We start from the raw sequence: 122,233 nt of genomic DNA, 5'->3' as shown, positions 1-122,233 counted from the left end.
CATAACCCTCTTAAGTGATAACAGGCCTGAACTACATTTATCTTCCTAGACCTAGCCTCTGTTACCCAACAAAGTTCCCAAGAAAACAGTGCTCCCTGGAACAGCTGCGACCTTACCTATCTTACAGACAGATACCCTGAATGGTCATCAGCCTACGTGTGCTCAGTTTATCTTATAAAGATAAAGCCATGTTGAAAGAAAAGCTTTAGTGAGGAAGCAGAAGAGGTGAACAACAAAGTCTTTGTTAACTGTATTTAGCTGCCTGTCTAATGAATACATGGGAAAAAGGATTTAAATGCCCTCAGCAGTTCCAGTGCCACCATTTGGATGTAAGTGCCAGCATTGTACTGACCAAACCTAGGATCTTTGGTATTTCTAGTAAAATTTATAAGGAAAAAATACTGACATTAAAAAATTCTTTATGTATGACCTTTAAGGTTCTTTTAGTAAAAATAAATTATTCTGTGTAACACATTCAAAAAATGGTATTTTTTAATCACTGTTCCCTTTATTATAACTTCACCTATGACCATTTCTATGGTTAGATGAGTTAGATGTAAAATAAACAAGAAGACACATGCCTCATTTTTAACAGGTAAAACTATATTTATGCATCATTTGACACTGCAGTTGATACAGTAAAGTGTTGTACTTCAGTAATTACTTTGCATGGAAATAGTCTTCCTATTAATGGTCAATTACATAAACATCCCTAAGCCAGCATGATCTGAACAAATGACACCATGCTCTGCAATTTGATTTCTACTGAAGGTGGAAAAATAGGTCATTGAGAAGCTTAGTGCCATTTTCTTCACTATCTGCCCTGTGGGTTGGTGGAGCTGGGTGGCAGCAGCTGTGGTGCATTGCTGGAGTGTGAAGAATTACAGTGACCGCAGAAGGGATTTGAGCAATGAATTGCAAACGCAAATCAAGGAACTGCAGCTGGCAGTGGCAGGGTGGGGACTTGGGTTTGTGTAGCAGGGTTTCGGTGGTGTGGGAGGGTCTACAGGGGCGGCTCCTGTGAGAAGCTGCAGGGCAGCTCAGGAACAAGGACAAATCTGTCGAGCAAAGCAGTGGAGCTCAGCCTGGGCTGAACAGGCAGACCGTCTTGAAGCCCCAGACCTTGAAGCAGCAGGGTCTGGGGCTGTCTTTATACTCACTGCATAGTACAGAGAGGAAAGCTGAAGAGCAGTGTAGATGAGAGGCAAGGCAGAGCACTGTGCCCCAGCAGAGTTCTTCTGGCTTCACCTGTCTTCCTCAGATCAGTCATTTAGGCAATGCAGCCTACTCCTTTGCAGTGAAAGATGTTATAAATAATTCCTTTTAATCCTTCTCTGATGAGCTTGTGATAGAGCAGCAGCAAGGGTTTGCTCCCTGCCAAGCCCTTAGGCCTCCAAAGGGCTGGAAGGTGGCAGAGCAGGTGCAGCTGAAGGTGTTTACGTGGGTTTTTCCACAAGGGATTTTGCAGGCACATCACTCTGAGGGAGCAGAGAGGGCACCAAGCTGCTTGGAGGAGAATGGATGAAGAATGTTTATTCAGCATTTTCCTATTAAATGATGTGGCAAAGCCTCAAGAAACTCCTTGGCCAAGCCCAGCATCACTGAAATCTGTGTTGGCTTGCATGGACTCACTGTCAGCTTTGTGAGATGCTTCAGCTTTGTCTTTGAGGCAACCGCTGTGCATGAGGGACAAAGCATAGCTGAAGGTAAGGCTGCTCCATGCTCCCGGACAAGCAGGCAGGGGAGCGGCAGCTACGGCCCCGTGGCTCCCCTCTGCTGTGGCTCGGCTCCTGCACAGGGTCAGCTTCAGTCATTCATGCCCGGCATCTGTTCTGGGCCAGAAAGCATTTGTCCTTGCCAGGATGGCAACAGACAGAGCACTGCTGGTACCACGTGGTGACAGATACCTGCCTGGCCACGCATTGCTAAAGGACAAGCATGACGTACTTTATTATGTCCTGATATCATCTTTCTGCGTAAGCAGCAGCTCACGTTTGGTGGGATGTCAGGATGACTGATTCTACTGGGGACTGTCAGCACAAGGCCATTGCAAGTCATGGAAGCCTGACTGAGGAAACTAGAAAGGCTCTTTTCTGCTTGGGGTATAAAGGATGACACTCCCTACCAGAGCTTTGCCAAAGGTACTGGCTGGGTGTGTAGTACATCCACAAAAGCTATACCCCTTTGCTTCTGTCACGGTTTAAGCACCACGAGGCCACTCATTCACTCCTCCCCCCACCCTGGTAGATGGGGAGGAGAATCAGAAGAAAAGGGTAAAACCTCATGGGTTAAGATAAGGACAATTTAATAGGACAACACAAGGAGAGAAGAAATAATAATAATACTAATAAACAAGCATATAAAGTGAGTGATACCCGATACAATTGCTTACCACCCAGAACCTGATGCCCAGCCCATTCCTAAACCACAATCCCTCCTCCTCCCTGCCAGCTCCCCCAAGTATATACTGACCATGATGTCATATGCTATCAAATATCCCTTGGCTAGTTGGTCAGCTGTCCTGGCTGTGCCCCCTCCTAGGTTCTTGTGAAAATTAACTCTATCCCAGTCAAATCCAGCACAGCTTTCCATAGAACCTTAATAAAAGAAGGATTTACATGCTTCATCTCCACTCCTACTTCAAATACAGCTGTAATCCAGCCTGGGTCACAGGTAGCTGACGGAAGCATAGAAAGGTGGGTAGTGGAACCAAGGAAATGTATTTTCTGCCATAAGCTTGAAACCATCCTATACTGCCCACATCCTATTTTTTTTCTCCCCAGTTATTGTTGGAGTTCTTTCCAACAGCAGAGCTGCACTTACCTTGGAAATTGCCCTCTGCTTTGCTACATTTGCTCTTCCACTCTCCCTGTGATATTGAAGATGGTAGGCAACACTTCCTGATCTGTATATCCAATTCCATCTTCTTGCTGCTCCATTTCCAGGCTGCTCCTTGGGCTGGCTCCCAAACCAGTCCTCAGGAAGGTCACCAGGGTCTCTCACAGACCCATGTGTGCCCATTGTGGGGGCATCCTCCTTCTTCCACCTCCAGTTTATGCTGATTTTGCTCAGAAATCTGTTGTGGGGCTGGAAACCTTTCCAGGGGGAGAGCGGTGGGGTTTCAGCAGGGATAAGCTGCAGCCCAAACATTTATGCTTTGGGTCCTGCCTCAGCCTTTGGCTAGTCCCAAAACAGATGCAAGTCACCTTATGAATTGTGTATATGGGACAACAAAGCTTTTATTTTCCTTTATAGACTGCTTTGGTTTAACTCCAAAATATTAAGAGCAAAACAAGCCATGAAATGCTCTTGCTGTGCAGACCAGGATGGCCATGCCCATCACTTAGTATGGATGCTTGCCTGCATGAGTTGTGCTGCAGGCAGAGGGATGGGTAAAAGTGATGTTCAGGGGACAAAGGACACACAGTGATTCAGAAAAAGGCTGGTGTGGGAATGTTACAGAGCAGACAGTGCCATCAGGAGCCTTACAACAGTGCTGGCTGGGCTTGCTGGCAAGTGCTGCCGTGTTTGCACAGTCCCCCTGCTCAGAAGGTATCATGATGGACAGGGATTGTGTTTCATACCAGAAAAGGAGAGAGTAGGATTTCTAAAGTGTAAGCATGTAGGAACAGGACATTTAAGCATCGATTATCTGTATGATAGGAACTCATAGCATACAGATGCATGTGCACATACACACACAAAGGAAAAACCATATAATGCTCCTATGTGATACACAAAAATATGAAATTCATAGAAATTTGCTGGGAAGTGAAACACACAGTAGCCACGCTGTAGTCTCACAGCTGGGGAGTCACATCTCTTTTTCAATATCCGGACTTGGTGGCAGTATAGAGAATGAAATGGATGTTACAGATCAATAAAACACAGAGACAGATTTTATTTTGAACCAAAAGTTAAAATTTTATTTGGAATATCAATATACCCCCAAAAAATAAAAATAAAAACTTCCTTTTATGTAGTGAAATAGCCATTTGAAAATGGTAAAATAAACATATTTCTCATACTATTCTCTCCTAGTTATTGTACACATATTTAAGGTTGTTTGTTTTTTTTTTTTTCTGAATATAAATCTAGCTTGCACTTTAAGGCTTCAAAAAGCCTAAAGCATGTAGTGGCTCTTTTCAGAAAGCAGATAAGTCAATCAGAGCTGTGTTTTTTCAGCCGACAGGCCTGTTTGAAGCTGTCCAGGGCTGGACAGAAGTGAGACTTCTCAGGAAGGTCACTGTTTCAGGCGAGTATTATTTTTTACCCTTTGGTAAATACACTCTAACCCCACTTCATGCAGCATTTTTTTATGATGTACTGGGGAGGGCCCTGGTTCACCTTAGCTGTCAAGTTCTTGTACAGATCCGATCTTATTTGTGTTGGTACAGTTGGTTTAATTTACGAAATCAAATCCTACCCTGTGGTATTTGCTCTGCTAGAAATTAAGTCTGTAACAAGGCACTGATCCTGCCTTTACCCCATAAGCAAAAGGTTTCTGTGTCTGTGCATCGCTGTACTGTCTGCAACAGGGTGTTTATTATAGCAGGACCAGGGACTTGTCCTTTAGCTTGCTTTTAATAAAATAAACAGAATGAAAAATGTATTGAAATAAACCAGTAGAAACCCACTGACAGAACTGAGTTGCAATTCTTCCCTTTCAGAGGGCTCCCTGACACTAGGCTGGAAAATGTGACTGAAGACCTGTATCAGGGCCTAAGTGATGCCCCGAGTGGGTTCATGTCACCACTAAGTAACAGGGGGATTTAGGTCTTGCACCGCCGTCTGCAACTGGGCTGCAGCAGGCTGAAGTCATGGGACATCTCACCGGCAATCTCACTCCCAGGAGGCACTGGGCAAAGTCCTGAATTTACATGGTATGGTCTGCAATTTGCTTTGATTTCTTCTTTGATCAAAGCCATTTTTATTACTGTCGGTATTAATGATTGCTATATAAACATGTTATACTTTTGTTCCTGAAGTACAGGATAGACTGCAACTACTAGAGATATTACTGCTCTAAATATCTGGCACTGCTTACAAAGGCTGCTGTTTCACAGTCACAACAGTCGGTGTCTTACGCTTTGTTGCCCGAAAACCACATGAATATTGATCCCTGAGGTACCATTGCTCTCAAGTAGAACTTTGTCCCAGGTTTTTATTTTCAGGAAATAAAAACGATACACACCCAGGCCTTAAAGTTCACAAGTTATTAGACCATGGATGTTCCTCCAAACAAATCCACAGACTCACACTTGCACTCAGGGAGCCACTGCATAATTAACTTCTGTGGGAGGGACCCCTTCACGCAAGCCTTATTCCACCAGACACACCACCCTGAGTGCCTGGCACTATGCAGCACACCCTCCTCCTGCTATTCTTTTCCTTGTCTTAGGAAGGCGATAGCATTCAACCTGGAAATACTTTCTCCTGGGATACAGGATGGGTTTTCTCCCTTCTTGTCTCAATTTGTGCTCGATACTGTATTCCTACTACACAACTCGGTTCTGTCAGGTGGTTCCTTTTGCACGCTTTGGCCCTTATCTTGTAAGTAAAAGGTTGTATTAGTTTACTGTGAGATTCTGGTGAGAGGTCTCTTTTGGAGCCAGCCACTCTTGGGTGTTATCAGTGAGCCCAGACATAAATAATTTGTGACTGAGTTACAGAAGGACTGTAAGCACAAGTTTTCCCTCTCATTACAGGCACAATTTAAAGAGGCTGCAGCATTACCCAAGTTTTTGTTCTACTAACTAGCCAAAAATACTTTTCTTAAAGCCTTCACTACACAGAAGTAGTGTCCAGCAAGAACCTTTCTCTGCTTGCAGCTGCCTAAGCGTAAATCCATACCAACCTTTCTGGTTTTATTTCAGTACATTGGATCAATGCGTCAAAACATAAAACACAGACTTTGACCCTGGCAGACAGACCTTATCACCAGTGTAACTTTACTGACTTTAACAGTGAATCCCATAACAGCATTTCCAGCATTTGTGGTGGTTGTCACAGGTCCCATAATACTTGGTAATTTATACAAAGTTCCAGTTGCCCCTGATGTCTGTGAATGCAACATAATTACAGCTTTATTCAAAATAATTAGGAAAAAGAGTTCGGTAGCGGACAGAAAAACTTGGAAGTGTGACCCTAAGGCTGAAACCAGAGGAAATTAATAGGATTTAATTAACTGTGTTTATAGCTTATGGCTCATAGGTTGGAACAGCTGGAGTATTGTTGACGTGTCATTACATTAGGGTTGACTGTCTCAGTGTTTAAGTACATGGGAGTGGGTTAAATGTGATGCTTAAATATCATGAGTGTTTTAGGAAGAAAAAAAAGCAAAGCAGTTTAAGTTGGTTTGGTCTTATCCTCAATTTCTTTAATGCCAGTTACCGCATTTGACTCCACTGGAAAACCTCAGAGGAAAAGCCCAATGGTATAGTAGGGCCATAGGACCTGTGTTACATGTGATACATCATGTCCTGAAGCAAATGGCAGCATCACGCTGACAATAAATGTACCCTGATTTACCACTGTCCCTTATGTGCCTGATCCTGATGCCCCTTCCCTGCACACATGCTCACTTGCAGCCTAGTCACCTGCCAGGACGCCCACTGAATTCAACGTCGAGCCTCCCTGCATGCCAGGGGTGCACCCACCCTGCATTTTGGGGAGGTCACTAGGGCTGGTTTCTGCACTGGAGCCGCTTCCCATGGAGTGAGGAAGGCGGCCCTTGCCTGCCCAGCCCCGGCCGGTGGGGCAGCGGGCACGTCGGGGAGCAGGTGCTGGGAATGGTGTCGAGGTACCTGCGAGAGCCTTGGGACGATGGGGTCAAAGTGGGTGAAACTCTTGCTCCGCTGAAGTCAGTGTTGGCATTGCCAGCATTGCCATCCAGCATGCACAGGTGTGGGGTTTTTTTCTCTCATGCAATTAAGGAAAACAGTGTATGAAATACAGCAAGTTGTTAGCAACCCACCTTGTTTTCTGCCAGTGTTAAACTTAAGCTGCAAGTCCTTGCCTTGCTGTGGTGTCATTTCTTATTGATAAAGTTTATGGGACTTTTAAGTCATTAGCCATAAGCCTTCAATTATCAGGAGATGTGTGCAGTTCCTTCCCCCCTGCTCAAATAAACAGCAGTCGGACTCACCAGCTCTGTCCAAAGCAGAGCAAAGCCTCCACTGACTTCACAGGGTCCAAGGTTTCTGTTCCAGCTTTAGCTCCAGACACCAGACCACTTCCAACCCCTCTTGCTTTATTTGAGAGACCTATGACACACAGGACTGAGGGTCTAAATGGCACGATGGTGGGCTTCTACCAACGCTTCTCATCTAATTGCAGTCAACTTTAACTTTGCCTTCTCCACTCTTAACTGGTCTTCTTAACCTGCTTCTTAGCCAGGGCAAAATTAAGCATGAGGAAAAAGGCTTATTCAGCATTATAATTATCTACTCCCAAGCTGTATAACAAAATAGTTTACACATTTAATTGATTTTGTCTAGTATTTCCACATATACAGTAGTCCTATTAATGAATATCATAGCTTCATTACTGCATATCACATTTTGCTATTTGTTGTGTACCATAAAATAACATCAGCACATCAATAACTTAAATAACACAAATGTAAACTCATTTTCTTGTTGTTATAATTACGATTTTAGCCTGCAAAGGCTTTTTGATTTGTAAGACCATTCACATAACATGGAATGTAACTTTATTTGTTTTTCTTTTGTATATGAGACACCGAAAGCCCTTGTCATCTCTTAACAGGATACTAAAGCAGCTGTTTCATGAATGACAGCACAATTAAAGCTAAAAATCATAATTTAAAAAAAAAAAAACCTTTGTACTGTACAATCTCAAATTAAAGCAAGAAAGATAATGACAATCTTTGCATTAGCCAGGAAACGTGATTCTCTGCCACTAGGCATTTTTTTTTTCTTGTTGACAATTCACAGAATGTGTATATGGGTGTAGTTATAGGTGTGTGTATATCCTATGCAGAACAGCAGTCCCTATTTTGTTGATCTAGTTTTTCTAATTGTTTAGTTAAACTACCTAACTGATACAATTTAGAATACTACATTAACACATTTAACATCAAGTTTACATACTTGCGTCTTTGAAATACTAGGAACTTTTACACATTTTATTTGGCTTTGTAAGGACTGGAATATCACAGATAAAGCAATCTACTTGTGTTTGAAAGAATATGGCTGTTCTCAACTAGCTCTCTAAGGTTCAGAGTGAAATACATTTCTCCTTATATCTGTAGCTGACTTCAGAGAAGAAAGAGTGTCTTCTTAAGTGGTCAGTCTGATGTTACAGTACAGATTCTGCAGAGAGAGAGAGAGATATTTAATGAAGGATAATTCTCTCTGGACTTTAGAGTTAAGCTGCTGCAGCAAAATTACTCGTTTAGGCTAATTTTTTCTATACAAATCTCAAGAAAAACCTATTCCAAGTATGTTTTGTAGTAGTATCTCCACATGACCAGAGGAGGGCACTTTGAACATCTTTGCATTGCCCAGGAGGCAGATGCAGAAGCACAGTGTTACCCAATGTCACACGGTCCTGCCACCTCTTCCCACCCAGGCAGGTGTCCATGTGTCCACAAAAATACAGAATCCGTATTGTACCACAGGGCTCTGTTCTGAAAACAGTGTGCAGATATATCACTCCCTTCTTGCTAACTAGGATTTCTTCTGATTTCCCCCATTTAATTCAGTGTTGCTGCAGGTGAAACTGAGATTAACAGATAATTCCTAAAAATCACGTGTGGGGAGTTGTCTCCCTCTCCTTCCTATGAGCCCCTGGTAATTTAGCAAATATTGATTGATTTAACCCTCTATGACTTATCCTGCTGCAGAAATTCCTTGCCTTTAATTGAAAAATGCACTTGGAAAATGCACTCTCTGAGATATGTATTGCAACAGTGCATCTTTTCACATTAAACTCTTGTAAAAGTACTGCTCCATTCTGCCTTCTGAGGGAGGTGACTCTGCATCCCAGATCTGCTCCCCCAGCAGAGTACATAGCGGAGAAATCAATCTCTTCTCTTTTCCATTCATGACCACAGTGTGGAGTTCAGCCACTTTCCATGCAGGAAACATCCTCCTGGGTTTCATTTTGGCTAAAAGTATTGACCTTCTATGGAAAAGATTTTAATTTTGCAATCTTACTGTTATCATAGACAGATTTTTTTTGTCACCTCTCTGCTTTGTTTTGTTCAAGTTTAATGCTGCAAAATTATTAGAAAGGATTTAGAAACTTCTATTTTTTTTTTCTTTAAATAAAAGTCTCTGCTCCTCCCTGGGGAAACACACTGCTTATTTAATGTACTTTTTTCCCCCCTCATCATTATTCCTTTTCTCTTCTCTTTCCTTCTCTTTTCTTTTTTTTTCCTTTCCATTTTTCTCTTTTCTTCTTTCTTTTCTAGAGCAGACAGGTACAAGAAGGAAGTTGTCTTTCATCAGCAGTCCTTTGAGATAGAGTAGAATTCAGTGAGTCCTCACCATGATAGGATCATAAACTTACTGGGTTAAACCAAGCTAACTTTCCCTAAGCTGCCAAGTTTTAGCTGCACCATACATATATGTGTTTCCTTGTGCCATTTTCTTTTCTTATAAGTTTGTTTTTCTTGATGACCCTGAGCTATGGATTCTCATTTCTACCACTAGTCAACCTTCCTTTCTTTTCTGGTTTTGCCAATATAGGCCTCAAAGAAAAAATGGCAGAAGAGCACAAAGTAGCTGAGGTACATGAGAGAGGACCAGATGATGTTCTGCACGTGGGAATGGCACTGGCCCTGCTGCATCCAGGAGAAGACCAGGTAATTGATCACACAACCGATCAACATCTGAGTGATCTGCGACAAGGTGATGAACATGGCAAACTTGCGTGAGACTCTGAAGCCAGCAGCCCGCAAGGCATAGTAAGAGTACATAACGGCGTGTACTCCATAGTTCATAGTCATGAACCAGCCACCGCCAGCCACCATGTCCTTGTAGGAGTACCAAGAATAAAGTAACACAGTAATGTGATGGTACCAGTGTAAGAAGATGAGCTTCTGTTTCCTAAGAATAATGAATATTGTATCACCTGTAACAAAACAAAACAAAACAAAAAAAAAAAAAAAAAAAAGGAGGGGAGGAAATGAGAAACATATTGAACAATTCCATAATTACTGCAGTGCTGCAGATCTGAGAGCCTGTCTGATCTGAGAGTCAGCTTGGCTCCTAATCTCTATGCAATCTTTGGAAAACCAATGTATCCACATTTTCCTGTGTGGCTAACCCCTGCTTAAAAACGCCACAGGTTTACTTAGTAGCCCTCTGCTGCAAGCATAACCCATGAAAGTCTGAGCTGAAGTAGGTGGATGTACATTTCTTCTGACTGTTAGACTGTCCATGATATACTGTGACTAGAAGAGAAATGCAGCTTGACAGAGAGCAGAAAACCTGAAGAGAAAAGCAGCACAGTGTCCTCCAATTCAACCGCCTACCTACCAATTGAGCCTAGTTAAACTCAGTAGAACCTTTTGAGGTACTATGCAAAAAGCTCTTGCATATGCAACCTACAGTACTGAAAAGTTATGTAACTGTCAGAAAGAAACGCTTCTAGAAAGAAATTTGCAACCTTTTCTGCAAATTCATGTTGCTATTGTAGAAAAGTAAATTTTATTCCCCTTTCCTGATTTTTTCTTCCTTATGCTTCTCATGATTGCACTAAACATCTGTGCTGGGTTTGAGTGGTGAGGTGAGATTTTTAGCAGTGGGGGAGGCAGTTACAGCAGTGTCCCCCTGTGAGAAGCTTCTTGAAGCTCTCCCAGCTTCAAGTTAGACCTGCCTCTGGCCAAGCCTGGGCCAATCAGCAACAGTGGCCACACGTCTGCGATAATGTATTTTAAAAGGAGAACTGAGAGGGGGAGGAGACTTTGAGGAGGTGTTATAAGAAGGACACCTATGTGAACACTGAGGTCAGCAGAAGGAAGGGAGAGGAGGGGAGCCAAGCCAAGCCAAGCTAGAGGAGGGAGCCCCTCTGTATCCTGTGGTGAGACAGCAGGGCCACCCTCCCTGCCACCCGTGGAGGTCACTGGAGGAGCAGAGATCTGCCTGTGAAGGACCAGACACCAGAGTAGGTGGCTGTGCTAGGCTGGGACTCTGTGGGAAGAAGCAGCCCCCAGTGTTGTAGATTGGCACTGGGCAGACTGCAACACCAGGAGTGACCCATGCCAGAGCATCCCATGGGGAGCACTCATGTTGGGGAGTTTGTGGTAGACTGTTTCCTGTTGAGAAGGACACCACATGGAGCAGGGGGAAGAGGGCCCCCCCCAACCTTGGAGGAAGAAGCAGCAGACTGACTGCACCCTTCCATTCCCTGCCCCTGCACTGCTGGGGGAAGAGGTAGAAATATCTGGAACAAAGCTGGGCCTGGGCAGAAGGTAGGGGTCGGGGGGGGGGGGATGTTTTAAGATACAGTAACACTTCTCACTGTTCCATTCTGTCTGTTAAGTGCTGGTTTTGTTAGTGCTTGAATAAAAGTGATGTTCTTGTTTTCTTCCTCTAAGGAGTCTGTCTTTTGCCTGTGACCATTAAATGGGTGAGCAACTGTTCCTGTCCTTATCGTGATTTCTGAGTCTCTTGATTAATTTCTCTCCTTCCCAGCACTGGGGGGGAAGGAGTGAGTTAACAGCATGGTGCTTGTTTGCCCTCTGGGCTTGAATCCGGACAGCATCTCAATTAGATGTATGTATGTATGCTACTTGTTTTCTGTTGTTATAGACACAGTGTTTCCAAAAAGATCTCTGAGATTTGAATCTGGTACTTATTTCTACATGTAGGTATTACAGAAAATCCAAATCATTAAAGTTAGTGATGGGTTAAACCAAAACTGCACTGTCTGTAATAAGGTGTAATGCTACTGTTTACTTCATTAGCTGCAAGATGTTGACTCACATTTTCATAATTAATCATATATTCAATTTGTTGTTGCTGTGCAGTTTTTAAGAACTAAGTTTCTGTGGCTTTGCAATAATTTAAGCAGCAGGAAACCAAGGAATTCTGACACAGCAAGGCAACCGGTGTCTGTCTCTTTCCAGTTTTTATGCCGATGAATTGTTTTTCTGTAATTTGCTGAATCAAATTCTCTGCTGAAAGGTAAAGACTTATTTTTTGCTGTACACCTGAACACAGTGAGTGCTGCAGCCCTCTGAGGTTTAGTAAGGTCATCCTTTGAAATAAAAGCTGGAGGGCAGCTAAATTGCGGCCTCCTACTTCCCATTAAAACAAGCCTTTCTTGCATTAATAAGCCATGGGATGAGAACACATGCAGACTGGCTATTAAGTTGGCTTTAGCATGTATATCATAAGTATCCTTAGCAAAAAAAAAATTGCTGGAGAGACAGGCGTCTATAAGAATCAGGACTGGAAAAGCTAGAGATATTATAGGAAATTGGTTTCTATTTGGAGGAAGCAGACAGCCACAGCTTTCAGTGTTTAGGGAGGAAGCACATTACTGTTCATAATTGTACGCCTACATGTGTATTTAAGGATGAATGCTGCAGAATGAAGGTAGAACCTAACTCAAAGCTTCTTGCTGACACAGCTGCTGTAGCCCACCCTTCACTTCTGTACCCATGGGGTGAGTGACTGCCAATTATGCTACTTTTATTTACTTACAAGTAGTTAAGGAAGAGGTATAGACCAGATTGCTCTTATCTTGACTGCCCTGCTGTATATAATCACTGCAATTTATTCCTGGGCTGGGAATGGTCTTATTCAACTGCACATTGCTCTAACTTCAGCCAAGCTGGACTTAATCTCTAGAGACTAAAACATGCAGAGTTTGGGGTTGATTTTGTTTACTCAGTTTTTCTAAGACTAAACGAGACCTGAACAGCACTGAGACCCTTCTTGTTCTGCCTGCACTGACATTTCTGCTCTAAATACGCATAGTGAGAGAAAGGGAAGGAGGGTACTCACCTAGCTCAGGTGCTTTGCTTAGCACAAATGCATATGCCCAGAATTTGCTGACAGGTCCAATGTAAAAACTCTGGTCACACACTGACTGCTTCAGGCCTTTGGTCATCAAAATGTACAGCATATAAGCACCAGTTCGAACAGCACCAAATATACTTTAAAACAAAAAGAGAAAATGAAGAAAATTGAGTGGACACATGAAATTTACATGCCATCACTTCAAATCATTATGAAAAAAAGGCCATAAATGTGCTGAAATAATACATTTGAGACAGTCTTAAAGCTGGAGCAACTCTGCTGGTTTCTAGGAAGTTATTCTGAACTCAGATTTGTAAACTGGACTCCAGCTGTATCACCTGGTGAAAGTCTGGAATAGTAACGTCAATGTTTTTTATTTCATTTCTACAGGAATGATCCTTCAGATTTCAGAAGCGGTGAGAGACATCTACTTCAGCTGAAAACAGTGTGCAGAGTTTTGATGCTGATGGCTGGGAGACTACAAGAAATGAGTTGATAAAGAGCTGTCATCAACATAAGCAGGACCTCTTTTGATTTTTTTTTCCTCAGTTTTCTCTTGTCTCTCCCTGTGTGTACTGCACCCACAGGACCTCTGAGCACAGACAAACCCAGGAAGGGCAAACAGCTTTTGATGGGGGGGGTCTCAGTCAGTCCATGTGCTTTGGTGCATATGCTGTCTTCATACTTCATCTCTTAACAGGTCACTGCTAACAGAGGAATCTATTAGTTGAATCGAGCTGAAAACAGCAGATTTACCCTCACCTCATCAAAGTGAGATGCAAAGTAACAGTGTTCTGTAAATGAGAAATGAGATTTGCAATGGTATTAATTGGTACAATTACAGAGGGGATAGGATTAGATAACAAAAGACATCCAGCTGATGTAACGAACAAAGGCTTCTGTCTCAGCAGTGAGGAGTTTTGCAGAAGAAATTGCCTCACTGTTTTTAGGCAAGAACATGCTTGCCCACTGTCTACCATTGTATCTTGTTGGCCCTTCAAAAGCTGTGACGAATACTGGGTGAAACAGCAGCTTTCAGAAAACTGGAGAAAAGAAAGATCCAATCTCCTTTGGGGCTGAGTATATCTTACTTTATGTCTACATCATATGCCCCTGTGCCTCTAGCCTCTAACTTCTTTGTGACCTTGTCCTACTCTTGAATCCTCTGGTTCCTGCCCTGCCTTGGTGTCTTTTGTGACTATTGCACAGCAGCAAGCAAACCAAGCCACCTAAAATCGATGTGGGCAATGCAAGCTACCATTTATGTAAAAGTGTGTGGAATAAGGAACACTTCATCTGAAGTTATAGATTCTGTTACTTGTCTTGTGAAGTCATTATTATTTAAAAAATGTGATTTAAAATCATCAAGGCAGCCTCAGAAGTTGAGCTCTATGGTCGTTCTTATGGCACTTGGTCAGAGTAGATGGTTCAAGTAAGCCTGCCAAGCATAAAAAACCATTGACCTAAGTTTTTATAATTTTTGCACAAAGTATTTAGATTTCCAAATCTGCACCACTGATATATTCAGTCAAACGTGCCTGCTCCTAAGAATCAATGAACCTTGCTCTCCCCTGTCTGCTGCACGCCCGCAACAAGTGGAGTACCATGCTGCCTGGTGCTTGTCAGGCTCTGTCAGTGGCATCACAGATGGGGCTCTATGGCCAGGTCATACCTGGGGAGATGTGTTACATTCTGGCTCCCGCACCATTACACTTTGATGCCTGAGATTTCACTGTGCCATCAGGAAATTCAGACAACTGCAAGCACTTAAGAAGCCACTGTGATTATCTGCTCTTTGTATGGTGGCATTTGCTCATGGGCTCTACTGCTAGGTGAGTCCTCTTCTGCTAAGTGCAAATAAAAAGCCATCCTGCTGTGGTACAGGTGTACTGAAGGAGCTTAGCTGAGTCCGGGTTTCCCACTAACACTGCTCAAAGTAATGCACACATTCCCAGGCTTAGGCAGGACAGCTGTTGCAGTCTCTCGTGTTCATCCACCCCTGCAAGCAGAAGGGGTAGTGCAGTATTCTTGACACCTAGGCAGCCCATAGTGCATCCTCTCTGTGCAGGGTTGTTCCCTCCCAGAAATGCTCTCTCAGCATGCTTTTCTCATGTCTTTCAGGGATCGGTCCTTTTAACTCTGCAGAGAGTGCCAAAGCCTGCAGAAGGAGTTTTGAAATCAGGTGCAACTTGTTCTGTGCCTTCTCTCTGGAGTTTAATGCATGCCCTTTTTTTTTTTTCTCAGGAGTTGCATTTCTCATTCCCAAGAAGACAGGAGATCCTGACAGAGATGTGATCTGATCACTTCCTGAGGCAGTGAACTCCTCAAGCTAGCCAGGGCAGGCTGCTGCTTGCTCCTATGTTTTGGGTGGTGGCAAAACTGGGTGGAGGAAGATCAGGCAGAATATCTAATGATACGTTGGTTCTCCCATTAGCAAATACCTCAGTGCTGACATTAAAAAGGGGTCAAAAACCGAAATTTTAAATTATGAAATCAAATAGCTACAAACAATACACCCTTCCTTGTACAGAAGCTGTATTGCTTTTCTAAGGCATAATTTATTATTAAAGTTTTAAAACTAAAGAGAATTCTGTGCTATGAACACAAACTCATCTGCAAAGAGTGCTTGTTCGAGCAACAGGCAAACGTTGACTTAACTTTAAGTAAGACTGAGTATTGACACCCAGGGACTTAATCTGGACTGATAACAGAGCCAAAGAGTATTTGCCCTGTGGGGATTACAGAGTTTCACTTTGCTGTCCTTGAGATTATAACAATATAATTCTTCCCGTCTTTCCATTTAGCAATACTGCAGCGTGCATGCACACACACTCACTTTTCTATAATTTCATACACAGTGGCTTCCTCTAGTTCTGTGACCACACTGCTCTATATGGTGTAAATCAGACTAATCTGAATTTTTTATCAGTAAAAAACAAGTTACATTTTCACATAATTCACAAGGGAAGACTTTATAAATAAGCAGGATGGCAAACTGGAAGTAACTGACTCAATTACCTAAACAGATGATGCCATGAGCAGGTAGCTGCTTATAAGATGTGCTGCATGCCAAAACACTACCCTGCCACCAAGCACACGCCACCGGAGACAGAAAAAGATCTAATCCATGTCTGCAAACGTGCCTTGGACCCAGAGAGCCAGGACTGGTTTTTGTGCCTCTGTCACTTAATCTTGTTTGTTCTGTAAGGTAAGATCAACCAACAAATTTCTATCTTGCAAAAACATGATGTGCAGCAGAGTGATGACATTGCTTGCTCAATAAATCACTTCTGCTTCATTTTGTCCTCGCCCTGCTCTCTGCTGTAGCTTTTATGAAGTATTGAAATGAACTGCTTACCGAAGCAGTCTGTCTGGTGGGAATCATCCACAGGGACTTTAGAAATAAGGTAGCAGTGAATTACTGTACAATTACAGCCTTTTGCAACTAGAGAGACTGATCAGAAACAACTGCACCAGCTAATGCAGCTTTCTCATCTATTCAGACTCAAAATGTCCTACGTTCTCCTCTCTTCAGGCAGTGACTTCTCTGGTAGATTAACAAATGCCCAGTTGAGATTTTACTGTCTGTAATACGATCAAAACGTACCCATGAGTAAAATAAACACTACTACTTTTCCCTCACAAACTTGTTTTCAAATGAGGGCCTCAGAACACATCCTGTGCATGGGTTAGGTGTGGCATTAAGGAAAGAAATCGAGGGTTGGGGAGCTAGCTGATGGGAAGACAAAGCAGGTGTTAGTGGCTGAAGCCTATTACTGCTTTCTGTTCCCTCCATCCTACTTACCGGGAGGGACTGAAGTACTTGTTTCTCAAAAGCCTGAGAGGGCAGCAGGTATCTCAAGACTCTAGTTCAACCCTAGCTGGCACTCTAGCAGACTCAGCTCCTCCTTGCAGTGAGGAGGAGACTGCCCATTTTTGCTAGGGCTGTTTTCTATGTAGACCCATCACTGCACTTGGGTCCTGACACCTCTGGACATCCTGGTCCAGAAATTTAACACTGCAGAATTGAGCAGTGAGTTTCTTCCACATAAAAAAAAAAAAAAAAAGTTCAGCACCGAATGTATCAACACCTCCTAAAGGATTTTAGTGCTGTGATACTTTTGCCGAGGGAATTCTCTGCTCCAGTTTGCATGTAAAAAAACACCTTAAACTAACTAAACACACCATACAAACTGTATCTGCAGAACTAGGTAAAGATGGTATTGAAGGGGGTAAAAGTCTTGACTGTGGCTAAGGTGAATGTAGAATACGTTAGCTACAAGCTACACATCAAAAGCGGAGTCTGTTTCTTGAAAGCATGCCATCCTGCGAACACAGCACCAGCAGAGAGCAGCAGGGAGACCGCAGCATGAAAGACCCAGCTGTGCTGGGCAAAATTACAGGCTGGTAGAGACTTCAAGCACAGCCATCCTTACCCAGGCTCAAAGGCTGTTCAACATGGCCCAACCCACAGGTCTCCAAGGTGTGGGACTATCCCCTGTCATGGGTGTGCAGGGTTAGCCCGGCAGCAAGCAGGCCAGGCACTCAGCCAGAGCTCCCATGGGTCCGGCTCTAGCTCCCAGGCTGGAGGAGAGAAGAAATCTTAATTCTGCCCCGACCCACTTACATGGCAACTCATGGGAGCACAGGGAGGTGGCACAGAGCGTGTGGTCCTCCTCCATGAAAGCCACATTGAACAGACAGTGGTCCTGGGAGAGCAGCCGAGATCACCTTACACCCACAACGGCTAAAAGAAAGGCAAACAGGTTCTTCGTTGCTTCTTTGTGGTTTGGTTTTGTTTTTTTTTCACTTTCGCATTCAAAATATTTACAGAGGAAGCACTCTGAATTTGAAATAAATGTTTAAAGGTCAGCAGGTGAACACAGAGCTTCCTATGCCTTCCTTCATAACAAATCAAACCGCATTCACCTTTCTGTTCTGTTTAGCAGGAATATTTCAATGGTCATATCAAGTTTCCCTTCTGCTGCTGAAGAGCTGGTCTTTTAACACAATAAAATGGCCTTTCTGTGCCCTTCTGATTTAAAGCCCATGGTTCTCAGAAAAGAGGAACAAGTTGTGCTGCTAATGCTGTGGCAGAGGAGCACAAAATGAACAGGGATCCCTCGGTCTGACACATCTGAGTGGCAGGGTAGTCAAAAAGCACACCTAGAGAAAGCAGTTACTGTAAAAGGGCAACAGAATATTTCTGTGCTTAGCCAAGCAACAGAAAACATGTAAAATACAGACTGATACTGGGAAAATGCGCAGAAAAAGCATCTATAAGAGAAACAACTTAATGAACTAAGTTTCTTGAAGGGAAATGCAGCTGAAGTCACCTTAATCAGACAGCTCTGAACTCCCCAGCAGGGCAGCTACCCCCAAATCAGTAAAGAAACGCAGAAATGCCTGATATTATCAAGCAACATGGACCAAAGTGGGTGCATCTCCATGTGAAGGAACGCGTCTCATCTTTCAGCCATTTGCTCGCTATGCTCTTTGATTAATTCCTAAAAATAAGTTTGTAACAAAGCAATTTTGCAACATGACCAGTAGGTTTGTTTTGTATTTTTTTTTTTAATATTTATGGTGCTTTTCTTCTCCACCTAGTAAGGGCGGGCTTCTTTCAAATCACTCTTACCTTCTGCAGTCTTGTGAAACGGGGTCCCAGAGTACCAGTCCATCAGTGATACGCACCAAGTGGACAACACAGAAGGGACAGAGCTAGGTGACAGCTTTCTTAGGAAACAGATAAGATTTTATTGCCTGAAATGAAACTGTAGGAGATTTCTATCTGTCTCCCACAAAACTTTGCTTTGGCCATGTGAGAAGGGACAGTAGTTTTGCTGAATCAAAAAGACACAGTGTCATCTCTGCAGAATGCATACGCTGAAAGGGCCACTTGCCTTGCCAACCAACAGATGGAAGGGTTTTTTTCCAAGCTTGTAACAGAATTCTTTTTGCCTAGGTGACTTCAGATAAGGTTGGCAGATCAGTGTTGGGAAATGGCCCTTTCCAGGGAGGAAGCACACAAGGATAGGTCCTACCTAGCAAACAGGGCAGAAGTTCTGGGAACACGCATTCGTATGGTGACCACACACTACACATAACAGCTGTATTATAAGAACATATAACTAAACTATTATCTGTGTAGATAGGTGAGATAGCCAGATCACAGTGTGCTTGCTGCTTTGCTACTGCTGCGGTGATTATACTATCAAACCAGTGGTAAGGATGGAAGATTTAATGAATCATTGGCCTGCTCCCAACCTAAAATCTGTGCTTACATTTTGCAGTGGCTTGAGGTCCCGCAGGAGCAGAGTACTCTGGGAAACTGCTAACCTTTGTGTCAAAAAGAGAAGACCGTCAAACAATATTTTAGTAGGTAAATCAGGAGATTTATGGGAATCTACCCTCATGATCATAAAATCATAGAATGGTTTGGGTTGGAAAGGACCTTAAACATCATCTAGTTCCAACCCCCTGCCATGGGCAGGGACACCTTCCACTAGCCCAGGTTGCTCAAAGCCCCGTCCAACCTGGCCTTGAACACTGCCAGGGAGGGGGCAGCCACAGCTTCTCTGGGCAACCTGTGCCAGTGCCTCACCACCCTCACAGGAAAGAATTTCTTCCTTATATCTAATCTAAATATGCCCTCTTCCAGTTTAAAACCACTACTCCTCGTCCTATCCCTACACTCCCTGAGGCAGAGTCCCTCCCCATCTTTCCTGTAGCCCCCTTGCAGTACTGGAAGGCCGCTATAAGGTCTCCCCAGAGCCTTCCCTTCTCTGGGCTGAACAACCCCAACTCCCTCAGCCTGTCCTCATAAGGGAGGTGCTCCAGCCCACCGATCATCTTTATGGCTCTTCTCTGGACCTGCTGAAGCATGTCCAGACCTGGACACAGTATTCCAGGTAAAGTCTGACAAGAGTGGAGTGGAGGGGGAGAATCCGCTCCCTCAACCTGCTGGTTGCACTTCTCTTGGTGCAGCCCAGGATACCGCTGGCTTTCTGGTCTGCGTGTGCCCATTGCTGGCTCATATTCAGTTTTCCATCCACCAATAACCCCAAGTCCCTCACCACAGAGCCGCTCTCAGTCCACTCATCACCCAGCCTTTATCTGTGCACAGGATTGATGTGAGCCATGTGCAGGACCTTGCACTTGGCCTTGTTGAACATGGTGTTCACACAGGCCCACCTCTCCAGCCTGTCAAGGTCCCTTTGGATGGTGTCCCTTCCCTCCAGCATGTTGACCACATCACACAGCTTGATGGCACTGGCAAACATGCTAAGGTGCACTCAATCCCACAATCTGTAAAGAAATCCCATATTCTGTAAAAAAATATGAAACTGATTTTTTTTCTAGTTCTCCCAGAATATGGCTGTAGTGGGTAGTTTCCTTCTAAAATTGAGCCAAAATGAAAGGGAATGTCCAGGTTTGTTCCAGTGGTTATCTGGGTAGTGTCAAATGAGGAAAGGATATTAGGGTCTGATTTGTGTTGACCAAAATTATGGACTAACATCTTACTAGTGCCTGGGTGCTTATTTAAAACCCATTGTTCCAAGATAATTTTGTGGGTACATTTGTCAGACTGTTTTGACGCTGGGAGAAGAATTAAAACCATGAGAGTAGCCTTCCCAAGATCCTGCCCAACAGAGATGGCATTCATTCCACCACGGGGAGGGAACTGGTGAGACATGCCATCACACACCAACCTTCTAGCATACACAAGCAAAGGGCGAGTGAGAAATACCTTTCCTGGCTAATTAAGTTTCCTTAAACTTAAGAGTCCATGGGCACATGTTAACAGTGTATCACAGAGAGCAAATGTGGGTCCTGAGGACCCCCTTTCTGGGCGGTGGATGTGTGATGGAATGTAGCGAAGAAGCAGAAGAACCCACCAGAATTCACAATTGCTTTGCTCTGCTTTCTGACACGCAAGCTGCTCTTGGGTGTTTGTCGACAGGCTAGATTTCATTGCAGCTGCCCCCCACCCCCCCTTTTTTTTTAAATGAATCACCTCTTAACTTTTTGCGTTTCTTTTTCCAATGATGTGCACATTCATCCACATCTGGCCACCTTTGCAAGGGAAAGGAAGGAGCAGTACTACCTTCACTGAGCAATGTGTAATATGTGATGATGCAATATTTAAAAAAAAGTTGGATTTTCCAGATGGAATAAATCCTCCAGAAGAGAGGAGGAATTAATCAAGCCTATGACAATTCTAATGTATAGTTTCATTGAAAGGTTGTCAGGCTACCTAAATGTTATCTCAGATGTGACTCCTGTCTTCGTTTGCCTTGACTGTATTCAAACGTAATTCCATAAAATCCTGGATCTTGTATTTAAACGGGTGTAGAAACTATAAGGTTGCTTTAGGCTTATCTTTGAATGCAAAAACATTGTATTTTTACTGTACAGTGAGAAACCATACATTAAGAAACCTATCATTAAGTACAAATGAAATGTGGGTAATGACTGAAAGATATCATTTGGCTGTTGTTCAGTGACCTACATGGAATTAATGGCTCTTATGTTGATCTCAAGAAGTTAATGAGAGCTGTGGCTAAGTCAGTGCAATATGACATGTCCTCTAATCTCACAGAAAAGCAGCCTGGAAAAGGATCTGGCAGCCAACATCCTAAATGGTCATTGTGACACAAGGACAGCCTATATGAAATATTCATATATATTAATAACTTGCTTGAAGAACCAGCTTTGTAAGTCTGCACCTGGTTATTAAAAATATTTTTCTAGGTTTGTGGAACTAAGGGTTACATTTTTCAAATTAAATCAATCAGTCTCCTGATCAGTGAAGGACAGATACACAGTGATATGGTCGGTATTCATCTAAGTGACAAAGTTTGTAAAATAACAGTATTGACTACAGATTTGGTCTCTCTTAACTCTAAATTTAACATTTATGGAGCATTTAACAAGCATTTAAAAAAGAGGACTTCCTTATAGTGAGTTACCTTGAAATCCTAGAGAGACACTTGTTCAAATTACAGCTGATGAACTTAGCCCAACTGTTACTTTTATAAGAAACAGCAAAGAAAATTAATGTAATTAGGCTGTTGTTTCATCATCCTTCAACATTTCTGAAGTGCCTTCAAGCAGCACCAAGGTTAGTGATGGAGAGAGGGAGACCTGATCCTGCAGAATGACTGTTGTTATAAAACACTTCTAAAGCACTTCCCTGTTTCACATCCCAGAACTGATCCAGGTACCTCCCCAGAAGACCTTTTCTCCTCATCAAAGCCACCTGTGATGCAGACATCTCCTTTCTCTCCACAGAGCAGACCTTCCTGTTGCCATACCAAAATTTTGGTCTTGTCTGGTTTCCCACAGCCAAGTGACCTACCACCTCCAGCTTGGGCTGTCCCAGAATTACTAATGCCTCAACAATATTCAGGCCAGCAACTGCTTTAGGTCAGACATCCCTATGTGAAGCAACTGCTAAGTACAAAGCTGTCTGTAAGCTGGGGTGTCTTCAGGTTCAGACTTAACTTTCTTCAGACTTCTCCTGTCCCTGTTTGCATCTCCAAGGCCCTAAGCATTGTATTTGTAAATATTTCACAGTCCTCAATGGCCTTTACTCTGTGACAGCCTCATAAGGTGGCTAAGCCTAAGACCCATTTCAAAGACAGGTGAGGCAAACTGAAATTTAAGTGTCCTGTGAAAAACCTGTGTCTGAGTCAGGATGAGAAATGATGTGCAACGTAACAAATTGTGGTTCAGTGCCCTACCCATGAGGTCTATTTGATGAAGCAGAAAGAGGTGTGACCTCACTCTGTATCAGTGAAAACAGTATAATTGAATTAACAGTAAACACACTCCAGTAGGAGGAATTTTCTTCAGAGAGTCCTTTGACCTGCTGTAGATTTTCTTTTCTCTTTTTAAAGTTACTCTCTAAACCTTCAAGTCCCAAACCCTCCATCTTAATTACCCAAGGTACACCTATAGCTGTAAAGACAAATAGTTTATAGATATAAAAGCTGTTGTTACACCTCTTATCACATTTTCATTGTCTGCACATCTGATATTTTGGTACCATGCTTTCACGACCTAAAAATACAATGATGCAGAGAGTTATGGTGCAAGTTTACAAAGCTGTGCTGTCCTAGAAACACGAACAGCTGAGAACTTCCTGACCTAGCCAGAAGACCAGATAAGAGCAAGACGTGCCTTCCACAGACTCTGTCAGACTCTTGCTTTCATTCTTTTTCCCTTCACATATTAGGCAAATACCAGGGTGGATTTGGCTTGACACAGCTGGACACAAGCCATAGAGAATGTGAACCTATGGAGTGAGTTTTAAGAGCATTACTGCTTCTATCTCTCCCCACACTGTCCCACCCCTTGAATTTGCATAGGACCAGACCCCAACAGCTGGCCTTGCCATAGGAGAAAATATTTGGATTCTTCTCCTCACGGAATTTTTGCAGTTGTTCTGACTATTGTAGTTGTTTTGTGTTAATGCTCCCTGCTGATCCCCTTACTTGCACCAGCGAACTCCAGAAGAAAATCTGCTATGGATCAGAATCCACAGTGGGGGTGCCTAACTCCTTGCAACATGGGCAGGTACAAAACTCACACTAGTGAGGTGGAAAATTCAATGTTAATATTCTCAAAAACGCCTGTTTTCCTTTACTAATGCCCTTGGTTGATAAACTACAAAAATGCAGGTTTTAATCCCATTCAGCAGCAACTGATTCTGTGGGAAGCTCACTTGAAGTCTTCTTTGAAGGAAAAGCCTGAAGACATAACCAGTGCGTCAACAACAGACAGAAACAGAACCCTAAATTCTCATTTTAAAATGAAAAAAATCTCACTATTTCAAAGTCAGTCTTGCAGAACACTAAAATGTTTGGGGTTTTATGTTCAGGATTTAGGACTATCACGATGTTACTGTGTGCCTAAGCTGAACTCCCTTCTGCTCTACAGTATTTGCATTTCACTGGAAAAAAATCACACTGGCTATCATTTTCCTATATTTTCCTTTAACAAAGCTAACTTTGGGAACAGACGTGAGAACATGTTACTGAGTCTTCTCTGGTGCTGATGAACTATGCTAACTATTTACATGCTCATTCTGTCTATGGCAATTTTAGTGTAGAACTGTAAAACCAAAGAAGGAGGTTTGTGCTACCATATTTTACCGCTTTGTAACTGTGTTAGACAATCACATGTAACTGTGTTAGACAATCACATGCTCAGGTACCACAATTCAGTTGCTAGCAGATAATTGAAAGGACAGTAACTCCCTCATACCTGTGTCCTCCAAGGCCTTGTCTATTGATGAAATTATTTGGGACCATTATTTACTCTCTTACAATGGGCAGGAACAAAAAAAAAAAAAAAAAAAAAAAAAAAAAAAGGAAAAAGTGCCTTGGTCCCACAATATACCTTTTTCTTATGGTAATGGAACACCTATGTTTTCAAAAATTAACAAAACAGTTATTTAAGGGCACTTATGTTAATCTCATTCTTAAAAAGAACACAGAACTCACCCTCTTCAGCCCATGTGTCTGAAAGGCCATAAGGTATCTATATTCTTCATAATGACTAAACTATTGTAATTAAGAGCACAATTTTCACAAATGTTTTAGACTAAGAAATGTTTTTAGCTTCCCAAACTCCCTGAAAGTTTGAAATGACTAATGATTTTGTTCCCACTTGCAATTTTACCTCTCCAGAGGGAATGCATCATTTGAAAATGTTCATTTTTTCTGAGGAGGTATATGTGGTAACTAGCACTGGGCAGTCTCTGTGGTTCTTCTCTGCTTTGAGCTCCTGGACCTGTGCATCTCACAGTGAGCTCCGCAGGTCCTCCCGCACTGGAGCTACTCCATCACTCACTCCACAGGCAGGCAGGCTGCTGCCTCCACCTGCCCGCTACCTGCTCGCTTGTGCCCATTTGGTTGACTGCAGGGCTGTGCTGTTTAACTGGACAGGTGAATGATGCAGCTAAAATAGTCCTCTGCCACTTGTTTTTTAATGACATGATTTCATTGCTCTCCATCACAGTGAGGAAAACGAAGACCACAGAAGGTGGTATTTCCAGCCAGCCTTGGCACTACAGACTCCAGTGGCACTGTGGTCTGAGCAGCTACTCTGCTCTGGGAAGACACTAAAAAGGCATTTAAGACACTGGTTTGTATCTCTGCTGGATCTTGTTTCAAATATGGGTCTTTTAGAGAGTGACAGAAAATCTCAAGACTGACTCAAAAGTCATTTAGACTATGGTTGGGAATGCAGCAGGAACCATACCAATGTTGTATTAAGTACCATTCCTGTTATATATGATTGTTTACATATTCTTTCTACATAATCCACTGCTCTGAATAACAGAATAAGGTGGCTCCAAAACATACTTACACAAAGAGTTACCATATCTGCAAGGGCAGGAGAACACCAAGAATTTAACAAGCCCCAACAGCAAAACCTTCCTTCTAACATCTTGCTGCCCAGCTGCTCCTCAGACTCCTCCCCCACCATCTCCTGACTGGGAAGGAGAACAGATGGGTTTTGTGGCTCACCCACAGAGTCCTCCCTTGTTATCCTTGAAGGTGATGGAGTCTCATTCAGGGTGGAGTCCAAGCCACAGTATTGTTAAAAAAAAAGGTAAGAAAAGGGGGAGATGAGGAATAACATTTTTTTTTCAGTGTGGCACTCACCCAAAAACCTGGCGGTCAGCAGTACCAGTAGTGTTTTATAATGGGTTGCTCTAGCTCTCAATACCAGCTGTGTGAGCAAATGTGCTGATCTTTGCAGTTTTTATCAGTCTTTTGGCAGAATACTTTTCTTTGCATAAGTTCACGCATACTTTGAGGTTTGGGTTTAGTCCTATCAAAATCCCAAAACAAAATTTGAGAATTCCCCTTCCATCTCTAGAAAAGACCCCCATCACTGCACCAAACACACAAGCCCTGCTTTTCAGACCTTTCTAACTGTATCCGATCCAGATGTCTCTCTAGTAAGCTTTTCAATGCAAATCATGACCAACACCTGAAGCCAGGCCAGCTCAGAGTGATTTAAAAATTGTGCAAATATTTTATATGGCTTTAAGAAATAACATAGCATTTGTGCAAGTTTATATACCCACAAACATATGCATACATGCCTGGGTGGTTACTAGTTTCCCATGTGATAAATTCTGGGGACAGAAATGAGGTATATTAAGGTGACAGCTCGCTCTGTGGTTTTCCAGTGAGGGCAGATACTGTGCTCCTTGCAACAGTCTTTTTTCTCCTTCGCAATAAATCCCTCGGTGTGGGACCACTCCCTTCAGCCTTTCCTTCCCGTCAGCAGACTTCCTAATCACAACTCACCTGGCTTCCAAAATCATTTCTTTGTCTTTTTTATTGACTAAACTGGAAAGAAGACCAGGCTTAACTTATTTCTCTCCCTCTCCAGGGATCTCATTAAGCATACCCAAACAGTGACATCTCTGCAGGGCTCCGGATCAATGGACACTGTCATCTGGAGATTTTAATCACATTAACACCACAGCAGACTAAAATCCATCTGATTCTCCTTTGCTAAAGTGGCAAGCTCAACACTTCTGCCGATTGCTGCAACTACTACTCAGAAGGCTTATTTATATGTGTGGATAAAAATCAATCTACCACAGCTACCACCTTCCAGTCCCTCCTCACAGAGCCTGAATTCCCTCTCAAGGAAATACAATTTGATCCCCCAGACCTGCCTTCTTTATGATGGGGATTAGCTTTATTCAGACAATCCTGAGGAGCGGAGTACAAAATTAATCAATAAAGTGAAGCTCTGTGAGCTGGTGGAAGAACCTGCACTGCTTATAAAGCATAGCAAAAAAATAAAGGCCAGGACTAGATTCCTACAAGTAGTGTTTGCAACCGAAGATAATTGGTGGAGGTAAAACTTGCATGGACAGTCTTACACAGAGCTCTCAGTGGCTACACAAGGCCCACTGGGTTTTGGAAGAGATAAACAAGGAGCAATGGTCAGGCTGAAGGGCAGCTGAACTCAATCATTACCCTAGGAACATGAGAGAATAGTGAAGTTGCTTACAGGGACACCCATGTAACCATATGCTGCTGAAAAACATGTAACTGTTTTCTTTCAACAAATGAAAAATAATTTTTCAGCTCTACCCACGCATCCCTGCACCTCATCTGACTTCTGAAGAGTCAGTTACAAGCTAATCAATAGTAATTACCTATCATCCGGTCTTGCCCTCTTCAATGTGCTGTTACCTGATGCTGCTCCCTGATTATCTGGCACATGTAGGGTAGGAACTTGCAGGAACAATATTTCTTGATGGAAGCTGGTATTTCTTGAGCAATAACTCATTCTTCCATCACTAAACAATAATTGGACTTTTGTTGTAGTTGAAATGCCTCGCACCCTGTGAAGGCTGTATACTCCGTGAGATGGTTTTCTGTCAAGAAACATTTCCTAGTTCTAAGATAATTATTTCAGCAAGTTTGGACTGTGGCTAAAGTACTAAAAAGAAAAAAAAAAAAATCAATTTTCAACTTAAGCCCTGTGTTTGGTGCAAAATCTCATAAGAATTAAAGAATTCATCTCAGGATTTCTAAAGTAGCCCATGAGGATTCATAAGCACACTGTACCTCTTAAGCAATCTTTAATGAATGCTTCAGGGGCATTTGCACTTGTTCCTGCGTCATTACTGAAATTATTCTCAGCATTCAACTTCATCTCAAGAAAATTTTAGAATAGCTCTAATATTGCAGTGATTTAAATGATAATCCAAAAAAAGTGGCCTATCTATTTCTGCAAGATAAATTAAAGATACTTAAAGGATCAGATGTATCAGGTTGGTAGAGTAACTGTCATGTACAACATTGAAATGTATGTATTTAGGAGTTTGAAATTATCCTAGGCAAATAAAGCCAAAAAGTAATAAAGTAAAAGATTTAGCAGAGAATCAAGCCAACCAATGAAGCTAGCTGTCACTAAAGCTAGCTAAAGGCAGATAACAAAGTAAGCAAAATCTAAGTTACAGGCAAAGACTAGCATTTGACAGAATAAAGAAGCCTTAAAGAAGCTAAAAGTTATAATACAGCTTTAATGAGCTGCTCAGATCTATAAATTTAATGGCAATTACAGGCCTGGAGCCATTGATCTTCCTTTTTCACTCTGTCCTCCCCAAGGCAGTACTCCTGCCAGCATCTGGGGAAGTTCAGATCTCAGGGATTTGTCTACAATTGCTAAGTAATTAATATATTTTATTTATTCAGCAACCTAGACAAGATGCTGAATGGTACAGGCACAAGGATGCACATTCGTTTAGAACAAGTTCAACTCATCGCAAAACAGTGACTTCGCTAAACCACAGCTTGACACCCGTATGCAACCCTATGTGTGAGCACTGCTCGGCTTGGCAGTGTTTATTAACACGCTTGTCTGCAGATGTAATGTTAGATTTGACAGGTCATGCAAGTTAACACCTCTTGGTGTTTTATTCCCACTGTCTCCAACAAGCACAAGCTGTTGGGGACTTACTCAGAAGAAAATACATGGAGTTTTCTGTTCCCCAGGGATTCCTGCATGGGCCTTTTACCAGGAACACAAACCAAGTACCGAGGCTGAGTAAAATGCAGAAATACTGCCCCAGGGGGACAGATGGGAAGTTTGTTTTCTTTTGAATGAATTACCTACTTTCTCTCCAGTGCAGTCCCCTTCTTAAGCCACCAGAGAGATGTTCTTTATTCCTCAAACATACTTTTCAGTCTGCTCGCCATTTAAAATGGAGAAAAGTCTCACTCCCAGAAGACTCTGCTTTGAGTAGAAAATTCATGGCCTGTGAGGGCTCCCATGGGCTGGGACAGTGTAATCTCATGAGAAAGATATAATTCAAGGTTACAAACTGAGTGTCAACACTCTCACTGACTGTGAGAGGCAACATGAGCACAACAACTGCTTTCCAAATTGAATCCACTTTGCTAAAATCTTTGGTTTTCCAGCAATAAAGACAAACAAGCAAGTGAACAGTCAGGGGAAAAAAAAAAAAAAAAAAAAAAAAAAAAAAAAAAAAAGGAGTTTTTAAAGAAAGGAGGCCCAACTTAGCACTGAAAAAATAAGATTTTCATAGGAATTTTTAGCAAGTCCTATCCACATCTCCTGTAAAGTAGCATTAGCCAGTCTCACAGTGAATCCTTGGTTTACTTTCAATGAGGCCTGATTAGGTAAAAACAGTAAAACCAGTTTAAATTCAAAATTACTTTGATGGACACAACGGAGGCTGCAGCAGTAGCAGCAGAGTGAATGAAGAGGTGAGATCTCAGACGAGAACGGGCACAGCATTTTGTTACATGGCATCAATTACAATCCTGGCAATAAAGATACTTGTCATGGGATTCTCTTCTTACTTAGAATAAATAAGGTACATATTGGAGATACACCTTCTTCATAATACTTTATTGATTTTAGTCTATAATTTTTTTTCACCTCTACACTATTTTTTTAATACCAGCTAGCATTTGTTTTGCCATGTGTGGATACACCCTACATAGCACTGTTTGCATTTCCCTATTGGGGTTACTGTTCATTTTATAGAAAAGAAATTTTTCTTCTTAAACTGATAAATCTCATCCAAGGGATTTTTGTCTTCTCTCCTATCATTTTGAATTCCTGATGTTCACCCAACTTTCAATTTTTGCTCCAAAATGATAATTAAAAAGATGTTTCCAATATCTGTTACATAAGAAAATCAAGGAAGTAGATAAAGATGAACATGGTCCTATAGAAATAAATTGTTAAGTAGGTATATATTAAGCATTTTACTAATCTGGGTTCTGAGAAATGTCTCACTGGGAATATGCCTTAATGCTTTACAAATATAGGGAATGTTTCAAATGGAATTTATTTTAATTTATAAGAGAGAAGATTATTAATTAACCTTAAATGCTGCTTATTAATTTTAATATTATTTGGCAAATATTGCTCATTTCAGTAATTCATTTTCTCTTCAAATGTACTGTCAGGACCTTTATAAAATTTTGGAGTATTTTCAAAAAATGTTGATGGGTTGCTCAGCAACATATGAAATTAAGTTGTGTTTTAATCTCCATGGCAAGTATCTGTGAATGGCAGCTCTTGAGATAGGATGTAAATTTGAATCATTTTTCATCAATTTTCCTACTTACAAGCATGATAACTAGAATGTACTTGAGTGTCACAAATCCAAGCAATTGAAATCCTTTCTTTAAACTTAGTTTAGTCTTTTCCATTCAGTTCAACTCAGGGCTGAGTTCCTCACATAAAGATGTGTTTTGGACTGCCTTGTCAGGAGCTCTCTGAGGAACAAGGGTAAACCCTTCTACAAAATGCTGTTGTGCTTGCGCTTACAAATCAATTACAGCAGTCTGATAAAAGCAAAGTGAGTCATTTTCTTCCAGTGAGTCTTTTTGGCTTTGTCTTTCAAATACAAAACCTGTTGCTGTTAAGGATACTTTGCTTTTGAGGCTCTGGTTAGCTCTGTAGCAAGCAGCTACGTTTGATACCATTTCTACTATTTTCTACTACTTTGAAAGAAAGTGTTTCCCATGAAGAAAGACATTCAGAAACACTGTACTGACATCAACTGATTTCTACCACTGCTACAAAGCACAGCTGAATTTGGATTAGAATCTAAGTGATCTCAGGTGATGATAATAGCATTATGGTTGTGTGGTTTGGCTAGACAGAGGGAAGTGCCTCCTCTCACTGCACCAGTCATGGTCAGGCTTAGCCTCTGCCTACAAGTGACTGCATCATGTTGGATGTTTTACCTTCTCTGTCTCCTGTACTGACATGACAGTACTCCCTAGGAAAGACAACCTTTTACTATTATTAGATAGTGCCTTGACCCTGAGCCTTCTGTTGGCAGCCCCTTAATGATAGAAATCAAGTGAAAGCAGTGCCATGCTGCTGTCTTGTGTGAAGATGAGACGATCAAATACACGTTTAAGCTCCTTGATAGCAATGCCACCCATACACAGACTCTATGGCCTATAAAAGGAATTACAAAAATCCAGCTGAGATGTAATAAAAACAAGAATTAATGACTTCCTATCCTTCCGTGAGAGTCCTGGTGTCAGCTTTGCTGATTCCTAGAGATGCCAGCATGACACTTTTGGTATACTCCAAGTAAAAAATTCAATGAATGACCCCAACTTTATGTTCAAAGTGGCATGAATATAAAACTGACAACTCATATTCAACATGTTTTTGAAGATTTTAAACCCCAGGAAATATTCAGAAATACAGGGCTGACTGTCACTTTGATGTGTAGGTGAATCAGCAATGGTTTCCTTGGGGTCTTATGAGACTGAAAAATGAACTTTGTGTCAGCTTCCTAACAGCGGGTTCCTGTTGACATGAAGCAACATAGAGCTGCTCCCCCAGGACCTCAGTACCAAATCAAGCTGGGCAAAAACACTTAATTGAAGTGTAGAAAACAAAACAAAAGACTGAAAACATTTCAGACAACCATAAACATTCAATGCTTGAGACAAGTCAACAAACATGCTACGGAGAAGCAAAAACCTAACTCAACAACTCAAGAAAAATATCCCAAACTAATTTCTCAGCAAAACGTGTCAGAAGATCATGTTTTCACAGTGGTTTCCAAGTGAAAAGCAAGATTTACTGTCATTGCTCCTACAGAAGTTTTCACTGAGAAGTGGTAACCTTATTCCAGAGACAAAATGTTCAAACTAGTCAACACTTCCAAAGGGAAATAAAGCTGCTTTTCTGTCTCAGAAACCCTGCTGGCTGCCAGTGTTGACACAAAACTCACTCTTGACCGAGCTCCTGAATGCTCAGCAAGCTCAGTAGGGTGGTGTAGTTGTTTTGTTTATTTATAAGCGTGGCAAGTTTCCTACTGTAGCTGCTACCACATTTAAATGATCTTGGCAAGAGTGAGGTATATGGAATACATTCTGTAGAAGGACTATGTCAGTGCCTGGCAGGCAATTTCCTCCTTTTTTTAAAGCCCAAAACACATCTTTCCAGCCTCTGCTAAGTGTTACTATTTCTGAAGATATTTGAAGCAGGTAAAATGGTAGGAGTGCTAGAAGGGAGATAAACAAGGACTTTGGAAAAAAGCTTCACACTGACCTTGAAGCAGAATACTGAGAGCTCTCCAGGCAGGTTTTTCTTCCTCCGTATAACCACTCATGGCAGACAAATATATTACTTAGATTTCTGCAAGGTATCGTAGAAGTCATAGCATTTTAGCATCCCAGAAAGCCAAAGAGGAAGACTTTGTAAAGTCAAGGAGCATTTTCCTAGATCCATAGTAAGTCTACAGGCAGAACACGCATCTAAATCTATCTGAACTGACCTTCAGAGGAAGCAAAAATGTCTTTCAGGCCAAATGAAACACCTAGTTATGTGAGGAGCCAAGAAAAAAGATCTAAGTTACTTGGAAAGTTTACAGGATTCAAAGTCTAGTGCAGCTTGCTAAGAGCGTCAAAAAGGCTGTGAGTGACCGATGGCCCTAGAAAGGACAGTAATGGTGAAACACCAGGAAATGGATGTTCCAATTAAGACTTTTAATAAGAAGTCTTCATCTCAGATTTTAATGAATATTCTGCATTTCCTCTGTTTTCCAGGCAAGAAGTCAAGGAGTTCTGTGTTTGGCTTGGTTTTGTATGGGACTGCACGTTACTCTGGAAGCTACAGCGGTTTCATGCTCTGTCCTGCTGCAAATGTTTGGGGTCATTTATTTGCCTTCCCTATTTCACTCTTCTGCATACTACTCATCACTCTTCTGCATACTACTCATCACTCTTCTGCATACTACTCATCACTCTTCTGCATACTACTCATCACTCTTCTGCATACTACTCAGTGCTTCCAAACAGCAAAGTTTTGTAAGCATAGCCATATAATTTTCGTAATCAACTTGTCCCCACTAGCAAATCCAGCAGCTTAAATGCTCAGTGCTTCTGTGTAGTCCAAACATCTCACACTCCAGTTCATCCCTCCCCTCTCCACGCTGTTGCCTGATTTCCTGACATGCAGAGGAAAGGATAAGTTCTGCAGTGCTTAGGAAACGCTTGTCCCTGAATGGTGTCCTTTGAGCTGACGGAGGAAGCAAACCCTGCCGTGGTGAATCCCTCCCCAACTGTGCCCTTCTAGCCACTGCTTCTCATCTGCACAAGCAGAACTCACCTCAAGTACCTGCACTGTGGGGCACAGCAAGAGGTGGTCTCTGTGGCAGGTTCATCCTGGCAACTTCTAGCTTCAAAAACATGAAGTCCACATTTTAGATTTCACCCAGTACCACTCAGCAGCTCATGCTGGCCATGTGTGAGCTATTTCATATGATTATGATAGGAAACTCCAATTAGCAAGCAATGAACGTGTTGATTTCAAAGTCCATCTAGATAGCACTTTCCCATTGTAGTATATATTCTTGCTATTTGTTAAACAGTACATTGTTAATGATTCTGGGAGGAAATTAATTAGTGAAACTGCTTAAAAGCCCCATACTGTGAATGTCAGCCACAGACCCTCTCAAAATAATGTGATACTAAAATTCATCCTAGATACTAAATAATATGATACTACTAATAATAGATACTAAATAATATGATACTAAATAATAGATACTAAATGTGATACTAAAATTCATCCTCAAAGGACGTTTCTGAAATCATGCTTCCCCCTCTCAGACTGGGAATTAAACTACAAATGCTTTGCATTAAGTCAACTAGTTTCTAGTGTCTACATTCAATAAGAAAGTGTAATTGGAATATGCATTTTGGGATCCTGCTGGCTACAAATCATGTTACAAACTGATCCACAAATGACATGCCATCTAGGAACCAATTCAACAGCTGCTGATGCTCAGCCATTTCTGGAACAAATGATGACAACTGCTTACAGGACCCTAACAGCAAAACAATGTCAAAATACACAGCCAGAAGTACAGCACCAAATGCAACCAGATGAAAATTATGAATTTTCACAGTGTTAGAACTTGCTCTCAGAGTTATCCAGACTGCTTAAAGTTTTGTCTTTGATACTATTTAAAGGTATCAACAACCTATTAAAATCAAGCCAACATAAAGTTCCTCTGTTAGCATGTCCTAGCTGGACGAGACAGCTTAGAAATACAATTTATTTTCCCCTGTCAGAGTTTTAGAAAGTGTCAGTGTGATAGAACAATTTTGGAGGAAAAAAAGGAAAAGCCACAAAAGAAAGCACACTTTTCCATTCCTGCTTTATTTTACTCTGTAGAAACTCTCAGCTCAGATTATCCCCATCCTCTGAAAAATCATGCACCATTCACAGCTGCTCAGTAAGCAAACCTGTTTTATGTACTTGTGAACTAATATAATCAGTAATTATTATATAGACATTAGAAAAAGATACAGGTATCGGTGTTTGATGCTATAACTTACACTCCCAATAGGTACTGAAATGAAGGATAACCCTCAGGTCTCCTGTGTACCATTATTAGTAAATTGTACCAAAAGTTTCTGTGTTTTGTAAGGTCTATTTTTATAAGTGCATTTGTCCATTTATCTTCAGCATCATCAAAAATGAGCATATTAAGCAGATAAAGTGGAATTCAAGTTGGTCAGTTTTACTCCTGACTTAAGCAACTATCAAGAACCTGAACCTGATTTTCCTCATACTCAATAGAGTCAGCACACAGCTAAAGACATGGGCATCACTAAAAAACAGCCTTTCCCTGTGGAGCCACCCGTTTCCTACCTTCACAAGTTCTTTGTGATGCAATAACCAGAAGACAGATTCTGATTTCAGTGGCTTAATTTCCCTGTCATCAAAACAGTGACTTTAGGTTTACCTCACTGTAATGGAGAGCAGAGTCTTGACAAAATATTCCATATATGAACCAATACAAATGTAATACTAACCAGTAAGTGAGAACAAGACTAACATCTCAATGTGTTTATTTCCATTTGTAGCTTGCATAGTAAATTTATTGCAATGATAAGTGCTTTTTCTTGTGTCCTCACTTTATTTTCACCTTTGTTCTTCAAGAGGGTTATCGATTCGTCTCCTCTTCAAACACGGTATGATCTGGCAAGTCAAAGGGGATCATTTCAATGGTGGAGTGGATCACAACATAACCCTGAATAGCAGAACTAAAGAAATGCCATTTCTGGTTAAGCTTCTTGGCGCATCAGCAGTGCTGTTTTATGTGAAGAACCCCAAACCCTCTTCATGGACTACTGTCAAAGGCAGCTGGTGTGAAGAAATGCCTACCTGAAGACGGCAAGGCTCAGGGACCAGAGCACTAGTGGTTTCCTCAGTTCAAATTTTGCTCGTTTGTTCATTAGGTGCCGACCACCAAATATAAAGGCAGCATACAGAGCTGAAAATAGGAATGATTTCTTCCTGCAAAACAAAACCAAAAAACACCTGTCAAGTATTTAATTAGTATTAGATGCACAGCAGTCACATCTGGACATAACTGCCAAGGGCTTGGGCTTTTTGCATTTCCTTGAAAGGAAACTCTTTTGAAGACACTCCTGCGGCCCAGCTGAAATTATCAGTAGTGTATGAACTTACATGCCTGCACCTATATAGGGTCAGGTCCAGGTGCAGGCAAAACTGACCCTGGGGAAGTTCTGAAAAAGGACAGCCAGATTTGGCTTCCATTCTTCCCCAGTTTCTGAAGACTGAACTTCTGTGAGGAACAGAATAGATATTGCAGAGCCCAGACACACTTCTGCAAGCACAATATGGTTGATAATTGAAACAGCTGATCAACTTTTGTGGCTTATTTATCTTTTTCATACAAATTTTTGTTTCCTGCAGGCTCCTTGCTTCCTGGAAATTTAGTTATCTATTGTTTCCTCCAAGAAGACACTCAAAGATCATGAGCACTGCAACACAACATGAAGAGCCTCATGAAAAGTGGAGAACCAGCAAGGAGAGATCAATAGCCCTATTAAGCAGTGACCATGCTGGGTGACATTGCCCTGCTGCACAAGCCCTGCTTGTGAGTGCCAGTTCTGGAAATGCAGTGAGTTTCCTGAAAGGTCAAGCAGGGCTCTGTTAAGGAACTTCAATGATACTCTTAGAATTGCAAGTTTTATTTTTAAAACTGCCTGATAGTAGTCCAGCCAGCAATAATGAGCAAATATTTGATCTCTGCTACTATAACTCATCATAAAACAGCCATTAGAGGTCAAAAATAGATCCAGTCTGGGATTCCTTCCCACACAGCACAATATTACACTAAGACTTAATGATGTACAGAATTAATGGTGGCCTAACTGGATAGGCATCTATTTAGGAACAGATTTTTCTCTACAAAATCCATAATTATATTCAAAAATACCAGTCGACTATAGCTTTGCACGAAGAGGTGATGGTTCTTTTTGGACCCCAAAAAGGAAATAAAAACACTCTTAAGAAAGGTAATTACTTCATGAATATCCCAGAAAAGGCCTCAGCAAGCTACGAGATCTTATGTTCCTTCTGACACTGGAAGCCCGAGATGATGCAGTATCAGAAAGACCTGTGATCAGGGTGCAGCACACTGCCCAGCCTTCCCACTGGGGACAAGGTTCACCTGCACTGTGGTCTTTAGAGTTTTTATAGGATTTTCAATTGGATGTTATATGAAAGTATGTTGCTTCACCTCAAGATAAAGACAAGGATATGCTCGTGGTGCCCCTACTGGTGCCAAGTAGGTGACACCTCCAGGCTCTTCCATTATGATTAGCCGGCTAAGGGTACCCCATGGCAAGGGATATCGGCAGCACACCACAGTCCTGAAGGCCAAACAATACATGCAGCACAGTATGGCACAGCACAGCATGTGCCTGCGTCTGCTGAAGGCAAGTGGTACACAGATCACAAGCCCCTCCATGTAAAAGGGTCTTCTCAGGAGGTCCACAAAAACTAAGAAAAGCTGTAGCTGTACATCTGACTGGAAGTACAAAGAAAGCACAGGCGGCCTTCACTGGAGAGAAATTAGTTTTATACGTATTTGAAAGCTAAGTAAAAGCGAAGTCCAAAGAGGCAGAGGCATATCAGTATGCGTGCAGCAGCATGCCATTTTCTGCCCACTTAGAAACTCCTCTGTTTCTATTGACATGTTTATAGCTCTGTGTTGCAAAACACAGGTAACCTCGTGAAAATCTGACTGGTGCTCTGCACTGAGAAGGGAGAATCTGGTGCCTGTGGTCCCCCAGGTGAGCTTTTGCATCCGTGCTGGCAACAAGCCCCAAGAAGACCAGGATGACCACAGAGTCAGCGCCTTTTCACCTTCTGCACTGAGATGGTCTCATTGCCATGGCAATGTTTATTACAACTGGGTTCTGAAAACCACAAAGCGTCAGCCCTTATTCATCTCATAATAAAGAAAAAAGCATTCATTTTCACTTCTATGGTCTTGAATTTCACAGTCAGGGAAGAGGTAGAATTACCACATTTGATAGCATGGTTGCAGTTTAGCTTGGCTGGAGGTCAGCAAATAATTGTTAACCAGTTTGGGTAGTGACCAACCACCTCAAACTTCCTCAAACCGAACCACCTAACTGTTAAGACAAGATTTGTGCATTACGGGACAAGAACAGACTCTCAGTGTGAGGTTGGACTGCATTCCCATCTCCATTCCTCTACGGCCTCTTGTGTGCAGAGCTGCCCACTGCTAACATAGGCACGGGCAAGGAAAGGCAGCGGGTATGTGATGGGCTCTCCCACAGCCTGCAGTGCTGTCCTGGCTGCCCCAGAGCACTAGGAGAGACACCCGCTCTGCATGCTTCTGCCCCCTCAACCCCACAAAAGTCTGGGCTTACAGCACTGCGCCAGACAGACAGCAATGCACACAACGAGGTATGGAGATACACATACACATGTACTGCCACTAGGGCCAGTCAGTCATCTGCTGGGGTCCCACGGGAGGGATCCTGCAGACTCACGCTGCAAGGGAGGTGCAAATCCCCCACCTCACAGCACTGCAGTGGGAGTCCCTCACACCAGAGACAGGAAAGGTTTGTATTGCACTGGTCCATACATGGAGCTCCAAAGCAACCGAGAGCAGTGCAGGATGGCAACACCTCAGCGCAGGGGAAAAGACTGCAACACAGTGCTGTCATGGAGCTGCCAACAGGACATGGGCTATGTGGGCTGACATGGGGAGATGTCAGGATTTAAGAGCAGTAGCTGTAGATACTTTGCAGGAAGTCAGGCAGGCAGGCAGGAAGCAGTTCAGTTCTGGATCAAATACAGCCAAGACTTCAAAATAACGGTTCGACTTTAGTTCCAATTAAAGAAAAAATAGACGGGTCTGAATGAGTTAGCAGCTCAGGTCTGTGCTGTTTGATTCCCTTCTTCCTGGACAAGATATACTCTATATATTTACACCAAGTAACATTTTGGTTTGCTTATTACTGAAACAGTTTTTTGTGAGTTCAGTCAGTCTATTGAGGTCAATAGGTATATTATACTAATTAGAACAGATAAATTTTAGGTCACCTTTAACAGCTTTGTAATGAGTTCAGCATTATTTGCAATGATTGTAAATGGTATTGCCACAGTATACAGCTTTATATAGGTGGTGGCAGACATGAGAAGATTTGACTGCACGCATGATGAGAACTGCAGAGAGCAGCTGTAAGCAGTTTCAGATGAGGGATGCAGTAGTATTATCTTCTATCAGAGGTAAGCACAATAATGAATAACGATCAGCCCAATTCTGAAATCATCTCTCTGCTTTGACACCTGCTGACAACTTTTCACATTTTTTGCATCCAAATTACTTTGAGTTTTCCCCTCTTTGCAGCATAATAATGGTTAAAAGGACTGGGTAGTCCAGGTGATACAGTTATAAAGGGGTTGCAGAGGTATGTACTCTTAAAATAATCTGTTTAACTGCATTAGACTGGTATTAACCAGCTTCCTATCAGTGTTTTTATGATGGCTTTTCCTGAGAGGTTCATGACTACAGTCTGTACCTGGGCTGGTGACACAAAGCAATGGCAATCTGACAGCATTCAATTATATCTGATACACGTTTAGCCAAAGGAGGCTAATCAAATAAGCATTTTTAAAGGCAGAGTTTTGGAGCTGTTCTGGAGCACTGTAACTTTTCATTACTATTATATGAAGACAAACTAAACAGAGCAGAAGGACAACAAAAAAAATTCACCTTGAAACTAAAACAATAAAAAATCCCCAAAGTAATTCAGTAGCAGATTCGCATCCAGTAACTTCAACGTTAGCACATTCATATGTTTGTCTTCAATTCTGTTCTACAGGGTAACACAGTAGACATAAAGACAGGGCTGCCAAATCCTCCACATTTTTCTGGCATTTCTGTTTCTCACAGTTGTCTCCCACCTTCCTACATTTTCAGACTTCAGGGACTAAGTACTATCTCTACTGAATACAACTCCATGTTTCCCTGTTGAAAGTTGCCAGCTCTTTCCCCCAAAAGGGAGGCAGGGGAATTTTCTGGAGAACCTACAAAATGCTGTGCTCAGGCTGGGGATTACTACAAGAAAGGGAGGCAAGAGTTCGGGGCTACAGTTGGAAGATGTGAGGCAGATCTTCCAGGACGGCAGCAGAGAGGTGTCTGTATCATGAGGCAAGGGAACAGGCAGAAGCAGCTGACATGATGGGACAAACAGAAAAGGAAGGATGAGCGGTAAAGCATGGCAGCAAATGAGGGGATCTGGCAGCCAAGAGATGGACATGAAGATGGGATAGCATGGAAGGGAAGGAGATTTGAAGTCCTTTCTCTGCAGAAACCCTTGGAGGGATGCTTCCTGCACCCAAGGGCACACCAGTGGGCTCAGGCTACCTACACGGAACAGAGAGCTTTGGTTACTCTCCTGCACAAATCCTACAACAGGGACAGGTGGTATTATCATCCCCTGGACCAGAGCCCATGGGTTCTGCTTGTCCCTTTTCACTGTGTAAACCACAGGCAGGCGATGTGTTTTCTCAAGGATAGATGAAAGTTTGGGCACTGATCTGCTTTTTAGAAGCTCAAATCATTTATTAGGTCTGCCCTCTGGCAGAGGAATGGAGACAGGCTAGAAGGCAAAGGAGTACAACTGGGAAGAGGGAGGCAGAAACTGGGGCTGATAAAAGAAGACAGAGGAAATCCACCCCACCAGGAACAAAGCTTCTCCTCATCCGCAGCCAGGAAAGCCCACCCAGGCACCAAGGAACGACAGGGAGAGATCAGACATCCAGCCTCAGGCAGGAAAACACAACACAGAAAGGGGCAGCAAATAATCCAAAGAAGAAAGCAATGGTAAACAGACAGCTAATGACTAAGAAATCTTGAGTCCCCCAGAAGTATGTTATTTATAAAATACTGAAAGAATTACCATGGTATTCTAAAATAAGGGGCCAAAGCCTGAGGGTGAGCCTCTTGCACAGCAGCGTGAGACATCCGGGTGTCTCTGATGCAAAGTGAAATAGCCCTGAATATTGCAGTGCTGCTGAAGGAGGTGGTTGCAGCCCAGATGCACTGTTGTCATTTTTGCTCCTGAAAATAGCAGCCTGAGTCATTATTGTAGAGTTCTCTGATGTTAATGAGTAAAATGAAACAGATATAGATATGTGCTAAAAAAATTAATATTTCCATAGGATTTTCTATAATCATTAAGGAAAATCCTTATAGAAATGCACAAAGGACAACCTTATCAGAGATCTTTTAACTATACTCTATCATGTAATACAGGATTATCCTCATAACAGCATTTAGTTGGGGAGTAGTAAAGTGAAGTGGTGTTAGCCCTCTCTATTTACATTACATAGGGGTTTTAAATTTTTTTTTAAATCAAGATGTATTTACTTTGCACAGGCAGAGCTCATTCTTAAGTTCATTACCACTTCTTCATATGCTATAAAGGAAGCACAACAGGTGAAAAAACCAACCACCCCAGCTGCCAGAGCAGAGTGATTCTTGCAAGTAAACAGGCAGTTTCAGGCTCTCGATACTTTTCTTTCGGCCTTCTTCATTGCCCATTTTATTGACTTAAAAAAATAGATTTTACTGAAGAAAAAAAAAAATGCTCTCTCACATGAAAGATAAGGGACTTTTCTTATTGGTTTCTTCCAGCTTTCAACAGAAAACAACAACAACAACCACTTGTGTTTATAATTGAAACTCCTAACTTGAGAGTCTAATTAAAGTGCTTGAACCTGAACCAGTGTAAATCACACAGCATACCCATGTCCATGGCTCACAAGCAGTGGCTGGTAGCCTTGGCAAAGTTACCTTCTCTTTGGTGCTTATTTAAAAATCACACATTCTGTATGTATAAAAAGGGTGTGAAAACGCTTCTCAGTCTCTCAGTGTTTCTACCTCAGAAATACTGTCAAAGCAAAGCTTTCTCTCTCTCTTCCCAGAGATAATTTTGACAGAACCAGCAAGAAGAGATCCAACGTGTGGATATGCCAGATCTGCATATGAAAATATAACCTGTACTCCTGGCTTCGATTTGAGTTTCTGCAGCTGTTTCCCATTGACCATACCAGCCTTAATAATAGAGAGAAAGATGTGCAGAAGAGGAAGACCTGTCTGATACACAGATGCCAACATAGTCTGATTTATTTCTACAGCTCAATATGACATTTATATTTAGAGCAGCAACGACAACAGTCACACACACGAGTAGGTGACTCACTGATGATGGCCTCTGACGTAACAGGCTATCAGAGAGTAAATGGGAACATACCTCATACCAATCATCTGATCCCTTAATTTCTAAGGCTGCCTCTCAGAAGACCATTTCAGCCTCCTCGTGACAGCTATTGTTGGATACACAGGCCTGTGCTCCCCCCCAAGGCCAGGGCAGTTCCTCAGGCTCTGCTCTCCCTGCTGGGAGCAAGGGAAGAGGAGTCAGGGCCCCAGGAACACATCCTGGCCAGGGACTGATATTACTCCACCTCTACCTTTTACTGGGGTCCTGTTCCCACACCCAATTCATGTCATTATTGACAGACAGTACCTGTATCATTGGTCCAACACCTTAACCCATGAAAAGGAAGAAAATACAGCACTGGGATGCTGTCAGAGGGACTGCTGCAGGAACTGCCCCAAGTTCAACTTGGCCGAAAAGGATGGAGGAGGAGAAGGACTTGCAAGTGCACTCCTTGCTCCATGAGTGCTAACAGCTGAGCCAAGGCATAGCCTGAAGCCCAGGTCCCCCATTGCCCAGGTTGGAGCGGGAAGGGCAAGAGCTGCAGTGACAGCTACCTCTGAAGAGTAGAACAACTATTTTTTTATGGTGTATCACCAGATCACAGCCCACTGTGGTCCAGCCAGAGGCCTGGCTGGAGATAACCCCAGCTCCCCACCAGCCAACCTGCATAGGCATCCTCCCTGGGGAGCAAACAGCTGTGCCCACCCAAGCCTCCCCCTACATCACGTTCCATCAAACCCAGGAGCAGGAAAGCACTCCCAGGTCATGCCGTTGGCAGGACAGGCAACAGCCCTACAATTACAGAAAGGAGAAACAAGGGCATGGAAATGTGGAGGCATGGGGGAAGGTGGTTCATGTCCTGTACATTCCTGATGGTTGCATTTGTTTTGTTGAAACGTGTTTGCCAGTAGTTTGTCACACTCATGCTTGTACAATATACATGTTACAGAGTATTAGCCATAAACTAGGATATGTGCAGCTAGAGACAAAAACAGCAGCAGCAAAATTTTCTTGCTTTCTGTTTGTGGTGGGAAAATGTAAGAGAAGCATAAGGGTGAGAAAATTAAGTTAAACTATTTTTTCTCCAGATAAAAGAGGCAAACTCAGCTCTGAAATATGTGAAGTCCCTTGTTCTTTATAGGCCTCATTTAGGCTTAATGGAACAAGCCATAAACGTTAAAAACCCATAAGCTACAATCCCAAATATAAGCAACGTCACAAGAGAAAACGCCTCAAATGGATAGCACTTCAGAAAAAAAAAAAAACAAACAACCTCCAAAAGTTTGGGTTTTAAAACCAGCTTGCCAAAATTTTATCACTGAAGGCAAATCAGCTTCACCTCTGACTCTGCCCCAGATTTCCTCCACTTTTAAATCATGCATTGAATGGGGGTCAATCCAGCAGACATGGCAAGTGACAGTGTGCTCGCAGTGACAATAGCCATCCCTGAGCTTCCACCTCACATGGAGAGCAGTGGAAGTTGCAGCCCAGTGGGATGGATTGCCAGACTCAGCCCCATTGTACCCTCCTACCCAGCTGGCGTCTCAGATGACACTGTTCAGCCTGTGCCGAAGTCTGCATCACCCCATCTTCAATGCCACCACTCCTCCCCAGGGATGGGCCAGCATCTGACCTCACTGTTACTGATAAGTGAATTTTTGCACAAACCCTCCAAAATTTACATCACCAGAGCTAAGAATTAAATCTAGTCCCAGAAGACTCATAGAAGCCTACTGGCAAAATGATCATCCCTGTCCCTGTTAATAGCCTTCATAGCAGGTCAGTGTAATCAAACTCCTTCTCTACTGGAAGTATCTGCTAAATCCATCTTCCATCACTCTGACAACATACCTAGTTCTTAATAAAAAGACTTGGGGTTATAAGACGTGACAAAGTAGGGTGTCCATTGTCCCCTTGGACCCACCACAGGTTTCTCCAGCCTTTGCTGGGGGTTTGAGGCAGTCTGTGGAGAGGCAGCAGAGAGCAGGGAAGCTAATGTAGGTCATGGGCACTGCAGTTCTGATGAAAACCTACAGTACTTTCACTTTTAATTTCATCAATGTAAATTTAAACCTCTGGCCTCCACAGTAAAAACCTGAAGCTAGTAAACACAACTGCATCTGAACTTGAGGACTACTAACCTACATCTCTCCCAGCTGAAGTCATTCTGTTTGTACCCACGTCTCACCTGAGAGCGGTTAATGAAGATGCTAGTGGAAGTATATCATATAGACATTGCATGAAGATAACTAGATCTCCATACTGCCTTTACTCATTTGATCTGCTTTATCTTATCAAATCAATCAATGGTTATGACAATATACACCTTGTAAACAGCCTTGGAAATAATGTCTGTTGGATCTCAAAAAATATTTAAGTAGGGAAAAAACAGTCATTCAGAATGAAACATGGAAAATGCAGGGATTGCAAGCAAGCAGTGTGTTGGTTTTTTATCTATCTGCCCTGAAAGACATTCCAGCAGATGTTGCTCCGTTACAGCCTTCTGCAACACAACCTGAGGAAACAATGTTGCTACAACTGCCAGTGGATAGCAAAACACAAACCAACAAAAAACATTCTGATTTTCCCCGACAGTGTTCCCAGTCAAAAAAGACATGCAAGATTCTCCTGTGGAGCAGAGAACAACCTTGGAAACACAGCAGCCAAAAAATAAGCTAGGGCTTGGTGACCACCTTATGAAAAGGATCACTTCATAACTCTTTCAGTGCCGGAAAACATCAAATTATCCTGAAGGAAACCAAACTGAGGGGATGCCTGAAATGCATGATAAATTAAAACATACACTTACTAGCCTTCTCTTCCCCATCTAAAGACCTAAAACCATATAGACAGATGGGAACAAGCCAGCAATGCCATTCTGTGGCCTAGGTCTGATGAAAAGGGGATACTGGTACCAGTGACATTGCAGTAATGGAACCGCAGAATAAAATGTCTTGCTTTCAAACCCTGTAAATGCTCACATGCCCTGTGGAAGAGAAGGGAGTGAATGGAGCTCATAGACATTTTGGTAGAGAAGCAAATGAAAGAATACTTTCCAGCATCCCTTACTGAAGAAAAATCTGATCATCTGGAGAGCAACTGCCTACTCTGACTGCTCCTGCAGTACTTTTTGACACACAATGTCAAGGATTGCTTGATGTATCTAATAATGTCTTCAAGGACATCTGATATTTGTCTAGTGTTGAGAGAATAAGTGACAAAGGATGCTAATGGAAACGCTGCAGCAAACCTGGACCTAACACTTGACTGATAGGAAACTAGCAAAATCCAGAAAAAAAATGCAGCAATCTTGCCATAATCTTTTCAACCACCTCTCTAAAATAAAGAGCCCTGTCAAACAGCCATTTTCCTTCTCAATCGACCAGGAAGCAGGTCAGGATAAATACAAAGGTGTTTCAGCAGTGCTTGAAACTTGCAACAGGGAGCAGTCTGCAGTAGTTCGGAGGCAGGTTTATATGCTTCTACCTCCTTGAAACACAATGCTTTGCAGCTTGCCCAACACAAGGTATCCCTGTGCATTAGCTAGCTATGTCATCATTAACAAATGGCATTTTTATGAACTAAACCTCACCATTACTTACGTAAGAATTTAATGCTTTTCATTCCCAGCAGAGGCTAATCTGCTAATAAATTTCCCAGTACCTCCAATTCGTCACAATTCTCATGTCATTGACCATGACCTATAGCTTCTTTGTTAAATCCAGAATCACTACCTGAAATCAGTCAAGGCAGTACCTTTAAAGCAAACCCTGTCAAAGATAGAGACAAACTGGCCTGAATCCAACTAAAATTATTTGAGGAGAGAATGTAAAACACTATGAGAGATACTCTGAGTGATAAACCAGTAGAAGTAATTTTCTAATTACTGTTAGAGTTTCCAGGATCCTATGAGGACAAGATTTAAGAGGCAGGATGATATTCCTAAACCTGTAGTGCAAATGAATGGGGCAGAGGAACGTAGCAAACACTGTACAATCACCAGCACCCATTCCTCAACTAAATAGCACAGCCTGGCTGTTTTTCAGGCATTTCCTGCAGACATCCCACTTGCAGTCCTGAACCAGCCTGAAAAAATCAGAATAAACCAGCAGGAGTGGCACAAGGCAGTACAAAGTACATGGCATTAATGTAGCTTATCTCTATCCTGTCAACAATATGTTTGTGACAGCTTGTTCTGGCCTTCCACCTCTGCCTACAGCTTCACACTTGGCATGGGCACCCTTGTCTCACCTGCCAGCTCTTCCTAACTAAAGTCTGGGTCTTACTGCTTCTAGCTGAGAGGGCTCGGCTAACTGCATCCTGCCCTTAGCCACCCCCTCGCCTAATTAGATGGGATACTAAACTGCTTAGCAGTATTTCACTTTCCATGGTGGTATAAAGAGCCCAGGTTACTACAGGATTAGCAAGTGTAACATTAAAGTATTATATATACATAGAGAGTTGCCTGTCCTACCCCCTGCTAAATCTTGGTCGCAGGGGACCTGTTAAAAAGACTGGAGATGCCAAAAGGAAAGAAACCATGAATAAACAAGGCAATGAATCTGGACTATGGTGGAAGTGGCTGCATACATGACACCATGAGAAGGAAAAGAAGCATAACCAGGAGCGAGCAGTAATTGACATTGAGCTCTTCTGGACAGGCAAACGGAGCAAAGCAAAGCAATTCAAGTACAGCAACAGTCAGAATTTAATGGCCATGGTCATTAAGGGGCAAAAGGGAGAAACAGATGACTGAAAATGAACAGGAAAGTCTGTTAGCATGTCAGTGACGCTGTTTTAGATTTTTTTTTAAACAGAAAGTAGCCTCCCATGAAGGCAGAAAAATTAAATACATTATCTGGCCTTTGTTTTTTCCTAAAGGTCACATAACCAAAATTTAGTTTACATCTCCACGCATATTCCTTTTGCTATTCTTTTTCTTAGCTGGATTGTTCACCACTCATTACTTCTGTAACTTGGGGATTTTGCTTGAACTTCTCTCCATGGCAGGTCTGCTAACTTCTGGCTGGCCTATAAAGAACTAAAAAAAAAAAAGAATCTGTTCTAGAAAAAAGCCAAGCTATTAATAAATTAATTTCTGTATCACACAGCTGAGTGATAGAATAGAATACTCTCTATTCTCATGACCTATTCTTACCACTTTTCTTTCATGCGGCTCTTCTGAGAGCACCAATAAATCTGCTTCTTACATCTACCCATTGTCTCTGTCTTCTTATGACCAGATGTCGTTAACTACACATGAACCCATTTACAACAGTATCTTGTTCAAGGATGCTCTGTTGCTCTGTTTCTTCTTTCACTTGCAAAGGGAATACAAGAGTACCTTGGCACCTGTGTGCAGGATCTTATGGGCAACAGAGAGGGGGAAGAAAGTGATCTTCCAAAGATGCTGCTTTCCCAGAGGATGCCCTGAGGTGCTCCAGCACTTTGCAGTGCTCGTACCACAGCCCGTGCTGGCAGCTGAACTCAAAACCTGCTCAGGCACCAGTCACCCTTGCTGCCCCTGTAGTCAGTGGCCCTGTCACACAACTCACACGCCGAGACTGGACACCTTGGCGCCTTCCTGCTAAACCAGTGCAATTCAAGCACCTACCACAGTCTCCATGGGTTGGGCACCTCCAGTTTCTGTGCATTAAGTACACAGTAACAATAGCTTGCTTTTACAAGCCTCTCTCCTTGGGAAAGGTAAATGCTATCTCTTTGAGGTTGGTAATGATCAACACAACTGCATATTTGCCACCCAGCTAAACTACATGCCCAGAGAAGTTCTAACACTGTGTATTCAACAAGTTTTTTCACTTTCATGATACCCTAGTAGAGCAAACGGCAGTTTGTTAATGTTCACTGCTTTCAGTTTGGTTGTGGTTTGTTTTTTTTTCTTTAGCTGTAGCCTGCTTTGAGATTAATGAGTGTAAGCGCACTATAAATGCCTATCAGAGAGTTTCACAATTACTCTGTGTCTGGACCAAGACTTCACTCCAGCATGTTTTCCAAAAGGCAGCCAATCTTGGAATTCAAAACGCCAACAGGAAAGAGTTTACTCGTGTTTTAGGAACCTACGCCAGTGATTCTCCTCCTGCCATATTGCAAGGTTTTTCTACTTTAATTTCATTTCTCTGGCTCACTGGGACTCCAGCCCACTGAAAACAAAAATATTTTCGAGACCCTGACTTGCACCAACAATGACTGACAAACACAGACACGTGCCCCTGTGTTCACCTGCGTCCTGGCTGCAGTACTGCCATGCTGGGGCCAACCCGTACCCATGCTGAGAACCAGTGGTAATGGTCTTGGGCACTCCAAGCTGCTAATCTCCACACAGTCAGCACAGTGCAGGGGTGCACAGGCTCATGTGGGAATTTCCAGCACAGCCCTTCATTTTGCTCCTTCTCAATAGCCTGAATGACCAGGGTGACTGCATGTGCAGAGAGAGAAGCAGTAGAGAAAGGTCTCTGAGGAAAAATATACGAGTCCTCTGTCTTTTACTGAGAAGGCACGAAGTCCATGTTCAAAGTGCCTTCTGCTTCAGCAGTTTCAGCCTCATCGGCAGTGCAGCATCCAGTCAGCGCAAAGCCCCTCTTGAGTGGACAAAGCCCACTGTGCTGCTCCAACACCCCGACCAGCAATGCCAGCACAGCTCCTGCATCCCTCACCTGAGCAGAGGCCAGCGAGCATGACAGGTTGGGCCAAGCAAAACACATTCAGTTTTGTGATTCATTGCAAGTTATTTGTTTACAGCCTACGGTTTAGTCCCTCTTGCTACTTACTGTATCAGCAAAAAGAATCAGTATCTCCCTGACTTAGAGGTTTAGCAATTTTCACAAGACACTGGTGACTTGTTCAAAGATGTACCAAACCTGCAGTTGCAAAAGTCTGTTCTTTTGGAGACTGATTTCTTATAAATAAAGCTTTGAGCTTCTCATCCACATTTCTGTAAAATGTTGGATCCATCCTACAGCTGCCACTCCACCCATCCTGCTCCACACCCCTGGCAGCTTTTGCCCTAAATAAAACAAGGGTGTTACATGACTACAAACCAGGTGATGGACCTAACTAGACTTCAGTCACAACAATACCAATCCTTGTTACTTAAACGAGTTGTGATTCTTTCTTCTTCTGTCTGTGTATTAAAATATTGTGCTAATTTACAACAAACTTCCTGTAGTACACATTTTATTCATGTCTCAGATGTGCTCTTGTTTGCTTGGATGGCAGGAAAAATAAATCCCACTTCTACTTCCAACTCACTCCTATTAAATAATATCAATACTGTCAATAAAAAAAAAATAATACTGATAATACTACTATCAGTAACACATTAAATGATCCTGTTAAATAATAATTAAAGAAAATGGGTTCACTCACAAAACAGGTAAGTATGAGAGAATGTGGCCCCATGTAATTGAAACTTAACAGCACTGCTACATTTGCATTCACAGAAAGACTGTAAGCTTCAAGTAAGACTATATTCAAATGATTTGGCTAAATTTGGTGCTCACAGCCTGTGCTAGGCTGACACCTTCCTGAGCAGGCTCAAGAAAATGAGCCTAAAACCTACGGATGACAGGAGGTGTTAATAAGTGAGAGTTTGGGAGCTCCTTGGGACCAAGAAAAAGCTGCTAATGAAAAAGCTGCCTATCTGAATTTAGTGGCTGCAGTTTTCCAATAGAGCAATGGAGAAATGTTCTCAAGCAGCTGCTTCTCTTTCTCACCATGGTATACTGAAGCATTTCAAACCATGGAGTGGTTTAAATCATACGGATGGCATATTAAGCGGCCTTCTGGAATACGTCCTGCAGCCAAAATGAAAATGTTAAAGTCCTGGTATGAAACTTAATCATCCTGCAGCTAATAAAACTAAAAAGTGACAGAATACAGGCTTGATGTCCTGAGAGATGCTGGCATGGCTTATTCTTGTGGGCTAGTCCATTTTGGATAGCGTGAACGGTCCTGGAAAACTCTCCACATCTGGGGCTCCCTGAACCCAACAGACCAGGGCTCCTTCACACATGGAGAGCTCTTTCACTGCCTAGTTGGTTGCCCAGCAAAACCCATGAGCTCTCTGAACAGCCTCACTGGAGGCACAATTTTAGACCAAGAGCTGTAGTTTTTTCCTTACACAAGTCAAAGCTCTGCATAAGACGTTTCAGCAACTTCACATCAGCCTCCTGCAAGAGCAGCTCATCCAGTACTGCTCGAATGCTCCAACCCCCATTGCCTCTTAGTGTGTCTGGAAAAAAACAACTCTGCTTCCTCTAAATATTTGACTCTGATGGGTCTGAGGAAGAGGATGACAGACAGGCGGCAAGAAGGTTGGGAAGTGAAAGTCCTGCCAGCAACAGGCACCCACCACTGCTTCCAGGGCTCCCTGAGCTGCAAATATCTATTGCATAAAGTAAGTCTATACCTAACACTTAAGTTTCTAAACTGTCATTTTCATGGTGTGCCCGGGGGCAAAATACAGGGCTCTGCTGTCCTTCCTAAAGCTGTCAGGACTGGACTGAAAAAATGGAAGAAAAACATGGAAACAAAAATCTGAAATTCAGGTCATGGCTCTAAGTTGGGTCAACCAGCAACAGAGTGAAGGCTGCTCCTTTTCTTTCTCTCTCTTCTTCGATGCCAGAGTTGTTTAACAAGACTCTCCTTGGTGAACTTTCTTTCATAATTAACAAATGAAAAGGAAACATGCTTCTCTGCATTTAAAAAAAAAAAAACCTCAGCTGCCTTATGCAAGCCATTTCCATTTTTAAGACTGGGAAAAGGCTTTGCTGCTTCTTAAATACAGTCTTACTTTTCAGCCTTGTTTAATTTGGGAGGGAAAGCAGGAACAAGTGAGTGTCTTAGGTGATTGAGAATTTCTGCATTCATACTAAATGATAAACACTAACAAAATAACTGAGAAACAGTCTCTAGCATGCAGGCTGGGACAAATCTATCACAACAAACACAGTGGGTTGCCTGTCTCACAAGGTCTGAAAGACTATCTTACACATATTTATTATTAAATGTCACAAATAATATTAATAATTTAAATTAATTAAATTTAATAATTACTACTGAATTTTAAAAATAAAATATCTCCATGCCTTATATATGCTCTCACAACTCTTCTCTGCTACACATCTATTAAAAAAACCTGGCAGATTGAGTTTGCTCTCATGGAAGGGGAAGGTGAGGAAAGTATATAATCTCTCCACTTTTCTTGGCACCAGAAGAAATCCACAGATGCCAACTATCACTAAGCATAGGCAGGAAGATGACTCCCAACCATTAGGACATCCAAACTCTGGGATACTCCGCTTTCCAAGTGCAAAAAGATTTGCCTGCTTCAAAGATGGGGCTTGGCAAGTTTGGGGAAAAAAAAAATTAAAGACCAGGTGAGGGGCTGCATGACCCTGCAGGTCCCTTATCAAATAAAACTGGGCTTGAGCACTCCTGCCTGCACCCCATCACTTCTAGGGTGACTGTACTGAAAGTGGTCACTGGGAACACAGACTCAGGAGAAGAAAGGCTTGATGGTGCTTGGTATCGCTGCGTACGATGCACAGAGGTGTCAGGGAAGTCTCATCTCTACCATTCCACAGAGTAGAGAAAGTGTGCCAACCTGGCACCTTTAACTTGAAAAAGCTTCTCCCTTGCTTTCTGGCACCTGCAGTGCCAACGCAAACCCCCTCAGGCTGCAAGGCTGAGACTTGTTGAGCAACATGAACAAAGTGAAACTCTGACTGCACAGTATGACAGCCATCCTCTGCACAGGCACCTTCCTACAAACTGCACCCTGAGGAGAGCGGCAGAGTTATCAGCAAAGAAGAGAAATTCAGAGAAGGAAAGAAGGAAAGGAAAAGTAAGTTTGCAAGCATTAAGGGACAGAGAGATTCTCTGTCCTTGTACAGCCATATATAGTGACTGTCAACCCAACCCAGTCGCTATATCCTCTTCTGCATCCCTTCTGCACCTCTGCAGCCCCAGCAACAAAGGCTGATCTGTCCCCAGGGGCTCCTGAAATCCTGGGCTGTCTAAACAACTGGAGCTGAGAGGAAGCCTGGGACATGTATTATTACTCTGGAGCCAGAGATGGGCTGGAGCTGCTGCAGCTGCTCTGGCAGCAAGGGCAACGGGGATCCCAAAGCGGTCCCTGGCAAGGTACCAAGCCTGCCTCTGGCACAGCACTCCTGCAAACCCAGGGGCTTTGGCTGCACCGATAAACCCTGGTAGCTCAACCCAAAACAAATAAATTAAAATTAACATTCCTTTGGGACTGACTCATAGCAGAAGTGTAGCCTTTTTACTGGCCTGCACTTCCCTTCCCCCATGTGCTCATCTCCCTCCCCGGCAGAAGGACGAAGCACTGCAGTTTACCCGAGACCAGGGTCCCACACTGCCCCACGCCACGCCTGGCTCTGCTCAGCACTCCGCATCCCTGCAGCTACACAAACAGCTTAAAGGGCTCCGGTTCTGAAAGCAACTCAGAGCAAAATGTTTAAACGCCTCACTCGGAAAACCTCACCGAGCCGTGCCCATGCATGGACTCCTTTCTTTTAATTTATTTCACTGAAATGCTTTGCTGCATCAGTGCACTGATTTGGCTGACAACAGTATATTTCTGAGAACTAAACAGTAAGCTATTTAGTTCATATTAGTAAATATGTCACTTGCAATAAGAGCACATTTTTGTTTGACTTGGTTTGGACCAGTGACATTTGCTACGCATCGCCACAGAATAAGAAGGTGGTAAAGACTTCAGGGTTTCATCCTACACTGTGTGTGCAGAAAGGAGAGAGAAAGGGAGCCTGGCTCTAGAGATAACAGTATTAATCTGAGCTGGAAGTCTTGGTAACTAAAAATTTTTACCAGCTGATGCTGACAAGTCTTTGGTAGTCTCAACAGACCTCCTAAAGGACAGCACTGCACTGATGGTGGCAGGGCTGAAGGGGAATTAACTGAGTCACTCTCTCAGTCCAGGTCAGGTCAGCCCAGGTCACAGCTGAGGTGGTGCAGAGAAACCTGCACTGATCAACTCAGAAGGGAAGACAACAGTGATCGCAAGCTGGTGTTTGCTCCCAGTTGTAAATTCATACATAGAAGAACAACAATGTGCTTTTCCACACAATTCTCTGGCTGTGACCATACATGTATCAAGAAAAAATAGCAGTAGCATAGGTTACTGCAACTTATTGGGCAGGGAGGGGAGGGAACAACCCTAGCTTAGGACATAAGCTGGGCAGAAAGCATCTATTTCTACAGCTGGTAAGTACAGCTCAGCAACTCCAAGTCAAACATAAATGCTGCAGGCAAAGCTGCTCTACTGCCTGTCAAATAACAAACATATTTGGATCCTGTCCTCTTGAACTGCACAGGCCCAGTGGGAAATAACTGAGTGAGGAGGCCAAACACTGCCAAAATAAGTGGTGAAACTGCATGGAAGCTAGGAGAGACTGCATCTCTCTCTTACTGCCAGAGAAGTGCTTAGGTCTGGTCCAGAGCTCAGGGGCATTAATGGAAAACTCCCTACCATTTCAAAGCACCCTGGACAAGTTGAATACTAGTTGGTGGATATTGTTTTTGTCATTCGCCATCCCTAACTCAGACAGTAAAATTCAACAGCTTTAATAATCTTATTTTATCTCTTACTTCCTCAAGTGCCTCATCCAGGTGTTTTTTTGTTTTGTTTTGTTTTTTAATTAAGCAACCTTTCTTACAGGACAGAACAGCTTTCAGTGATCTCTCCTTTTGTGTGACCTCTTCATGGGCAGAGGTGCGTTGAACATCTGTTCCACTTCCCTGGGCTTTCCTGTGGTACCTCTGAAGTGTTCAAAACTGTTCTTTGCTGACTTAGTGGGCAAGACTGCCACTCCCTACATAGGTGTGTTGACCTTATCTATATTGCTTACTAAGTGAAAAAGAAACATTTGAAAAAGCTATTGCTCATCTAAAAAATTCACATGGCCCAGCTTCTAAGGGTGAGTTAAACAAAGGTAACAGAAGAGGGAAACTACACATCTGACCATGTTCCTGCTTTGGTGAACCGCAGGAGCCAACTCAAGCCGTTACAACCTCTGGACTCTTACAATAGCTGTTAGCTGAGAGTAAAAAGGGGATAGGTATCCCTGCAGGCTTGCCCTCCTGTTTCCTGGAGATCAGGCTTGGGTAACTTTCACTCACTGCATGCAGGTTGTGTCACCCCTGGTCCCCCTATGGCTTAGCTTCTTACGACAAGCTGAGAAGACCCCAGGCTGCTGAGGAACGTTTCACATAAAATGAGAGCAAGGTGCTCTCTACTAAAGAAACCCCCCCCCCAGTTGTCTCTTTCTATTAATTTTTGGCCTGTCCAACACAGCTGAGCCCACTACAGTTTATTTCAATGGCATTTGTGGCAGTACTACAAGACGGTATTTGCACTGGTGCCAGGTTGCCTGCATTGAGGAACTCCATCAGTTACTCCAGTGCACGTTTGTATTGAGTATGTCTGAAGAACAGAAATAAAAACAGAACTTACTAGGCACAAAAGTAACTGAGCTTCATCTTTGGTTTACAACAGCTCATTGCATACAGTGTGTATGTTACATATATAAGTACCACCTCATCAACTTTACTGTAGGTTACTTGAAGTATCTCAGTTTAGTTGCCCAGATGTAAAACAAATATATAATGGTATTTTCAATGTCTGCATCGTCTTCTTAAACTTTGGAGACACCATCTCCTGCAACGTTTCTGAAACACAGCTGTGTTTCCTAGAACCTGTTAACACCACAAAGATAATAGATAATAAAGACATGAGGGAAAACTATTTTTCCCTACCTTCTCATACCTGTGCAGAATGCCACAGCATTATGAAACACATAAAGACATGTTAATGGGGATAGATTTACAGTCATAACTAGCAGTTACTTTTACTGTATACTCATATACAGTACTTTTCCTAACAGTGGACTGTTTGTAAATACAGCTGACTTGAGGTCATAATTACTATACAAACTGGTTCATCTACCTTAAATACCCATGTAACGTTGCTATTGCTCACACTCCTTAATGGTTTTACTTCTCCCCGGAAAAAGACGCTCCCATTTTACAGACAGGAGACTCTGTTACAAAAATAGAGCTGGCCATATTCCTATCCTTGCTCTTGAGTCCCTTCTGGGGAGGAATGCTGTCCAATGGCAAGAATTAGCAAAAACAGATCTGTGACTTCTTCCCCTTTCTCTCTCTTACTCCACTCACTCTCCCTAGGAGAGATAAGCATATCTTAAACTGTAGAGCAATTAATTCCTCATAGGGTCTAGAATTATAAATACAGTGCTCTTGGATGATCCTTAGGAAAGAACTCTCTCTTTGAACAATCCAGCCAACTCTCAATCTGTGACCACAGGAAACATCTTAATGGTTTGGAAATCCTTGAGATTGTCTACAAACCACTTTAGCCTACACCTATTCATGGGTCTCAAATGGAACTGCTGACTCATCTTCCCGCACACACGTGGATAACAGCCTGTTTCACTGGCCCCACTGAACACCTCTTGGACCATAACTGACCACCTGATGAAGGTGTCTTTGTTTTTCATTCTTAAAGACAGCATGTACCTCCAAGTGTGTGTCTCCACTGTGTCTGTGGAGCACATGCAGGTTCAGGAAGACACAGGAAATGAGCAATGACAGCAATGGCAAATAACAGTCCTCACAGCAGCAGTGGGACCACACCTGACCTGACCTGACCTGCTATACTGGGTACAGGAATGATGTGGTGGACAAATTTATACAGTCTCAGCAAACTGGAGTCATTGCAGTGTTGGGCTGGTACATTAGTGCTCAGGAAACTACAGTGGCTTCATCACAAACTTCCCTGAAATCCTGAGCAAAGAAAATTTGACCATGTCCTTCGTCACAATCAGACGCAAAATTCCCATGAAAATCACTTGAATAGATACCTATCTGTGATATAACTGATACCTGGGCTCTAGTCAGATCTCCTCAGTATACAAAGGTCTCATTTCTACATATCCAAACCGATCTTGATACTGGGTTGAGTTTTTTATCCAAGTCAATGACAACCCTCTTGCTCCTCAGCCTTTCTTATCTTGCAGACTTTTCAGTGTCTGAGGGAGGAAATAAGGCACAAAATATTGCCCAAGACCCTTTTTCTACTCAAACACACCTCTGATTATTCATTTCATTAATTGATTGCATTAGGGAACTGCAGCGTCAAGCACATCACATTTAGGACACATCTGCATTCTCCTTTTTAATACCTCTTCATGATTTGCAATGTATTTCTCTCATTTAGAGGCAGAATAACATTTCCTAATGCAGACTGAATTTATTCAGAAGCACAGAAGTCAGTTGCCTTTACTACTGACAGATGCACTTCAATGTAATTAGTTTCATGACTATTAATGAAATAACTCATTTGAACTTTTGCCACTAAAATGTTAATGAGTAAGACCAGATAGCGGTTTAGTAATGAGATATAGATACTTTTACAGTTTGTTAGTTCAGATCTGGCCCGTGTCCACCATGACCAAAGGTCATTACTACCTGAAGACTATTTGATAATCTGTGTGAGATGAGTTGGTAGCATTAAGCCTGTGCTTAGCAAGAAACAGCCTTACAATTTTGTCCTCAGCAGAAAAGCAAAGCAGAGAAAGGTCACTACAGTGTGCTTCTTTTACACAGCTGCAGTCTGAAAATTTCTGTTGTTAACAACTGTTCACCCAGCACCTTTCACCGACAATGAATTCGATGAAGGTAGAAGAGAAATAATTTGAGCTGAAAAAGCTTGTGGATTTTTTGTGTGAGATACAATTAGCCTCTCTGACTCACTGCTGCCGATTGTTTGCTTTTAGCACACTTCTAAAGAGAACTGAAAAAATAAATACTAAACCCATAAAAGATCATACTTGGTGTTTCTAAGTTTTAGCCAGTCACTCATTAGGTACAGAAAAGTATTTCAGAGGTGAACCATGTTATTCCTGGTGTATTGTTCCCTATCGCCACTCCAGCAAACCAAAAGGTTACACATGACCTTCAATAGTGGTCAACACATGCTGCATCCAGTCTTTGAAAAAATCATGCTCTTCTTTCTGGGCAGTGATATAATTCAGCCCATACATAAGCACATCCCCAAATTAATAAATTCACCCTGACAGCACACCAGGGCAAGCCTTAAAAATTATTGCTACTTCTTCACAGACAGTAAAATGTGACATGCAACAAAATTATCTGCTCAAGGACTTAGCAGAACTAGGACCAATTAAGTTTTCATGGGGAACGTCAGAAAGGGTAGGCACAACATAATTACTCAAACGGAAATTCAAACACTGCACTCAAGCTGGCAACTCTTTTCTTATGACTGCACATGGGCTTGACCAAGGTTACGTGTCTCACTAACAGGATGATACCTCCAGCACCATATTCCTTCACATTGCCATCTATCTCCCGCCTTTACACTCATCACAACATGGCCATGTAACAAATCCTGAACAAGCCCACTCCTGAAGCACTGATTTTGAGATAAGCAGTCAATATATGCAATAAATGCAATTCCCTTACCTTAGCATTCTCCTTCTTTAGTCTCCTAAGAACACAGTTTTATCTAGATTAGATTATCTTCTGCAAGAGATCACTAGTGAGAGATCTCACAAACCCTCACCATTCTTCTCAGACATGGAAAATGAAATTAAAACTGCTCAGTGGTACCCAGGCCTGTGTGGATTTGACACAATGATGGGAGTACTCTTCCAAAAGTAGTTATGGGCTACTATCTTCAAATGTCCATGTATGCAGATGTAGGATAAATGAAGTGCTTGTAGGGGGCTGGTATTCCATGAAATTTGTAAAATAATAATCAAGACTTAGGTTTCAGATTTGCGCTCATTTTTTTGAGTGTCACATCATATAAGACAGTAATTCTAGCTTGTTCTTTGCTTTTTAAAAAAGGTCACTCATCTAACTGGGCAGCTGTCACATATGTATGTATACAGGCAAACATATATATATATGTATGTGTACATATATATATGTATGTGTGTATACATATATATATATATTCAAGGTCTTTCCCAACCTAGATGATTCTGTGATATAACTGATCATCAGCAGTTGACAATACATGAAACAGTCAAGCAGAACTTATTAAGTAGTGTTGTCTTAGATTTCACAGGGGACAGTGACCGTACATACCTGCAGTTTTCTGATGCCAACAGTCTGGTTTTTAGAGTGGAGCTGCTTAGTACCTTTTGCAAACCAGACTCTCATGACTACAAACCTACTGAGGAGGTATTATAACCATTAGTCACTTTGGAAACCTTGAGACAGCAGTAGATAGGCAAGGTTTAGCATCTCACTTCATGTATGAGTCAAAGGGAAACTTTCACATTACATCCTGTAGCCTTAACTCCATAGTTACTGGCCCACTCAGGAGCAGTCTTTTTCCTCCATTTTCAGCTTTCACACAAGTATGTGCAGCAGAGTAATGAATGTCACACATAAGATCCAAACAAACAATTCATTAAGTAGTTAAGAACCCTTCCAACCCCACATCAACATAAACAAATGTGGTTTGTGCACCCCTCAGTAACAACCCAACTGCTTCATGGTTTCACTTGATTTCCAGCTGGGCTATGGGTCACTCCTGTGGTCTTTGAGTAAACCCCTGATTGCCCCCAGTCTAGGACAGCCTCTCTCAGTAGAACCCTGGACACTAAAAAAGACTCAGTCAGATTGGATGGCAGCTTTTGAAACATATTGATACTTCAAGACAAAGGTGGGAGAAGGATTACCTTCATGTAGCAAAACTCAACCCATCTGAATTCAGAGACTCAACAGGAAAAAAGTGCACTTTAAATAGCTCTGCTTGAATACTATGCTTTGATTCTCTAGAATGGGGGCATTTTATTTTGTATTTATGTTTTTCTTCAAACAACAAGCTATGGCACTGTTTCCCTACTGACAGATCTTTTTACTGTTTGCAGTGATAATCTCCCTTTTTTTTTTTAGAATTTGAGATTCTTGTAAAGTGGGATCTTCTGCATTTCATAGTGACGTTCCTGAAATAACTCTGAAAAAATAATGAGCCTCCCCTTACTTTACAGGTTCTCTAATACAATGTAAGCAGCTTTACAAGGCTTAGCTAGTCTCTGCTGACCTAACCGCATATTTTACTCCTACAATAAACTAAAATAAGCAGCCTGTTTCCACAACAATTGACTAATTAACATAGCGATTTTGTCAGTTTCTTCTTAAAATTTCTGGTCTTTCAAAAATCAGACATATCAAACAACAGTGGACGAGGTTACTAGAAAGAGAGACAGAGAGCACAGATATCATCCCAATACGCAAATCAGTGCTGTGCTCACGTTGTTGTCTGGGGTTCTTTTTTTAATTTCCAGCAATTTAGGGTCGGTTTTTTTCTTTGCCTCTGATTCATTTTCTCAAGTGCAGACACTGTGTTCAAATCCCTGCTGGCTGCTGTGTTTGACTGCTCGCCAACCAGCACTACGGTGTTTATATGGGATCTGTCTGCTACTGAGTCACTGCGTCCCTGCAGAGAGCATGAGGTCACTTGCTGCTGGATCAGAGCAGCAGCAGGGACGGCCCGGAGCTGAGCCCGACTGTGGACACGGCTTCTACATAAGAGGCAGGCTCCCCTACTCTGCCTACCAGAAACTTCCCTGCCTTTGCTACAGAAGAGGCCAATAACGGGCTTTTCATTAACAGACGTATTTAGGGAAGATGGGCTTGCAGAATTTACTATCTGGACAATCTACGTCTCTTGCACTATGTACTGTATATACACACTGTATGTATACTGATATTGGGAAGTACTGGGAAGAGAGGGTATTTAATCGGGGAAAAAAAAAAATCCAAAGTGGTTTCTCAGACTCAGCTCATCACTCCTGTGATGGCAGACAGCATTCAGACATGAAGCCTCCAGCCTACTTCTTTTGTGTTTGCCCACAAAGGAAATCAGCAAAGATGCCTTTAAATTGCTATCATTAAATTTCAGAACTGGTGCCTTATGGAAAAAAAAAAATAGGCAGCACTCAATTCAGTTCAAGCTCTCAGGCAGAAAATTGCATGTTGATGCAAACTTACTTCACAAGGGTTTAATCATTTTCTTTTCAAAGATTTAGTTCGATCTTATCTGAAAATTTGGTTTCTGAAGCCCAAGTGGCAGCTCTAAGGAGCAGTATTTGATCAAAAACACGTCATCCTTTGACTTTACCCATGGCCACCATTTTTTGCTTTCAGAAAATAACAGTTTGCTATCCATAATCAAAGCTCAATGGCCACAGTATTTTTTGATTCTCCATTTTCAGAGCTTTACCTTCTGGCTGACTGATTTGGGCAAAGGTATAAGTAAATGAACATGAGTTTTTCCAGTGAGAAATGCAAGGCAGTGGTACCCATAAGTATTGCTACATCCACAGTATGCAATAAAACTATGTAGGTAACAGATTAAACATACACTTAAGTTGATCCCGTGAACAACAGTGACCAAGAGCAAAGAAAAGGATACAGCTTGTCTCCAGCAGTTGTTTATGTGGCAATGAGCCTGATCTCCCAGAGATACCATCATCAATGCTGATAACACATGAAATGCCGAGAATTAAAAACTGTAAATGGCAGTTAGATTAATACTTTTTTTTTTAACCTTGTTTCACTCAAGAAATTCCAGAAACTCAACATTACAGGCTTCTAGGTAGGGAGTTATAAGAATACTTGCTTTTTCTAAAGATGTGACCATCTCAAGAAGAATTGTCAGGAAACACTTCTGAAAAGGGCTAAATCTTCCAAGGTGCCAAAACATTTCACAGTGTGCTCACTATGTAGCTTTCCATGTATTTACTGATTGGTGCTGATTAGAGTGATCAAGACAACACTTCGAGTTCAAAATCAGTTATTTATTCACAGCTTAAAGGTCAGAAGGGACCATCATCTAACACAACTTTCTGAATATCTCAAGTCCTCACATTTAATCTAGGAACTCCTACACTGAATTCAAGAAGCTAGGTTTGGCTAAGGCATACCTTCCAGGAGGACATCTGCTCTTGAGATGAAGAAACCCAGTGATACAGATGCAGCAATTCCCTTACTAATTTGCCTCAATGCATAATCAGACTTATTACTAGTCACAATTGCTGTGCACAGGACTTGGAACTCTCAGGCACAGACCCTTGTCAGCCTCCCTTTTCTGAGCTCTTTAGTGCTCGGTATTTTCTTTCCTTTCTCATGCTAACATGCCAATTTTGGATGAAATCACCAGATAAATGCTTAGTTTTTTCCTCAGAGGGCATCTTTAGTGGCCCTTGAATCATCTGCAAGCTCTTTCACAACTTCTCCCATCTTCCCAATAACACTGTCAATGCTGGAAGTATGCGTAATATTTTTTTCAATACCCAAAACAATCTTTCATCTTTCTTCCATGTTTGCCTCTTTGGACATCGATTCAAGCATGTTTTGCGGAAGGAAAAACCTGACTTGCCTAAAATTAACAGCTGAAGCACAGGCATATCTGAAATCAAGGGACCTCCAAGCACTCCTGTATGTACCTTTAAAGTCCACAAACACTAGCAGTGTGTGCTTGTTTTCTCTACAAGGCACTTTACCAAAGATTAGAAACATCAAGAAAAGCTGGGATTTCTTCCTTCTTGGGTATAAAAAACAAATACCAAAGCACTCACCACCTCAGCAACACAAGACAAACTGAAAAACGGTTAAGCTACCCACAAATGTTTGACAGGAGGTCATTCTCAGCCTTTGAGAAGAAATATCAAAAAAGAAAAACTTAGGATGATAACAACTAAAAGCACAGTCTAAGACTTTAACCACTCCCTCATCAGAAGTATGGCCCAGAAGAGCTCCAAGCAAACCGCAGCTAAGCATCTGCTTAAAACATCTTCTACACATCCTTCTCCAGGTAAAATGGCTGAAGAATCAAAGGAAGGGCTGCGCAAACAACTCACTACACAATTTTTTGAGGTTAAATTTCAATTGCATAAAAATAAAGGCCTTTGGCTTTATCATTACAAAACCAATTTTATCTTTGTCCTCTTGCATGTTTGAAGTGAAATTTCAATTGCATAAAAATAAAGGCCTTTGGCTTTATCATTACAAAACCAATTTTATCTTTGTCCTCTTGCATGTTTGAAGTGCTCTTCATTGTGCAAGCAAACACATCATCTGGCTGCGCAAGTTCCAGCAAGGTGACATTTATTCAACAAACATATGTAAGAACTAAACTTCCAAAACATTAAATGCATAAATATAATTACTTTCCTGCAATTATTCTAGGCTGCAATTTAAATACCATCCCTCCAATACAACTATGTAAAAAGATTAATTTTGCACTGTGCACATAGATCCGAAAGGCATCCTTTTCTCTAACTGTGGATATATTATCAATCTAATCTCGTATTTCATGTTGGATGATCATAAAATGCTTTTTAATGAAGATTTATGGGGCAGAAGCAAAGTGGCACTTCACAACTTCTAAGCCCAACCACAATATCTTCACACATGTATCTTTGTAATACTGAGAAGAATCACCTTGCCAGAGTACATGTTTAACCAGACAAACAAAAAGAAAAACTGATTTTGAGTTAGAACATGGTATTTATTTGTTCTTTCCCTTTCTGTGGCTTACAAATGCATTTTCTGGCAATAATACCCTTACTGTGTTATTTCACTGTTTCTCCATAAAAATTGCCTTTCAGAAGTTTACATGTATGCATCCATCCTTCCATCCAGTCACAGCTACGTATGATGAATAATCCAGCGAGTATTAAAAAAACTGTAGGTTTTAATTGCAGACTTACAGGGGGAATTCAGAGAACCATTGCCTGTGTCTTGCTCTGAACTAGCACTACACAGTTCTGTAAAGATCTTAGTTCTCTTGCGCAATTCCAAAGCTTTCTGGCTCATGTACACTCAGCCGAATTCCTCTATCAGATGTCTTAGAGCTAATGCATCTCTGAGGCCAAATGAAAGTATGATACAATTTCAAGATCTTCACCAGTGATAAAACTTAGCAAGTAGCTGCCAAAAGAAAGCTGATGTTCACCTGATGCTCTGCTTTGGTTACTGCTATTAATTATGAACAAATTCCCTCAACTTTCAAGCATGTATTGATATCTTGATGTCCTAGTTTCATTTCACTGGCACTTACCAAACTTTCAAAGATCTTGGCTGCCTCATGTGGTCTTTTCTTCTTCCAATTTGGAGCTACATCATTACTAGTGTGACACGGCAACCAACAGGGAGCCCCGAGGCAAGTAGAGCAGCTCATCTCACAGAGCTCAGAGGATCAGACACAAAACATCCTGTGCGATCAAAGAGGTGGGGCGGGCAGCTTGGTTTCTCCAACCATGCAGTATGACTACCTGTAGCCAGCACAAGCTGTAATCATGCCGATCCTTCTCTGGGAATGCCCGCAAGGAGGACGGTGCTGAGCCCGTTCCACCCCGCCTCCCTCCTGCAGCTGGCAAGATGGACACAATCTCTCTGCAACTCCTCTTGTGTAACTGAGGACTGAATCCAGCCCTCAGTATTTTTAGATAGCAAACTGAGCTAAAATACCTTTCATTACACTAGGCCGGTTGCCTGAATCAGTTCCAAGTAGGTGTCTGGGGGGGCATCACACAAAGTCAATCAACACACCTCATACAACCAAGGGTGCAATTAAGGGAAAAACTCCCAAATGGCTCAGCCCACAGTTCTGCACAGGAAATGCAATGGAAATAGAGCACCACTTTTCTTCTCTAATTGTTTCCTGTTTACATGAAACCCAGCACTGAAGGGGCCCTATAAAGGTAAACACCATAACTGCTAAGAGCTGAGCATGTTAATCAGGTCTGCAAAGAAAGATCCAGACTGTGCCTCAAAGATTGTCCTCATTCAAATTCTCTCTGTTCTAGACTCGGAGGAATAGAGTTCAATATACTGACCATTAAGCACATTTAGGTTTAGTCATCTTTACACTGCCATAAGGAGTGATCCACAAAGATTAGACAGAATACAGCAAATTCCTTCTGGCCTTGCAGAAAATGGCAGCTTAAACCCCCTTGCAAAGAAGCTAATTTTCCAAGCCTTTGAGATGTTGATCAGGAGGTTTTGCTGGGATTTTTTTTCCTGGACAGATTCTCCAGTCTTCCTTCTTATTTCCCATCTATTTTAACTGCCAAAACTATACTGAATTGAACTAAATCTAATATAGAATTATCATCCTAATAACAAAAAGTACAGAGCCAGCCAATTCATTATGATCTTCTAAAATTACTTCAAAATTTGCCTTTTGTGAAAACTGTGATTGACCCTAAAAACATCACAAACCTGTGATTTTTCTCTCCCCACATAGACACTGAAGTGCCGAGAAGAACAGATGGATCTCTATGCAGTTCTGCAAGCATGGGACGGGGGAAAGAGCACCCAGCGTCTACATGAATTTGCAGTTGGGGTTGTCCATCATTCTACTTATAGCTAGTAAAGAACTGCATTATTGTAATTCTCTATTGGGTACTCCAGTTTGGTCACACCAACCTGTGCAGGTTACTGCATTGCCTGTTGTTACTGAGGAATAGCTTAAGTAAAAGCTAAAATATTATTTTACCACCTTCTAAAAGGCTACCGTTTAAAATGCAGAGCTAAATCTGCCTCCACACTTAACTCTCATGTGAAGTCCCATGCAGAGCATCCAGATTTCCACACATCATGTGTAGAATTTTCAATGCTCTCAGGAACTTGGCTATCTGATTTTACCTTATTTGATCTGTAGGAAGACCTCTGCTTTAGGAAAAGACTGCTGGATCTATAATTGATCTGATATGTCTACTGTATGGTCAGGACAGCTATTATGGTTCCATCCATGGAAAGCAAAAAGAAATAGTACTGAACAAGAGAAGAAAGCCTTGGTGTCTCAAGTAAAATGATTATAAATGAACAGTAATTGTATTAAAGATCAACTGTTAGTAGAGAAAGTACGACTCTACCCACAAAATAACCTAAAGACAACGGTGATCTTTCTTTGGAGAGCTTTTTCTGCAAGGTGAGAACATTTCAGATCTCATTAAAATCTGAAATGGTTTTGTGCTTTTTGCTTCTGGAAGTCTGTACTTCATGCTTCACTTCCTACTTATTTGACTCAAAACTTGATCTTGACTTACAAATCTACCTGCAGAAAAGCATTAAGTGAAATGCTGAAAACTTTGCTACGATATTCCAGCCCACATTGTTACAATGGCACAAATTTAAGAACTGTTCTAGGTCTCCCAAATTAACCTCTTATTGGATTTAGGATGGTTACCCAAGTGACACCAAAAATGTACTGTCCTAACGTATTGCTGGAGAAGTTACAGAATAAAATTACATAGAAAATAACAGTAACAGTGGTTGTCCTACACTTGAAACCTGAAAAACTTTTGTAATCTTCTCTGAATTCAGTGAAATGAGCTCACCTGAACTTCAAAATGTACAGCACGTTGGGATTTTAGATCTAGTTAACATTCACTGTAAGAGATGATTCAAGAATCAAAATCAAAGATTTTCAATATTCAAAAACTCTAATACAGTTGAAACCTGGGCCTGAATCTTTCACTTTGTGCATGCAGATTTGCTGGATCTTCATCCTGAGGTGAACTGAAAGCAGCTCCCAGAAGTCAGAGAAAGGATACCACCTCACGCAGGACCACAGTCCAGGCTGGTATCAAATAAAACGCAATGCTGTAAAAGAGAGTACACACAGTGCACAACAAACTGGAAAGGAGGGTTTATCCCCATGTGTCAATGACTGTGGGTGTGCCGTGAGCCTCTACAAAGCAATGCTCATTATATTTGGTTTTGAGCACTGCCATAAAATTGAGACATTGCATGGTGCGATGCAAGGATGGTATTATTTTCGACTCAAGAGTGATAAAACAATGTTTATCATTTGTTTGACTGCAGCCTACAGGGTAACACTAACTTCTGGTGAGAAGTCTAAATACAAACTTGGTTAATGACCTAACTTGGGTTAGAAATACGATTACCATTTAAATACATTTCAGTGTCTACTGGGATAAGCTATTTCACAAACCAGTTACCTAATGGCACAACTGGACACCTCCCTCCACCAAGCTCTGGACACTTTACAGAAGTGCTTATTGCTTTTGTTTCTAAGCCAAAGATGGAAAGATGTTTTAAGCTAAACGGATCATAACCTGAAAAAGGTGAGGAGTAAGCCAAGAAAGTCATACAGAGAGAGCACCAACACCAGGAACCGAAGACTCTAGCTTTGGTTAGACGGGTTTAATCATACATGCCTTAACAACTGAATTCAACCAGTGAAAATGCTGTAGCCCTTCACGAACTAATAAACTGACAGGAAGAATTTAGAGGCATACCAATTATGGTATACTTGTAAAAAAAACAAAATTGTGTTAATATTTGCAGAAGAACGGGTTTAGTACAACTTCCGCAAATCTGCACAGATCTGATGGAAAACACCTTAACCGATGCTTCCACTTGGTGCAAAAGTATTTTGTTATAGTTGGGGAAGAGTTAATGAACAAAATCTGTCATGTGCAAATACCTGCAATACATCTGTATCCACATCAGCACCTCTTTAGACTCGAGCAGATTTAAACAGAGGCTGAGAGGTATTTACTCATAAATCAGTCAAATATGTAAATCCCAGGATTGGTACACATTACCTCAAGTTATTAGAGGAAGGTCAGCAAGCATTTATTGCCAACATACACTTAAGAAAAAAAGAGACAGAAAAACTTGACAAAATATTTAGGAAAATCACACAGATTATCTCTGTAAGAGAATCAAGTCTTTATATGGCTTTGAATCTCTTAATTTTTTATGTTAGCATACTTCTGTGGCTGCTTGTAGCAAAGAAGAAAACTTGTCCTATGGCATTAGTGGAAGCTATGCCTCAGCAAAGCATGGCAGGGCTGGGTTTGCTTCTTGACACAGCAAATGTAGCAGCCACAGGTAGAGACTTAAAAGACAGGTAGAGACTTAAAAGCTCCTTTTGTACCTGTTTCTGATACCAACCACTAAAAGTATCCCTCCAAAGAGATGAACAGTCAATTGGAAGATGCTCTCTGATTGTTTAGATGCAGTAACACATCTGCAATTCTGAATAAACCAGGAAATCATGAATAATCTTTACTATAAAGATGAAACACTGATTCTATTTTTTAAATAAAGCAGATGTACATGTAATGTGCATTTAGTTTAAAACCTGACTTAGAAGATCAGAATGCCTGAATTATGGCGTACCTTTAAAACCCAGCTAGATTAATTTTTGAACGCTGCAGATCAGGATAGAAATTGCCACCTAGTAGGGGGCAGATTGAATCTTGACATAGTCCAGAAACTTCAAAACTTAAAATTGAATTGCTGGAGAAGCACTCTTATGTCAAAAGAAAAGATGTTGAAACAACACAGAAAAAAGTGGTGGCTGATACTTATTGTGCTGTAACCAGCAGGATGTTTCTCCCCAGGAATCTGAAGAGGGCTGGAAGAATCCTGAGCTAGGCTTCATTTCAGCGAACAAGGTCTCACGGTCTGTTGGGCAGCTTCTCAGACCTCCTCAGCTGGTACAATGTTCTATGACTCATTGTTTCGCTCGCTCTCCCCAACATCCTTCCACTCAGTGCCTTCACCTGGCAGATACATAGGCACCCTTTTCAAAGTCAGCCAGTGATTATGCTTACAAATACAGCATCAGGCTCCCTTCTGCAGACGGTTTTAAATTTTAGTCCAAATGCAGAGCTGAAGTCTATGTTGGTTAACAACAGCAGCAAGAAGTATCCAAGTATCTGGGAAATACTAGTACCCTTTCAGAGAGCTGCCAAGTCTGAAGCTTTAAAAAGTATCAACATACTGCGTAGGCCAATAAGTAATACTGGATTAAACATGAATGCTAAAGGTCTATTAAAGTCATTAAAATTAACTTAACAGCTTAGACTTAATAACCTCTAACTGCATTAAGTTTGTCTCAACATGCTTGTAAAATAAACAGCTGGAAAATCTGGCCTAACTATCCATATAGCTAATATATGGATATTTCCTTGACTTTGCCCACAGCCCAAAGCATCTTTGAGGTACAAATCTCTTCGCTTATCTTAAACAAAAAGTCAAGTGGTCAACTTTGGGCCAGGTAGGGGATACAGCACAAAGCTGTAGGGCCAGAAGGTCAGGGGCCAACCAAGGTGGGAGCAGCCTTAGGGTTTCTAGCCTTCAAGGGTACTCTGGTAAGGCAACAAAGCCTCCTCTTCAAGTCTCTAACAGAGATGATTTGAAAGTCGGGTGGCAAAGTTCTAATTTCCATTTTTAAACTCTGCACTGAAGCAGCTATTCATCCCAGAAATTCATCATCCAGCTGCACTAGGGGACATAAAAATGTTACCGGGATCAGGTGCTGCAGTCTGGAAGTGGAGGAGAGTTCATCTGCTCCAGCACCACTGCTTGCCCCATCCTGTGCCAGAGTGCTATGCTGAAGAAAAAAACTTACTGCTCACCTTAGGCAACAGAAATGAAGAAATATTTTAGTTGAGCAGATCTTAACAGAGTACACACTACCACTTACTGATAAAGATAAGGCTTCTTTTTTAAAGCTCTCATATTATTTTATGTTCTGGGACTTCTTTCTGTTTACTTGGGTAAAATAAATCTCAATTTATGACTTAAAGATAGGTGATGCCAGATGCTCTTTGCCAGTAGACATAACACAAATGCAGAGGAAGCTGGGACAGAGAAGACAGACTAATTTAATGTAAAACAACAGCTCTGCTCATCATTGTCCTCACTGCACGGGTCCAAGGTGCCAGGCACTGCTTTTGAGAAACAGTAAAAATAAGTGGGGAGAGTACAAGCACACACCCTCCTGATACTGTTTGCATCTATATTTGGTCCAATACGTATTCAGAATCAATGACAAAAATGTAAATCCAGAAGTGAGTAAAGCTGGTCCTTAGCATTGCCACTGAAATGCCTGGAGGGCTTTCAGAGCATGGTTCAAGAAGCTGACAGTCCATTTCCTTTATGAATAAACAGCTACCAGGAGAAGACATCAAAAAAGCTGCATGCTTAATGCCCTCCAGCACTTACAAAAGTCGCTATCAAAAATGCCAAGATTTCCAAACCTACAATTTCTGTTTGCAAGTGCTAAATATCACTGATCTCACTGAACCTGGAATACTGAAACCTGCAGTAAGAAATGCCACAAATACTGTTCAGCTTGAGAAAAGCAATCGTGCCTAAAAAGAACCAAAAAAGGCAGCCCTTTCCAGGTTGAAGTTCCTTAAGCCCAGGCACTCAGCAGGGTGCCTCTGTTCAGCTGGCACTGTGCAGAACCAGTGTGCAGAGGCCATCGTTTCAACGCGGGGAGGGTTGCAAAGGCACCATCAGTGCTGGATTCTGCTTGGTGACATTGGGAAGAGCCGACTGTCTGCTCCCAGTCTGACACAAAATTGATGAGCACGATAAGGCACAGAGGAAAAAGCACTTGTCATTCGCAGCAATGCTGCTGCAAGGTGACGCTGTGTTGTATGATCTCCTGGGAATGTGTACATAACGCTCTTTGAACCATGAGGGAAGAAGTTGTCTGCTAATTACTTCCCTAGTAATTGGCCATGCAATGTCATTTTTTGCATGAGGATTGCCGGGAAAACACTGGACACCATCTGATTAAAAGAAGAGAAAAAAGCATTATGTGATGGCAACTTAATGAGATGGACTTCAAATTTGCCCTAACCAAGCTGGACAAGAATAAATGGTGGCCTGCTCAGGAGTGATTGAGAAGACAAAATAGTCACAACAATCTGGGATACCCCTAGACAAAACTTGGGAGCCTGGGCTGTAAAGGGAAAAAACATAAAGACATAATTGTCCTTGCATACTAATCTGGACCCTCAGACATTTCTTAAGACCACTGGTATTTGAGAAGATGTGTAGGAAACGAGCCATACCTACATGATCACTGCACATCAAGAATCGACATCCTTTGAAGTGGCAAGAGAAAGGGATGCTTAATGGCTCTGGGTGCAAGATCAAAGTGAGAAAGCAAGCAGGGCTGTGAAAGGCACAGGGCTGCTGCAGCTCACCGCGAGAGGAGGAGCCTGATGCGGTCCTTCCAGGAGCACCCTATGACCAGGGTGGGTGGTAAGAAGGGCCTTTGATGATCCACGCCTCCTGGAAAAGCAGGACAGCAGGGACCCAGCAGCTCCGCTGCGGTTCTCAGCCATGCCTGTGTACGGCTCCCACCCTGGAAGGGCTTTGAGATACAGGCTGCCTGTGTTGGTGTCTTCTACAGGTGAAAGCACAAGGCTGAATTTAAATTAATCAGTCAAAATAGCATAGGGGGGCACGACCTGAACTGACAGTAAGACCGAACGCAGCTGGTGGTGCAGAGTCCCAGGCAGTGATGCTGAGGGTGGCCCTGCCCCAAAAGCAGTTTCACAGCCCTCCCTCCCACACCAGAGGGTTTCAGGCCCCTGTATTTTGTTGCTATTATTCACTTGCGGGTGAATTATATTAACGTTTGTATCCAAATGTAGATACCTCCCACCACCACAGGAGCCAAACACAAACATGCTGATTACACAGTGTCTGGGGCACAGCCCTAGTAACAGAGATAAAAATCAACACATCCAGGGAACAAGAAAGAAAAAGGCAGTGCAAGAGTGAGTCAGCAAATGTAAGCAGTATGTTAGTCAGGCGAGCATTTCTGAATGCACTGCGAGGTCGTTCAAACTGCAGACAAAGTCATATCCCCAATAACCTGCACAACACACCACCCCAGTGTGACCGACAACCTGGATGACACACCACCCTGGTGTGAGGGACTCCTCCCTTTGGCAAGGGGGCCTCTGCATTTTCATACTGTTTTGGGGAAGGCTTTAATGCACATTTCTTCTATCACTCCCCCCCCCCCCCCCCCCCCCCCCCCCTTAACTGTGGAAAGGAAAAAAATCTGTGCCATGTTTAGAAAGATGGGAGACATGAGCGTCGAAATCTGGTAAAGCAGAGGAGGCCGGCTACGCTGCTGTGTCAGGTGACATGATAAAGGCTGCAGGTTTCCAGGATTAGCCCAGTCACTTTGCAGGCCATGAAATGCTCCACTGAGCCTGTTTACAAATTAGCCTGTGGTCTGGCTCATCCTCTTGCCAGCCTGCATTTTTCTGCAAAAGAAGCGACTTAGTACTTCGGAGTACCACCACAACATGCCCCCACCAGCAGGCAGACCTGACCCTCTGCAAACAGCCATCAGATGCAGGTCTGAACCTCTCCTCTCTCAGGCCACACAAATCACAAACAACTACACTGAGTTTAATGGACACAGCTGCAGAAAGCTGTGTGTGGGAAGAAAAAGCAAGGTACAAGGCCAGAAAGTTTTACAAAAGTCACGGGATTTCAAGTCATCAGCAAACTTATTTGCAGTTCTTTTGATTTAAATACTGGGTTTCTGCCACTCTGAAAATGCAGACTCTAATTAACTCACATTCTTATATACTCTGATGTCCTGAAAAGGATACTTGCTTTTGTAAATGATATTTATAAAGCAAGAGCTATTTAATACCTGCTTAACATATATCCATAACCTTCAAAATGTCTCCTATGAGTCAACACACCCTGACGCAAACTGGCATTTCTTTCCCCTTTCTGTTCTGTAAGGCTTTCTCCTGTGTACAGCCACTACCCCAGAGCATGGCAGAAGGCAGCCTAAGTCCGTGCTCTCATTAACTGGTTCAACACTGGAGAGGGGTAGTTTTGTTCTGAAAGAGGAGTGCTTGCACAGGAGCACTTGCACTTGCCAATCTCTGGGAAACAAGCCCTTTTCAGTTTAGTCTTCATGCTTTCTAGTGATCCCCCACATATTACCATCTACTCCATAGTCCCATTCTGCATTTACATTCTCTTCATCAGTATTCCTGCAGGAAACCCACGGGATGGCAGCTTATTCCAACTACAGCAGCACTCATATGTCTGAATCAAAGCTATGGCTAACGCTAGAGCCATCTCGTGTACTCACGCACAAAAATTTACATCCGCTTCCCATTCAAGTCACAGGCATGTCTCTCACTGACTTGGATGAATCCCAGACGCCAATTTTAATAGCGAAGGCCCTTGAAAGTCTATAGTTTTCCAGATGGGTGCCTTACCCACTCTTTGAATGACACAGGTTGAGCAGGATAGTCTAGGGACCAGACTGCAGGGCATTACCATAGCAGACTGCAAGATCCAGTTAGAGAGGGATGTTTGTCTAATTCACAACTGTTTGTCTCTGCTCATGCAGCCAGAAGGAAACAACTCAGACTGCATGGGTGCAATATTTTGGGCACACGAGCCGCGAGTACCTCAGCATACATGCTCTCATGGGTACTACATACCAAAGGACACATGATCTCCACGCCACGCTGCCTCTGGGACTGCTTGCAGAAAGGCCATGCAGGCAGCCTCTGGGCAAAGCACCTGGAGCTGTTTGAAGATTTACTGCCTCTGTCTGTCCCTTCCACTCCACCACGGGAGAGGTCACAGCCCCGGGAGAAATCATGACAGGCTGCCCTGGCACAGGCAGCCATTTCGCCCAACTGTATCAGTGGTTGCATCTGCGTGGCATGGGGCAAAAGTTCAGCCCAGGGAAGCTACTCCAGCACCAGCAAACCCACGGCAATCCACCCTGACATCAGCCCCTTGTGCAACCTGGGTGACAGGGAGGCTGTCCCTCTTGCCTGCCAGGCTGGCTGACATTCAAGGGGCAGAATTTCATCCAGCAGCCAGGGAAAATACATGATGGCACCAAGTTTCTCTCTGATGTGCCCTAGTTTACTGTATGTGCAATGGGAGGCTCTCACAAGTGTGAGGAACCAAAGTCTTTCTTTCTTTTAAGGTCATACAAGACTTGGGAGCTAAGAAGAGAGACCTCAGCTGAAAGTCAGCAGAACTGGTCATTCTAATCTGGCAAGACTTCCAGTTGCAATGGCTTCAGGCAGCTCTCAGAGCAGCCCTGGTAGCTGTGCAGATTCACCACTTTCAAGGCATCCCTCTTGTTAGAAATGTTACATTATAGACCTTTCTGTAATTAAAGCGTCTAACTCACAAAAAACATGACTGTAGGATTCACTCTAGACATCAACAAAGGGCAAAACCATACTAAAATACCGTAACTCTCCATGGTAATACAGTAAACATAAGTGTCCCTCTTTCAAGATATACAGCTATTTTAACACAAGACCTCCTTGTAATTCCACTGAGTCAAGGCTCATTCTTGAAAATTTAAACAAGGCAAATGGATTAAAGTTGTCTGAAGACAAATTCAGGTCCCCTGTAAACAGATACAACACGATCTAGTTTAATGGAAAGGGGCCTAACTCCCTGCCAGCAATAAATATGGATCGTAACTAAGGTCATCAGACACAGACTATGAAAACAAAATGCTGGAACATAAGCATAAAAGAAAAGTGTAGGCAAGATACTTGTGGTCTGTCAAAAGTCTTGCTCAATTGTATATGCCATTTTAATTGATGGAATTCAAAACTGCTCACTGTACTTGCAAGAGTTCATCAAGATAAACCAAAGGACCATCCTGAGTATCTTACATGCTTTGCATGCCTACCCTGAAGCCACCAGCATTTCATTAGGGAAGATGCTCCATGACACCACAACAGCTGAAGTCATGGGGACTGCTAAGGCGAGAAGAGCATTCGGAAACATGAGGTCAAAATCTGCATTTCCAGCTTTAATGCTGATACACGATAGATGCTAACAGATCCTTTTTTGTTATCCTAGTCCATTTTTTTTTTCTTGATCAAGGGCATGCTACTACAGAAAGCAGAGGATGGAGCTCTGCTCGTTCACCACACAGTAAAAAACTGTGGTAGCTCTTATAATTACTATTTCTCTCTAATCTCTGGATTGCCCATATTATCAGCCTGGTCTGTATTTTTTCCTAAATATAGACACAATCTCTTTGCTCTTCATATTCTTCTATCATCTTTTCCAATTATTCAATTTACAGTAATGACCATTTCAAAATATGTGAATTGTAATAATAATTTTACATACCAGATGCTACATTACATTTAGCTAGCACATACAAGTTTAGGAACTAAATCTCTTACAATGAAGCCAACAGAAGTTTTACTGTAGACTTTATTTAGGATTTTTCCAGCTAGTGACTGGAAAGTAGCTTTTCAAAGAGAGGTCCCTTTTATACCAGGATATGATGGGGGCTGAGAAAAGCTACAAGCAAGGACTCTTCTTTTTTTGTTATTGCCCTATTCCAGAAATCAAGGACCAAGCGACTTCATCAGAAGGTGGCAACGGAACTACCCCAATGCAGTATTTTTTCTGTTCATCCAGAGACAGCTCAGAGCCAGGCCTGCACTGCCAGCTCCATCAGCCCAGCACCAACACATACGCCAGCTGTTTCCCACTCCACAGGCTGTTTTACGCAAGCACACAGGGCTTCCCCAGCCCCTCACACTGCCGGCTTGACTATTCCTAAATGGGAAAAAGATACACAGAAAATGAAAGAGGGAGGGGGAAAGAGTGATAAAAAGGAAAAACCAAATACATATCTGGAAAAATAAGAAAATGCATGGTGGAGGAGAAAGGAAGAAGGATGGTTGGAAATAACTATGGTCCAATTAGCTCACTGGAGTCTCTCTACAGTCGGTGCAGAGAAAGAGTGATTTTCCGATGCAACTTCTCTCTCTCAGCTCCCTATTTCAGGATGAGATGACTCAGACTCCTTACGTAGCAGGCATCTACGTGTGGTCAGACAAATCCCATCACCAGTGCCTGTAGAGTGCTCAAAGGACTGAATGAGTGAACAGTAATATAAACTGTCTGTAACCACCAAATACGGGACATGCAAAACTCCTGAGCAGGATCAAAAGACATATGTGGAGGAATCTGGGAAAGGCATGCACTGTAACTATCATCTTTATACAGGGGTGCCATTACACAAGGACCTCTTCATGAACATTTAGGGTCAGGTTTTCAAAACGTTTGAGTAAGACGTTTTCTTTCATTTCCTAACAAGTGTGAGCATCCTGGGTACAACAGCCTCCTGACAGTCTGGTTCTAAGTGTTGCAACAGGAACACCTCATGCTGATCCTATCTTTCAAACTAAATTTGGAAATTTGTCCATGACGTAAGCACTGATGTAGCTCTTGGAAAGTGCTGGAAAGCTTATAGGAAATTGTTAAAAATGAAAAAAACATACATTTCAGACATGATATTAGAGGTCAGTGAACAAGAATACGTTACCTGAGAGTTGCTTTTAATGCTATAACACTATTTTTACCCCGAGGGTTTGACTGTCTGGAACTGTCCTCCCTCCGCTGGGACAGATGCAAAACTCCCCACTGGGTCACAGAGACAGTGGAAATGTAGCTGCATAGATTGGGTTCTCATAATCCAAACAATAATTTATGTAAACCTTTCCAAAAATAATAATGAGTTTTGTCTGCCTGGGGTACTACTGGCCTTAAACTCAATCCACAAGCTATTAGGGGCAAGACAGGGTTTTTCATAGCATCCACAAGCAATGCCTTGCACAGGGGGAATCTCGACTAGCGTCAGACACCCAGAAACGCCACAGTATGTAGGACTGCTGGGCATTTTCAGCATGAACTGCCAATCCAAGTGAGGCTTTAAAAGAATAGATTTAACTCCACAGTATTTACAGAGTTCTGAAACAACAAATAATGATTTAACAAAATAAACTGATAGTCTGTGCTCACAGAGCCATTGCAAGAGGGAATGTTGCTTCCAGACAGTTCTGGCATGACTGGTACCAAAAATAGTATTTTCTTTATGAGGCATGTGATCAAAAAAGGGTATTTAAGCACACAGGAGCAATCAGGTCACATCAAAGGCTGAATTAGGTCAGTATCTTGTTTCAGACAGTGGCCAACAGAAGTATCTTATGAAAAAATGTAACAGGAAAATGCCCTCACAAAATAATGTAGACAGCATTATGCACCTCAAAATACTTCTACCTCTTAAGCAACCTGCTTCATCAGGGGTCCGCAATCAGTCCTGTGCACTCTCATCAGCAGTTTCACTTAGCACATCCTCACAGCTTCAGTTTTTACCTAGGAAACGCAGTGAAATCACCACGAGTTTTGCTGGGTCTGGGTCAGTTGCCCCTGAGCATGGAGATCCCTGCTTCACAAGGGCTGGATCCCTGTCCACACATCGGAGAGGGGACCCAGCAAGCCCCCCCGATGATGAGACCTTGACGTCAAACATGGGCTGGGGCAGCCGTCAGCCCCAGAACTACCATGTCAATGGAACAAAAGTCTTCACAAAAGTGAACGTAGCTAAAGACAAGAGGATCTAGACATTATCACAGTGTACAAAACAGTTTGGAATTTTCTGCTTGGCTGTCAAGCCAAGGAGGATGAAGAAACAAGAAGTAAGGAATAGAAATGTAAGGTGTCCACAGAATTTTCTGCTAATAACCAACATCTCTCATGGTTGTGACCTGCAAAGACGTTGAGGAGGAGTTGGACAGCCAGCCCCTCCAGGGAGAAGAAAAAGGAAGAAAGGACTTTCGGCTGCCTAGATTTTTCTATGTTGGAAAGCACAAAATTCCCTTAATGTTTACAGAGAACCTGCATTCAGCAGATGCACAACAGGAAACCTAGAGAGAAAATTCCCAATTAAAGCTAAAAGCAAAATTACATAAGGAAAAAGCCAGACTTTGTAAATATTTGTTAATAAACCCGCTATCTGAATGGGACAGTGCAACAACTTTGGCATCCTGCTTTTGTTTATACTTAGGGGATTTTATTATCATCTTAAGTACCTTTTAACGGTTCTAAACAGAAAAAAAAAAAAGAAAAAAAGAAAAGAAAAAAAGAAAAGAAAAAGAAAACCAGACAATTTTATTAGCCAGAAGATCAGACTCTTCAATAATATAATTCTGATGTTTTTACTGAGATGAACTTGGCCCACTGTTTCTTCCGCTTAAAACATTAATTGGCACTCCCTGGGATTGCTCTTTCCAGGTGTATTTATATTACTGATGGCTCAAGACATACAGGGCAGATATTTTTCCTTAATGCTCTTGACAAATCTTAAGCTAAATGTCCAGGGGTAACTGAGGCCATCAGACATCAAAACCAACACATTCAATTTGAGGAGTCCATAATCATGGATGACGTCCAATTCATTTTTCACTCAGTTTGCAGGCTTCACACGCTGAAACTAATTACCAACAAATTTTTAAAATTTTATTTAAGTTATCATCAGAAGATGTTGAACAGTCTGAAGTTTTATTGGACTATTTGAAGGACAGCTCCTTCCATAAATTTGCAATTAAGAATGGTCTGGACTTCTGCAGTTTAATCCTATGATACCAACAATAAATTGCCTTGCCTCCAATATTACAGCAGCTCTTCTTACTCCTCGGTTACCACAGTCAAGGAGACAAACTTTGCTCCATGTCTCTGGCAAGGATAAAGTACTCATCAGTGCTAACACAAGTGTAAAGCTGCATAGTAATACTGTAAACCCATTATGGTTTCTGTACTGTTTTACCCTCATACAGGTCTTACCACCTCAGAAATACCTTTATGATATGGTAAAAAAAGAACTCTGAATATATCCAGAGTTGTTCCCCATTTACAGTTGAGGAACTGAGGCAAAAAGAGCAACTGTCAGAGATTACACAGGTCCCTGATATCCATTGGAATCGTGGGACTCAGCACTTTCCAAAGAATTGCTCCTGACTGACTGATGCTTGACCTGTGCAAGGTGGCTATGGCTGCATTCAGTTTGACATCAGGCTCCCCACATCCTCAAGAGATGTATTGATCATAACTCCCCTGCATGCCATGTAATACATAAACCACTACATGTACTCTGGAAAGCCCCAAGTCCCCTGGCATGAGGTAAACATTGACTTGCATCACCTGTTCTTCTTCCCCACTCGGAATACCAGTTCTTCACACAGGAGGTCAAGAACTGCTCAACAGATGCAAGATCTGCCCATTATTTCGTGGCATGTCTGCTCTGCAGGATCTGGGTCCTTTCTCTACCCAAACCGAGGTCATGTTATTTTTTGAAGTCCTTCCACCGTGCTCCCAGTCTTGCAGAAATCAAAGTCTAAGATGTCCTCACAAAAGTCAACCAGACCTGCAACTGAAGGTTTGCAATGGAGCATATAGTACAAGGCACACTGTGAAAGGCAGTATCAGGTACCACTGCTACTTTGGATCTGAAAGCAATAATAACCACACTGGCAAACCCTGCACATGAAGTGATACAATTTTCTCCTTGAAGTAGCTTGGGTGCAATCACAGTCCTGCTGTTTCCCACTCTGCTGCTGGCTTGCGTAACACTAACCTACATGTTCCTGCAGAGCGCCCCACCAGGCTGCACCAGCCTCCCTCAGCAAACCCAACACCAGGGGATGTGACGCCATGACAAGACAGGAACAGCGTGGCTTGTAGTAGCAGCAGTCTGGGACGCTTCAGTCAGTGATGGGGCACCACTGTGCTAGGCACTGTGTAGACACAGAGTAAAGGCAAACCCCTTCTACTCCAACGCGGATAAAGCTCAAGTGAGCTGGGAAAATGGTTGGCAAGAAGAAAAATATTGGGTAGCAGCAGTACGCGGGTAACGTAGTTACACAAATAGCTCACATGTTGATATATCTGAGTCAGTAAAGTTTATTTTACATTTTAGTCAATGTGAATTGGCGTTTAAAAATAATAATATGTTTTAACCTCTGCTCATTTCCATTAAATGAAAAAGCATCTAAACTCTCTCAATTAAGCTTTCCAAAAAGTGTTTTACATCATCTTGCCTTGTGCAGTCCCAGTGGACCCTGTACGACAAATAATTTTCAAAGCTATGGAAAGCTTCATAAACACTAATAAAAGTTTACCCTCAAAGCAAAAAAAGAAACCCCAGCGCTATACCCTCCAATGTCTCCAGCTCTGTACTGAAAACACTCTTGCAGAGAAGGATCTCTGCATATCCCATCAGTTTGAACCCCCAAAGCACCGGGGGGGCACCATCCTGCCAGTGCTAACACAGTCACAAAGAGAGAAATACTACAGCCTTTCCTTTACAAATTTTTCCACATTTTTATCTCTATTTTTATTGCTAAGAGTCAGTAGATCAAAGTCAGCTGAAACCGGCTTGGGATAGACTCTTGAGCCAGAGGCAGAAACTGTCTAATGACATAAAGGAAGAAAAAAGTAGAAAACATCCTTTTATTCCCAGTACCACTACAGATGGCTGTGGAGAAGAGACCAACGGCAAATGCGGTGCATAAATTTGAGAGTTAAATACTCGGCCAGACCTTTCTCTGCTGAGACCAATGGGAACATAACCACATTTGACTTTTTAAGGAGCAGTAGATGTACTGGACATGAACGCTCACTGCATTTTCAGCAGGGGGGTCAGGGAAAAGGCCAGTTATGTTAGGCCTTGCAGAAAATGGAGTAATTGAGACTCCTAATCACACCATGAGTTATACACAGCGATCTCCTGCCTACCCTGAGCCCCATTAAAAGGCACCATCTACCAGCACAGAGCTCATTAAAAGACCAGGATACAACAAATTACTCTAGGCTGTCTACAGTGCTTCTCTTACCAGATTATGGTCAAACAGACTGCACCCATTTGAAGGAGGAGGAGAAGAATATGGAAGCTGTCTCCACATAAATTTTCTTTACTGCTTTTAAAGAAGACATTTTCTAAAGATTTCTGGGTTGCAAGGGACACACAGACATAGTCTCTGCCTCAGAGAAACTAATAGGAGGAAAAAATACACCAACCTAAACAGCAGTGACTCATCATCAAGGTATGATTAAAAATTGGCTGTTGGGAAAAGAATGCCACTGTGGTGCCTAGGAAGAGCCGAGAAGCATGTGCAACCTGACAGCAAAACAGCCAGCAGCAACTCATGTGCCATTGTACAAACTGCTGTCTTCTCAAAGTGGGGCAGTGACCTTGACCAAAGATGTGCTTTGCGCTTAGACTCAGACTGCCTTCACCCAGGGTGCAGAAGAGCTTGTGGAAGTTGATTTCAGGTTGCACTTTTGCTGGGGCTGATCTAGCAGAGATGCTACCACAGTAAAAGAAAGGCTATATGCCCCAACAGTCCTAACACCACAGCCTTGTGAAGCTACACCTTAGCAGACTGGAAACCTGGAGCAGCGTTCAGGGCACCTCCTCTCACTGACTCCATGTGGACTTAACCAGTGAAGGACAAAGGTCTGACTGTCAGTCTCTGCATGGGTGCCTGCATCCACAAACTACCAGAAAGAGCCACAGAGGTGAAAATACTGTCTCCCAGGGGAAGAATGCACTGCGATTCAACAAGGCCAGTGAGTTTAGGGGAAAAAGGACATAGCTGGGCACTCTGCACCCCAATCTCAGGGGTAATCAGCTTCTTCCTGTCACTCCTGTGCCCACTCACAAAACCCACCCTGACTCCAGGGGTTCATACCACCACTTGCTAATACTTAGCCGGTGCCTGCACAAACACCCCTCCGCTTTCAAAATTTATGCCTAGTTGAGGACATGAGCTACTTTTTCAAAAGTGCCAAAATAATTCAGCATCCTACATGTCATCCCAAACCAAAAGGCACTTTGGATAATGATGGCAAGCTCCTATATTACTTCTTGTGCCATTCTTAAAAGTTTATTATTCCCACAAGCACACAGTGTTTCAGAAAGCAGAAGAGATGCCTTCACAATCAAGAGGCTTAAAAATTAGTGAAGCAACACAATGAGATGCGTTCATGCTCTAGGGATAGGGTGAGCAAGAGACTGTGTTTTAGTGGTAGGCTGAATCCAGAAGACACCAATGACATTTTTGTGACACCATCTTTTTTTTTTTTTTTTTCCCACTAAGCACACACACAGACAGAAAACCTGAACAGGACACATTCTGTTACTGCCCCTAGACTCCATCCTTGTACTTTCAAGGAGCCAAAGCTCCATGGTACCCCAATCCATCAGCCTTTTGCTCAGAAGGGCCTGCAGGAAAGTACCCTCTGATCTCTGCAGCACCAAAGCTGCCATGCACTGGGGGCCCTGTCAGCATTATGGCCCGTTTGCACAAGAGAGCACCAAAAAGCCTCTCTGGGGAATGAAATACAGAGGTAGGGTAAATTCTTAGGCTGAATGGATTTTGCTCAAGTAAAACAGTCTCTCTGTAGTAAAGTGCAACTTGTACATCTTCCCTTTGAGTCTTTGCCATGGCAGAGAGGACAGGGTGACTGCAGTGTCACCTTCACATCCTTCACTGGCATTTAGCAAAGAGATGGGGGAAAAAAAAAAAAGGACAGAAGTAATTTACATCAGGTTTTGGCCGCCACCCACGTAAGCCTGAAGAGATACAGGCACAATCTCTCACTCTTGATTTCTGCATGAGGTAAGAGTAGCTTAAGTGGATGAGGGAAACTTGTTCTGCATTTAGGAAACAAACCTGTCTAAAACGATGGTACTTGGGTGAATTATTAAAAGGCAAGCGCATTTTCAAATCTAAATTAGTTGATGCTCTGCTCTTTCACATCTATCTCCAGTTTTGACCAGAAAGAGAATCACACCAAAGGATAAATTTATCTCGGCACTGGCTGCACTTTCTGCTTCTTGCCACAAAAAAGTTTCAGGTAACAAAAGGTTAAAAATAGCTTCCTGCACCAGGATTTTTTTTTCAAATACACAAAAATTTATACTCATCTGAGGTTTACAAAGTTAATTTCAGAGTCCAGTTTGAGTTGCCAGTGCCCTTTAAAGCCAAAAAATTCCCAGCTGCCCCTAGGCAGTGCTTCTTTCTTTCCTGGAAGCTCATTAATGAAAACGGCCACTTTCTGCAGCAGAGCCCCACAGCATCTTTGGAGAATAACCAGCTCCACTCTGATCCTGCTCGTCTGTCCTACTCCACTCCAACTCAACTCCCTCTACTACCTGCAAGCACGCTGACGGCTGCCGAGGGTTAAACCTTGGCTTTTCAGGGAGAAAAAACAGGAAAGCAAAAAGCCAGGAGAGCCAAAATAGAGGGGAGTGAGGGGAGCCTGCCCAAGCCCTGCAGCAGCCGGTGGAGCAGCAGAGGAAAAGTTTCTGTGATTTTAGGCAAGCCCTCGCGTGACGTCATCTCGCCCAGATAATCTCAGCGCAGTCAGCACAGGCCTCCTGCCTCCCCATTGGCGAGCCCCTCGTCAGCAGACATCTGAAGATAATTATTATTGGCCAGACAATTATAACAGGAACAACTGTCACTTCGTGCTGATGCCCGAACCTGCCGCTCTGCAGCACGATGGAGAAGGACCCCGGCGGTCACCGCTCCGTCCACGCATTTCTGTCACTTTTGCTTTCCTAAGCACCGGACGGGTTTTTGCTACCTCACTGCCTGCAGCTGGGAACAGGGATCTCAGTACTGCAATCCTTTTTGCTGTATGTCTGACCGAACTACAAATCTTCTGCAAAAATAGTAATGTATTTATTGACGTGAAATAAAGGACTACAGCTGCATTAATTCTCATGCAGCAGTTTAAGGACAAAAAAATATCCTCTGCAGATTATTTACTTCATCCTTCTTCCCCCTCTGAAGAAGTCTGAGAGGAGGTTCTAGGAGAGTTAGAGAAATAATTTTCAGCAATTATTTTAATAAACATTTGACTTAATCCTGATCTTACTGAAATCAACCCTCCCACGGTCCAAGCACAAAAAGATCAAAGCGATACCATATCTTTTGTCAAAAGCTACCTACCTGATGGCACTATACGTAAATGTACATCAACAACAGCTTTCCCGCAACATAAAGCGTAAGGAGTTTCATGAGAGTAAATGGACTTGTTCTTTAATCTCCTCAAAACCTGTCTTGGCTTGTTTAGGGTAGACAACTAATTGGTGGCTCTCGCCCTCACCGCAACCTCGCTCAGCTCAGCCATTCGTGCCTCCCTGCAGGACAGCCAGGCAGTGTGGGGGCTAGACCGTGCAGTCGCATAAAGCCAAGCATTCAGGGAGGCACGAAACCCATCAGCTTCTAAGTATCTGGGAACAGACTATTCATTTTTCCTCTGTGTCAAAACAGTAGCCTCTTTACAGCATGCTAATCTAGGCCCAGGCTCTAAAGAGGTCCCAGCACAATGCACACTGCAGGATGAGGGCCTCCCTAAAGCCAAGCAGGAACATCTGGAACAAAGCAAGGAGGACTTCATTCACCACCGTGAGACCAATTTGTCACCAGACGGGCTCCATTCATGCCAGTCTCAGAGGGATGATTTCCAGGGGCTGACGGCAGTGAGGAAACAAACCCTAGGACGGGGGTATACTGAAGAAGAGCCTGGGTGTCAGTGATCAGTGAGTGCAAAGAACAAGCTCTTGCCCCAGGGAGCAATGGTTCTTGGAGACTTGGAGGACAGAGGCAAAGAAGGGGTGAGCCCCAGCTGAACAGAACCAGCCACTTCATTCCTTGCACTGTGATCCATCCAGACCAACCATACCAGCACCTAGGGGCATGCCGCTACCCCTAGGCTTTGCATTCAAGCTTTTCCAGCTTTAGGCTTACGCATTTATAATTAAAAGGGCTTGTCAGTGCTTTAACCAGCTCAGAACCCAGAGGGTATATAAAAGAATTCATATCCTGCCTCAAACCGAGCTACGTCTTCATATGTGACCTAGACAGACTCCAAAGCCACTTCCCAAAATCCAAAAGATGGGGTCAACTCCTTAGAGCCACTTCATCCCCTCTAACACCTTACAGCCTTTTTGGTTTTGGCCTTGTAAGATATCAAGACATATTTCTGAGATAGATGTAAAATAACAAATGCCACACCTATAGAATTTGTTTACCTCCACGTTAGGCATTGTAATAGTATTACATCCTAATTTAAATGGCAATTACAGTATAAAATCCTGCCACAGTCTTTCCTGAAGCAAGTCCACTTGGTCCATCTTCCTGCCTAGAGAATGAACAGCCATGTTTATCCCTACGAAGTACTACTTAACAGCCTCATCTTCGGATGCTGTTACGTTAACGATGTGTACACTAAGGGTATGCCTACAAAGTTGGGAAGCCACGTACTGCCACTGATGTCTGAGTAAGCAAACTTACTGCGTCATCCTGATATGAAGTAGAAAAGCCTTCCTGTACGGTTCCTAGCTGCTGAATATTACCAGCTAAGCTTCCCCACAAAATTCAAGTGGTGCTGGAACAGGACCTGTTTCATTAAGTGACTAAATTTCCTGAAGATAAAAACATACAACACAACCTGAAACTCAAAGAGTCTTCTGCAGCCTTTTCAGGAAAAGCCTGCCATGACGGAGACCTCAGTGGGCACAGCTCTGTTTCATTTCCAGAAACGTTCCTGGGCCACAGCAGATCGCTCTTCTCCTCTACTTTCATGTGAACCAAAGGTATTAATGCATCGGTTCCGTTAGAGAAGGTGAAACTAGACCAAAAAGCACATGTGCACAGATCATCATGTCTCTTTAGCTGTACTGCAGCAATGTAAAACTGAGTCTCCTCCTTTGAACCTGCGAAGTGGGAGCCTGGCGTTACGGGAGTCCCAGCTGGCGACCTCTGCAGCACATGAAACTGCCAGGATGACTTTAATAACACCGCTTAGCATTTATATAGTACCTGACATCTTCAAGGCACTCAGCAAACATTACCTAAGTCATCAAAGCGCCTCATGACTGTATTTCAGCATTATTACCCCCCAGCCCCCTGGCCTTTCCCTGCTGGGGAAACTGAGGCCTAGGAGAAGTTATGCAATGTTCCCAAGGTCATGTCATGAAACACAGGAGAGCCAAGAAGACGACGCAGGAGTCCCGTTTCCTAGTCACGTTCTTTAACCCAGGCATCTCTCCTGGGTTATTTGGCTATTATATAGGGGTACCACCCCCTCCACCCTCTTTTACCTGTTTGTCCTATTCTGGTGCCAATTTTCTTTTGGAACGTGGACAAAATAGGAAGCATCCAACACTCCCAGCCCAAAAACATCTACATGGTCTCCTTTCTCCTAAAACATGAGTGACACTAGGCACCCCTCAAGAGCTAATGAGCTCACCCACAGGAGAACGGAGGGAGACATACACACACTTAAATGGTCAATTTAATTCTACTGCCCTTACAAGTCCCCACATGAGGCACTGGAGGATACTAGCAAGTCCTTGGCTGGGATCCACCTAGGATCTGGGACCACTCTGCCTTGCAAATGTAGGCACCAAAGCCTGGACCCAGAGACAGTCCTATGCTGCTATCCTCACATGAGGGTGGCAGGGGAAGGTCCCCACTCGGGAGATACGGGGCCAAGGGAGCCCGAGAGGACAGGTGGCACCACCGAGGGAGGGCACGCAGGCAACGGAAAGACTGGGGGAAAAGCTGGGGAGAGAGACCACGTGGACAGCAGAAAGGGCAAGCCTCGGCACCAGGCGAGGGTGGCCGGGACGGTGCAGCGGCGAGGCACGGGTGAGCACGGACAAGGTGTGAACACAGGCTGCTGCAGGTGGACGAAAGCTGGAGGAGGACCGGGAGGAAGGTGTGAGCGGGCGTGAGGGAGAGGGGGATCCCAGCCCCGAGGGCAGCCCGGGGACCCCGCGGGAGGGGGCAGGGGCAGCTCAGGCGCTCCCTCCACCCCTGCCTCCACGCTGCCGGCCGAGCCCCGGCGAGCGGCATGAACCGCGCCCGGGACGGAGGATGCCCCCGGGGCACTGCGGGGCAGCGAGCAGGCTGCCGGCACAGCGCTCCCCCTCGGCGGGCCAGGCCGCGTGCGTGCCCGTGAGGCTCCGTCTCGCCGGGTCTCCGGGAAGCCCCCCGGCCCGGCGGGTCCCGCCGCGACTCGGCTCGCCCCGGCTCCCCGGCCGCACGCACACGCCGGGAAAGTTAATAGCCGCATGGCTGGAAATGAAGTTTTATTAGGAGCTGGGGGAGGGGAGGGGGGAGGCGAAGGGGCTCCGCGGGGAGCGCAGGCACACGCGCAACTCGTTTTAACAAGCGGGAGGGACGGGCAGGGATGGAGGCAGGGGAGGAGGCAGAGGAGGCAGGGGAGGCCGAGGGCAGAGCCGGGGCACGTGTGCGGCTCTGCGCCGCCGGGCCGGCCGGGACACGGCGGGAGGGGGCGGCGGCGGGGCTCAGGGCCCGCAACGCACCGCGCCGCGCCGCCGGCGGGATGCCCCGGCCTTGCGTAACCCGGCGGGGCGGCCCCGGCCCGGGCGCGCAGGTAGCGCGGGCGGCAGCGCCGAGCCGCGCCGTACCGCGCTGTACCGCACCGCACGCACCCGGATGGGCTCAGCGCCTCCCCGCCGCTCCGGGCGGGCGGGGGGGGCCCGGGGGCGGCACTCACCAGTTCTCCTGCATCCACTGGATGGCCGCATGCTCGTTGAACTGTTTCTCGAATTCGTATTCCTGCAAAGTCAACACTGACATGTTCATTGGCCCGGTGGCTGCGGAGCCGCTCCCCGCGCCGAAATGCTGCCTGCCTGCCTGCCTGCCGCCGCCTCGGGAGCCGGGCCCCTGCGCGCCCGCCGCCGGAGAGCCCCCGCCTCTGGCCTGGCCCGCCCCGCCTCAGCGGTACCCCGGGTTTAGCATAGCTCCGCTCCCCTCCGCGCCTCTCCTCCCGGGCCCGACGGTCTCCTCCTCTTCTGCGGCCGCCGCGCAGTGCCCGGGGGCGGCGCGGTCTTAGTGCCCGCCCGCCGCCGCTGCCGCCGCCCGGGACACCCGCCCCCCGCCGCCGCGCCTCGCGTAACTCCCGCCGCTGCCCGGCGGACGGCGCCGCTCCGCACCGGGGTTGAGCATCGGCCTGGCACGGAGGACACTCCCCCCCTCCCCCGCGAAGGCCGACAAAAATAACTACAAAAATAGGAAGCCCCCACCCCTGGGTTGAATCCCGACCGCAGTGCCCTGCGCGCCCTCCCCGGCCACCCGGGAAATTAGGAACCACAACCGCATTTTAGCCAGAAAAGCAAACGCAGACACTCCCCGAAAAACCTACGCCTCCCCACCCCTCGGCCCTTTTTGCATTTAAATTCAGTCTGCACCTGCTGTGACTGCCGCCACCCCGCGCGGGTGGACCCGCTGCCCCCACCGCCGGGCCGGCCCATGCGGAGGGCACCCCCCTGCGGCCGGGCGTCCCCAGGCGGGGGGTCCTGCTGCCGCTGGGTGTCCTCAGGCGGGGGGGACCCTCCTGCAGACAGGCAGCCCCAGGCTCCCCACTGTGCACAGACACACTTTCGGATGTTATGGTACGGATGGGGCAGAGACCCCGAGTGTAACTATCATCTGCTCAGCTCCTCTCGCAGCTAGGGCACACGGTGTTTAGGTACCCTTAATTTTGCCTTCCCGTCTCATCTGCCACATGCTGATGTCTCCAGCTGAGTTCCTCCGGCTCCGGCAGCACCCCTGGACGTGCTTTACAGTACAAGCTGGGCTAAAATAGCAGTCCCAGCCCCCACCGATCTTGCAGTCTGAAGGCAGGGGGAGAACAGCTTTCGTGTCAAGAAAGCCAGCCGTAAGCAAGCAAATCCGGCACAGGTCAGCGTGCTCTTGACTCTCATGGACTTCAGTTCTCGTTGACATGGAAGTGTTTGATGTCATTAAACCCAAGCACTGAGGAAAAAAAAGGCAGCTCTCGAGTTGTGGGACATCAACAGCTAACCATGCTGATGCTCCTGCTTGCATTTTGACTGTCATGCTCCTTAGAGTCATGTCTTTCAGCTCTTCTCTTCTTTTTCCCTGACAGTTAGATCTTTCCGTTTTTCCTAATGAGGGCTGAGTTTCTCACATTGTCATCTGACTGAGGGTTTTAAGCAAAACACCAAATATCACGCGGCTCACGCTGAAGCTGCAAGATGGTGCTACTATTTATTACTATTGTGCCCAGAGGCCCTCAACAGATCGGGGTCCCATAGTCCTCAGAGAGACTACTGTCAGATGAAGGGGAAGAGAAACAGTCCTAGTCTTGCCTTCCAAACGGAGAAGCTTGAAGAGCTGCAGGGATTTTCAAAACTGGTTTTTGCATCAGCTTTCCATGGTCACTGAACTGGCTGGTGGAGTGATTTGGGCAAAGCTGACCTCATTTGCACTCCTGCTCCAAAAGATCTGTCCCCAAAGGTGTGTGTTAGTCTTCCAAATCTCCGCTGCTAGTGGATAGATGTACCACCTCCAGCTGACCTATCTCCTGGTGGTGCTCTCACAGCAGTGTGAGTCCGCACTTGCTCGCTAAAGGCTTCAGGTGATACCGCTCATCCATTTGAACAATATCTTTACTACAGAGATGTGGAGAAATTAATGTGTGATACAACAAATGCTGGTGTATGTCAATGCTGTGGTCAAAAATGACTAGGAAATGAACTAGGAAATCTGGACCCCAATTTTGAGAGAATATTTGGGTGTCTGGTACCTTTATTCCCATGAGGATTGGCAGAATGTTTTTTCTGTCTTAAAAGTGCAGTTGTATCAGAGAGATAGTTACCAGAAATTTTAATTTTGGGTGAAAAAAAATATCAATATCCCTTTTTCCACAACTCCAAATTATTGTGGACTAGAAACTTGGGTGGCTTGATGGCTTATCCAATTTGGTTATTTCATGTGAGTACCTGGTGTGTTGAAGTTTATGGTCTAGGGGTTCCTTTCCCCCAGAAAACAGTTGTTCATGACAGATATGCCCCAGATGCAAAAGTTTCCAGAGTGCGTGGATGGACTAAGATACTCAGAAGTGGCAGACTAGCCAGGAGGTCTGAGACCTGCTCCCTTTCACTGGTGGCTTTCTAAAGTCTATGCCAGAGCTGGCAAGGTACACAGGATGAAGCTGAAGGTTATAAAATGCTATGGCAAGGGCTCCTCTAGGGTTAGGGTGGCCATGGGGCTTTGGATGAGGTTGACTATTGTCCCCAGGACAATATTTGGATAAGGTTGACTATTGTCCCCAGGAGGCTCTGCAGAGAGACCTGGACAGGCTGGAGCCATGGGCTGAGCCCAACTGGAGGAGTTTCAATAAGGCCAAATGCCGGGGGCTGCCCTTGGGCTACAACAACCCCCAGCAGCGCTACAGGCTTGGGGAGGAGTGGCTGGAGAGCTGCCAGTCAGAGAGGGACCTGGGGTGCTGATTGACAGCCGGCTGAACAGGAGCCAGCAGTGTGCCCAGGGAGCCAAGAAGGCCAATGGCATCCTGGCTTGTGTCAGCAATAGCGTGGCCAGCAGGGACAGGGAAGGGATCTTACCCCTGTACTCAGCACTGGTGAGGCCGCCCCTCGATTCCTGTGTTCAGTTTTGGGCCCCTCACTACAAAAAGGACATTGAATGACTCGAGCGTGTCCAGAGAAGGGCAACGAAGCTGGTGCAGGGTCTGGAACACAGGTCATACGGGGAGCGGCTGAGGGAACTGGGGGTGTTTAGTCTGGAGAAGAGGAGGCTGAGGGGAGACCTCATCGCCCTCTACAGCTACCTGAAAGGAGGTTGCAGAGAGCTGGGGATGAGTCTCTTTAACCAAGGAGCAGGACAAGAGGTAATGGCCTCAAGTTGTGCCACGGAAGGTTTAGATTGGATATTAGGAAGCATTTCTTTACAGAAGGGGTTGTTAGGCGTTGGAATGGGCTGCCCAGGGAGGTGGTGGAGTCCCCATCCCTGGAGGTGTTTAAGAATAGAGTCAACATAGCCCTGAGGGATATGGTGTAGTTGGTGTCAGTGTCAGTGTCAGTGGTGTCAGTGTTAGGTTAATGGCTGGACTGGATGATATTCAAGGTCCTTTCCAACCTTGATGATTCTGTGATATATGCATACCTTTTTTGTTTTCTATGGGATCCCCATTTAAATGGATAGTTATTGAGAATTACTAGAATTACTTTTTATTCCCCTTATTTAGCATTTTTTCTAAGGCTGTACAGAAGGTATAGCAGGTAAATGCTCTATTTTATACCAGAAAGATGTTAATGCCATTTCCATTTTACCCAAGACCCTTTAGTTGAATAATACAAGCAGGTTCATTCAGGATTTACAAAGAACTGTCTAATCAGGTTGGACACCTTACCACTATCATTCCGGTTAATAAGCAAATACATTTTCTTCCTTGTCACAGTGTTAATTCATTGCAAAAAGCATTAGGCTTCTATTGCTGTAAGGAGTAATATTTGATAGTTTGTCCTACCGATGGATAGCTAAGTCTCAACTAAACTCTTAGCAGCTGCTGGGAAATGAGATGCTACTTTGCTGACAAGTGAACATAAGATTTAGTAAGTGGCAATGACAGTTAACAGTGTGATATAAATACAACATCAATTACTAAACCAAACAAAAACTTGAAGGACACCTGTGTATTTGAAAACTTTTTTTTTCCAGCTTTATCAATTAATGAATTAAAGGATTTAATCTCTGTGACCATGATTTTGCCATACTTGAAAGTAAAGCAACATACAAATAATGAAAGCTATGGACAACCAGGTTCTACTGTATACCCCATAACCTAGAAACAATTAGGTTGTGCCCTTGAGTAAGATAATGGAAGTTGGTATGAAGAATTAATAAGGGACCTCCCTAGGACTACTAACTGCCCCTGACCAGTCCTAACAAAAACAGAGGTTTTATCAAATGCCAGGGAATAAACAAAATATGGCCAAGGGATGTTTATGGGCAGCCCATCTACTTGGCAAGTCAGGCCTGAAAATCGGGTTAGTCTGTGCCACTGCATTACGCCTGGACTCAACCACAGACAGCTAGGAAGATGCTTGGATGAATGCTGTGGTAAGCCTAAGCAAACCCTATGAACTCTATGAACTGTTGTACCTGGGAACTGCCATCTCACAGTAAATCAATAGCAAGCACTAATCAGAATTTAAAAGTTATGGAGGAATTTAAAGCAGAATTATTTTGTCATCTTTCAGGTCTATAAAATATCATATCTCAATGCGCTCCTGTTCCAGCTTGCTACAGTACCCAGGGACTTCAGCTTGGTGACGGGCTTAAAAATCACCCATGGGCTCTGAAACCACGTAGATCTAAGCTCTTCTATGATATTTTTAATGCAGCTCATGCCAATTACAACAGAAAAGACGATGGGCAGGAGCAAGCTGCAGAGTGCGCCACAGGGGCCAGGCAGCAGCTCCAGGGTGCAGCCCTCGTGGGTAGCTTGGACAGAAACACGCCTCTCCTTATTGTCAGGGCTATGACTTAAGTTGGCTCGATAACAGCTCACTGTGGTTGTAAGTGGGGTAATTATATCTTTGCCTTCACACAGTTCACCTCCTCAGCCCCTCTCAGTATCTTCTTCACAGCCAAAAGAAGCAGAGACATTTTTCTGTTCGTGCTGAAGCTCTAGGCCATGGTTTGTGGCAAGAAGTGGAAAATCTCTGTGGTTTCAAAGCACATGGATTCTTGTGCATAAAATGCAAGCCAACAACAAGACCTCCCTCATTATAGACATTTCCATAAAAATCACAGAATTTGAAAGTCCCATTTTTGAGTACACTAGTAGCAATTCTAAGCATATCCCAGATGGTATTCATTCATAGGGAAAAGACATTATCTGCCAGTACATCTGCAGACCTGTGGCGTGCTTCATCCCCACAAGACAGGGAGAGCACACCACCAAGAGCGTACTTCCCTCCCTACAACCTTGGGTTGGATGATATCAGTAAATCTGAGGTAAAATAAATGGATTTTATTGCTGATAGGTCAACAAAATTAATCTGTTTCTTAAGGAAAGGAGGCAAGATGGAAAAGCCAAAGGCAAAAATTTCAAACATGGGCACGTCGGTTTGGAGCTGGATGCCTAAACTGAACCACCTAACTTGGCATGCCGAGGTCATGGTAGAGGTTGGAATAGGAACTGACTTTATGGTGTTTGATGTCAATCCATATATTTGCTTGGCATTCCTACATATTACTTTTTAATTGAGTTAGGTTAAAAATGGAAAAGGTAGTTGAAATAATGGGGTCTGTGCAATCACGTTCTAAAGGCTAATTTAATTTTACGTCGCAGTACAGAAGAGCCACAGAAGCAGAAAGCACTGCTTCAGGTGATTAGTGCTGTTATTACAAGTGTCTATTTATGGGTGGGTATGTGTATATTTGGGGTGATAAGTGGAGAGGTAGAAAGAGAACAAGTATGTGTATTTCAACCTTAATTTTCTGTACTTTTTTATACATTGAATTTCTTGAAAGCCTGTCTGAATATTTCACAATCTTGGAAAGTGAGCAAAAAGCTGACAGGCACTTTGATGAAGTGGCCATAGAGAAAAATACTGGGCACCCTGAAAATCTTGTGGTTAGGTTTTTCTCCTCATGGTTCCAGCCTCTAACATGGAGCTTGCCTGCCAACTGCAATTAGGAAAGTGTCATCAAGCAGGCCTGGACTCTTCACCTGCTTCTGCTTGGTGCAAGTTTAGCTGCTTCCAGAGCCAACACAACTGATATTGCTACTTCTCCTGAACAAATTAGTTCACTCCCTTCCTCAAAAAAACCTGTTAATGCAACAGTGGTATTGCCAAGTGGCTCATAGGCTCTATCCCAACTGTCACAGCTTGCAGTCCATACAGATCGTGGTTCTGCTACAGGGTTTTGTGCTGTGTCTTGCAGTGGTCCTCAGAAGTCCTGCTGACCTCAGCAGGGATGAGATATGATGGCACGCTTGCTGTCTGAGGCAATGGAGTCAGTGATGGGACTTGGAAATACTGTTCTCAACTTGCTGCCCATTCGAAGATGAAAGCCATCACTTAGGCTTCTTCAGCTGGAAGTCAATAACAGGATTAATTTCTGTTAATTATTGCTTAACTATTACAGTTAATATTATTATTACTTACCACTGTTATTAAATCAAATGTGAATATGCTACACAAATCCCATGCAGAGGTTATTAAAATGAAGGACAGGACTCAGTCATCAGTTATGCTTCATAATCTACCTGCTATTGACGAGATCATACAGGTATGCACAAAGGCTTGCTGATTAGAAAGGGAAAAAAGAATGTCTCGCTTTTCCATGTAACAATGTGACATTTAATTGTAAAAATATTGATTGTATCCTATTTTAGGGATTTACAAAAAAACCACCCCCAAACGATGCTTGGGCTGATTCTTTGAAACTGAAAATGGGAAATGATTGCGGAGCTGTTCTCTTGTTCTTTCACTTCAGCACTTGGACTAATCCTGTAGTCAGTGATGAAGGGGATACAAAAGCTGAGTAAATCTTTATAGTCACCTCCTCTAAAATCTTTAGCTTTACATAGCAAAGTCACTTGCTCTGTGCCATCTGGAATCTGTGCAAAAATAGTCTATAAAAGAACTTTACTTTGCAATTTAGAGTTGCATGCACTTCAGACTACAAGAAAGAAAAGTCATACAGAAAAGTAGTTGCACAGAGAATCTGTTTTTAAAGGGCTGCCTTTAATTTTTAAACATATCTTTTAATATCTTCTGGACTGCACAGGTATTTTCTGGCCTCAGAAGTGCTTTTTATTGGCATAAAAAGTGGTCTATGTTAGCATTAGATTGAATACATGAAGAAATAAGAACAAATTAAGATGATAACAAAACTGCCAGGATTTTTGTAGGAAGTCAGTAGAGCCAGGGGGAAGCTCTTGTTCCCAGCTGTATATTCAATCTGCTGTTACTATTTCAGAGGTATGGGGAAGTCTGTGGGCAGGCTCTGCCACTGCTGCTCAAGCCCAGGAGTACCCCACCTCCCAGGCAGTTTTATCAGTGTAGCTGGAGCTACGTTGTGTCATTGCTGTGAACTCTAACATTAGTCACTTCAGTCTCAACTCATTTTCAGAGAGACGGGTGTCTGGTACTGCCATTTAAGATGTCCTCCAGTATTCTTCCTGGCCTCCAGCAGCTGTTTCCCTAAATCCCATATCCCATCTGCTGGCACAGGGATGTGCTGGATACCCTACCCACCTACCCGTGGAAGCAGACACCTGCAGCTGAGTACATGACCATGCCTGTGTGACACAAGCTGTTTGCGTTCCAAGAGAGGAGCCACAGGAATTAGTCTTCTGGAGATTGCTGGCCATTTGGAGGATGAATGCTATTTGGGGAGTGTTCCAAAATAACAGGTCATCCTGCACCCTGTGCTCCAACTGATTGCCACACTAGCAGGCTGAGGCTGCCTGGGTGGAAGGGCTGAGCCAGCCTGGTTGCTACAGAAGGGGAGTTTCTGCTCCCTGCTCTCCTGTTGGTCATATGTTCCCTCTGCTTCCCCACCCCTGGCACTCCCCTGACCCCTCCATCAGCTGATTCAGCTCACTACAGTGGGTGGGTAAGTCACATTAAAAAAAAACAACTTAATAACTTGTGTAGTGAATTGCGTTGGCTCCCTGAAGGGTCGGGTTTGGCTCATGGAGGGTGTGAGTAGTGTGGTTGGTGGTGGCACTGGAGTGAGGATGCTCCTTGCACTATCTCTCAAAGGGGCCAAGTGAGACAGTGGGTTGCAGTGGCCAACTCTTGCAAGGGTGTGCTTGGCCCAGGGGCTGCAGGGTGTGCAGGGGAAGAAAGAGCACCTGCTAAATATGGCAGGGGTGCTCAAATATTAAGTGTTAATTCTCTTCAGGTTTTATATATCCTGAGCAGACAGGTTGTTTCTCAGTTTCAGCTATCTGCTTGTTTTTATCTTGTTTTACTGCTTCAGTGGTCATCTATCTACCAATCTGTACATTGGGAAACGGGTACTGCTTCAGCCAGGTGTTACCCAAGGATAAGCCTGACGCAGTGCAAGTTTACAGCAGAAACAACTTCTCGCTAATAGGAGCAGAGTGTTTGAAACAGATTAGCCCTAGGCCAGCTCTTCTGACCAGAAAGAGGCAAGATCAGGTTTGCTCAGCTTGGCTGACTTGCACTCATTGCAGGAGAAGGCTCTGTTTGAAGTTATCCCAGTTTAGAAATTAGGGGTTTCAGAGTTCTGACACTGGGGGTTAAGCCATAAATTGTCACATGGACATAAGATAGGATGTGTATATATCTGTTTAAGTATTACTGAATATGAAGAAAAAAAAAAAAAAAAGTGATAAAATCTGGAACTATGATTTCTTTCAGCATTTTTAAAAGTGCAGATATTGGGAAAGATCTTTCCAGGGGTGAGAATTGCCTCTCCATAGGAAGGTACAGAAATATACCACTGTCTTTGATCTCATATTCCTTTTCCCAGTCATTTCTGTCTCCCTCTTCCAGGACAATCCAAAGAAGAGATGAGTATTCTGGCATGCTTGTATGATTATCAAATGACAGATTGAATACACAGAAGCCATATATCACCACTGATCACCATGAGGACCTGACCAAAGGACGATTTTTTGCATTTCCATCCAGGGCTCTTCACTAGTTTCCTTAGGAAGGACAGTGAATCAATGCATTTCTTATCTGAGCCCCTCATGTGTTCAAACCAACACTCAGAAGACAGGAAATTTCATCACTTGCTTCATATGGGTATAACTTGTGTCACCAGAAACTCATGGCTTGGGCTCCAAAGGTCAAAGTGCCTATTCTTAATTATGGGAATCAACAGAATATTTGAATTCAGTCAGGCCCCAGAAGCAGACATGCACAAACCTCACACAAGGAGGATGCATCTCCTGATTTGTACCTCCCTGAAGGGTGTATATCAGTTTCTTTGCACATGCTGGCTCAAAAGGAGGAATGCCCTTCCTTTGCTTTTGCCCCTTTTAAATGCTGCACAGGCTAATGGAGGGGAAAGGGGGCAGAGCCATCCCAGCTCAGAAAGGAAAGATCTCCATACCCCCCCTCTCAGCCCCACAGCTCACGAGTGGACTAGGCACAACAGCTACAAAAAAGTATTTTACAAGTTAGAGCTGGTGTTTTCTCTATTTCTTGCAATGCAAGAAAATTAATCATTGAAGCACACTGGTCACCATGTAAACCCCAAATTAGTGAGAGATTTTTGCAAATAAAGAATAAGGGCCTAGTTCTTATGCCGGTCATAAATCCTGACCTTGTACCAGTTACCCCTGGACCTAGTACCTTATCAGTCAGTAGAAATGGTAATCCTCAGTTGCTACCTCAGGAAGGGTGCCTGATGCACATATCCAAAGTAAGATCAAACATAACACTAAAAAAAAAAAAAAAAAAAAAAAGCAACGTTCTGGCTGCGGTAGCTTCCTGCCCAGATCAGGTGATCATGTGCTCCTGCGCCAAAAGCAGATGCTGCGCCCCTTTTGAACGTGGCAGGGACCGGTGTGTTTTTACAGGAGAACGCTAGCTCCTTTTAGGATGCAGCCGGGGTCGGCAGGAGCCAGCCCTGCTACCTGCTGGGGAATCTCTGCTCCCAGGAGCATCCTGCTCCTGCTCCTGCTCCTGCTCCTGCTGCCTCTGCCGCTGCCCCAGCTCCCCGCTTCTCCTGGGTGGCTGTGCCCTCTGGTGGAGCCTGTGTTTTGGACACTGCTGGGTAAGGACCAGACCCAAACCACGCTTGGGCAAAGGTGCCAGCCAGTTCTAAAAGCCAAGTATGCTACCCACAGCCCCCGACCTCCTCCCCGCAGCACCTGCCCCAGAGGGCCGGGTGGGCTATGCTTCCCCAGGCTGATGCTTCAGGGCTGGGGCCGGTAGCAGCTCTGCCACCTGGGTTTTAAGTCCCTGTTGGTTGCAGTGGTGTCACTGATGGGTGCAAGATGGTCACTGGATAAACTGTCCAGCAGCTCTAGGAGCAGGCATCCAAGCTCCGGTGACCTGCTCCCTGGTGAGTTCTAGGCACAGAGTGGAGAAACACTCCCCGTTGGTCCCTCTCTGCTCCAGTGGGGTGTAATTAATTCCTGCAACTTCCAGCCTGCTAGCATGCTTTTTTCTCTGGTGCCCGCTCCGTCTCTCTCCTGCTCTGAATAGAGGGAAGACAAGCACCACTCTTAGGAGTGGGAAACCCTGATAAGTGGGTCCTGCTGCTGAGCTAGCTCATAGCCTTTCTTCCTCCTCGTTTTGGCAGGGAGAATCAAGACTGTTGCACCAAGAGGTAATTTGGTGTTCAGGTCTGTGAGATGCAGACTGTGGGAGGCTTTTGTCAAGGCTTCACTGGATGTTTGAGCTGTGCTGAGTTCGTTACTCAGTACCGTCTTTTGTAGTCGCAAGCTATTTCCTTCTGTGCAGGGAAACACAGCTCATACAGAGTTAAACGAAGCAGATACAGCAAATATGATCCTCTGCCTATGCCACTTATTATCTATAAACCTTAGGGGAATGAACCTAGTGAAACGTATTCTACTGAAGGATGTCCTGCTCTGGAATATGGTTACGTAGGAAGAGGCGCGCAAAATGGATGAAGGTACTTCATGAAACTCGTTTGCTAATAAGAGACAGATTTGGGGAAGGGCCAGAATTACTGTGGCAGATTTTTACTGAGGGTCAGCCACTTTAGCTGTGTGGAAGTCAGTGGAGGTAGGACAGTTTACATCAGCTGGTCCAAGCCTGCTGTGAACTCCATCACAGTTTTTTCCTCTGCTGACAGCAGTGTAGGGAAGGACTCTATTTCACCTTCACATCCAGTGCAAACACCCCAAATCATGTATTCATTAAATGGTTTTGCAAAGACCTCCTAGAGACTGAAGTGAATAATAAAATATATTACTGACATTTTCTCTGAGAAGCTTTTATTGATGCATGTGACGTGCATTTTGGGGATAGTTTCTGCTCTCACATACAAGAAGGGGTGTGGGATCACCTTGAATTTCCCTTAGAATAGTTAAGCATTTTCAAGGGAAGACTCCTCAGCAGGGAAACTGTGCACTGTGAAAGTTAATATTAATGCACACACACAATTACTATGGCCTATGCATAGTGATGGGAGAGATTTCGATCCAACTGCAGAGCAATACTGGAAAATCCTCCCACATTAATAACATTCTGGTATCTATAAAGGAAAGCTTCCAGACTGACTTGCTGTGGACAGTCTAAAGTGTCCCCTCAGGAGCCCTGAAGCCAGTGCTGTATGTGTCCATGCTGTGGTTGGTGCCTAAATAAACAGACTTTGTAGTGTATCAGGCCCACAGCTCATGTAGGTCACAGTCACTGTTTCACTTAGATAAATAGGAAGCATAGACATATTTTTTCTGTATTTGTTCTTCAGTCCTCTGATAATATCAGTCTTCTAGGATTTTTTCCTAGTGGTTTTCTTCTGCAGACTTTACAGTTTCATTTCTTGATTTCATGACCAGAAACTTGTCACCTCTCAATTCACCCAAAATTAGTATGCCTTGATTTTGGAATAGTTGCAGGAATGAAGATTACAAACACTACTACACACTGTATAGAATAAATTATCACTCTAAAAACTTAATAAAATAAAATTAAAAAAAACGAAATACCAAACAGAGCAGAAAGAAATCACATCTTTCTACCCATCTGCACACACATGCCCTAGAACATTTCAACCATGCTTGGCATTTTGCATTTCTACACCACAAATTTTTCTAAGCACATGGGTCTAAATACATCCTTGCTATAGCTCCAGTGACATTAATGACTGGATTTCACAAGGGCTACATTTAACCTCAAGGGCCTGATGAACTTGCTGGGATCAGCAGTGCTTTAAGAAAATCCTCATCATTTTCAGTCTCGGGCAAAGTGGTCATACTAGCTGTGAGACTGTACTTTTAATTTTTATCTCCTGGCTGGACCCTTGGAAACTTTCTGTGAAACAGTGTACCTGAGTGCATTTAGAATAAAGCCCTGAATTTCTGTAAAACCCCTAGACATTGTCTTTTGGCCCTTACTCTTGTGTTGTGATGGCCAGGAAGATGATCTCTAGTCAAATCAAGACCTTTTAGAAATAGATGGCAAAACTCTTCTCATCAGTGTTTTCTCTACATGGGAACCTATGCTCTGGACTAGAAGACAAAGAGCAAAAGAGCTCTCACCCCTGTACTGGGCACCGGTGAGGCCGCACCTCAATTCCTGTGTTCAGTTTTGGGCCCCTCACTACAAAAAGGACATTGAATGACTCGAGCGTGTCCAGAGAAGGGCAACAGAGCTGGTGCAGGGTCTGGAGCATAGGTCTTACGGGGAGTGGCTGAGGGAACTGGGGGTGTTTAGTCTGGAGAAGAGGAGGCTGAGGGGAGACCTCATCGCCCTCTACAGCTACCTGAAAGGAGGTTGCAGAGAGCTGGGGATGAGCCTCTTTAACCAAGTAACAAGTGACAGGACAAGAGGGAATGGCTTTAAGTTGCACTAGGGAAGGTTTAGACTGGATATTAGGAAGCATTTCTTTACAGAAGGGGTTGTTAGGCATTGGAATGGGCTGCCCAGGGAGGTGGTGGAGTCCCCATCCCTGGAGGTGTGTAAGAGTAGAGTCAACATAGCGCTGAGGGATATGGTGTAGTTGGGAACTGTCAATGTTAGGTTAATGGTTGGACTGGATGATCTTCAAGGTTCTTTCCAACCTAGATGATTCTGTGATTCTGTGAGCAGAGGCAAAAACTACTGAGGATCCATGAAGAGAGAAAGGAAACCAAAGGAAAAGGGGACTTATTCTTGGGAGACTGTTAAACAACAATATTCATTCAACTTTGTCACCGCTGATTTTGTATATAGAAATACTTAATGAAAAAATAATTTACCTTTAATGTGAAGTATCTCCTAGGTGTTTTGTAAAATACAATGTATCATGCAATAAACTAGTATTTCATATATTGTAATCTGTTTGAAACACTGAAATGAAGTAAGACCAGAGATTGATCCAGTGCTGTATATACCTACATATATCATGACTGACATAGACACCTTTTATATTTGACAGTTGAAACTAAGGACAGTTTTCCTACTACCTTTTGAAAGGCATTCATCTGCACTTTGAGCCTGGAAGGTCACAACCCTCTTTTTCTAACAGGACAAACCCTCTCTACAAAAAGCTGTGTGGTAGCTCAAGCTGCAGGAAAGACTGGGTCAAAGGACAGTATGATGACGGAAATGTAGCTTTTGGACTTTTGTAGTGTATCTGTAGCCCCCGTCCTCCTGCTGCCTATAACAATCGCCACCTCACTCCAGCATCTATTTCTTCACTGTCTTCATATTTTCAGAGTCTGGCTGACAAATGGTAAAGTCAGTCAGTTGTTAAGGAACTGAAGCCTGTTGGTTGATATCTCGTTTATCCAAATAATTCATAAATATAAGTGGCATAAGAACCCTAACTGCAGAAGAAACTTCAAGGGCAAACCCTGTTCTATAGATTAAAAGCATCCCTCGCACCCTAGGTAGAAATATTTCATGGATCTTCTGTTAAGATTTGCCTAACTTGACCAAAGCAACTGCTAACACTTTTTAAACCCATCTGTTTTTACCAAAATCAAATCTTTATACATGCAATATGTCATTTTTATCTTTTCTTCAACCTTTTCTTCAACATCTAAAACTATTTTAGATCAGAAATAATTTTCATTTAAATAGAAAGAAATAAAAAATAAAAAGGAGTGCAAATTTATGAGAAGTAACATCAGAGTTAGGCACAGACATGTGGGATCTATCTAAACTGCAGCATGAGCACAGTTGTACCATAAACTTTAATTATTAAAAAAGAGCAAGGCTGTATGAAATTTTGTTAGCAAATGCAGCTAAATGCAATAGAGAATTCAGTCTCAGTTGATCACACATGAATTCAGGTTGGATCCCGTGCTCCCCTCTGCCCCCAATAACATATTTTAAGATAATCCAAAATTTCATCTCAACACCTTTGAAACCTAAAAGTTCAAATTTTTATTCTCAAAAGTTTTTTCTTTTCTGCTTTTCAGCTCAAGAGTAAAAATAAAGGCTTCAGTTACCAGAAAACCAGAGAAATTCTCATTTGTGGTTACTTTCTTTTATTTGGAAAAAAAAAAAAAAAAAAAGAAAGACCATTATAGACCAGCTTCAAGCTCATTGCTTCTGGCCCTGAATGCCTGCCCTGTGTTCCCTGTGGTGCCACTGGTACTCTGCTCCTGCCTTCCCCATCACCTGTGCACATCTCAGGCCCCTGCTACTACCCTGGATCTTCCAGCCTGCATTGTAGATATTATAATGAGAAGCACTGACCAACTTTAACCATAGGTTTCCTTCCTGGCTCTTCTGATCTCTCTTGTGGAAAGGAGTCCTTTTACTCTTTCTTTCCACGTCAGAGTTCTGGGAATAGGTAATTCCAGAGCCAACACTGAAATGTTTCAGCTACCCTGTACACGAATGTACCTAATTAAACTCGTGTGCAGGTACAGCTATAATTTGTGAGGTGTGCACTGAAGTGTGCAGGCAATGATCCTGGCATCGTATTTGACAAGCAGAACAATAAGGTGCTCTCCTGTGCAGCTCAGCCGCCAACAATTTTCTCAGCTCTGCTGGAAAAAACAGCAACCCAGATTTTACAAAGCAGGGTTTTGCTGCCAAAGGTGCCAGGCTTTTAAGAGCTACATGAAAGCACTTGGGAACTGGCAGAGTTGAGGTATTGTTATATTTCTACTGCATTATTGCGGGGTATGCACTCTGTGAGGGTCATGGTTATAAGACACAGAGTTAAAAGGTCAGGGGGGAAACCCATGTTTTTCTCCACTGAATGTAGGAGCTGAATCAAACAATAGCTTTAATGGGCACCTAAATTCCTCTTAAGTGCTGAGGGAAGTAAACACATTTTCCGTTTCATTTAATAATGGTTGGACCCTGTTGGAATTGGTCAGTATTTCCTGAATTTCAACTTTTAAGACAAAATGCTAGCTGGCATTTGAATTCTGTCACACAAAGTGTGTTTTCACTCATTCTGCAAAGGTCTGTGGATATTATTTTTTATAGCCAGATTTCTTGCTTGGACTCCTTCCTCTCACTCCTATTGCACCAGCACTTCCCCTTCAGAAAGGCAGTAAGGTGCCCTTGAGAGACTATACTTCAGGCCCAAAGGCCAATCATCTGTCTGCAGAAGAGAAATGTCAAAAGCAGCATGCACGGCCATAGTGGCCTCCAGAAGCGGAAAGGTAGATCAGTTTCCAGCTGCAACCCTTCCTTGAAAGAGTAAGTAAAACCAGTCATGGTGACCTCTGGGATCTGGACATTCATCTCATCAGAGCTGGGCTGCTGGGGTTGGCTGTGTGTGCCAGCAGGCAGTTGTCAAACAGTGATGCCTTCTGGCCACTAGTGACTGGGATTATATTTAAATCGACAACGTATAATGGAAAGATTTTCCCTTCTGCTGTCCCCTAAAATGATCCGAGAGAACTGAAGTTTCACAAGAAACTTCACTGATGTTATCCAGGCTCATCAATGGTGAAATTGAGGCAAACACCCTTAGCCGTTAGTTTTTTATTCCTTAATGGAAGCTGGTCACTATCATAAGCCCTCCCTGCTCCTGTACTTTGTGCTGTGCACTAACTGATGTGTGTGATTTTTTAAGGGACAATCAATGTGTTGTTGAAATACTTACTTTGTTTGTAATTTCATTAAGGTATTCTGGGAACATTTCCAATCCATTTTCTATATCTTTGCATTCCCAGGTAATACAGTTAGTTACAGCAATGTCACTAAAAAGAAAAAGATCAACCCTTGGATCTAAGTTCTTTTATCAGGCTCAGAAATACGTTTTCTTTCTAGCCTACCCCTAAGCACAAGATAGTAGCAATTAAAAGCCTTGTAGAAATCACTGTCCAAAATGTCCTCTGTTTCACCTTCTGCTCAATGGGGAGAGGGGAGGTCTATACAACACAGTTGCTGTTTCAGTATAAATCACACTATTATGTACTGGTATTAGCAATAGCAACAAAACAAAAAGTGTAATATTCCTGTTATATAAATATAGTACACACATAACTTCGGCAATAAAATGATCAAGCCTGGCATGTATCCCTTATGTTAACTAGAGCTTATCCCTGAAAAATAATCTAAGTTGAATCTCCTGCGTCATAGGTATAGGATATTATCCTTCTGAGTGAGACTGTTGCATTTTTTAACATACCTAAGTCTCAACATTTTAGTGACTACTGCATCTACCTGACTCTGCAAGCAAGAAATTGGGCCTGTGCTCTTAGGCAAAACCAGGATTTTGCTTCTTCCTGAATTCAGTCTGTCTCAGGTCTAGTAAACAGCTGAATGGAAATGATTGGCCAAGAAGGATATCCACCAAGAAATGTGGAGGATGGCAGCACTATTAACATTGTAAAAGTCCATTTTCTAGTTTCAGTATCTCTGAATTTTGCACAATTCTCACTTATGCCTTTAATTATTACACATAAAAAGCAAGCTAGCAAGACACATGGTGCTTCCCCAGGAGCAATGGTAGCCGTAATCGTGCAGACACAATTTATGCACTTATGCATTTGTAAAAACCTTTCAGTGATTCTGACAGGAGACAGGCGCTTGGATTCTGTAATGAGGTGGAGGCTGACGAATATTTATTTTTTCCTTGTCTGCTTTAATTGGCTGCTTCAGAATGCACTTGGAAACCCAGCAGCAGAGCACTGACATGCCATCTTCTTCACTGTGGTGCACTGGGGCACAGGTGGATACCATCAAAACATTTGTTTTTTAAACTTCAGTGGCAGGGGGGAAAGTTGGAAGACAACCAGTAAAAATCAATAAGGCCTATACACTTGATCCTATGCAAGAACTTAAATTTCCCTTCCTCTCCTTTCCCTTCCCCTCCTTCCTCTGCTCTTGTCTGCTTGGGATCTACATTCTTTGAGATAGGAGGTATTTTTTCTTAAGTGCTCTTATATTACCTAGCATAGAGGGACTGCCACACATAAATTATTATTATTGTATAATAATAATAATAATAATAATAATAATAATAATAATAATAATGACACAAGGCTGTCCTGGAAAAAAACACTTACATCCCATGAACCTGAGTTCTCCTGCCATAAATACAGTTATTTCCTCCAGAGCTGAATTTGGCCTATTTTGGAAGACACTGAAACAGGAAAATAACCTAATTTCTTGGGGTATGAGCATTCCAGTGGGAAAGTTTGCAATCATTACCTTTTAAAAATTAGGCTATGAATTTTTCTCTTTGACATTTTCTAATGAAAGTTCATAATCAGTAGTTTTAGTCATCTTCTGGTACGATTAGAACTGCTGGAGGGAGGGCAGAACAGAGAAAACTTTTCACTATAAATTGCTGAATTAACTGAACCTGAAAAGCTTTGCAAATGTGTGCCCATGCCAGTGAAATTTAGAAAGAAAGGAAGCAAGATGTCTTCAGCAGGTTTCTTGCCTGTCCCACTTCCCAGCCACTTGGCAGCTCTCTTCCCTGGGGAAAAGATGCCAGGGAACCTAGTCTGCCTGGCATACAGATCCCTGGCAGGCAAAAATTTTGGGGACTTCCAGGACTGAAGGCTCTAGCAGAGTCTGCTGTGCAGACAATGTTAGTAATGGGTAAAGATGCCTTCAGCACTGACATGGGGGACTCAAAATGTTTTTTTTCACTCGAATGAGGACAAAAGCATACTCTGAAATCTCCAAATCCTCAAAGGCATAGAATTATATTTATCCGCATAGATTTCTAATTTTGGACAAGTGATTAATTACATTAATAAGAGATTTCTGAATGATGGTCAGAAAGACAATTAGAAATATTCTTTAATGCTAAGAGCTTGTCTTTCGCTGTGACAGGCTCCCCTACTTGTCAGCATACCCCTATATTCAGCACATTGTATTAAAAAACATAGAGTGCTTGTACAGGCCTGATTTTTTTTCCCCCATTTAAAGGTTAATCAACGAAGTAAAACAGAATTTCACCTCCATAACAATGGCAACAAAAGGACAAAGCCATTCTATTTCCCCTTGTTGTTTTCTTCCAGTGGCAAAGCTGTAAGCACTGCTTGGACAATAAAATAACAGGATTTATTAAACTAATGCTAACAAAACCTAATAGTTACAGGAAAACTGCTGAATGAGTAGCAAGACCATGTAAGTATTACTATTAATGGAATATTCTAGCTGCTACACAATTTGAGAAAAAAGAGGTACAATTGCTTTATATTGCCTCTGGGCAACTGCTAATTGCACGCTGCAGTTTTAAACATGCTTTCTTAGCTAGTCTAGAGGGTAGGTATATAATGAGAGTGAACGGTAATGTTAACACAGTGCAGCAGTCATGCCATATATTTTTATTTCAAGGACACTAGCATCTTGCAGGTGTTCAGTCGAGGGCTGTGTAAACTGCCTGCTTCCCATCCAGCACCAGTGCGGATGCGTCCGTCTGCTTCAGCAGCTCCACACAATCTAGGGGCAGCACACAGGCCTCTGTAGCTATGAATATTACCATACTATGGCTAAATCTGTGAATAATAGATAGCATAACTGTTTGTGGCAGATCTGAAAACTGATGAAATTGTGACTGCTATGGAGGGAGCAGCAATTTGGCATTGTGGTCCCATGACAAGTTTGTGGCCTCATCAGTATGTAGGGCAAAGCAGCTGCTGTAATAGCAAATGATGGCTTGGGGTTCCTGGGCTCCTGAGGTCTCCGAGAAGACTTACAATTCACAAGCTGGCCTAGTTTCCCCCTCTACCAGAAAGGAGGAGCTCATACACCAATGCTTCCCTCAGCAATGGTGAGGAATATCAATCCTGCAGCCCCTAAGTGATGAGGAAATTCCTCCCAGTCGCTGCTCGCCCCAACCAGGAGGCATCAGGGTGATACATTAGCAACGCACAAAAGGGTAAGCAATAGCCTGGACCTGCACTCTGCTGCTAGGGGTCACATTCATACCAAATCAGCACAGGAAGGCTGTCTGCAGCCTCTTAAAGGAGGGAACAATGCTTCTCCGTGCAATTACCACCAACCTCATACCACACGTTCTCCCACTTTCACGTCCCTGAAATCAATTTATGTAACGTTGTGGATAGTTTGAAAATATCTACTTCATTTGTTTTTCAAAGCATCTGCTGCATTTTCTCACATATACTAAGACAGGCATTAGGTGGCAGTATGAACTGGAGGCTTCAGCATGGGGCAATGGGCAAGATACTTGTATTCCTGATTCCACCTGTAACATGGAAAGATTCTCTAAACTTTCTTTTCTGTCTGAAAAATGGAGGTGTGAGTAATGATCCACTGATGTCCTGTGAGGATTAATTAGTTAATGTCCTGACAGAGCTCTGTGCATGAAAAATGCACTCTGAGAGTAGAGAAATAGTCAAGTAGAGAATTTTTCTTTGACATCAGTTTAATGTCACACATTTTGTCCTTGGTTCCTGCAGTAACACATTTGATCCATAATTCAGCCCATACATTCTCAACTATTCTATTTTTAGATTTCAGAGAGACTCAGACAGGAATTTATAGCTATATCTAACTTCCCAAACCATAGTCTGACAAGACTGATCAAAGCTAAGTACACAGTAGTTAGTGAAGAGCTGACAAAGTGCTTTCGTAAAGTCATCGCAAGTTAAAGATGGAAAAAGCATAGTGGGTCATCTAATCCATCTCCCTGCCTCTGAAAGGTACCTAAGCTGTCAAAACTGCCATTAGAAGTTTTCTAGGGAAATCCCCTGTCTAACAACAAGGAAGTCACAGATTTCCAGATCAGTTTCTGCCTCATTTTCCCCCAGTTTCAGCCCATAACTTCCAGTAACATAACTTAACCCAATCTGCATCACTTTTCAATGTGCAAAGGGGAGTTTGGCTAAAGCCAGGCAAATATCAAAATACCCCAGCTAAATCCTGATCCTTCAACACACACCTGGGTCCTGCTCAAACTCATTTCAATGACTCCAAAACTGCCTTATATTATTGATATTTGACTCACAGAGGGGAATTTCTGTTCCCAGGAAAGCAGAACATTAGCAGGGCAACTTGACCTAATTGCTGTTCCTGGGAACTGACAGCAGACCTTGCTACAGGTAGAGCCTAGACTCCTAGCTTGTGTTTTTACATCTGAAATCCAGAACTAATGCAATCTTTTATGCCACCATATCACAATGCAGACTCATTTCACTGGCTCCCATCTTTGCACATTTCTTTATCTTTCAGCATAGCTGCTCTGTACGATTTTTCCTTCCTTTGGATTATTTCCATTTTTTCCTCTGCCTCAATGAGTTAATTTACATATTTTCACCCCGAATCTCACACTGTTATTCTATGCCTGTGGTGTTATCCTCTACATCATTTTTTGTCTTCTTTTCTATTTCCTCCAGGGCAGTTACTTATACTTTCACACCACCTGCAGTTTCCTTTAGTCTCACATTAATGAGGATGCCTGCATAAAAAGCAAGCTTAACACAAATCCCTACCTCATCCCTTTTCCTTTTAGGATTCATTTCACCCTCATGCGTTTGTGTGAAATGCCACTCTTCTCAGACCTCCTTGCATGGCAGGAAGTTACTTGGCTTCTCTGCTACTCTCATTGCTCCATGCCTTACCTGTGTTATTTGCCTCACTAACCCTTTTTGCTTCCAATACTGGATTCTTTTTTTCATTTTAGCCTCAAACACTGGAACCTTCTTATATATCTCATGACAGTTGGTGTGCTTCAAGGTGCCTGTTTTCTATGTACGGGTGAGCAGTCTAGAACAGTTTTTTCAACATTCAAAGCAGTGTAAATAATTGATTTTAGGTAGGACCCTGACCCCATGCTTGTATTTATGAGTGTGTGAATGATCATGCAATTTTAACTCATGTATTGTTTGAGATGCTTTCAGTAGCTTTCTCAGATTTATAGCTCCCAAAGCCTACAGGGATAACTCTTGAGCAGCACTCTCCTATGTTAACTGTCATTTAAGTGTAGATGTAAGAAAACAAAACAAAACAAAATTTTACAAATTGCTACCATAAATTTTAATGAGAGTCTCACTGTTAAAACCTGTGTCTTATTTCTAGTCCCATTTTTCTGGCTTCAAGACTGCAGAGACCCAAAGCTCTCCTTCCTTGTAAACTCTTATGGACTGCAAATAAGTCACCCTTTAACTTTCTTTTTTGATAAAATAGATGCTAGTTCCTAGATCAAGGATTTTCTGTCCATAATAAATATTTTCCAGCTTCTTAATTGTTCTCATCACTCTTCTCTGAACCCATTTCAGTTTGCCAATATCCTTCCTGAATTAGGGATGACAGAACTGTAGAGAGTATTCCATTAGTGCTCTCTCCAGTGCCAAACACAAATATCATCACTCTACTGCTATTTGAGCTACTTCTGTTTATACATCCAAGGACTGCATTAGACACTACCCTGTCAAGAAGCAGCTTATTACCCCAGCAGCTCAAATTACCCTTTCAGTCCTTTACAGAGATGCTGCTTTCCGGGACGTGGGAAGCTTTCCTATCCTCACTTTTACCCTAAATTGCAGCCAGATCATGTATTTGTGTAATAAACTTCAGGTTAAGACCTACAATGTTTAGCTTATTCTCAGTTTATCCAGAGAACCATGTTGTTCTGTATGGCTTTTAAGCCCAACATTGCTGTCATTGTAAATCTTATTAGTTACTGGCAGTTAGTCAAAGGCCAAGAAGCAGTTACTAGCTGGCCACTCTAGAAGCACATATGCTTGTTCATGGTTAGCTGACATGAGTCATGACTGAAGACATTTCATCCCTCTTAATTTTAAGATGTGCTATGGCAATTTTGTGGCATTTTATTTATTATTCAAAATATTACGTAATATCTAGTCAAATTCTTACCAGATTTCTAAGTATTCCAAATATTCCAAATGCTATCCAGATTTATTCTACCTTTATCTAGCAAGCTATTTCAAATATGAAAGTACCCATTTAACCTCTTTAATAAATAGTAATAAGTAACAATTATACACCCATTAATTCTCCCCTCTGTTTCCTTATTGTATCCCATTTGAAATATTTTACCCAGAATGAATGTCAGAATGAGAAATAGCAGCTGAAAGCATCTGGGTCATACCATCTTCTGATTGTAAACATTGGCATAGCTCTAAAGATTCCTCTTTGTCTAAAGAGTTATTTAAAATTCATCCCAGAAATACCAAGGTCCTCAACCAGCTCATTTAAAAACCCTGGGTATTGAGAAAGCAAAATAGTTTCTTTCTTTCATTTTAATGGAGATTTTTAACCAAGTTTTTGTCTAAGATGTCTCAGACTTGTCTGGGAACACAGTGAGACTAACAAAGCTATCAGTGTTGGCTCCATGTTTCGGGTAGGTGCCCTCAAGATTTCTCGTGGCTGCCACCTACCCCTGGAAGCAGTAATATCCTCACTCCATCTGTATTTCTCTTCCTGGAACTAATCTCCTCTGAATAATCAGACTGGTACTTTTGCTTATATATCATACTTGCAAAACCAGCTCTTGCAGGTGTCCTCTGAACCAACATACGGGCATCTCCCAATAGGACCCTTAGTCTGGACTTTGCACAAAGCTCAGTGGGGGGGTCTCAGGCACTCAAAGGCCCTTTCCAGGGAGGTGACCTGTGGTGTGAAAGGCAAAGGCACCCACTCCTTGGGGATTTTCGGTTTGATTTGGTGAGACAGGAGCTAGTCTTTATCTCTGGGGGATGTTCCTGCTTGGAGTGTCCCAGAAGGATTCCCACCAACCTGGATTTAAAATGAGGTGAAGACTCGAAGCTGCACTCCCTAAAGCATCCATCCCCACAGCTGGAGCCAAGGCCTAGCAAGGAGCCCCTTCCCACAGTTTACGGCCCAGCTGTCCGTGTGGCCAAGGATGCACACAGCCCTGCCATCAGCATGCTCCAGGCACAGTCCATAAATCCCCTCCTGAGAATTCAGCCTCAGGGAGGGCACGTTTCCCGCCCTGAACTGCCCTGTTTAGTGCATGTTTCCTGGTGCGAAGCACAAGCAAAGGATGCAGGAGAGATATAGACCTTTAATAAACTTAAAAGTTTATTAAAATGGCTCCAGATTAAAAAAACCCTTAAGATCCTGTTTCATGCATGACTTGGCCTCTGGCTTTATTCAGCGACTTCTGTGTTAAGAAAATGTTCAGCAGACAGGGGAAGGGGAGAAGAGGGTGAGGACCTTAAAGCTGTTTTGCTGCTACAGAAAGAGTGGGTGAGAATAAGTTATATAAAAATTATCCATCCAAAAAATAAGTAGAAAAGTAATGCTAATCCTATTTAGATGTGGTAATTCTCACTATATGTTTTATTTATGGAACTGTAATCTTAGAACAGTGAATAGTGCTATTCTCTACTCTTCCATGAAGATAATGTAGTAGAAAGAAAGGTATGCAGCATGCAAAAAAAAGGCACACTAAAGGAAGAAATTGATCATGTAATTAAAAGAGATTGTTTTCATGGAGCTTAAGATTGTTTTAAAACAGCCTTACATAATGGAGATTTATAAGGGATTGCTTTCACAAAACATATAGTACACTAAAAATGAGGAAAAAAAATTACCCACACGTGTTACGTTTCAACTATTTGACATAGTACAAACAGCCTTTGTCAACTGTAAAACCAGATGGTTTCAACTGAGACTTGTTAGCAAGAACAACTGCAGCTACTGCAGCTGAGAACAGGCCTGTGTATGAACGTGAGCCACAAACTCCTTGCTTGCTCCTCAGTTCTTCTTTCTGCACTAGTTCTCAAGGACTATTTAGCAGTCCTGGTCACCCAGAAATGCCCCATGGTTTCAACACTGAGTTAAATGCTGTCATGTGGGGCCCAAGTCTCTGCCTATGATACACTAATTGAAATTTGGCTTGAGGAAGAAAAAGAAATTAGGACAACTGTGGCTGGGTCAGAAACCAAAGGTGAAATTGCCTGGCTGGCCGAAGATCTGAATGAGGTCTGTTCTGATTTTGTGACAAAACAGGACTCCTAAGTTGAGGTGGAAAAAAACCCCAAAACCCATCATGGTTTTGATCTGTCACCTAGCAAAAAGCACATGATTGGTTTATACAAGTAAAGACACTGTCCTTGGCTTTATTCACACAAAGCTTAATTGCAACCTATAAGGCAAGAATTAGTGATGGCACAGAATTAATCAGATTTGACCTGTGAATCCAGCCACTGCAATAGCTCCTGCTCAGGACTCCCTCTTTTATTCATTTAATAGTCATGATTGGGTTTGACATCTCAACCTGTGTATTAAGGAATACTGTAAAAACACCTTTTCTCATGAGATATACCACAACCCTCTCCTTTGCTATGATGCTGGTACTCTGGGAGCAGGATGCACAGATTTCTTACTCTCTTTCTGGTTCTGTAGGAGACCATTGGCAGCTCCTCCATAGATCTCTGCCCCCACTTTCTTGGGGGGTGTATTCAATGAGACCATCACCCATGACTGCCTTGCTAGAGCCTGACCTGTAGCTTTCTGCATGCACATAAAATCCACTGCTCAGTGGTTCTACAATGCTCTGAATTTCTGTGACAAAGGTATAATGCTTTAACTTATTCTTGCACCTGCAAAATTGAAACTCCTCCATCCCATGGAACAGCAAAACTCCCCCAGCCAGGATGCTCTGAGAAACAGTTGTGCTTCAGCTTGGTCCCTACAGCTTGATACTTTGATTTTTCTGAATCTTGAGTAGTTTACACAACTATCACAAATGCCAACTAACTCTGAACAAACCATTTACTCCTTTTGTTACTCATTTTCTAAAATGTATTAAGGAATTGAGTAAAGCAGTGTTTAATTTAGAAAACAGCATTATTATAGTCTATAGAGATTGCAAATGGAGGACTGAAAAGGCACAGAAGTGTATAACAATACAGTAAGCAACACGGATTGATGTGAATGTGTATGTATACATTCAGAAGTAGTTCTACTCACTTGCACTTCCTGTAAAGTGGTGTATTTCTGGCAGATGCAAGAAATGGGTGGTGAATTCCTTCAATGAAAAATGTGACTGACAGCTGTGGGACATACAAGAGCATTTCACAAATCTCTATTGATGGTGAAAGGCAAAATTCATCAGTATTTTGGTCTGACTTTTCCTTGAACCTGGAAGAGGAGCCAAAGACTATTCCTATCATCTAATTTGAAGCCAACAACTGGACTGAATTTGTTAGTGTATTTTCAAGTCCACCCTTTGCTGTGAATCTCTGAAGGCTTTAAGATAACTGCTAACCCATCAGCATTGAGGAAAAAGACAAAGATATTTCAAGGTATCCCAAGCACGTGCTGAAGGAACACAACTGGAAATGCCGTGTCCCTCTCCCAGCAGCACACCATGCAACACAACAGAGGGTCACAAGCAGCCTTCCTCACCTGGAGTGAGGAAGAAAGAAATAGCCCTTGAGCAAACTGAATGATGAAATAGCACACCTATTCATCCAGGGTACCTGGAGCTGCTGTGGGAGACAGTATTGCACGCTCACATACACACATGCACACACAGACTGATGGCCTTGAGATGCAGCAGAGGAAAAAGTGAGATGGGAGCACAAGAAGGATTTGGGAGGGAACCAGTGGGAGGAGGAGTAGGACCCTTGTGCTAGTCTGGCACAGGAAAGGCAACTTCTAGCCAGGGCTGGAACCCCCTGAAAACGCTTTTCAGCTTCCAGTTCCCTGAAAACAGACACAACTCCTTCCAGTGAAGTCCTGTATACACTCCTATTTTCCACATACAGCAGAGGCAAAGGTTGAGGAGTAGCATCATTTTCATTACCAACGCTGAAGGTTGCACAGTTCAGTGATTAGCTTCCTGACAGTGATTTAGATGAGCTGGGTTTTATTCCTGTCCCTGCCACTTGGGCAGGCACCACTGCAGCAATGACAAAATAGTGCAGACATACTGAAGTTAGAAACAATTTAGGTTAGGTACTGCTACAGCAGTTTTGCCACCGCAGCATAAAACTCGGTGTTCAAGTAACCACTCTGCTACTCATTCAGCTTCTCCAACCCATTTTGCAGCACATTCTGCACTCCATGATGTTGTGGGTACAACACACAGATGTTATCTGCTCTGTGACAAACTAAGCCCTCCTGAGCCAGCTGGAGACACCACTACCCTGCAGCGCCTGTTGGGAGTGAATGGAGAACCTCTGTGATTAACAATTCATGTCTCTATCCTGCCTCTATATAAGAAGGATGTTGAGGATTGTTGCCTACCTTTGTAGTGCTTTCAGGATAATAACGTAAGCAATTTTCTACTCATCAATTACATTATGCCTTAGGAAATCAGCTGGTGCACACAGAATTTGATTATGCAGGACTGGAAACAGTGTCTACCCATGAATTGGAAATAAAAATCTTGACCTTATCTTCTTGCTTCTGCAAAAGCCATCTGGTGGTCAACTGGGCACTGGTTATGCAATCGATGATGTGCACACAATACAGAGATGCTTTACTGAAGAGCACAGCACTGCAGCAGAGCTCCTCCAGCCCCTGCTTCACAGATTTCAAGAGTGAAGCAAAAGTCTATGCTCCTGACAGCAGTCAAGTGTACGCTGGTAGTATTTCTGAACTGACAATATCTGCTCAATGCCCTTGCATGCATATATGTGAACTTCTGCCAGACATTTTCCAAAATTATCCGTTCTATTACTTTAAAAATCTGACTTCAACAGAGGCCAAACCACTGCCTGCAGTCATTAGGACTGTGAGCAGAAAGGGAAGGGACTGGGATTTGCTCCTAGTCTGGCCCTGACACACATGATGCTTAGTGAAGAGAGGGGGATGTCCAAATTAAAAGGAGAAAACCTAATTTTTTTAAAAAGTATAACTGAAATAACCTGTGTACTTGAATTTCAGGTAATCCCACTTTTCATGCAATTTTTTCTCTACTGCAATCAGCCATTCATATGCAGCATAACAATTTGCAAACAACACTGAACTATAGGAGAAATTTTGAGACTTCTGAGTAGCATAGAAAAAAATTAGGCTGCCGTTCAGTTTTCAGTCTGAAAAAAACAGCAAGCCACCCTACACTAGAGGAATTTGGATTGCATGAGGTGCATGCTGACTACTTTTGAGCTACTGTACATTTCAGTGTAGAAGCCCCATCAGCACTTTACAGTTGTCAGTGATTAAGAATTAATTCCTGAATTAGATGGCTCTCTCTCATATAACTATATGACAATCAAATTCTCTGCTCCTGGCCAGTGACTACATCAGTGTCAGTCCCTGCCAATAAAACCTCTTCTTGCCTTTCTGCACACTGGGCAGTAGTGCCTAGCTGGAACTCTACACTCCAGAACAGACATTAAAAATCATTTTGCTGGAAACTGGGTGGCTCAGAGAAATGTCAATGAGTGGCTGCCTTTGCTTTTGAGCACTAGTAAGATTCCAGCTGGTCCCTTCATCTCCTGGTTAAAGGCAACAGAAAAAGCAGCTACCATCTGCTTGCATAATGTTCCTCTCTGAAGACCTGGCATAACCAGTCAGTCATAAATGCACGTGTCCATACAGACTACGTATTTCATTTACAGCAAGTAGTTTAAGCAGACTAAGGGGCATGAAGACCAGTTACAGTTTTAGTCTATGGATAAGTAGCGATTTTGCCTTGGCATTAGCTCTATGGGAAAAACATGGTGCCAGTTATACAATATAATGCTGACAGCACTCCATCTTCCTGGGTAAGTAGGTAGGGAGAGAAGACTGATCTGGGCAGGAGTCTGAATGTACCACCAAACTGAATTTGTCTTTGGAGCCATCTAGACACAGGGAGAAAAACACTTTGGATCTACCAAGGACTTGTCCTGTTGTTCTAGTGGAGCAAGGAAGCTGTCATGGATCCCTGTCTGTGTCTTGCCGAGAGCAGCGTGCCAAGGAAGACCCCTTCTTACCTGCTCTTGAGATACGATCTTGCAAGCACAATTCATTAGCTATTTAGAAATCTATATGCCCAGCATTTTACACCTCTGTTTACAGCAACTTTTTAAACAAAAAGCTGATTTTTGCTGTTGTTGGCCCAGCTCCATTCCCATTTTCAGAGAAAAATTTAAAGTGAATATCCCAGGGTAGATATTCTGCTCCAACTTGTACTCAAAAATGTTTTTTTCACAGTTAAAGTAGACAGCTGAATTTGACAATCATAACTGGGACTGGAACTGAATTAGCTCTTGCAGGACAGTGCCCATAGCTGTCCCTGAGAGCACTAGTACTGATTAGCCTTGGGTGAACTCAAATAAATGGTAGCTGGAACTCGACACTGCTGATAATTACAGATAGGCATTTTTGAGCTTATCCCAACATTTTCTTCTGTATTTAAGACAGAATAGGATACTAACTAGAGAAAAAAATATATATTAAAAGAGCAAGTAATGAGAGAGAAATTACATTGCTGGAATTGATGCCCACATTTCTCCTCCAAAACTGCACACTGATATTAAAAAAATCCTGATATACAATTGGATACTGTATATAGGTGAAGGATATTATATTAGATCACTGTATACTCGATAGAGCTAAACGCTGTTTCATTCCAGTGTCTCCTACAGTGTTTTAAGTGGAATGTAATTAACTATTAACTATTGGTTAGTTAAATATTTTTCGTTGAAATTAAATCAGTGACACTTTTTTTCTTTTCCCAGAGTGAACACGCTCTGCACTATGAGCAAGTACCTTCTTTGCTTTAGGTGAGTTGAATATTTACATCTTGCTTCAAGTATGCAAAGAGCCCTTTTGCTGCCATAACTCCTACTCCACTGTCCTGACAAAACCATGTCCTGACTGTTATTGTATAGTCCCAGTGGGAAGGTAGATTTCGCCCATGTGCATGGTAGTGTCAATTAAGGAATAAAGGAGTAATCCTTTGGAAATTATAGTATCTCCTACTTCCATTACAGAACTTGGCATCAAAGCTGGTCTGACTCAGCAAGCTCTTTCCACTTAAAAGTTGACTACCAATCTTATTCTTAAAAAAAGCCCTCCAGAGATGCTTATCATAACATTTTGTCCATAATCAGTAAGAAAGTGCATTTACTTTTTCCAGGACATAAAGATATTTGTGTCTAAGCAACTTCCAGGTTTCCTTACCAAAAAAAAGCCTGCAAAATATAATGAAAATTTGAACCAGGGTTAACTCCTCACACACTTCTATTGGTGTGAATGACAGGGAGCCTGGGAGGTCAATGGCCTCAAACAAATGCAAGCCACTCATGTCTTCCCTTCCATACAGCTGCTTGATCCAAAAGCTTATCTGAGAAACAAACACTTCTGCAGTGGCAGAAATGATTGGAATTAAATATAAAATCAAATTAATGTTATGTTCCAAGCTCCTTGACCAACAGTCTGAGACAGTCACTGGAAATGCACAAATTTCCTCCTACACTTTCCCATAAATATGCCTCAACACTTGACAGATCACACAAGTAAATGGTGGATTTGTGACCTTGGATATCTCAGCTTTAAATCAGTGCCTAGCAGTACTACCAAGTTTGTTTTATATAATCAGATAATAATAGGTGAAAAATTATATTTACTATCAGACAACTAAGTGCAAAAGTTATGAAGAGTTACATCTGGTCTACTGTTTCCTTGAACAGATTTATAGGACTGGCTAAATGCATGGGTGATTCCAGCACCCGTGTTATATCAGATCTATGGAGACCTATTAAAAAAACAATGGGAAATAGTGTGGTAAAATATTTGGATATTTGGCTTTGTTTCTTTCTGCCTTGCTTGCATCTCTGCTAACACAAAACCATGACCCTCCCTTGTGTCCAAAATTGTGCCATCTCTGCTAACACAAAACCATGACCCTCCCTTGTGTCCAAAATTGTGCCACTGTTTGGATGGAAGCACAATCTAAATTGAAAGATTGTTTTCTGATCAAAACTGCAGGGCCGTGTTTTGAATATTTAAACTGTGGGGATTACATTTCTTCACAGTAGCATCTCATGACTACTAACTAACTTACTGCTCTTTCAGATTGCTGAAGCTTCTCATGAGATTGCCACTTGAAAACCCAACTCAAAACAGAAAGATACTGCTCAGCTGCTAAAAATAGATGTAGACAGGTAGCAAAGATTTTCTGGTACAGTCACCAGCCCAATATGCAGGAGCAGACTAAAATGTAAAAAATGTATTTGAGTGAAGCAGGAAAATAGCACTAAGGGACTTGTGGAAGCACTGCCATTCCATGTTCTGCAATCTCGCTGAATGTTTCAAAACCATCTTGGCAATTTCTTCTATTGTACTCACCTGACAGACATGCTGCCTTTCTGCTAATTCAGTGGGAGGAGGATGACATTTACGGCTACCGCTGTCTGCCTGCAACTCTGCTGTCCAAGAGACAAAGATGGAATGACCTACAATAAACCATTTTCTCCAGTAAAGCAACTTAATCAAAGAGGGGCTAGTAATATGCTGTCTCTAGCCTTTTTTTTTTTTTTTCCTGTATTTCTTTAGATTTTATCCTACAGCCTGCCTATAAACCTTGCCAGAATATCTGGACTCCGTTTTTATTTGGCAGCAGATAAGGCAGAGAGGCCCTTAGATTTAATATGGCTTAGAGATAAGAGGTGATAATGCACCTAAATGAAAGTGCTGTAGCTGAAGTTTGCATACCTGCTCTGACCCCCTCCAAAACTCCAGACCTAGCACAGTTATGTCTCTGACAGTCCCATGGTGCAGGACACCAGAAGCACAAGATAAGGGACAGACACTGCCCCAAAGCAGGCAGAACAGGGTGGGTGGGAGGAGGAGCTGGCTGACCTGCTCGAGGAAGGCCCCAGAGCCAGGCAGCAAGAGCTGCTCTAGTCACCTCTGTATGCACCAGTGTCTGACACTGCTATGCCTGCTTTTGCAGAGCCCACAAAAGACCCTGATGTGTGTTTTGATTATCTGCTTTCTGGCACATGTCTTGAATCTTTGATGCTAACACTTGAAAAGTAGCTGCAAGTCTCCTAAAAAAAGTAATGTTTTGACAGTGCTGAAATTCAAACCATACGCTGAACATTAACTTTTGCTACTGCTTTGTAAATAAGGTTATCAAAGACGTTGATAAGAAGAAAGCTCTGACGATGACAAAGTTGATCACATACTGCAGCAGCAGCTCTTCTTCCAGCTGCTTTTTGAAAACTCTGACGGTTTGGGGATCCAAAAATAATGTCTCAGGAGTTGACATAATAGTTGTTTCCTGCAATGACCTATTTTCACTGTAAGTTTCAAAAAAACCCAACCCAAACCCCCAAAAAATCACCACCTGCATGAGCCTGGTGAAACTTAGGAGAAAGTAACTTTGCACTCAATGAAAGGGAAGTCCCTCGGTCCGGCACAGGGTTGCACAGTCACTGTTGCACAGCTCCTTTTGCCAGCCTCAAAGGGCAGAGGCAGGAGACACAGCAACACCTCCTTGCCACCGAGGCAGCTGCCACAGCCAGCTGGGCTGTCGCCAGCAATAGGTATGAATCGGTACAGCAAGGGATGATGCATGACAGCTTTTCTGCTTTGTGTCTTTAAAGGCCACTGATGATGCCAATAGCAGGGTGCCTTTCACAGCTTGAACATATTTTTTTCAAGCTGCTGTATAGTCAGTTGAATTGGTGGAGGCCTCCTTCCCTCATTTTGCTTCTGCCTAACTCACTTTTCTCTCCTCTCTCCTTTCACCTTCATTTTTTCCTTCAGCTTTCTGCTCCTATGCCACTTCTCTTTATCTTGCTGAGCCCTCTTAATACTGAAACAACAATTTAGATAGTTGCAAATTGCAAAGGTAGTCCAGAATGTTATGTATCCTTGTCAGATGTGTTGCTAATTTAACATTTTGTATTATACTTAGAAATTCTTTTTCTGTTTTATTTAATTAAAGTTTAATTCCTACTAGTTGTAAAAAACGATAGTTTTCTAACTGAGCTTGTGTTCTTGCACTTAACTATATTTTCAGGTACAGTTTTATTCCATTTGCAGAAATCCCAAATCTCTCGGTGTTTGTCCAAAAGTATACCGTTTAGAATGCAGCTTAATTTCCTTTTGCAAATATGTACTATACTACCATATTTTAAGAGAAAGGGAACTGTTCTTTATGTATAAAAGCACAGTCGATATCTTTGAGGTACTTTAATAAGATCTAGTCCCATCTGAATAAATTAAGATTCAAGAGATTAAATTAAGATTCATGACACCACTCTGAGTGGTGCAGTTGACATGCCTGAGGTACTGGATGCCATCCAGAGGGACCTGGACAAGCTCGAGAAGTCAGCCCATGTGAACCTCATGAGGTTCAACAAAGCCAAGTGCAACATCCTGCACCTGGGTCAGGGCAACCCCTGGTACCAATACAGGCTGGGGGATTAAGGGGTTGAGAGCAGCCCTGCTGAGAAGGATGTGAGTCAGCAATGTGCACTCACAGCCCAGAAATCTAACCATATCCTGGGCTGCATCAAAAGAAACATGGCCAGCAGGTCAAGGGAGGTGATTCTCCCCCTCTACTCTGCTCTCATGAGACACCACCTGGAGTGCTGTGTCCAGCTTGAGTCCTCAGCATAGGAAAGACATGAACTTGTTGGATCAGGTCCAGAGGAGGTCCACAAAAATGATCAGGGGGATGGAGAACCTCTGCTGTGAAGAAAGGCTGAGAGAGTTGGGGTTGTTCAGCCTGGAGAAGTACTGGCCTGCCAGTACTTAAAGTGGGTTCATGAGAAAGATGGGGACAAACTTTTTAGCAGGGCCTGTTGCAACAGGACAAGGGGTAATGATTTTAAACTAAAAGAGGATAGATTCAGACTAGGTAAAATGAAGAGATTTTTTACAATGAGAGTGTTGAAACACTGAAACAGGTTGCCCAGAGAGGTGGTAGGTGCCCAGTGAAACATTCAAGGCCAGGTTGAACGATGCTCTGAGCAACCTGATCTAGTGGAAAATGTATCTGCTCATTACAGGAGGGTTGGACTTGAGAGCCTTTAAAGGTCCCTTCCAACCCAAACTATTCTATGATTTTATGACTCTAAGAGTGGGTAGAATGGATTTTTTTTTTCTTTCTTGAAAGTTAGAAATTTAAGAAATGGGTTTAAATGTCCAAGTGTTACAATGATCCTTTTCTACCTATTATCAAGTTAAAAAACCAACAATCTCAGGCTTTCCCATTCAATGGTGCCAACAAGAGAATAAATCTCAAAGAAGTTGTAGGAGAGAGTCAACTGAATAAACACAATGGCTGCAGCAGCAGTCATGTAGCCACATTTTTGATCACTCATTAAACAGACCTTAAGGTTTAATAGCTTAATTCATTTAGTTATAACAGAAAACAATGGCCCTTGTTGATTCAGCTATAGATTCAAAGCCATTAGGAAGGTCTTCACTTAGAAAGGCCACTTGTCTTCAGTGATCCCTTTCCGAGCATAAGTAGGATCTGGTCCAAGAATAAGGCTGAAGGAGTCCTTCTTATCAGAGGAAACCCAAGTCCCTTGCAGGGGTGAGTCACGGCATGTCCCATAAAGTCCCGGGTTCAGACTCCAGGACACTCTGCAGGATCTACCTACACCATGGTACTATCTCAACCAACACATTCCAAAGAAAGCAATGAAAATAGGATCTGCAGAATGGACAGCTATAGCCCTGAACAGTTACATCTTAGTTTTGTCTGACTTGTATTCCATTTAGAGAAGTTTTGAGGGATTCCTGAGGTTTTTGCTGGTCTTAGCCATGGGGACAACTGAGAAAGGACATCACCACTCTTGTGCACAAGGACACGGCAGGGGCGACCCCCACTAATTTGGTGGGAACATCTGTCTGCTTCTGACTAGTCTCATATAGGAAAACTTTACTCAGAGCATCTTTACCTCCCCAACAGACCTAGGGAGATCAACTAACAAAATGTTTTGTTTCTAGGGTCTTGTTTGGAACTCCCAATGCATTGCACTAGATGCCTCAAAGGAATTAAGTAGAGAGAGACAAACTTTCCTGCAAAGACAATGCCTACAGAGGGAAGACAACACAGGATCAGCACTCTCTGGAACTCCCTGAAGCTCTAGATGTGCTTGAATCCTTTGGGATGGTGCAACTTGGCTTTATTAAGAGGCATTGATAGAGCTTAGCCCACTGCACTGAGCACTTAGGCTACATTTGCCAATAGCAAGTTGGATGTGAAAGAGTAGAAAGCTCAGCACTGTGCAGGCTCACCTCCTGTTTCAGGCAAATTCAAAGAGAGGAATTTTGCTGTGTTTGTTTTTAAAGGAAAATGGTTTGAAAGGCCTCCCACATGGCATGGTTTGCTCTCAGCTTACTTTTCCTTGGAATTCCTTTTTTTTTTTTTGCCTGCTCCAGACAGATGACTAGAGCCAGAGGAGTGATCACACTATGCAGATACTACAGAAAACACAGAATAAGTAATACCTACCACCTGCACACAGCTTTTATCTGCAATGTACTTTGCAAAGTGTGACCTTTTGCTTTGCAGTGAGCCACCTATAGGCAGACTCCCACAAAACTGAGGAGTTGTTAATGCAAAAAAACCAACTACCAACAAAATACAGCTGATCACTCTGTATTAGCCATTCCCAGAAACACATCTATTCACAACAAGGGAAACACATGCGACTAAATGAAGTAGTTTGAAATTGTGCCACAATACTGCACATACAAAATGACTATGAGGTTGTAATAATGGTGACAGCACGATTTATCTGGCTGGGAGTTACTGTTTTAACAAACAAGTAGTATTGCTGAAAGAAAGAGATCTGTGCCCCAAGATACTAAAGTGGAAGTCGCAACTAAGAGTAGATAGAACATTGCCCTCTTTATGGTAAACACAATTATATAATGTTATTATGCAGTGATATTTTTCACAGTCTGCTTTTGCATATATGCCATTTTAGAAGCACAATAAATAGCTGGAGGTGTTCTTCCCAATAGATTGGACTGCCCGAGGTTGTTCATATACTAGAGATTCAGTGCTCAGAAAGCTTTAAGTACACTGAGCCCTAATAAAGGAAAAGAAATTGAATGCCCCATTAGATGAATAGAAGAGGATTTATTTTCTCAAGACAGTACTCCATAGGAGTTGTGCATCAATTGCAGGTGTTACAAAATGAAAACAGCAGCTTCCAAGCTAAAGGGTGTTGCTAAATGGGAACTGCTAACAGTGGGCTAGATGCACATTGCTTCCCACCTGCTTCTCTTTCCTTCACCAAGCAAAAAGGGACAGATTTTCTTCTCAGTTCCTCTCAGTCTCACAATCCTTTTTCTTTTTCAGGCTAAGGACAGAAACAAGGATAATGAAAAGACAGATATAATAATCAACTGCACTGAATTTCTTTCCCTCAGCTCTATTGTGCTATTTGACAGCAGGAAAGTGTGGAGGGTAGACTGATAAAGGGGATTGATTAGTTCGGATGTGGGAATCGGAAGAAAAATGCTGGCAACTATTAATGAAAGTTTTCTGATTAATTTATAAACTAGGGGAAGGATGAAAAGTCATTAAAAGCTTGCAAGAGAACTCAATGTGTTGGTCTAGTCAACTGTACAAAATCAAAACAAGTGTAGATCTCACAGAGAAAGGGAAAATATAGGAGTTATCTTCAAAACAGACATTTACAATCAAGATATTTCAGATAGATCCAGAGTCTTTATTTTTTAGCTTCCATCAATAAATTCACAGTTAACATCAGATTCTTCATCTGTATACTGAAACTTCAGGTTTAGACTGTGAACTCTTCACCAGTTTTCAGGAAACTGAGTGTAATTTTCTATACAAACTCTAAAGCAGTATTCCTTAAACCTTCTGCAGATACATCTCCTTTGTGCTGCCTTTCTTTCTAAGTGTTTACACAAGCCAGGAGAAAAGCTACTTTTAACTGCTGGCAGGACATCAGTCACACCAAGGTGGATGTTAGACTCAATTGTAAAGATCTCAGACCCCTCCT

The 122,233-nt window shown here is 42.9% G+C and overlaps 1 protein-coding gene across 1 annotated transcript; it reads right to left on the bottom strand.

Moving 5' to 3' along the window:
- Positions 1 to 3,955: 3,955 nt before the first annotated feature.
- On the bottom strand, positions 3,956 to 86,282 carry ELOVL6 (ELOVL fatty acid elongase 6). Its single transcript, XM_074905444.1, has 4 exons — positions 85,967 to 86,282; positions 35,229 to 35,360; positions 12,984 to 13,135; positions 3,956 to 10,101 (listed from the first exon to the last, which is right to left on the bottom strand). Exons 1-4 carry the CDS (start codon positions 86,053 to 86,055, stop codon positions 9,677 to 9,679), a joined length of 798 nt encoding a protein of 265 aa, XP_074761545.1. The 5' UTR covers positions 86,056 to 86,282; the 3' UTR covers positions 3,956 to 9,676.
- Positions 86,283 to 122,233: the final 35,951 nt, after the last annotated feature.

The sequence above is a fragment of the Athene noctua genome, chromosome 4 (assembly GCF_965140245.1).
Source record: "Athene noctua chromosome 4, bAthNoc1.hap1.1, whole genome shotgun sequence".
NCBI lineage: Eukaryota > Metazoa > Chordata > Aves > Strigiformes > Strigidae > Athene > Athene noctua.
This window is presented reverse-complemented; position numbering and strand designations above follow the sequence as displayed.

What these genes read in the sequence shown, in the direction of transcription:
- ELOVL6 (XM_074905444.1), bottom strand. Translation starts at nt 86,055, where the DNA reads ATGAACATGTCAGTGTTGACTTTGCAGGAATACGAATTCGAGAAACAG. An exon ending in CAGTGGATGCAGGAGAACTG is followed by an intron (nt 35,361 to 85,966) that starts GTGAGTGCCGCC and finishes TTTGTTTTGCAG; the next exon opens with GAAGAAATCATTCCTATTTT. An exon ending in CTGAGCCTTGCCGTCTTCAG is followed by an intron (nt 13,136 to 35,228) that starts GTAGGCATTTCT and finishes TTTGTTTTAAAG; the next exon opens with TATATTTGGTGCTGTTCGAA.